This window comes from Drosophila persimilis, unplaced genomic scaffold (genome assembly GCF_003286085.1).
Source record: "Drosophila persimilis strain 14011-0111.01,24,50 unplaced genomic scaffold, DperRS2 tig00000000-arrow-pilon, whole genome shotgun sequence".
Taxonomy (NCBI): Eukaryota; Metazoa; Arthropoda; class Insecta; order Diptera; family Drosophilidae; genus Drosophila; species Drosophila persimilis.
The window spans coordinates 24,013,325-24,153,283 of NW_020825288.1; the positions used below are offsets into that span (position 1 = coordinate 24,013,325).

General features: G+C 44.4%; 15 protein-coding genes, 1 long non-coding RNA gene and 1 other non-coding gene across 18 annotated transcripts; 8 read left to right on the top strand and 9 right to left on the bottom strand.

The window, feature by feature from the left end:
• Positions 1–14,504: 14,504 nt before the first annotated feature.
• Positions 14,505–15,334, top strand: LOC113567381. The gene is made up of 3 exons (XR_003409435.1): positions 14,505–14,520; positions 14,598–14,606; positions 14,665–15,334. It is a non-coding gene; the product is annotated as an uncharacterized LOC113567381 (long non-coding RNA).
• A 4,266-nt stretch (positions 15,335–19,600) lies between these two features.
• Positions 19,601–21,611, bottom strand: LOC6591866 (eukaryotic translation initiation factor 3 subunit D-2). Its single transcript, XM_002017320.2, has one exon. The coding sequence runs from the start codon at positions 21,597–21,599 to the stop codon at positions 19,962–19,964; it is 1,638 nt and encodes a 545-aa protein (XP_002017356.1). The 5' UTR covers positions 21,600–21,611; the 3' UTR covers positions 19,601–19,961.
• Positions 21,612–24,274: 2,663 nt separating this feature from the next.
• Positions 24,275–25,671, top strand: LOC6591387 (adenosine kinase). The gene is made up of 2 exons (XM_002017322.2): positions 24,275–24,849; positions 24,909–25,671. The coding sequence occupies exons 1-2, from the start codon at positions 24,312–24,314 to the stop codon at positions 25,592–25,594; spliced, it is 1,224 nt and encodes a 407-aa protein (XP_002017358.2). The 5' UTR covers positions 24,275–24,311; the 3' UTR covers positions 25,595–25,671.
• A 6,877-nt stretch (positions 25,672–32,548) lies between these two features.
• Trnat-ugu lies at positions 32,549–32,620 on the top strand. The gene has a single exon. It is a non-coding gene; the product is annotated as a tRNA-Thr (tRNA).
• A 1,366-nt stretch (positions 32,621–33,986) lies between these two features.
• LOC6591389 (4-coumarate--CoA ligase 1) lies at positions 33,987–35,912 on the bottom strand. The gene is made up of 5 exons (XM_002017323.2): positions 35,772–35,912; positions 35,507–35,714; positions 35,235–35,421; positions 35,066–35,182; positions 33,987–34,994 (listed from the first exon to the last, which is right to left on the bottom strand). Exons 1-5 carry the CDS (start codon positions 35,910–35,912, stop codon positions 34,046–34,048), a joined length of 1,602 nt encoding a protein of 533 aa, XP_002017359.1. The 3' UTR covers positions 33,987–34,045.
• Positions 35,913–41,512: 5,600 nt separating this feature from the next.
• Positions 41,513–46,371, bottom strand: LOC6591391 (conserved oligomeric Golgi complex subunit 1). Its single transcript, XM_002017325.2, has 5 exons — positions 46,238–46,371; positions 45,489–46,165; positions 43,825–44,876; positions 43,100–43,762; positions 41,513–41,837 (listed from the first exon to the last, which is right to left on the bottom strand). Exons 1-5 carry the CDS (start codon positions 46,369–46,371, stop codon positions 41,694–41,696), a joined length of 2,670 nt encoding a protein of 889 aa, XP_002017361.1. The 3' UTR covers positions 41,513–41,693.
• Positions 46,372–47,139: 768 nt separating this feature from the next.
• Positions 47,140–49,173, bottom strand: LOC6591392 (short-chain specific acyl-CoA dehydrogenase, mitochondrial). Its single transcript, XM_002017326.2, has 3 exons — positions 48,585–49,173; positions 48,291–48,518; positions 47,140–48,225 (listed from the first exon to the last, which is right to left on the bottom strand). The coding sequence occupies exons 1-3, from the start codon at positions 48,622–48,624 to the stop codon at positions 47,252–47,254; spliced, it is 1,242 nt and encodes a 413-aa protein (XP_002017362.1). The 5' UTR covers positions 48,625–49,173; the 3' UTR covers positions 47,140–47,251.
• A 1,285-nt stretch (positions 49,174–50,458) lies between these two features.
• Positions 50,459–52,043, top strand: LOC6591393 (actin cytoskeleton-regulatory complex protein PAN1). The gene is made up of 4 exons (XM_002017327.2): positions 50,459–50,689; positions 50,756–51,234; positions 51,306–51,389; positions 51,444–52,043. Exons 1-4 carry the CDS (start codon positions 50,506–50,508, stop codon positions 51,987–51,989), a joined length of 1,293 nt encoding a protein of 430 aa, XP_002017363.1. The 5' UTR covers positions 50,459–50,505; the 3' UTR covers positions 51,990–52,043.
• Positions 52,044–52,057: 14 nt separating this feature from the next.
• LOC6591394 (chymotrypsin-1) lies at positions 52,058–53,004 on the bottom strand. The gene is made up of 3 exons (XM_002017328.2): positions 52,938–53,004; positions 52,278–52,873; positions 52,058–52,216 (listed from the first exon to the last, which is right to left on the bottom strand). The coding sequence occupies exons 1-3, from the start codon at positions 53,002–53,004 to the stop codon at positions 52,058–52,060; spliced, it is 822 nt and encodes a 273-aa protein (XP_002017364.2).
• Positions 53,005–53,328: 324 nt separating this feature from the next.
• On the bottom strand, positions 53,329–54,344 carry LOC6591395 (chymotrypsin-2). Its single transcript, XM_002017329.2, has 3 exons — positions 54,254–54,344; positions 53,595–54,196; positions 53,329–53,514 (listed from the first exon to the last, which is right to left on the bottom strand). The coding sequence occupies exons 1-3, from the start codon at positions 54,342–54,344 to the stop codon at positions 53,359–53,361; spliced, it is 849 nt and encodes a 282-aa protein (XP_002017365.1). The 3' UTR covers positions 53,329–53,358.
• Positions 54,345–57,472: 3,128 nt separating this feature from the next.
• LOC6591396 (chymotrypsin-1) lies at positions 57,473–58,366 on the top strand. The gene is made up of 2 exons (XM_002017330.2): positions 57,473–58,144; positions 58,202–58,366. Exons 1-2 carry the CDS (start codon positions 57,473–57,475, stop codon positions 58,364–58,366), a joined length of 837 nt encoding a protein of 278 aa, XP_002017366.2.
• Positions 58,367–60,114: 1,748 nt separating this feature from the next.
• LOC6591579 (phosphoglycerate mutase 2) lies at positions 60,115–61,228 on the bottom strand. The gene has a single exon (XM_002017331.2). The coding sequence runs from the start codon at positions 61,208–61,210 to the stop codon at positions 60,332–60,334; it is 879 nt and encodes a 292-aa protein (XP_002017367.2). The 5' UTR covers positions 61,211–61,228; the 3' UTR covers positions 60,115–60,331.
• Positions 61,229–61,574: 346 nt separating this feature from the next.
• Positions 61,575–62,355, bottom strand: LOC113566604 (probable cytochrome P450 313a1). Its single transcript, XM_026993030.1, has 2 exons — positions 61,791–62,355; positions 61,575–61,735 (listed from the first exon to the last, which is right to left on the bottom strand). The coding sequence occupies exons 1-2, from the start codon at positions 62,353–62,355 to the stop codon at positions 61,575–61,577; spliced, it is 726 nt and encodes a 241-aa protein (XP_026848831.1).
• A 250-nt stretch (positions 62,356–62,605) lies between these two features.
• Positions 62,606–66,821, bottom strand: LOC6591581 (probable cytochrome P450 313a3). Its single transcript, XM_026993098.1, has 11 exons — positions 66,668–66,821; positions 66,408–66,606; positions 66,150–66,337; positions 66,018–66,090; positions 65,826–65,952; positions 65,192–65,771; positions 64,978–65,134; positions 63,281–63,387; positions 63,111–63,197; positions 62,804–62,935; positions 62,606–62,679 (listed from the first exon to the last, which is right to left on the bottom strand). Exons 1-11 carry the CDS (start codon positions 66,819–66,821, stop codon positions 62,606–62,608), a joined length of 1,878 nt encoding a protein of 625 aa, XP_026848899.1.
• Positions 66,822–83,598: 16,777 nt separating this feature from the next.
• LOC6591582 (glycerophosphocholine phosphodiesterase GPCPD1) lies at positions 83,599–85,892 on the top strand. Its single transcript, XM_002017334.2, has one exon. The coding sequence runs from the start codon at positions 83,627–83,629 to the stop codon at positions 85,847–85,849; it is 2,223 nt and encodes a 740-aa protein (XP_002017370.1). The 5' UTR covers positions 83,599–83,626; the 3' UTR covers positions 85,850–85,892.
• Positions 85,893–101,720: 15,828 nt separating this feature from the next.
• Positions 101,721–102,047, top strand: LOC6591583 (major prion protein). Its single transcript, XM_002017335.1, has one exon. The coding sequence runs from the start codon at positions 101,721–101,723 to the stop codon at positions 102,045–102,047; it is 327 nt and encodes a 108-aa protein (XP_002017371.1).
• An 11,132-nt stretch (positions 102,048–113,179) lies between these two features.
• LOC6591585 (steroid receptor seven-up, isoforms B/C) lies at positions 113,180–135,952 on the top strand. 2 transcript variants are annotated; one of them, XM_026993575.1, is made up of 5 exons: positions 113,189–114,348; positions 123,382–123,531; positions 127,808–128,359; positions 135,456–135,613; positions 135,798–135,952. In XM_026993575.1, exons 1-5 carry the CDS (start codon positions 113,706–113,708, stop codon positions 135,912–135,914), a joined length of 1,620 nt encoding a protein of 539 aa, XP_026849376.1. In that variant the 5' UTR covers positions 113,189–113,705; the 3' UTR covers positions 135,915–135,952. The 2 variants fall into 2 exon arrangements, with proteins under 2 accessions (XP_026849369.1, XP_026849376.1); XM_026993568.1 differs by lacking the exons at positions 135,456–135,613; positions 135,798–135,952 and having other exon boundaries at positions 113,180–114,348; positions 127,808–129,411.
• The last annotated feature ends 4,007 nt before the right edge of the window (positions 135,953–139,959 follow it).

A 139,959-nucleotide genomic window follows, 5' to 3' on the forward strand; every position in this document is an offset into this window, starting at 1 on the left:
TCTGCACCTTCTAGCTTTTCTTTTCTTTCTTGGTTCATTTTACTAGAGGATGGTATACACACCCTCTATGGGTTTTTGTGGGTGGGATAAGTAGACTTAAAATAATAAAATAAAATAAAACCAAATAATAAACATAAATAGGTACGAGAACGATCGTATCCGTAGTGGCATTAAAGTCAAACGAAAGGGGAGAAGCAGTTTGATTTCTGGAAGTAAGAAAGGTCAGAAATATAAAATTGAAAAGGGAAGGGTTCATTGTTTTTCGCAAGCAAACACTCACACGTATTATGAAAAGTTCTTAATTCTTTTCCACTTATTCCTCTATGCCGTAGAATAATATGAATATAAAGCAAACCAGGCTCAAGGGCAGGAGGAGCGCTGCAGTGGATAAATCAAATTGATCGGAGGTCCAGCTATCAATGCTACAAAAAGTGATCGATCCTTACCAGTAAATTTCAGAAATTTAATTACTTTCTTGGCCTTCTTCGATGTCAGTTTTATTGAATAAAGATTCCTTAAGCTTTTGGTAAACATAAGCCTTGACAAAAGCCTTAGAATAGGTCTTGTGGCTCTTCTTGTTGCGCTTTCTATGGTGTATGATTTTGTACCAGCTGGCGTAAATCGGTAACGGTGCAAGTGGTGCAACTTCTTGACGCTGCTCTAGCCTTGAATTGTGACCTTCACCCTCTGGTCTCTGAACCATATTCTGGCCTGCGAGCTCTTCAGGCTGCTGGCCCTTCTCTTGGCATGTGATCTCTTTTCTCTGCTGTACCTGAACGAGAGATGAATTCCCATTGTCGTAATCTTCAGTTTGATCTTCTACACCCTTGAGTGCTAACAGCCTGGGGGATGTCACAGCTAGCTTCTGTGATAGTTCGTAAAGGCCCTCCATGGCCGACATGGATGCTCGCTCCTTTAAATCAGGATGCATAAGGACCGCCTTATGATGGCGATCTCCAATGTTCGTATCAGAGGGTGTGATCACAATTCCATGGGCCACAGCCCTTTTCCTCACTCGGACAGAAACTCATGACGGGACTGCGGTGGATAGAACTTAGAAGAGGAATTGCTTTTGGAGGTTGCCCTAACTTTTCTTACGAATCTGATTTCAAGTTTTTGACTTTAAGTGGCTATACCAGGTACTCAAAGACTACTAGTTTTGTGATGGATGTGGATTGTAACACCCAGAAGGAACCGCTCCAGAACCCGTAAAGTATGTACATTTCTGATCAATATTAGTAGTGGAATCGATAGAAATAGGTCATTAAGGGGAAAGGGGAATAAGCGAAGCACAAGAATTAACATTAGAACACAACTCGCTTTCTCTCTTTGTTTTTACCATCTCTTATGCGGAATACGCGGAATACTCTTCAACGGAACAACCAAAACATCAATTCGTCCCTTTTACGAACAGCGATAACTAAAGATAGGGACAAAGAGCTTGCTTTTCTCAGCTAAGATTCATTGCACTACTGTACTCGTTGGCGGTATATATAGTTTCAAGCATTTAAAATCTAAATAAAGACACGCCATACACATATTCAGATATATTTTTTATTATTGTTTATTGCCTTACAGCTCACCTTATAATACGTAGCTTCCCCACCAGTGACTTTCACTTCGACAGGCACCATAAATAAACGAGAATTAAATGTGTAAATAACTGTTATTTATGATATTTTTTCCCCTCTTTTGGCTTCAGGGCGAGTTTCTGATGTTTGAAATGGCTGCAGAGGTGCATATTTCATTTGAAAAATGTTTATGTGAAAGTTTTGGCTCAGCGTTGGAGAGTCTCTCACTTACCTCCTCCTATGACGCTGTTAGCCTTATCTTGTTAGCAAGCATTTTTTTGGCAACAGTTGCGAGGTAGAAACAAAAGGGTTGAGGAATTACAGGTTCGTCCGCACTCTGAAAAAAAATCCCAAAATTCAAGAAGATATTTTATGATACACAGAACAAAAATTTCCATACAATCACTAAAGTTTTTTAACTTTGAGTCCCGATTTTGGGACCCTCTGCGCTCCTGTTCTTCCGTCTGAACGCACACCGCCAAACGAAATGCACAGATGAATTTGTCTGCCCGATTTTGTACTCGTTCGGGGTTTCCCTCCCTTGGCGTTCTTCATGCATGGCCTGATTTTATGATTTTATCAATCAAAATGGTAAAATATATTGATCCGATTGATTTACGTGTTGCAGTTTGGGGCTGAATCCCACCTCAGCCTCAGCCGCTTCTATGCCATGACGCTGCAGCCAGCACTCAAAAATTATAGCTCCATAGGCGCAATGTATACATCAGTATACATAAGCGCTGTGAAACATACATATGTACATCCATGGGGAGATACATGGCTTGGTTATTTACCTACGATACTCGTACATAGTAGTATGAATACGAATATAGCATTGTTGTTCTCTGGAGACGGCTGCTCGCTTTTTATTCCCGGTATTTTCAAGGGCTGGCAGGGATGTCATATAATCTTGGAAAGGTATGACTTACTATTGAATATATTCATGGTAAACCAAGCTGTGCCGAGCTTCAGATGTCCGTAAGTCTATCCGTTCCTAAGTTCATTTTTCTTTATCACAAGCAATTTAACCTGATAACCAAGCAAATCCTATTTAGAGCATGCCATATCTTTTCTCTTTCACAGAGTATCCCCTAGTCGTTAGTTGTCTGTGGAAGGCTACTCATTTTGTTTTTGCTGCTGTCATTAAAAATGAAATGCATAATAAATGTCGCCCAAAAACACATTTACATACTGGAAATTGTGGGCGAATTGACTGTTGGAACATCAGATATGACTCTGTACAAAAATACGCACAATAAAAACGAATATGTTGGATGTCCAGTCTCACTGAAATTATATACACTCTCTCCAAGTGAAGGACTGCGGATCTCTGAGAAAATCCTATGAGATAAGAGTGATTCTAGAAGCAATTAAACAAACAAAATTTAACAAAATAGCCCTCGCTTTTCAATGCTGAAAGTACCACCTAATCCAATGTAGAGTAAGCAGCCATAGCATATCGATTCGCATTCCTTATTTCGTTTAATTTATGAATGTGTACGGATTCTTGCGACTTATAGGCTTATGCCCAATCGATTCCTATAAGTAAAGGATCTCTGCCAAAAAGCCCACTTGCTCCTTCTTTCGTCCTATCATCCACACCCTCCATCTTAAATGACCATGCGTTGGCCATTTAACAGTTGTCCTGGTTCCCTCGTTTCACCATGTTTACCAAATAATCAGGGTTTCGTGCTACATACATACATATGTATATCTGTACATATGCCAGATATGTACATACTTTTTTTTTAATATATTTCATCTGTATGCATTTATTGTTGATTTTTTCGCAGCGCATTTCCCCGCAATAAACTCAATAAAGCGAGTAAATCGAGAAAATCGAAACCGTTGTCAGCGAAGTGTGCCATAAAAGGAAAATTGTCGAGTCGAGAGTTTCCCCCAATTTTATGGTACATGTTCGAGCAGGTCCCAAGTCAATGGCGACATTGACATCAGCGTCAGGAAGAGCCCTCCAGTGATTGCTGCAGCTTAAAGCTGGAAAGTGTGCTCACAAAATGGCGGGTGATATGGGGAACGTGTCCTGGCAAGGGGTCGATCCGATCTGAAAAGATTGACCAGCCAAGCCTTCTGTTTCTAACTTTTTCAGTAACTCTCGTTGCAACATCATTCCTCATACTAGTAGTAGCTCAATATGGCCGAAACCAACATCAAAATGATAACTCAGTAGACGAGAGCTCCACCCATTTTATTTTCATTTTTGCAGCCGTTGGATATTCAACAAAAATGATTCCATATAATTACGGACAGAAGCGAGAAGCCCCACCGTCAGCTCAATGTGCCCCGGTCCGAGGTAGCTCGTTTCGTATGCAAATCTATGCGAATGAACCTATGTAAGTACATATGTTTGTATGTATGAGTGACCCTCGCATATGCCAGATATTTGTATTGTTTTTCCACACTATTTGGTATTTACGTATGTCCCGAGCATAACTGAAATATGCGAAAAATTTTTTGGAGCTCAGCCAATGTCCTGCATAATTATTTTCCATGGCCAGTGGGATGCCGTGTATGCGAAGGCCACCGAAAGAGCTGAAATGAAACCAATTTGGGAACTTCTAATGCGGCTACAACAAATACTAATAATAATAATAGTCGCGGAAGGTCCAGCGATTTGCCAGTTAAATGCTACAATTATATTTAGTGCAGCGCCCCCATTCCGGTTAAACCATTCGCAGAACAGAGTAGGCCAAATGGAGATTGCAACACTTTGTTTGCCTTCTCTGAGGTTTGCGCCCGGTCATCGTATCCCATGTTTGCCATTTGGCTTTGGGTCTGGTTTGGGCCTGGATCCCGCAACTAAGCCAACATCAGTGTTACACATCGAATGTCCTGCTATAATGACGACAATCCCACGACCCACAAACACTTACACACACGCAAACCCGTTTGAATGGGTGTGGTGGGGTTTTTTGGGTCAGTTTTTGGGGCATCCTTTGATGTCAGCAAAACAATTTGAGTTTCCATTTAAAATTCTAAATTATAAAATATCCAAATTAAATATTTGCTTATGTTTTTATTGGCTAAATGAAACGGCGTGTAATGAGGGCAAACAATTCGAATTTAATCAAATATTTTTGTGTAGTGGGAATTTCCAAAGCTCCACCCAATCACCACAACTTCAATTGACGGTTATTAAGCTTAACTTTGAATAACTCACGAAATTCCTTTAATAATTTCCACACGCGTTCCAACGGTGGCGTTTTCGGGTCCTAAGTGAGTTAATTGTGCAACGGTGCGTATGAGTAATGCAGTCAGCTGTGGTCAGAAACCACCGCACGCACAATGGCTGCAGTCCTCTCGCTCGGCACTCCCACTCCCCCTGCTTTTAAGCATCATTAATTTGCAGTGGACGAGGGCCAAGAGTAATTATGTGTATACCACGGACTAAGCTAGCAGACGGATGCAGTCGGCGGATGAAGTCCATGCAGAGATGTAGACATATCCCCCGCCGCGTGGATCCGAGGATCCATTACGAATGGCCAACCAGGGCCACATTGTTAGCACGTAGAGATAGGACAGCCATGGGTGGGCATCAATTTTAAATGGGTGTGGTTGTCCTCTGTTTTGTGGTCCACTCGTCAATTATAGTTCGTCCTGCATCGCGCCTACTTCTAGGGTAACCATCACGGCTGTTGTTGCTTTTAATTAGATTTTATTGGTCAAGGTGCTGCTCGATGCTACTATTGGTGGTACTGTCATTGTAGTCCCGTCTGGTTATTAATGATGCTTCGGAGGAGGTGGCCGAGAGAGAGAGAGAGACATTAAATGCTGTCATCATTCATTAGCCACAGCCATTAGGCAGTTGTCTGCCTAGGACTGTGTTTTAAGTCCCCCCCTTCAACACTTGCACATAACTGACTAGCTTCCTGTGCCCCGAAAGACCAGCTACACTCAGAGAAATTGAGGTGTTCGTTCAGAGGAAGCTTTTGATGAAGGCGTCTTATGCTTTCTCCTTTCGTTCAGTGTCTTGGAGCCCCTTTCTGTTGTTTATGTCGTGCACATGCAAACAAAATCCTTAGGAAAACCATACGTTGAATGCGATTAGATTTGTTCCTTCTGCTCCCAGGCTGCTCCCCAAAAACCTGTCCTATCCTTACTCCAGCCACCACAAATTCATTTGAACAAGCTCCAGTTTGTGGCTGCAGGTTTGCTCGCCCAGCTGCTGACTTTGACATCCTTCCTGGCCATTCTCTACTATTATTGTTGTCTTAGTATTTTAATTAAAACGTGTTTACATTTCCTTGCAACCCATACAAACACACACAACACACAGGCAAACACGCACGGACATCTGAGGCTATAGTCGAAGTGTGCCAGGTTTTGGTTTAATTTGGTTCGGTCTGGGTCTCTCATCAAATTATGTCTCAAGGATCAGTCTGCATCTATCTCTCTAGTCTGGGCTTACTTTGTTTAAACAAATATCGTGATTTGCGTACTGAAATGCTAATTTCATTTCATTTATAGCAATGCAATATATTGTATAGGTTATTTTCAATAATTGAATTTTATTTACTGATGTTTAAGAATTAAATTTTAAGGTGTAAGAATTTGTACTGAAAAGAACACTTCTCGAAACCCATGAATGTTTAAAATGATATTCATCCCATATAAAAGAATGAATATTCTTTTAAAAAAACATTTGGAAAGGTTGAATAGAATGTATTTATATGCGCTAATGCTTCCAGTTTTTGGTTAGTTATTTGCTCTGAAATCTTCATTTGATATTCCATTCGCTTTTTGTAGAATTTTTGCATTTGTTTGCCACCTTTGGAACGTGCCACGACAGACAGTCTCGTCTCTGCACACTTGGTCCCCTTGCTATCCATTCTCTGTGGCTGCGGCTGGCACCTTTTCCAGCTGTCCCCTTTTTTCTTGATTCCTGTTGGTTATTTGTTTTTGTTGTTAGTGTTTGGTTTGCATTAACTTTATGACCCTTAACACATAGCATTATCCTCTCCCCAGTTGAGTGTGTGGGTGGGTGGTGTACTTTTTGCTGTCTCCGAGTCTGTGGGCTGTGGGCAAGGCCACCACAAATGGCAGCGAGGCATCGTTGTAGTCATCGTCGCAGTCATCATCATCCCCATTGTCGTTAGCCCATATTTGATCAAATAATCGTAAATAAAATGCTATGGTTATAATTTTTTGATGTCCCTCTAATGGGTATTACGTGAGAACAACATAAATTTTGATTTAGTGCCGCAGACAACATTGGACGTGTTGACCGAAGGCCAAAAGACTCAAGACTTTTGCACCTGAAAGAAAATTGTCTTGTGTCTGAATTAAACGTTTCGGAATACCCTTGTGGAAAAGAGAGTCTGTCCGAACATTAGGCTGGGGTTTGTTGGAGGATAATATGGAAGAAGAACCTCACATGTTCCAACTTTTGCTTCAGAATTTGATTCATCAAACATCGTTTTTACTTAAAGCAAAATATCTTATATGAAAGACTAGTATAGGTACACTATGGTCTTATGGTTGTATTTGTTGATGAATTCAGGAAATTGAGGGAACTGAGAATTCATTAACCGAAAATTAATTTGAATTAAGGCTTTCCATTAATCGCCAGACAAAGAAACGACCCCGCAGATGTCAAATGTGAAAAGGTCAGAGCTCACACACAGGCACACATATATTTCAGAAATTTGTACAAGAAGGGTATGCATCAGTATAGTGTATAAAATTTAGAGGCCATCAATCAAGTCAAGTGGAAATTTATAGCACTTTTGTTTGTTATTATTCGTTTATGCATGAGTTAATTAGAATATTGGCTGTAAACCTTTCCCCGGACCCACACCCGGTCCGTTTTCCGGACCCTTTGTATTTAATGCACAAAGATTTACGATGTCTGTGTGAGAATATGTCCTAGTATTAGTGCATTAGGGCATATGTTGAACGGGCCAAGAGCTTGTTCCTCAGACTGAGAGCGTCTATGTATGTGGTGTGCATTCAATCGGAACTCAAATGCCAAAATACTGTACGGCCAAGGACTTGGCACGTGTTCTTGATTCGCTAATTTTCCTCATTTCCGCTTTGGGGTTTCGACTGATAGTTCGATAAAAGATTTCCATCAAATTGCACATTCTGTGGCTTTTTATGGTTTTACCGTGCAAGTGTTCCCAGTGCTTGACCCAAATTTAACATGACTTTCGAGTAGCTGTTTAATATGAGCGTTTTTTGAATAGTCAGTAAGATATTTCAGCAATTCATTTGGAACATCTCCTCCTGAACTTCAGAGGCAAATCAAAAATGACCAGCTATTCTAAGCCGTATATCCATTGATGGCATTAAAATTATTGGAGGAAAGGTAAGAGAAAGGATCGAAACCCTTAAAACTTTAGATATGAATAAAAAAGTCATAGAGACAATACCCATAACATACCCGGGATAATCCGCGACCCGTCTCGAAATTTTGTGAGGCATCGAAAAGGTAAAAGAGAGCGCATCCACGCAGCGGAAATGCCAATTAGAAAATATATGTCAACAGGCCAATATGAAATACAATTCCAGATATGGGTGGGTACCCACACCCACAACCAATCAGGGAAGAGAGCAGCAAGGAATTTCAGAAATCATGAAGAGAACAGTGAACAGAGAACAGACAAGGGAGTTACAGAGCTCGTCCCGATAGCACTGGAGAATGCGCAGACGCCTGAGAGGAGAGCTATTTCTCTCACGATGTAAATGTTATGTTAAGACTTCTGTTGAGATTTAACAGTACCACGGACTTAACGAGTTTCCTGGCATTCGAATGCAATAAAAATGACAAGGTGGCAACTTGTCAAATGGCCCGACAAAGTGGTGACAGACACATAGCAAAGCTAATTTCTACCAATTAATACATTAAAATTTCATTGTCATTTCATTGGAGAGGTCCTGCCTCAGAGTACGCTGCTCATTTGGGGAGGCACACAAATGCTGCCTATAGAAATTAATAGCAAATATTTGTGCAACAATTTGTTTGCTTGGGGCAACAAAGATTTGGGAAGATGGGTGGAAAATCTCATTTTGGCAGGGGACTCTGAGGCAGCGGCAAGAATAATCAATTTGAGAATGCCCTCCGCTTCCGTTCGAACAGAACAGAGAACCCCAATAAAAAATGCAAAACAAAGTCATTTCGGCCTCTTGAAAATCCTCTGGCAGCTGCACCTTTCGTCCGAGGGAACAATAAAAAAATTGGCCCTTCGCTTTGCCAGCTGTTTCCATTCCAACCTCCTCCACAGCCTCTCATTCGCCTTTTCGTTTGGTATCAAAAATCCCCGCTAATAATTTGTCAATATTACGTGAGCAGAAAATTGAATAAAAAGCGCTTTTGCATTGAAAAACGGGAATCGGAGGCAGGAAATAGGGACTCCACAGAGGGAATTTTCTTCTGTGGAAAATCAAATAAATTGTTACAAATGAGTGCAACTTTTGCCTTTGCTGTGTCTTTGCCCAATTTCGATTTTTCATTTGGTAAGCTGATTTTCCATTTTCCTCTGCCCTTCCGTAGAAACTTTGGCCATTGCAAAATATGAATAATTCAGCATACGATTCCGGCTTGTTCTTTTTTTTTCTCCGTGTCTGACCAGGGCCTCAAATTCTGTCTCTTTTTCTGAAAATTGTGGCCGTAATAAATGCAAATGAATTGGTGCATTTGGTTCTTTGTTTACATTTCCTCGATTTGATATACGAATCAATGTCAAGTCCCCCACCAGGGGTCCAGAGCTGGACAAATGCGAATTGACGGGGATATGATATTTTCAATAGCAGCACATAAATTGTGGATGGAGATACATACTCGTCCTCGTATATGGTATAATGCTGGGTGAAACGAAAGAGAGATGTTTTTTAAATTATTCATCACTTTGAGGGTGGCTCATCCCTCCATCCACTCAACGCAACCCCAAAACTAAACTAATCAACCTATCCACTCGCCTCGACTCTGATCTAAATTAAAATTCAGCTAAAATTACCTATCAACAAAATAAACTTAATTACTCATACTCTGTGGCTGACTCGAAAGGGCTCAAATTTATCCTGAATAATAATGGTTCCCGCATAGTTCAAGTGGAAACCACAGAACTGAAGCCACAACACAGCGTTTGTGGCAGTGTGTGCAAAAATATCATGGATATATCAAAGAATTTATTACCTCTAATTAGGGAGAGTGACAGGAGAGAAAGGAGTGCTCTAGTGTACAGTAGGCACTCGCTTGATGATGATAGAGTGAACACTGCATAACATGATTAGCCTTACCGTGAGAGGGAGAGAGAGAGAGAGAGGGTAGGGCTAGCAGATTGGAAAGTGATTTGAAACTATTACACGAGCCAAAGACAGCTACAATTGATGACTGGGCAAGAAAGAAAATTCAGGAAAAGGAATTGGAAAAAGTACTGGACTCTGAGGTCGCATGCAACAAATTGCCGAGCGCCTCTCGAGCCCGTCACCAGCAAGCAAGACAAATTCCATTTCACTCATTGCCAGTATTGACAGTTGCACATACAAAGACAGAGACAGAGACGGGGGATGCTGATTCTTCAATAGGGGGCAGGAGCTGGGCTGAGCTTAGGATGACCAGCTCAATTTGCTTGTATTTGCCAGGGGGCCAACTGATGATCGAGCCACTGCCGCGCTGTAGAGGCGATGTGGAATCTGCTTCTGCTGCTGATGCTGGACGAACAGCTCACTGCTCATAATGCAAACAGTTGGAGTACCCATCAAGCAAGCCGTATCCGGTGGGGCACAGTGGCTAAGACCAATGCAAAAAGTAGCGAAACCTTGTGCGATGAGTCGTTGTAAAAACATATCCCAGATATCCCTAATTGCTGTAATTGGAAGCAATTTCTGTGAGCATTAACTGTTTTCAATAGAGTTATTAACATCTTTTTTCTGAAATATTGATTGCTTCACCATGCACCACTGTGCCTGTTCTTTGTGGGGCTGGGCTGGGGGTGGATTGAGAGAATGTGGGTGTGCACTTGCACTTGGATGCCTGTGTGTGCATTTGGGATGCCTTTGTCGACATGCCATGGAATGCTGCTCATTGCTGGCCTCGCAGTTGCCTCCCCTCTTGTGCCGCTACCTCCTGTTGCCACTTCTTCGTGCCGCACTCTGCCTCCAGCTCACTCCACATCCCGTAACGCTGCCTTACTACTTAAAGCGAAAGTAAACTTTGCTTTCGAGCAGACTTCGACACACATCCACACACACAAATTGCTCTGAATGTTGCCAAGCCAAGCATGCCACAGAGAGTGGCGGGGGCAGTTTGGGGCAGGCCTAAAGGGGTGGTCGGATGGCGATGGGCTACAAGCCCCCATCCCCCCTGGTAGGTGTGTGTTTCATTGCGGTCATTTAGCTGCTCCTCAATGCAGCGTGTAATGTGGTCGTTTATGCGATAAAACGATTCCCTTAACTCTTATCAGAGCCGCACCCGTCCACCATCCAATACCACCTCCCTTCAACAAGGAGCAGCGGCCAACCATCATCTGCCCATGTTCCACAAGGGGCCGCAGCCAAAACCCATCACCGCTTTCCAGATGGCAAGTGCGGCATCGCACTTGCAACTGAAATTGAAATAAAAAGAGGATAAAGTAAATAGTTTTTGGGGTCGAGACTTTAGACACCCTTGAATCGTTTATATATATAATATAGTGAAGATATACTGCCTGCACTTAAAATATTGATCTCTGGACCTGTGACTAGTTTCAATGGAATAAAACTGATGGACATGGGTATATCGATCTTATCACAATCATCCTCGTAATACCCCCAAAAAGGGTATACAATTATTGTTCTCTCAATAGCCACATTTCCAATTGATTTGCGAGACTTGCCACGGATTTTCATTGAACTTAATGAACCCCAGCTTAAGCCCAACCTCTCTCTTCCCTCTATTGCTGACCCTCCAATGAAATGGATTTCATAAACTATGACCCAAACACCCAGTCAGCCTTTCCGGGATGTTTATTACTCTGTAAATGCGAAACAAGTGCCAGGGAACATGAGCAATCATCCGCCCTGTGTGACACAGCCATTGCCAAGGCCCAATCGTAGCCCCCAGGATGCCTCCCCCCATTCCGGACTTGCATTGTTTGGTTGGGTAAAAAGTTTTGTATTACAAAATACAATCAGACACAGATGCACTCGGGGGCAGGCAGGATGCCACAGAGTCAGAGATGGAGGCAGAGCGACAGGAACCGAGAGAGAGAGAGAACAAAGTTTAAGACTCTTTGTGTCACTTTTGCTGCTGCAAAACGCTCTAGGTAGCTCCGGGCGGAACATTGCAACATCAGTCGAGGTGGAGTGGCATGGGGCTTGGCTCCGGGTTCGGGTTCGGGGTTGAGTCCCGGCTCCGGAAACGCATGGCCAAAGGGCAAAAGTCGCCGCTGTTCCTCATCGTCGTCGTCGTCGTCGCCGCATAATAATGTCAGAGGCGGGCGACGTCTTTTTCCTGCTGTAAATTGCAAAAATGCAGCCAGAGGATATGCACATGTGCACATGTGTGCAGCTTTTTCCATGTTTATTTTCCACTCTTCCTCTCTTTTTGTTGCAGGTTTCAAGACCAAACGGAAGCCAACTCATGCCCCCACAAGCTGCAGCATCCAAAACAGCTACACCACCATCGGTGGAAAAAAGTACGAGTTCTTCTGTATAGAAAAACACAGGAGGCCTGGCAAAAAAAGTTTATGTACATTTAATTCACGGCAGCAGGCTACAAGGAAACAGCACAATAAATCCAGGATACATTAAGTTACACCGACATAGAGCGGTGGGGAGGGGTTACAGATGCAGAGGCATGGGGCATGGGGCAGACACAGACAGACAGACTACAGGGCATATGGAGGCGAGCGGTCAACTTCCTCTTTCGTGTTTTGGCACACCAAAGTTTTTACAGAGAAAAACAGGGTATGAAAGGGAAGTAAGAGCCTATTAAATGGATCAAAAATATTCTAAATCTTGATTTTGACTTATGATTATGGGACCTACAATATATAGAACCAATTAATCTCAGGACTCTCAAGAATGTTCTCCTATATAAAAATCATTAAAATTTAAATTTTCGTAAAATTAAGCAAGTAAGCTTTAAAGATATTTGAATATTTGTAATCTTTCAAAAATGGTATCGAAAGATGGCCAAGCATGCATAAACTTAAAAAATACAATATATAAAATAATTTATTCATCTAAACATCAATTAATGAGCATCCTGTAGGTGTACTTCTGCGGAGCTCTGCTCCTCTTGTTGTTGTCTGTTTATGAAATTTGACCATCATGTGCATATAAGTGTATGTTTGTGTGTTCTTGTGCGCGTATCCTGTTCATCTATGTGTGTTTGTGTGTGCGAATTCCACCGGAAGTTAAACATGGCAAAGGGCTGGGGGGAGACGGTGGTTCGTGTGTGTATGTGATTACGACAACGGCTGCTGCGGCAACGGGCAGCGGAGCCAAACGCTGCATGCTCATAATAATTTCTTATTTAGTGAACCATCAGGTGATGGGCGCCACAATGGAGCACACACACCCGCTGACCCACTGCTGACCTACCTCCCGCTACCACTCCAACTCCTACTGCCGCCACTGACATGTTGTTCAGCTATTTTGCCGCTTGATTTTCTCTTTTTTCAGTTCAGAACCAGAACCAGACCTCGACCTCTGTCGTCCTCCTGCTCTGTTCCGCTGTTTGTGTGTCAGATTTGTTCAGTTTTTCCAGCTGTCAGTGCTGCTGTTTTTCTCGCTGTTTGTCCGGCTCCATGGAAGGTATTTAAATTCAAATTAGGCAAATGTCATGTTTCATTCTGATGACAAGCCAATGACAAGAAAAGAAGTTGAACTGGAATCCACACAATGCAGATCCCAGCCAAATGTGTGGAGAAAATTAAATTTGTGCCACTGATTAGCAATAAAATTTGTTCATACGTTCACATAGCACATATGTATGTATATTTCACAGATGTGTGATTCTGGGGAGTAGAGAACATCTTGAAATGGATGTGTGTCAAGTGGGGGAACAACCTGGAGCGGGGAGTGTTGACCCAATTCGTGTTGGCCACTTGAAATGAGTTTTTGCTGCTCCTAATGCGCTTAACCACATAAAATTTAATTCAAATCAGCTCATTAAATGCCTGCCACACTTGACACACGTACACAAATACGCAGAATACTTGGAAAAGCAGCTATTAAAGGAGGAACATTGGAGCCAACGACAGGAAAACATTTGGTTTTTTCTGTTCGGCTCGGAGATGGGGGAGCCGCCGTAAAGGAGAGTTTATGGAGCCACATTAAAGTGCGGAAGTAAGTAGCGCAGAAAGGACGAGGGCCACGAAAACACACACAAAAAGGGACAAGTACATACGAAGAGAAACTAAAAATGCAGCAGCCTCCTTCTGCCCCCACAAAAAAAAAAAAAAAACGGACAAGGAACAAACAACGTGGAAAGTCAGACACATTAAAGATGATATATTCGTTAGATGGCAGTCAGAGCATGAGATATATTTTATGGACCTGAGGGCCGGACTTTCCACAGCAGGAACTTTAGAGCGGTCAATAAGTTGGTTCCCTCTTTTTATGATAATTTTTAAACATTTTTTACTAATCACAAATGTTGATTGTCTTCTGTACAAACCCCATATTTTATTAGAGGGAACACCATTTTGTTTTATTTCAAAAGATCGTAATCATAATGTTTCTGTTTTTTGGTTTTTATCTTTGGTAATTTTCGAAGACTTATGAGGCGTCTGACTGAAGGACAGTAATTTCGAGTAGGAGGAAAAGCTATTGCTCAAGCCATGAAATTGTTACTTTTCCATGACTAATTTTTCAATTGTTCTAGTTCTCTTTTTAGCCTACATATTTGTTCATTTTATTCATACATTTCAACGTTAAACGATGACGATTTTTAGTTTAATTTTTTTATTTTCCTTTGTTCTGTTGGGACTAGCGAAGAGGCAGAGTGAGTTTTTGCTATTTGGTATTGATAAAAATTGTTGATAAAATCATATATGTGCCAAACTATCATCTCAATTACAGATCATTGGGGTAAGACAATTATAAAGTTAAGAAAACCTCCTTATAATTGGATTTCTCTCCGTTTAAGTTCATATATTAAAAGATCCGAATGGCCGACTATATAGGACCTATGACCCTGAGGCTTACAAAGTTACAGTACCAACAGTAGCATAGCAGATGCTATGGAATCATCGAAATGCCACTTCAACTGTTTCCCACTAAAACGATTATTTGACTCATCTTTCAGGAACTCTACCACTTGCTAACCTCATCAAAATAATCTTTCGCTTCGCCTTGTTTCTCTTTTTTTTTGTGACGCCAACAAGTGTGGCACTTGATCTTTTCCTTGCCACTTGCCAGGACACTCGGATTGTGATTGAGTGTGCAAGAGAGCCCGGGGCCCGTTGGCAGCAGCCCGGAGTATAAGAGAGAACCAGAGAACTCATCGCACATGCTGACCAACGTCCTGATGCCTTTTGTTTGGTCATTTTTGGGGGAGTGTGAGTGATGGAAATTTCGATGATGTCCATTCAACAATGCGAGTTTATTGAGGAGTAGCAAAAGGAATTTAATTTTGTGCGAAACTTTTCCTAGGAGGGGGCAAGGACACTATTGTCATCAGTGGAGCATCAGCTGTCCCTCGGCTATCCTACTCCTCCTACTTCTGATTCTGCTGCTTCTCTCTTTATGCATCTGACATTGGATAGATAAAACCCAATTTGTTGCAAATAAAATAAAAAACAATGCCGGCAAGCAAATGGACAAAAGACTTAGACTTTCCTTGTTGCATCAGCGTCATCCGCTGAAGGGATAGGGGGAGCAACCGAAGGAGTTTCAATCGAACAAATTCCTAGCAAATTGCCACTTGAAATAGGAATCGACGACGAGATCTCCGCAGGGCTGGGCTCCACTTCACAAAGAAATCGAAAATCAATGCCGAATTAGAAATTGGAAAACGCATTTGGCATAATTTCAATGTTTTCCCTTTGCTGTATTTACAATTCGTTTATGCAAAGTCTGCTCTTCCGCTCTTCTCCGAGGTAAACCCTACACAGAGATACATATGTATACCTGTACGAGTATATACTTAACGTGCACATGTAAGAATATTTTCCATTTCGTACAGGTAATCGATTTCCATGCTTGTGGCGAAATGTACAAAAGAACTGAAACGAGCAGAAAGTAAACCAACTTTGTTGTGTGTTTTCATTTCTTTTTTATTCGCTTTCGTTTTTCTGGATTTGGTTTTCACCAGAACCTTATTCTTATGTGAGAGGGGCATCCGTTGCGTAAACTTGATATTTATGTTGAAAACTTAAAGCATTTAAGAGCTCGTCGAGCTTAAAATATTCCATCGGTGTCTGCCTCGACAGAGAAGTTGATCCAACTTGTTGATTTACTTTGTTGCCCCGACCATTTTCCTCAAGAAAAGTTTAACCACATCTGGGTCTCACCTGTACCGTCTTACACCCTCTTTTCTGATGTGTTTTTTTGTATTTTCATTTAAAGTGAAACCTGCCTGGAATAATCACTGTCTGCTATAGTGTTTTGCCTTTGATCTTCAAAGTTATTTGCATAACAAAAACGTACTCCAAATCAAGGCTTCATTGAACACATCTTTCGTGGTTACAACTTTAAAGTTAAACAGCGGAATTTCAACATAATTTAAGTATTCCCCAAAGCCAAGTGCACTCGAGCCCTTATTCCATTCCAGGATAAATCCGAATCTACGCAGAATTATTCAAAAGTGCAAAAGTGCACATGTGCCCTGAAAGGAGAATGACAACGATGGAGGATGGTGGATTTGCGATGGGAAAGAATCCAATTACGAGGGCTATTGGAATATTTTTGACAAGTATTCAATGAATTTCATTCGAGATTTGTTACTCTGAACCAGGACCACCCGGGCCTGGAGCCAGACACGGCCCCAGACAGGCATTCGGCGGCAGGAAATGAATTAGAAATGTGTAAAACAGAAGTTGCTCCATAGCCGCAGCTGGTCAGGAGATGGAGCAGTCGCTAGAGCAGGAGCAAGCTCCTGAGGCAGAAGCTGGAGCCATGAAAAATATTCACTTTTTTGCGGCTGAACAGGAAGGGCAGAAAACTGAGAACTGAGAGCTGAGAACTGCATTGGGGGAATGCTCCCTATGCCACACAGGAAGAGGAAAAATGATTTCCGCTATGGCACCCGGCTGGGTGATAATTCTGCGGGATCCCTCAGCCGAAAGCTGAGAACTTTTTTATGCAATCATTGCGCGGGATTGTCAGTTAACACTGTGCCGTGCCTCATCTAGCACGGAGGCAGCTGCAACCAATTCATTTCATCGAATTATGTGCACAGTCCATGTACCCTGTTCCCCTGTTCCGCTGTACCCCTGTACCCTGGTCGCTGCTCCATATTGCCTGGTTTCATATTCCCCCTCATTGCATCTGCATAATTTTCAACATTATTCTCATTCCCTGCCACCAGAGAAAAGTTTCAGCTCAAATACCCCAAAAAAAAAAGAAGAGCAGAGGAGAACTTTGTCAAAATGTTTGCAAAAACTTCTGCCGGAAACCGAAAACCCGACGGTGGGACGAGCTGAAGAAGTGGAAAAAATTATCACTATTGTTGCAGATTTGTTAGGTGACGGTGACGGAATTTGTTGCCTGTTGTTCCAGTCGGTGGGGGCTTTGATAACAACTCCCATTTCGGTGGGATCTACCATCCTTTGTCACTGCCCTGCCACCGCTCCCTTCTCGTCTAGTCGTGCGAATGAAATGGGAAAACTCTAATTTGAATATATTAAATAGCGAAAAATGAGCGAACAAATTTCGACAAATTTGCATTAGCGAAAAGGAAGCAAGGTTGTACAAAGTCAAGAGTTGAATCTTTGAGGTGAAAATATTCTACGTATTCTTTTCTAAAGAAGGATAGGAATCAGTTGATTGGAGAAGAGTTAAAATAAGTTAAACTATTATATTTATATGATTTTTTCTTCGATTATGACGCTTGGAGAGTGTTGCCTAGTTTTAAATATTATCCAAAGGTTTTATCCCTAAAATCTCTTCCCATTGCCTGCGTGCCGGCTCTGGGTCCCTCGATTAACCGACTCGTGGAAAAACTTTTCCCTGACAAATTATATTTAAATGAGCTGCATTTGAAAAGTTGCCGGTGAACGTGAACGGACCCCGAAGCAAGTGTCACAAAATTGACAGAGGCATCTCTTCAAAAAAACAAGAAAGAAAGAACAACTGACACAAGACGCCAAATTAAATATGCCAAAAGGCAGGGCGAAATCAGAAATTGGAGCCAGAATCAGAAAACTTTTTGCCTGCAAACATTCCTAAATTCTTCGGCGCTGAACTAATGTCCAGAGAAGGCAAATTTGTTGCGTTCGTTGCTTAAACGACTCAAGAGGCCGCGGGCCAAGGGTAACTTTAAGTCGGATTTGGTTTCCTAATGCGGATCAGACGGCTCCCCATCCCCATCCCCATCGCCATCCTCAATCCTCAATCCTCATCGTCCTCATCGTCATCACCATCCTCTTTAGCGTTTGGCAAATTGAAATGAAATTGAATTTTAGTTAGAGGTTGTTCGCAGAAAGTTGATGTGGGTGTGGCAGTTTTATTTACAACTATTCCTCATGTGTGTAGAAAAGAGTTTAATTTGCAATTTGTCGCCCTCATTCAACGCTTAACTTTTTGCTCGGGCGGTGTTTGCGGTTGCATATGCAAATGCCTTGGTCGGCTCAACAGCTTCAGCTCCAGCTCCCCTACGGATCCCCTACAGCTCCCCTACGGTAGAGTTTTTCACTACTAGAGTACTCTGTATACTCTGTAGCCCCTGGCACTGGCATAGCCCGCAGCCCTGCATATGCGATAAAATGTACAAAGTTTTGCGTTAAGGCCCCACCACTTGAGCAGAGCTTTGGAGTTGTTGCCGCTGGCAAGTGCCCGTGCCCGTGCCCTGCCCTGCCCTGCCCTGCACTGTTCTGTTCTGTGCTGGCCTTCTATGGCAGTTTGTTAAACGCCTTTCAACGGCGTGGTTAGCCAAGCGCAGACCTTGAAATGCCAAGTCCCCCCTACATACACACACACCCTGCCCTGCCCTGCCCTGCCCCAGCAGTCCTGGCCAGAAGCCGAAGCCGAAGCCACTCGAGCAGCTAACCAGCCAAAGCAAACTTTTCTGCGGCAAAACGCTTTAAAAAACCATTCCGCAAAAGTCATTCTGTAAGTTGGTCCTGCATCCTCACTGCACAAACAGGCGTACATCCATATCCCCACACTCATACACTGACTCATTTATGTTGATTTAGCAAACAAAATGTTTTAATTGAATAACACTTTGGTGTTTCATTGCAGCATACTGGAAAAGTTGTACTAGCACCCCTTCAACGTACGTACGTACTACGTATACTTGATGTGGCAGAATGTCTACTGTTACGCCGCTACGTGGCGTGGAAGCTTATAAAATAAATTAATAATTTATTGATACGAGGAGTTCATCAATCAATTCCAGCCACCGCAACAATCTGCAACAATATTTCATTTGCGGTAAATGTGCCAAATATTTTCACTTTCGCCTCTGTGCCTTTTCCAGTGAGTGTGAATCCAGCCATGCAAATTGAATAGGGCTAAATTCAATTTGCTATGCAACAAAACACTATATAAGCAAACACAAAAAACTTGACTGTCTATGGAATATGGCCAAAACGAACCAAAAACAATTCATTTTTGGTAATTTAGTTGAGCGATTTGCATTTCCACTGGGGAGTAATTTCTCCACTTTTGTGCTCACTGAATGAACAAAAATTGAATTGCCCTAAAGCCAGCCTGGGGAAAAAACTGAAATACAATAAGGGAATGTAAAATTTAAATATATATATTTAATTAAATTCTGTTGAACATGGAAATATTTTTGCTTCAATTGCCTCACGCGGCATTTTCATTGATTGATGCTGTTTTTGGTGATTTATTGAACCTGAGGTTTGTCTCCTCTCCTGTTCAATTATTGTGATTGTCAGTCAGTAATAGGAGGGGCGTCGGGGCTAGCAACACACAATGCATATTTATTTAGCTGGGGTTTCATTTTGTACGAGTATTTCCATTGGGGAGAGGAGAACCGCAGTGATTGATGTGGCCATGTTATCATCAAATAACTCCGATTGGAAGCCGGGGGAATCGGCGGACATTCAGTCACATGTGTGATGGCTTTTCCAGCTCCTGCTCCTGCTCCTGCTCCTGCTCTCGCTCATGTGTATCTGTTCAAAAACTCAATTTAAATTGTATTTGTGCTGGGCATATAGTGCAGACGTCAGTGTGGCATCCAGCATGTGTCGAGTGTCAACGGATCGTGTTCAATATCTGTTCGAAAGCAAATGAATATGTGTAAGCGATTAGTTATCAATTGGACAGCAGAAAAAGCTTGTCGTCACTGAGGTCATCCTCATCACTCGACTCGAATGCGTTCTCTGGGACATCATACAGCCGCACCATGGGCTTGTTGGGATCCTTCATCAGCAGGTACTTCCCATCGGGCTGCTTCATCACGATGTCGATGAGGCAGCGCAAGATGCCCCAGGCATTGTCCATGCTCAGATTGATTTGAGTAGAGAACTCCTGAGGCTTGAACTGCTGTGTGCGCAGAATGACATGGCGCAGATGATCGCGTGGGATCACACGGGACACGTAGCCTAGTTTCAGCTGATCCGAGCCGGAGAGGACAGACTCGACGGTCCAGCGGGCCAGCTTGCAGGCATTGTTACGCAGCTCTGAGGCCAACACAGCACCATGCTGGGTGTCCAACTTCTGCCGCCACTCCAGGCTGTTGGACGCCTTGGAGTCCCATTCATTGAGGGCGCGAATAGACAGGAACTGCACCTCTCCATTAGGACCCTGAAGAACGCCATTGTGCTTGCAACGGGCAATCAATATGATATTATTCCCCAGATCCCACTGCTTGTACCGGTAGCCGATCGAGACGAGATCCACCCCGGACTCCTCCAAGGGATAAGGCTCCTCAAACTGGTACTTCTTCTGATCGCCCCCACGGAGAACCTGCTGGCAGAAGTTGTGATTGATGAGGGTGGCCTCCATGGCCAGGCTGTGTGGTGAATTGATGGAACCCTCCTCATCCAGAGGGGGCTCCAAGGCTGTCTCGTTCACCGTCAGTAAATCGAACTGGGCGTTGTCGCGTTTGTCTAGAAATATCTTGTTGCCAACCTTGTCGAAGACTACATCCCAGGAGTAGTTAGAGCGAGTGCAGCACATGATGGTGGCCAGTATCTCATCGGTGGCAAAGATGTTGCCAATGGTCTTGGACAGGCGGCGGATCACGGGATCATCTGTGGTGGTCAACGTGTGAATTATGCGGTCCGTCTTGAGCAGAGGCCGCTCGTTCTTCACGTTAATTCGATCATATGTCTTGTCGTAGTACTCCAGAGACCCACAGGTAACCACATCCTGGCCCTCTTTCACATTCGGCAGCGATAACTTTAGAAGACGAGGAAAGTCGATCTCCTCAATGGACACCCAGTCGGAGCGGACCACCACGGAGCTCTCTCGCATCCGAGTGGGAGCATTCCGACCGAACCGACGCCCCATTTGACGGCGGTTGTCGCGACCCTTTCCGTACTTGGTACGCTCATTAACTCCAACTCCGGGCTGATTTCCACCTATTCCAGTCACGGCACCGCCACGTCCAGTGCGTCCCCGCGTCCGGGGATTGTTGCGTATATTGCCACGGAACCGACCCCGCTGGAACGGCCTGAAGCCCTTGAATCCCGAGGTGTCCACCAAATGATACGTGGACTCGTCGTCCTCGTGAAAGTAGGCATATTGATTGCTATTACCAAATGACGAGACGTACTTGTTTGCAAACTTCCTCTCCGTCGGCGGCGCGGTCCAATCGGAGATCTTGCCCACGCGATCACTCTTGCAGAAGGGCTGGTAGGGCACATCCACGCTGAGCTCCTCGCATGGACCCCATCCGTGCTCGTTGTACTCCAAAACGGGCTTGATAAAAGGAGCACGACCCGACATAGTCGATAGCAATCCAAACTACTATATTATTAAAAAATTTAATTTCGCTCTAGAATTTTTTTGAAGTTATTTTCATATGATATATGTAGTGCCTGTCTAAGCCTAGATGTGTAGATATCTTGACGTTCTTCTTCAGTTTGTTTCAGTTCTCAGAGAACAATAATACTTCAATGAATACATAAACACAGAGGCTGTGGAATTTAAGTCACACAATAATTACAAAATGTGAAATCAAGGAGCCCAGGCCCTGCCTTGCCTCAACCGCTTTCATCTGAGTCTGCAGATAACGTCCATCGGCAGCCAGTAGCCATGAAGCGATGTTTCATTCCCTGATTGTCTATCGCTATTTCATTAACATCGTTCTGCTCATCCTGGCCACGGTGTTCCTGTTGCTGCGCATACTAGCCTGATTGAGGATCGACTGTATGGACATAGATATGAAGGTTTCCGCAGAGTTAACTTACCTCTTCTACGTATATCAAATATATCTCACAAAACGCACGACTGACTACTGAGCTGTGGAAGGGGATTATCGCTTGACAACCACCTAAGCTAACTTCGACGTGTAGTCCCATTCATACGAGTACGAGTACGAGTATTATTCCAACTTTTGAGCCATTGTCCAGAGCTAAGTACCAGGATAGGCACAACCGAACAATGCACTACAATGGTGAGCAGGACACTGCGTGACAGGCTTGTATGCAGTGCCTGGTCATCTGCCAGGATATCCCATCCTACGGCAAGTCTCGGTTTCCTTATTCTTGTTAACTCAAGCTGCTGCTCGCCCTGTCCCCTTGTCTTCCTGTCTCGCTTGCTGGCTGTGTGAGATTCTTACAACAATCTCGTTAAGAGTAAAGGCCAAATTATAGTAAAACTAACAGAAGGCAAAAGGTAATCACATAAAAAGCTTGTTAGATAACAACGTGAGTCCCCGGCGAAAAAGGAAACGGACATCCTCTACCTTTCTACCATTATGCTCCCCGAAAAGAACTACACGGAGCGTGTAAATGTGTTTGGGTGTGTGGAAAATGATGTACAGGATGGGGTATGCTGCGTTGGACTGAGGTTGGATAGGACTTGCGGTGGCATCTTTCAGTGGAGCAGGCGGCTAAGCTTTGTCAGGGCGACAGGGTGTCATGTGTGATGTGTGTGTCACTGGCAGCTGCTGCTGCTTCTACTGCTCCTGCTGCTCCTCCAGCTACAGATTTTCCCTCTATCCTCCTACTCATCCTGTTAACAGACTTAAGCCGATGGGGTGTGAGTGTAAGAGAAAGTGTGCGCGTGTGCGTGTGTGCATGTGTGCGTGTGTGGTTGTGTGGATTATAATTGCCATGCGGCTGTCAGTGACTGCCTGCCACTGCTGGCTGCCGCTACTGCCGCTACTGCCTCTGCACCTAGCTGCACCCAGCTGCAGATGTGCGGCTCGTGTTGCAATATCATTTTTAATGCAAACCGCATGCCACATTATGCAGCTGCATTGCCACGTCACCGCTGTGGTGGCCCCTGCGCCCTACATCCCGGCACCACTCATTTGCCTGCAACTGAAGCTGGAACTGGGGCTGTGGATGGGGCGCCGGCACGGCACCTCCTTCCAATGGTGTCGGAAAAAGCAGCAGCAGCAGCGGTTTAGCAAAGGAATATAGCCAAGAATAATGCCCTGGCACATAAGTAAGTACTTACCCAGAGCACAGCAGCATCAGCAACTACAACTACAGTGAACAACAACTACAGTGAGCACAATCACAATGCCAACAAGAATAACAACAGCAGCAGCAAAGTGAAAAACCGCTTGCATACTTTGCGGCGCTCGCGAGCAATAAACGACGCTGGCAATGGCTCCGCCTCACCACACCCCTTAAACCTAACTGACGGAGGAAATACCCACTGCATATGATACCCTCATAGGAGGATATATGACCCATATCAAAATGGCGAAAAAATCCATTTAGAAACTAAGCTATAATGAAAAATGTCTACAAATGATTTAGGTCAGTGACTCTTCGAGTAGAGTATCTACCAGTCGCATATATATAGCTTTAATATATTTCCTTTTTATTTTTGTGCGGCATCAACGCGAGGCGGCAGCTTCTGCTTCTGCTGCAGCTTTTGTGTTGCATAAAAATTAAAATTTATGCCAGGCAACTTGGGCAAAGCACTGCAAATGCCATTGTTTTTTCATTCCTCCGCCAAACAGGCCTCCCCCACGCTGATGATGTTTTTTGGCGGCGGAAGGACATTCACGTTCTGGGTGGCTGAATATCCCAGCTTTTTCCCCTTCTCCTCATTCTGTTGCTGCTTCTGCTGCTACTCGTACTACTGGCTTGTCAAGCCCACTTACATTCAATTCATCTCCGGCTGGAAAATGAAAATAAAACTCCCTCTCAGCCCCTGGCCTACAGCCTCGGCGGCAGGCGCCACCCCACTCGTAATTGCAGAGCAATTATACATTCTTCCCCGGACAAGATGGATACGTAATTAATGGCACATTAAATTGTGCCACAGCAATATTAATTGTCGTGATTGATTTATGCAGGTAATTAACATTTTGAGCAAGTGGGAAATATATTTTACGAATACCTTCTCTCAGCATATAAAAGGGGGACTCACCCCCTCTTTTCCACTCATCACCTTTACAAATCCCATCAAAAATTGTATATTTTCAAACATGAAAGTCACATGAGTTTGGGGAATTTATTGTGAGAAACCTGGGATATGCTGAGGCAATCAAGACAGCTTTTACACCGAACCCTAAAATCTGCTCCACTGTGGAGAAGAGCCACGTTTATCAGCATCCAAGGATTCCCAGCCAATTTGACCTGGTACTCGCGGAAAACAGGTTGCTTTCGATCTGCACTTGAAAAAAGGAATTTATCTTCAAGGGCTTCCAAAAAGATGGAGTTGCCAGAGGTCATTCTTGTTGGCTTCGGTAATCCCCTGCTGGACATCACAACCGTGATAGAGGACAACATGCTCTTGGAGAAGTACGGACTGGAGGCGAATGCGGCCATCATTGCCGATGAGAAACATGAGAACCTGTTCGAAGAGCTGGACAATATGGACAATGTCCAGTACTCGGCCGGAGGAGCCTGCCAGAACTCTTTGCGGGTCTTCCAGTGGATCGTGGGGCCTCCCAATAGGTGCGCCTTCTTTGGAGCGGTGGGCAAGGACAAGTTTGCCGATCGGATAGTGAAGAGAGCGAGGGCGGATGGCGTGGAGACCCACTACCAAGTGAAGGAAGAGCTACCGACAGGTATGGTTTATCCAGTACATAACCTCTTCCCCTGATCTTTATGGGGTTATTAACTGTAGGCACATGTGCGGTGATTGTCAGTGGTCAGAACCGATCCCTGGTGGCCAATCTGGGGGCGGCGGCCCTCTTTACCGAGGACTGGATGGACGAAGAAGAGAACTGCTGTGTGGTGGACTGCGCCTCTTACTTCTACGTTACGGGCTTCTTCTTAGCCGTCAGTCCCGACACCGTGTTCCGTATGGCCAAGCTCTCCAGCGAGACGAATCGCACCTTAATCCTCAACCTGAGCGCCGTTTTCGTGCTGGAGATGCAGAAGGAGCAGCTGGATAACATAATGCCCTATGTGGACATTGTCATTGGAAACAAGGAGGAAATCCTTGCCTTTGCGGAAACCCACTTGTGGAATACTAAGAATATCTTCGAGATAGGGAAGCAAATGCAGAGCTTGCCCAAGGACAATGGCAGGCCGCGTATGGTCATGGTCACGGATGCCGTGTGTCCAGTGCTTTGTTTCCAGGAAAACGAAAGGATCCTCGAGTACCCCGTGCCGAAGGTGGACAAAAAGAAGGTAGTGGACACCAATGGCTGCGGCGATGCCTTTGTAGGGGGTTTTCTCTCGCAGCTGGTGCAAAAAATGCCTCTCGACTACTGCATCCGCACAGGAATTTTCGCTTCTCAACAGATAATTGGCGTGCTTGGAGTTACAATCGACAAGCTCCCTAAATTCACCGATAATTGCATATAGGATTGGTTTTTGGGTATCTCAGAGTTTCTCAATTCCCTTTTCTTACCCTGTTCAAATAAATTTTAGTTAAGAATCCACATAAATCTCAAATAAATTACCAGGCTTACCGAGAATATCAAATGGAATTTTGCCTCTTTCTATCGGTCTATATTTTGACCCTATTTCAGTCAGCAAAATGCAAAAATTATTCAATCGAGTTTACTTACTGTCTGTCTTCTGTTGGCTGCTGAAATATTATTGCTATTTTATCTGAAATTATGTCTCTCCCTTTATCCTAATTTGAGAAATAATAGTTTTAGTACCATTCCTAGTCTTAAACATTTTAAAGATTAAAACACTGGCGTGGATTCCTCCTGTGTTGGGGGAAATATATTTCAGATAATACCAATTAATTCATAGCTTCATGTGAGGTTTACTCTTCTGCTTCATGTGCAATCACTGCTTTAATTTAAGCTACTAAACAGACTCTGGATAAATTCATTGATAAATTCATCTAGAAACGTTCCTGCAAGGTTCCATCTTGCACACAAAATATTCAGTAAACCAAATAAATTCCCACTTGATTATCAGATTAACTCTTGCTCTCCCCATCAGCGATCAATATAATAATTTAAGGACACAAGACCAACTTCTTGTCTGTCTTTTATATATCCTTTTTGCGCCAGTACCTTGTCGTGCATGCATATTGCTGCCTGTGGCTCTGGGTTTTGGCTATGGCTCCGCCTCGGGCCCAGCTACTGGTGAAAAATAAATACATTTAAATGTATAAAACTCTCTCTTTCCCTGGCCATGGCGATGGCTGGCGCGATGGCAATGGCTCTGGGAGAAAGGCAAACAGAAGTGATGTAAAAATATGCGTTGCATACTTTGCAGCGCCAATGTAAATTTCCTCCTTGCCATCCGGGGCTTTGTCTCCAGGTCCTGCTTGCCTGCCGTCTTCTGTCTTTCGTCTGCTGCCGCCGGCTGTTGACTTTGGCCTGACAAAATATTGCTACCATTTCAGAAACGTTGAAGATGTAGACAACACTGTGGCAGAATCTGGGAGCTATGAGCTGGAGTTGGGATCCGGAGCTGGACACAAGAGCTGGGAGCCGAAGCTGGGGCAACTGGACATGAGCACGTGCCAGGAGAGTACAAGGAAGGACAACGACGACGACTGTCTTCCACTGATTAAAACGATGCGTCCTCGTGACAGCGATTTTTTCTCGTTAAATCCTTAAATGTCGCTTCGTTTATCGTGAGCTTTGTTTTTTAACTTTTCCAGCACTACCCCTGTCCATTCCATTCATCCATCGGCTCCCTATGGTGGTCCCTCTGGTGTGTCTCCCTCAGAGCTCAAGCGATAATTTATGCATATATCCATGGTGATTTATGACATTATCCGTCCCTGCCCTGCCTCAATGCCACCAACTCCTTTGTGTGCTCAATGGCTCAGCATTTCTTATGCATAGTTCTGGAACGAACAGCACTGGACTGCACAGCAGTGGAGTGGATAGAACTGGGGACACCGCACAATTAGCTGTGGCAAAAATGAGCAGCAAACAGAAAGGATATTCACCAGCTAAAGCCCAAGCCAAAGTCAAATATCTTTAACTCTGAACTTCCTTTAAGTCTTTCGAAACTTTTCCATGTAAAAAGAGAAAAAAAGTCAAGAAGAAATCTGTGCACTGGCAAAGTGCCGGCTAGAAACTTTTCAGATTTGTCATATGCACATCTCCAAGCTAATATTCCCCGAGCTGGGGGCCACATGAGTTATGACTTATGACGGGGCTCCAGCTCCAGTTAGGTGAGATTTGGAGAGACAGGGCATCTAGGCTGACAGCTTAATTATGGCAGTCAAGAGAGCTTCCTTCGGGCGGCTTTTTAATTAACTGCGAAAACTAGGGAAAAGCCCAAAATTTATATTAAAATTGTTTTGAGAGAAATATCAACTTTATTTATTGGTGAGATATGCTCGGATCGGATTCTTGTGCAGTTTTCGGCCTAAACTTTGATTTCAGGTTGGGTGAGCAACGAAACTTGCTAAACAACTTTCGTTGCAATCAATGAACAATTTTCAAATGAAAACTTTTTTCTCTTCTCTCCAGCCTGGAGACGAATTTATGCAATTAAGTGATTTAATTTGATTAGGTCCATGCCAACAAAACGAAGAGCCAATAGTCAACAGGCACTAAACCGACAGAAGAACAAAGCCAAGGCCAAAAAGCAGGGAATTAGCAGCCGAATCAGAGGCCAAAAGTGGAGAAAAATTGTGCTTTTCAGGCTCGTATACTAGTAATTCCGTCTGGCCCTAGGGCACAGGAAACAGGAGTCGCTGAAACGAAGAGAGAAATAAAGGAACACGCATTGACGGGAGACTAGCTAATAAAAATCACTCATACGCAATGGGGGACAACAGCAGCAGCAGCAGCAATAGGAAACTCCCAATCCAATCCCCACTCTCCGGACAAGTTTCAAATGCTACTTGTAACTTTGTTACAACAACCCCGAACACCGAGCACAGTACGAGTAAATGTTAAAAGTTCTCTTGTTCTGTTTGTGCAAGAAATGGCTAAAGTTTTCTTTTATTTTTGCTGTATTTTGTACTTTGTACCCAGTAAACTCTCTTGGCCAATGCCAACGTCTCGTTGAGAACCCTTTTCTCCTGCACTTTCACCCTGTTTCCCACTCATTTACGCACTCAGTCTTCGGTCGGGCAGTCAGTCAGCCAGTAAATCATTCTAGGGGAACCACAGACTTCCCAATGTCTTATTCCGCTGTCTTGTCTCAAGTGCTGATTGCCTTTTGCCATTGTTGTGGCTGCTGATGTCGCCCTCCGGGCGTCCTGCTCTTCTCATGTGTCCGTGATTGTAGATTATGTGAAATTATCGAATATATCCGGGATTATACCCATTGTTCCTTCCTCCCAATCCTTCTCAGAGCTACTTATTTACCATGTATATCTGTATAGATCTGATGTCCAATTGGTCGTCGAATCAATAGAATTAAGCTGAAAGCATTTTTATTTCGTTTCCATGGCCACATGGCCATCATTAATTGCTGTAGATTCTTCTGGATTCCCTTAAATTCTTTGACTTAAAATTCCATTTTTAGTCTTGCAATCGCAGTCCCATCGGAGGAGCAGCAGCATGCATTGCAAATGTCTGAGCCATTTGCATAGAGTTTTGTGTCTGGGGGAGGCAAAAGTTTTATGTTAGCAACGAAGTACGATAATTTGCAGCAGTTACAATATTTCATGGAATATCTCTGTGCTTCTGCTGCTGCTGCCGCAGAACTTCAATAAAGTAGCAGCAATAAAAAAGGGAGAAGGATTTTCCCCACTCTCCCTCCTTCTTTTTTCTGTATTTTGACAACCGCAAAAGTACCACAAATAACAGAATAGAAATTTCAATCATTCCTTTGGCCATATTTTGTGCCAAATGTCAATGACTGGAAATTTGTCAACGGAAGCAATTGTACAATTGCATAAGTTTTGCTAAATACGAATACATCTGTATAAATAAATATGCAATGTGACTCGCCTTTGTTTGATATGGATCCAAGTCTTTGTCAGTGTTCTCCCTGCTCCTGCTTTTGTGGCCACTCAACGCTAATGGACTTTAAAGTGTGTTCTCAAGCATTCACTGCCAGAAACCGCCTCAAAAACAGACAGTGGATATCGGCAAAGTTTCCACGAAAGTGCTCTCCCAGCATTCTTGTCGCACATATCACGCATACGCCCCTTTGCAGTCGTTGGAACAGATCCAAATGCAATCCGAATCCGCAAGAAGTGATCCGCCAGCAGCTGGCAAAATAATATACTGCCAGTCCCAACACCAACACCAAACACCAAACCCAATCACAATTACAATCTCTCCTTGCCGTCTCTGACTCTGACTCTTTGACCAAGCAAAAAACTCTTTGGTGGCTCGTTATTATACCCCCTACTGTTTGTGAAGTGGGTATATTGATTTAATGAGGAAGTATGCATGCTCTTTTTACTCTGAAAGGATCATTTCTACGTTTATAGATACTGGGTATATTATAGTCGCAACACAACACACAAACTTTACTCCTATCTTTTTTTCCTAATTTTCTAAATGGCTTTCATTTGGTGGGCATGCAAGGAGCAGCAACCAAACGACTTTCGGCATGTGTGAGTGGCTGGGTCTCCGTGTTAATTAGCAATATCAAGAGCACTTAAATTTGATACAGATTATAACACCGAAAGTTGCTCCTTCCCCAGAATCAGAAGCAGAGTCTCTGCTCCCTGTCTCTGCTGGTGGTGTGTGTGTGTTTTCTTTGTTCTCCAGCCGAACTCTCAAGTTGCTCATTTGGGGAGCTGGCTGATTGTGTTTGCGGCTGAGTTGGCCATTCGATTTGCAACTTGTGGGCCATGCTTAGAGCTCGTACTCTCTGAGCTCTGGCCCCGAATGCAGCAGTAGCAGCAGCCAGAAATAGTTAGCAGTTGTTACACAAATTGTGCACGCTTTAAGATTTAAGTAATTTCGGACATTAGCCTTATTTAAAGTGCATCAGGCTGTAGTCCAATGCCCGAATCAAAAAGGCATTACCAAAGAAGGAAGTGCGAAGGAGAAAAGAAAACTAAATGCACATTTAACAATAAATGAGCAACGTTTTTGGAAATTAACTTTCAACAACATGTGTTGAAATGCATTTATCTTCCGCTCTCATAACGAGGCCTCCCAACTCCCAACAAAACTCAGTTTAACAACTAGGAAAAGAAATCCTGGAACAAAAACAGGGGGAAAAAGGAGAAAATGGAAAGGTGGAAATTAATTTGAGCGAGAAAAAGGAGTGAAGTGGAAATTATGAGAAGCTGCCAAATTGTGCTAAATGAGCCCGGGCAAGTGGAAATTAAAAAGGAACCCCGGAAAGAGGGGAATAGTCTTCCAGTCATATCCCATTCCACATCCCTGGCAGTGCCACTGTCTGCCTCTGGCCCTGGAGCCACTTGCATTATGATTGCATCATTTGGGGCTAATTTGCATTTAAATACTTGGCTCTGTTATTGTTCGAGTGCAGCATGGAAACTTTTTCCAGGAGCAGGACTCACAGTCCCAGTCCCGCGGCCACTTTGGACAAAGTTATGCCAAGTCAAGGATATCACAAAAAAATGTCCTGCCGTGGCCGGACAACTTCTGTTAATGCGTTTGAATAATGAATGGTTGAAGGGGGTAAAGGGGAAAAGGGGTATCGGTATGAGGACCGGGACCGGGACCGGGACCGGTTGCACCTTGGATACGTTCGTCCTCTCCTGCGTATAAAATCCCCTTAGTCCTTAGATAACAATGTACAAACTGGCGCCGTCGGCGTCCAGCCCATGATGGTCATTATTTAAGGCGTCCGTCCGATGCAGCAAAGCGAAAACTGAGAAGTGGAGAAAGACGTGGGGAGAACTGAGCAGCAGAGAAGAGAAGAACCCGGAGAACTGGTACTCGGCCATCTGCCTTGGTGAGGAAAAAGCAACGCGAAGATTTATTGAACGCCAAATGAATCATTTCTCTCTTTCTCCCTCTTGCTCTCGCAACTCTTTGGCGCTGAAACTTGGTACCGTACCTCCGAATGGGAGGAGGGCGACTGCCTCTTGGCAAGGGGTTGCCATTGCCCCTTCATTTCGTCGCACTTTTAATAACTTCTATAAAAGTTTCATGTCTCTCGGTGGCAGCAAACTTGCATGCCACTGCAACTGCAACAGAGCAAAAAGTTTGCGTGTGTTTGGCACTTGAAACTTTGCTTTTCGCGAGATCAAAAAAGTATGGCCTCGAAAAGGGGGGCTGCATATATACCTATATATATGTATATGTAGATATGTGTACATGCAAAAGCAAAATCAGTGGAAAATAATCTCGTCAAGTATTTAAAGTGACATTAAAAAATATTGAAAAACTCGATAAATACTTGCTAAGTATGCTGGATGCTGCTGGGCGGATAATCTTCCAGGGAAATGAAATAGTTAAGTGGGGCTGCTACACTTCTGGCCGAGCGCAGCGGTGCGTATACGTGTTGCAGCCTTATATAAGTGGCTCCAACTTCCTTGAAAATAGTTTCTCTGCAAGTGTTTGCATTCAGACTTAAAGCGCTGAAAGTTAAATGAGTTATAGCCCAAAGCAAAGTAGATTTAATCGGGGAAAGCACAAGGAAATTTTCGTGTAGCTTAGTGTAGAACCAATTTAAGATAGCAGCTAGATTGCTTTACCACAATTGGTTAGAACTTTCCCAACCATCAAAGCCAAATAAATTCCCCTCAAGTGAGATGAAAATGCATCTCATTTCCATCTGCATCTGTCACCACAAATGTGTTGGCACAGATCACACATATTTTCATTGCGTTTCATTAATTTCATTCATTTTCGGCAATTACTTTTGCGGTGCACCCAAAGTCAATTTGTGTGTGTGTCTGCTCATCCAAAGGCAACTCGAGATCTGCGAGAACGCGACGCTATCATCAGAGATAGCTGTTGCTGCCTCTGTGGCAGCTTATTCAGTTCAAGCAATTGATTTGCCAATTTGCCAAATAAACAGAGATACGGAGTGACAGAGTTCAACAGGAGTATTTGCCTCAGTGAATCAGTCCATCAATTACCGACACAAGGAACCTGCAACCAGTACTGTCTGACAGACAGTCAGACAGACAGACAGGCATACATCTGGCCAAATGGAAAGCTGTATCCCTGGCAGCTTCAACTGGTAATTGGGGAATGGGCCACAGTTTTAATTAGCCAACGCAATTGGGTGATTGCTTAAATGAATCGAATCATTTTTGTTGTACGAGTACGAGTACCTGCCTCAAAGATACCGTATCGTACTCGTATCTTTCGGAACAACTGCTGACAACTGTTTGAACAGTTGTTTATGATTGCTATTCATCAGAAACTTTCTATGGGTTGAACTCTCTTTCTCTCTCTCTCTATAGATGCTTTTGTTGCCTTTGGGGTCAGGTGAGATATGTGGGCCTCTTTAGCTCAGTGGCAGAGCACTGGTCTTGTAAACCAGGGGCCGTGAGTTCAATTCTCACAAGAGGCATGACTTTTTTTTTGGTATTTCTCCCCTAGCAATTTGATGTGTTGCACAAATTTCAAGCATGATTGAGCTGCTGCAGCGCGGCATTTTCTAGGTCTTCAATCAGGCAATGACATTTCCGATATTTGACTTACGCAGGATCGTAGCCCAAACCCCATTTCCCTTTCCTAGACATGACAAGTCAATTGACAGACAGCAACAATTTTGTCTGTTCCTGCTCCTGCTCCTGCTCCTGCTCCAACGGCTGGTACCTTCCCCTTTCTCCTGGCTCCTGCCACACGGAGATGCAATAATTTGCGATGCCGGGGCTTCCCCCGTGACAGGCACCGACACGCACACGGCCTGAACCGCATGCCGAACGATTCACTTCCGCCGAGATCCTTTGCCAACTTCATCATGCGCATATTCACAGTTCATAAAATTGAATGGGGAATGGGAATGGGTCCAGAGATTGGGCCATACTCGTACAGAGGAAGAGCTCTGCCTGACAGCGGCTCAGCAAATCGAAATAAAAATTTATGTGCACATGTTTGAATTTATTGCCCCGTCTTTGGGTAGCCTGCTCCTATGCCATGCCAAGCCATGCCATGCCATTGGGAGGACCCCAATTGCGAATCCTCCGTGGCGTTTGCGTGTGCAAATGTTATTCAATCGAATGTGAAATCATATGAATGATGCTGCTCTCACTGCTCTCCACTCATAAACATTTTATTTACCTTTAATTTCGTGAAAAGCTTCTTTTTGTACGGCGCCAGAGATTTATTCCCACCTCTGGTGCTTCTCCACTTCTCACTGCAAAATGCTATGCGTGCGATTTTTATGACTAAATAAAATGATTTTTTTATGCCCATGGAATGGGCATGGGGCTGGTCCCTCAGTCCCATCTCTTGACGCAAAATGGCAATTCTTTGTTTGCCCAAAGAAAGTGTTTAGCCATAAACAAGCAGCGACACAATTTCAGCTGATTTATCACCGAATAACCCCACTTCAATGCATGGGCATATAATATTTTTATAACGAAATTGATGTGATGGCAGGGTTAATCAAATGTTGTCGGGAATTGTATTTGAGGGGTTCTCTGGGTAATATTTGAAGAGGTCTTTGACCAACGATTAATTTTTGTTCGGGAGAACAAATCAATTAACAATGCTTGAATGTCATAACTTTTGAGTACCAAATAACCGCAAGGAAACAAAGAAAAATATGAAAAAAATTTGTGCTTATTTTTCATTAATTTTCTTTATTTGAGGAATGCATAAAATCCAATACGAATTAAATTCAAAGCTTTTCTGAGTAGCGAAAGGTGTCATCAACTAACAACCAGAAACCATTCGAAAAGCACAATCAAATGCATCAGTAATTCCTCTAACTTAACAAATATATATTGGATAGTAGTATAAATTATTCCACAGTATTCATCGGCAGTGTTCACTTTTTGGAGAGGGCCAGGAACAGATCGCGGGCGTAGCGGCGCACAGCCTTGCCGTTATGGTTCTGTGGGATCTCGTCAGCGAACTGTACCCCGGCGCGGAGCTGCTTCTGAGTGTCCGGCAGACGTTTGGCCACATGATCCTTGATTTGCTGAGCGGTAATATTAGCGCCAGTCTCCCTGACGATCAGGGCCCCGCCAGCATCGCCCTGGGTCTCATCATATATGCCCACGACACAGACGCGCTTAACCTCCGGCAGCTCGAGGATGACATTCTCCACCTCGGTGGGCCAGAACTGGAGTCCCTTCCACTTGAGTACCTCCTTCTTGCGGTCGGTGATGTACAAGAAGTCGTCCTCGTCAAAGTAGCCCATGTCCCCGGTGTGGAACCAGCCATCTTCGTCCTGCATTACACGAGTGGCCTCCGGATCGCCGTAGTAGCCGTTCCACGAGTACCCATTGTGGGCGTAGATCTCGCCCGTCTGGTTGTACCCCAGATTGTTGCCATCATCGTCGACAATGCGGAGCTGAATGTTGGGCAAAGGATTGCCTGCGGCTGTCAGCTTGGCATGGCCGTGATTGAAGACCATGAAGCCCACCTCCGTCATGCCGTAGGCGGAGTTGAAGATGGCGTTCTTGGCCAACGACTGGATGCGCTGGAGCGTGGCCTGAGTCATGCGTCCGCCACCAAAGTTAAACTTGGTCAAACTGGCCAGAGCCTCGGGCGTAGCCTCGGGGCAGTCGGCCAGGGAGCAGAAGTGCTCCGGCGGGATGAGGGCATAGGTGATCTTGTACTTCTCCACCAGATACACAAAGTAATCGGGACTGAAGGGCTTGCTGCTGATGATGCGGGTGCAGCCATTCACGGTGCTGAAAATAGAGGCCCACAGACCCGTGATCCAGTCCAGACTGGCCGAAATGAAGATGGTATCGTAGCCATTCACAAAACTGTTTGGGAGTTGGTAAAGATCAGAGTTAGTAGTGGTCTCGTCCCAATGAAGAATTGCCAATGTTCTTACGACGTCTCTTGGATGAGAATCTCGTTGGAGACACACACAGCCTTGGGCATTCCCGTAGTTCCTGAAGAGCAGAGGATAGCCAGGGTCTGATTTGGTCCATCCCTCAGCGGTTCCGGCCTAAATGGGATCAGGATGGTGACAATATTGATCGAGGTAGTGACCTACTTACTGGTAAAAGAATTCAGTTTTGGTGGGCTCCAGCAGATCTTGAATAGTGAGCACTCCCTCAACGGAACCGGTGAGCGTTATGATTTCTGGCTTGAAATCCGAGGTAGCGGAATATAGTTTATCATAGTTGCAAGCATCACAGAAGACCAGCTTGGGCTTTGAGATATTATAAAGATGCTTGATGGTTGCTATACAACGTGGAGTAAAAATCAGAAATGGTTTTTGTGAGTTAACCGATTTCCCCTTGAACTTATATTCCTTTTGAATACTAACATTCTTCAAGCACTGGATTTGCTGACTGGAAGGGTGTGGAATTGAACAGACATCCCACAGCAGTGGGCATCACATAGGTGGTGTTCTTGGCGCTGATGCCGATGACATCGGTGTGGGTCAAGCCACGTTTCTTCAGCTGCTGGGCAATGCGGATGGCCCAGGTGAGAGCCTCCTGGAAGGTAACTTCCACCTCCTCAGTGTCCGAGATCTATGGCACCACAATCCTTTTAGAGCAGTCCCCAACAAGAACTCACTGATCACTTACCTGGCAGACATTCTTTGGCCAATTTCTCATGTTCTTGAAGATGATCTTTCCCAAAGAGGTGTCGGGCTTGTAGTCGCACCTCAGCTGGATGCCCTTCCAGATCCGCTTCTCCGCATCGTAGCTGCAGGGTAACTTTGCCATTTTCTTGATACCGAAATTAAATCACTGGACACGCGAACGAGCCGCAACTATCTATGCAGCTCTGGCCAGGGAAGGGCTACTTATAAAGACGCTGCCCCATGCCCATGCCCCTTGCAGCTTATCGCCCACGGAACGATAAGCATAGCCTAGGTTAAGTGCAAGTTATCAATGAAAGCCAGCGAATATAGATAAAAGGCATTGACACGAGTCAAAGAAAATACGAATAAATGTATTCATATTTATCATCTGATAGATTCAATGGCGCTCTTTAATTGAAGGTTTGTCCTTTGCTGCGATAAGAGTGATTAAATTTTAATTCCATTGCCCAGTCAATGGCAACATCCATCCCTAATTGCCATACATTTTATCTTTGTTCCGTTGAGAGATTCCCCTTTATCAGTGGCATCTTATGTAACACTTAGTATTGTAATTTTTGTGGTAAAATTAAAGCGGAAGTTGGAATATATTTAGTTTAATAACATCATTTTTTAATGGGCTGGCTTCATCTATTGCTTAGAGTATGCAGACAAATATATATAAATTAAGCAATGTAGGACCTAGTATCTTAAACTATAGCGTATTCCACGTTCGTTATATGCATAATATCCGTATTCTGTACTTTGAACCAGCTTTAGAGTATACCTCATGACTTCTAAATTGTTGATTATAGTCCGAATGGAAAACTTTCGTAGTTCTTTCATAAATTTTAATTAGTCACCACGGGATTATCGACACGAGCTCTCTAAGTGTTCACTAGCTGTGCAAGCCATTTAAAAGTATATTTAGACGCGATCCCCCCCCGCCATATCACCAGATTTCGATATGAATACTACATGATATCCCATTAAGGCGACCCGTTTCCGAGGCTGATTGCCAATTCGGTGCAATTGAATGGGTCTGCTTTCGCGTTGCCTTCTGCTGCTGGGGTTCCATTCCATTCAGATTTCATTCGTATTTTTCTTTCCTTTTTGTTGCATTTCCCTGCCGTGCGGCTGACGAAAAAGTTGCTGCTGCGAAAACCTTTATTTAAATACCTTGGCGTAAAGTTCTCTCTCAAGATATTTGCAAACATCTGTTTCCTGGTTTTTGCAGCCACGGCAGCAGGCAGTGAAAATCAACTTCCCGTTCCCGAGTGGTACGTGAACTAAAACCCAATTCTGTGGCAGAGGCTCCTCCTGATGATGAAGTTCCGTTGCGGTTTTTCATACATCCTTTCCTGAGACGACCTCTTACTACTCTTCAAGCAAGGTTACCTGCACTCTATTCTATAGATTGCCCGTTCTTTACCTATTAAGATAAATACAATATTTTCTTATATTGTAGATAAACTCGTAGCATAGGTCCGAAATTCAATTCAGTTCACGTGTTTTCTTACTCGCTATCTTATCCCTAACGCTATCTCACCCTTTATGCAGTAACGCTTAAATATCGAAAACTATCCACACGGGGAAGACGTCACGTCACCAAATCATTGTCTGGAAATTATATAAAATATATTCACTTGAGTGAGCTGAAAAAGAGGAAGTGGTTTATCTGCTACGGAATATCTTTCAGGGTATTCCCATAGTTTGGTTTTCCCATGCAAAGTTTTTCTCTTTTTGTGGCATGAATGGAACCATTTTTTATTCGATTTTTGAGCGGCTTCAAGGGACTGCCTACTTGTGCGAGATAAGGCTATTCGCGGTCTTAGTTTGTTGTGATGGCCATTCTTAACAGCTAACTAGCAGGCTACTATTGTATGAGGGAACTACTATAAGTGTACACTGAGGGAAATGGAACCATCTTCGCCATCTTCTGTCATCTGATTCGGTCTAATTCTCTAATGTATGTATTCCAAAATAACCAGCAATAACGAAAATAATAATTTCCAAGCGAAAATAAGATTGTTATGAAAACGCACTTGGAGATACTTTATTTTCTCAGCTTTCGGGGAGGTTGGTTAAGGAGTACTTAATATCTAAGAAGATTGATTCTAGGCACAGATTAGATAGTTTAGATAGCGAGCTTGAACGTAGCTCATGTTTTGAGTTCCAAGAATTGTTCATAGAGAAATTTTTATGGGTGGCGTTTTGCTGAGTGGATTTCTTTTTGATTTCTATCTCTGTGATTTGAGGCTGTCCTGCCCGTCTTTCTCTTCGTCCTTCTGCTGGCTGCGCAACTTATTCGCATTCGCATTCGCATTCTGCTCCTGCTTTTCCACCTTTTTGCAGTTCAGTGTGTTATTATGCACTATTTTCACTGCCCTCCCGCTCTTGTTCTACGACTGTCTGTCGTTTCTTTTTGGCTCGTTTCCTTTGGCTGGTTTTCCTTTTGCTGCACACAAGTTTTTCATTTGTAATTCAAGATGTCAGTCAGCTGGGAGAACCAAAACTTAATTAAAGTTCCGCACTTTTACTGTGCCATCCTCTCCTCTCCCCACTCTCCTCTCACTCTCTCGCCTTCTCGCATCTCTTTCGCTTTTATGTATGTATTTAGTTGGCCCCCGTAACGCCCATTTCGTTTAAATTCAAACTGTCTGTCCGTATGTCTAACTGTCGGTAGGTCTGTGTGTCTCCCTCTGCTCTTCTATGGGGCTCTGCTTCTGTTTGGGGTTTATCTTTCAGGTGCAAGTTTTTCCTGCCGCACCTGCAGCAAATGTCCGGACTAGCGACTTTGTTGGCCTCGCCTCAGGCTTCGGGTCACCATCCAAGCTATCCAACCCATTCTACCCATCCTCCGTGTTTCCAAGTCCTCTATAGAGCATGTGTGTGCGTAATTTTATGAGCTTATTCTATACTTTTCACTTCTAATTTGGTTTTATGCCACTGCCATGTACAGATTTCAACTTGTTGAATTAGTCCCCCAGACCTCCAGTCCTCCAGTTCTCAGCGTTTTCATTTTCATTCCATTCCGGTTGCGGCTCTGAGGTACATCTCCCTGATATCGGTTTCACCAGGAGCCTCACCGTATAAAGCATCTAATTTAATTAGCTGACACCGACTGGACATCTTTGGACTCACACTCTCCTGTACAGTATTTAGCATCTGGTCCGAGAGGAGGGGACACTCGTACAAGAGAAGGCAGTGTTTGGGAGTGACGGAACCAGGTTGAGGTTTATCATCTCCTGCTGCTCATTAGGTATGCATTGAGTTTCCAGTGTCCGGTGCCAGCGCCAGAGAAACTTTTGATAACTGTAATTAGCATATGAAGAAATCAGAGCAGGACCATTTTTCCTTGGAGCGCAGACAGGCGGAATGCCTTTGAATGGACTCCATTCTTGTTAGGGATCTATTCGCCAGGTGTGACAGTAATTGCATGTCGGCGGGGAATTTATCCGTGTTCATTCATTTCTGTATCCAGATATGCAACAGAGATAAGCCACTTCCCTAGCCTAGCTTTTTTACCTACCAAATAAATAAATTAATTTCTCCATCTTTCAGCACAATCAAAATACCCAAGTACCTTCAACGCAGTGTGAGCATCCCACAGAATTATTCATCTATTAATATACATCTCAGTGTCAGCTTTTTTGCCCTTTTGCACCCATTTCCCTTGAAATTTAAAATTCTCTCTTAGCCACCTCAATCCCACTTGAGTCTCTTTGCATCTATTAATATCTTCGTGTTGCACTTGCCACTGAATACGTCATTGAGTTGGGGGATTATCATCACCCTATTGCATTCCATTGGCTAGAACCTGAAGCAGAACCACATTTCACACCACCAGAAACGCCAGTATTGACCAATGTCAATGCCTTGGCCTTGGGGACAGTTGGCGGGGGAGGTCGGGGGACATGGGCAGGGCCGAAAGCAAATGCAAATGTAGAAACCGTAACAGAAACGGAATAAAAATCCCAAAAAGAAATACTACAAAAATAATCCCAACAGTCGCCGCGAGAATCAGCCACTACTCATTCCTTCCGGCTTCCCAGAGGGCAAGAGAGTGGTGCCGGGCTGATGATTAAATCAGTTAAGAGCTATGGGCCATTTCAGCCAGCTCTGTGCTCTGGTGTGCTCTAGTGTGCTCTGCCTTGGGCTGCCTCCCTCCGTTCTCACTGCCCGTTCCCATATCCATTTGATGGCCAAAAACATTGGCTCGGCTTCCTCTTTCCTGCCTTTTGGTGTTGTGCATTTTTGTACCTTGCACTCGTTGGAGTGGAAGGGTATGCTGTATTCGTGTATATTCTTGATAAGAATCAAACTCTTAAAAAATTCACAAACAGTTTTATTATCCATCAAAATTATCCGCAAGCATATCATCGTCCAGTGTTTTCGTAGCTCATTAACATATTTATTCCTATAATCGCATCGATAAAGAATTTTAGGTTACTAAATAGCGGGTATCTTTCAGTCGCAATACCTTCTACACAATTCTCTTTAGTTTGTTTTGCTTTCGACTTTTATTTCGGCCTTCTTTTTGGCTGCGGAATGAATTCATTTCATGCACTTTGCTGTGGGGCTATGGGCGATGCTTATTAGTTGCAATTTGCCTGCTGTGGCCAAAGTTTGCTCGCCAAAAACCAAACCAAAACCGAAAAAACCCAAACCAAATAAATTAAATAATTGCTGGCCGAAGAAGTTGATAGGATGGGAAAAAATAAGGGCGGCGGCGGTGGTGGTGGAGGAGGAGGTGGAGGCGGAGGCGGCGGCAATGTAAGCAATATTTGTGTTATGCAACATGCGTATTAATTGTGAGTTAAGATACTGATTATCATCATCTAATTTGCTTAAGCTTTCAACTGGAGATGCATATAAATCAACTGAGAATTAAAAAACAATTTAAAGATTCCCTCAAGAAGATATACTTTTAACAAAATTACTTATATGGAGAGGTGCTCCTCTAGTGGAATTTCGTGAAAATACCTAAAGTGGTTCATGGAAACTGCCTAAAGATATCCAGTTCCCTTGTAGCATATTGTTGTGAGATGATCCAAATACTGAGTCTTACCAAAACCTTTTTCGGACACATTCCACATAGTTTGTTTAAACTTTAAATACTCTCCGAGTATCAGGTGGACATCCATATTCATTCAATAAAAGGCAGGCATTTGGAATCTCTTTTCAAGTGCATTTCCAGTTCCATTTCTAATCCCATTCCCATTCCCACCAAAGATTTCATATTCCATCAAACTTATCAAAGGACCCCTCCCGGCTCATGCCACTACTCGTAATAACTAACATCTTTCTCATTAACTGACTTTGCTCAAGAACTGTACACAGTCCTAGCTCATTATTTGCCCAGAGCCAGCTCAAAGTAAAATCTTTTCGTGTGCTTTTCCTTACAGAAAAAAGGCGGCGGCGCTGGCGGTGGTAGTGCAGGAGGAGCCGCAGCAGCCGCTGGAGCTGCTGGAAATAAAAACAAAGGCGGTGGGGCTGGCGGTGACAAAGGTGGAGCCAAGAAAGGAGCAGACCAAAAGCCACCCCCAGGCGCTGGCAAGAAAGGAGGCAAGAAATAGCAGTAGCCCCAATGCCAATGTGGCAACATCAAAGCGCATTATAAAATACAAATTTAGAATTAAGTTGAAATTAAAAGGATATCAGGGAATATACTATATATGTACATATGTATCTATAATGTATGTATGTATAAATCGCTCTTACAAATAGCAGAACTGCATTGCATTACGTTCATTTTAAAAATGTATTTTTGGGATACGAGTCGAAACATTTATAATGCGCTTTCCTAAACAATGGAACAGTTGACATCCGAGAGTATAGCGAACGAAGGGAGTGAACGCTCGGCACTTCTGGTTCGGGAGTATTCCACTTGGATGCACTTCACAGGCCACTTGATTTGGCTCCTCTAGCGAAACCACTCCTGCGACATGCCGAAGAATGAAGCTGCGCCCGATTTGGATTTGCTATTATCCCCCTTGCGTGTGGTGGCACTGCCACCCGATTTCCTTGTGGGTGTCGTTGTCGTTGTCGCTGTCGTCGCAATCGCTGTCTGTGGGAAAAGAGAAATGTTATTAATTAATTAGTACTATTAATTGGTAGTTTGTCTGATTAATCTGTTAATTTGCGGCTAGCTCTGGTGATTTATGCGGAAACCCAAAAAGGGGGAGGCAAACAAGAAACAGTAAGCACACATTTGGGATAATTAGAGAACGATTTATACCGCCAGAGATCGCGGCTAATTACAAAACATGCGAGTAACGGCCAAGTTCCCAGTCGGCCATAAATTACCCTTCTGCCCGGCGATTTGATTTCAATAATTGCAGCGATTCATTAATTAGCATTTAAGGCACTCAGCAGCACACACACACACCCATAAGCACACTCTGCCGATGTCCTGGCCATCCACTTGGAAATTTTGGTCTCGGTTTCGAGTTCGAAACTTTTGGCCAGGCACTTGCGGTAGGTCTCTGGAGCACTGCTCTGGAAGGGTCAGGAGGAGGAGCATCATCTGCAGCACCAGTCAGTAGAAGCCGGCGAAAGTTGCAGCTAATTAAAATTTGTCTTGCGGCATTTCGGTTTATTTATTATGCTGGATGCACGAAATTAGTTTAATTAAACTGCTCCTTCAGTTTGAAGAGCTTTGAACAATTTCCAATGAAACCAAGGAAGAAAAAGACTCCATTTACACTTTCAACAGATTCAATCAATGTTGAGTGCATGCCATATTCTGGCAAACACAAAAACAAACATGCAAACGAGGAATGGAAACTAGTTACTATGGTATGGTACAGTACAGTATCATTGCTGTTTGATAAGGGAACAGGAAATGATAAACAGCGACTAATTATCCAAGTGTTTCTGTAGCACATAGCTGCCAATGAAAGGATTTATTAAGCCATACAGGATTCCTTTTAGTTTTCCGAGATATTATCATCGGTTTTCGGTAAAGGCGAAGCACAAAAACAAGGGATGGCTATAAAATACTATTGCCTTTTAGTTCAATATGCAAGATATTGTATATTTAACTGGGAAATGGGGTACAACATTCGCAAATATCAATTAATTTTAGTTAATTCATGGCATGCAACTTTGACTGATTGGACTCAACAAAATCAAACATGCAAACGAGAAATGGAAACTAAATATCACTTGTCAAATATAATTCCTACCCAACAAGAGCAAATGATGAAATTATTGATTTAGGATTGCAATTCAAAGAAATCCTATGAAAGAAATACACAAATTACAACTTGGTAATGCTTTGAATTATAAGTTCATTGAAGATATCCAATATTATAGTAATGTACTCACTTTATCTGTCTCAACGGGCTTCTGTTTGCATTCACTGCCAACAAGTCCACCTGCAGCCTGCGGCATGACAATCGGCAGCAAGGGGAACCAAAGAGATGTGGAGCCCGAAGTGCTTAGGCACAGCACATTGGGATCCGCCTCGTGGGCCAAGGCGCTCGATGCAGTTGTGCCTTGGCCAGGAGCTGGCGTATAGGGTGTCAATACCCCCAGTTCGCCTTGGAGACGAGACGTGGAGCGGGCGACATGCGTGCTGATGTGCTCGGCAAACAGCTCAAAGTCGAAGGGATCGATGCAGTCCCGCAGGTTGTTTTGCTGAGAATGGATCTGATCGTACAGAGGACGCTCCTCGCGAGAGACGGCAAACACGCGCTCCAGAAACTTCAGATCAAAGTAAAGCTGTAGGGCAATGTTCTGGCTGGTCTTCGTGCACTCTGCAGCCGCCAATCCCTCGTAGTGTCCCAGCAGCTGTCCAAGAAGTTTCTGGTTGAAGGCATGCAGCACTTTGGATGGCAGGGTCTGGGGAACAGCCAGGTTTAAAGCCTGAATCAACTGATGAAGATACGTTTGCAGTGAGAGACGCGGTTGGCTGGGAATGCGTATGGTTGACTGGACGCTCTGTTCCTGCTCCTCATCGCGCTGCTCCAGAGTAAGCGTTTGCCAGAGCTGTAAGGGGATTGTACAGATTATAGTTTATTGCCAAAATACATTTAAGCGGCAATTGTTACCGCAAAATCCCTCAAAACCGCTTCATGACTGATGATCTTTGTAAGCTGTTTCTCGCAGCTGTGAGCCGTCAGGACATCCTCCACAATGAGCAGCCAGAGACTCAGCATCTCGTCTTCAATCAAACCACAAATACGTTGCCAGTGGTCAATGCCCGCACCCGACTGATTCCATTGACGCCAGCTGGGTGGTTGGCAGAAGCACAGCTTCAGGTTGGGGCACAGTTCCACCAATGCCAGACTATTACGCAGAGCCTGGAGCAGGGCAGGACGCTCTCGTAATTGCAGCGACTTCAGTTTGGACAGATACTCTGCAACCTGCTCCTGTGCCGTTTCCCGTAGGAATTTGATCAATGACATCTTATCCTCCGTTCGCGTTGTTTGCTCTTGAAGGAGGACATTCAGCTCCTGGACGATGTCGGCCAGCTGAGAATCAAACTGCTTGCACAGATCAATGGTTGAGGAGTCGTAGCCTTTGGTGCGGTTGGCCAAACGCTTGGGCTGATCGCTGAGTGCCGCTGCCAGGCTCAGGGGCAAGTCATCGTTCTGCTCTTTCCAGATCTGATGCGGTGGCGTCGACACCCCAGCTTCAATCAAAGAAAGCACCTTCTCATAGGTCTGCTTCATGGCGTGAGCCCAACTACTGCGTATGATCTCCCGCACACGGGCATTGATCAGGGGTACATACTTTGTGGCATAAAAGTCCAGCTCGGAATGCTCCAAATGGAGCTGCTGCTCTAGATGAAGAAAGCTTGGCCTGCCTGTGGACCTGGCCGACGATTTGATATCTTGAATGGTCTGCATGTTACTGACCAAAGCGAATATCTGCTGCAGCTGTGTGGCGGCTAAAGCATTCATCTTGTCCAGCCATTGTTGAAGGGACATGCCCAAATGCTTGGGCGACAGTTTTGGGACATCAAACTGCGGCTTGAAGCCAGCTATGATTTCGGGCAAAAGATGAGCCAGCTGCCGCTCGCTGCTCTCCATCCGACTAATGCTGGGCGGGCATGTGGACGCTGAACATTCCGCTAGGCGAGTGAACAGTAGGCCGTTCTCTGAAATCGAAAAAAAGAATATCAGGCGTAGAAAGTCAAATTGATAAGAGTGTGAATAGAAAATGGCAGGTTCAAGTCTGAAACTAGCACGTCGCTGCGGCATTGAGCTCAAGGGAGCTCTGCAGCAGCTCTGCGTGGGTCGCTACTCGGCAGATCTGAAGATCAGTTCCGGGGACTCGTATATGGAGCTGGGCGACCCCTATGGCATCTACTTTCTGGACCTGAATCCGAGTGTATGTTTTGTGCTGTTCCATAATTCGGAGACGCAGCATTGCCATATCCTGATTCCCACCAATGGCACCCTATTCGAGTGCTACAATGGCATTGACAAGAACTCCACGCTGGTGGGTCTGGGCGAGATCAGCTATGTGACCTGTGCCAACCACCATGTGGCCTACACCGATGCTCTGTTGAAAGCCTGCGGGGCAAACATAAATTATAGCCCAGCAACGAGTGTACTCCACTACAGCAAGCAAGAGCAAGTCGGCGATGCAATAACCTCTTTGGCCAGCCGCCTTATGTGTTGGGAATGCTGCTTGATTGTTTTCCTTTTTCTTTTTATTTGCGTAATATTCCGAAGGCATTAATAAAGCGTATTGGATTGGCACTCACCCAGCAGACACTTGTCCAGCAGCTCTATGGTGCTGTTTAGAATGCCCAGACTTGCCAAAATGCGTTCCTTGACACGACGCGGTTCCGTGAGATGGCTCTGGAGGCAATTCAGGAAGGCAGAGGCTCGCAGGTTGAGAAACGTTTGCAGAACAGAGCTAAGATCGCACTTGTCCAGCAGGAGTAGGCTCTGCATACAGTCCACAGCGATCTCTGGGCATAGTTCCTCGCGCTCCAACACGGCTAGTACTGCATGCTTGATGGTAAGGTGGAAGGGCCGTAGAATCTCCCATTGCTTGCGGGCCACGGGCAGCTTTTGCATTAGCGCACTATTGCCATCCAGCTGCAGGCCTGTGCTGATGTGGCGACTGAAGATGAACAGCTCAGTGGCCGCAAAAAACTGTTCGTTGTCAATGTGCGTCCAAATGAGCTCCGGCAGCGACGTCAGCAGCTTGATTTGCACCATTGTGCCATAATAGCTCTGCAGCTTCTTGCTGGCATTTCTCTGCTGCAGCGCCGCGTCCGTGGCGGGCGCCGTTGTCTTGAAGCCCAGGAGCTGCTGCTCATTAAGAATCCGACAATTCGCCTGGACGCAGTGCACCTGCTCGATGAGGGTTGCCGCTGACGTTTGCATGGCCGCAATAGTGTCGGCCGCCTTGAGCAGATCCCTGTACCGCTCTCTTAGGCATTCCAAATAGAGTTTGTTAGTTTTATGCCTTTTCCGATGTGCCACATCACTCTGCCGCACTTACCCCACATGAGTGCGCAGCTCCTCGCGCTTGTTCTCCACCACAGTCTGTATCTTTTTGTGCACTACATCGATCTCGGATACGCTGTGCTGCTCAAACAGCGTATCCACATTTAAATTCAGTAGATTTGCCGTCATTTATTCAAAAATTTAAAAAATAAATAAACATCGATGTTCACTAATCACCGCGTACTTGTCTTAGCCCACTTAAGCCCCCTTTATTTAAATGGTTCTACTACTTGAGGTAAACGGCGGAAAATATTAACGATTGTGAATTATTCTTGAGGATTCATGCCATCTCTCCTCTGAACTTAAAAAACAACCATAATATCTTTCACCTGAACTGCGCTAACATTATTAAATTTTTTATTATTTTCGGTGGAAAATAACCTTGGCTTGTAAAAGGTTAATCGTTCTACGTCCAGGGATGGAAACCATATTGCTTAATTTTGATGTTCCGTCGAAAATTACTAGCTAGAAAAAGCGCCCAGCTATGCCCGCATAATTTTATACAATTAATGTCTATATTTTTCACTTGACTGGTTAATTTTAAACTTTTGCTTTTGTTGGATTTAGTCTGAAAAAAGGTTTTAGTGAAGAAGGAACTTAATAAGACGTACGACGGTTTTCCAGCCACCAACACTTTGACCATCTATCACTGCCTGTTTTGGCTATTCTCTTCGTTTACTCATTTATCTCGATTCCTTTGGGGCCAGGTATCCAACAAATGATAAGTGACTTCTGAGCCATGCTTCTCTTCTACAATGAAGGAGGATGGATTCTTATGGACTTTACAGCAGTCATACAACCACATATGATCACAATATGGCAGTCTGGCACGATCGAAGGCACGCTTTTCTTTTCATTCCTAACAGTTCTGCATACACAGAAGAGAAAATATCAAAATATAGCTTAATTTATTTATTGTCATTTATTATTTTAATTTAAAAAGAATAACAATATTGAATCCCTGTAGCCTATAGGCAGTGTGTTTAATAAAATATAAATGCAGACAAGATCATTCACTGCCCAGCTCCCTGAGCACAGCATTGGCAATCACAATTCGCTGAATTTCGGAGGTTCCTTCGTAGATCTCCGTTACTCGAGCGTTACGGTAGTACATCTCTGCGGGCAAGTCGGTTGTATAACCCATTCCGCCCAGGATCTGGGTGCATTGGTGGGCGCAGTATGTGGCCGCCTCGGAGGCATGCAGCTTAGCCATCGCGGCCTCCTTGGTGATGGGCAAACCATTGTCCTTGAGCCAAGCGGCCCGCCAGGTTAGCAGCCGGGACACCTCCACCCTCGTCGCCATGTCCGCCAGCTTCTGCTGGATGAGCTGCATCCGCGAGAGCTGCTTGCCAAAAGCAATACGCTTCTGGGAGTAGTCTACGGCCAGTTCCAGTGCGGCCTGTGCAATGCCCGTAGCCTGGGCGGCGATTCCAATGCGACCGCAGTCCAGCGACTGCATGGCAATTTTGAAGCCCTCGCCGGGGCCTCCCAGCACCTGGCACTGCGGCACTTGGACGTCGTCTAGCACCAGCTGGCACGTGGAGGAGGCTCGCATTCCCATCTTGCTTTCCTTCTTGCCCACAGACAGACCGGGCACGTCTTTGGCTGTAAGGAAGGCCGTGATACCCTGGTGCTTGAGCGTCTTGTCGATTGTGGCAAAGACGACGCCGCCACTGGCTTCCTTGGAATTGGATATCCATGCCTTGGTGCCGTTTAGCTGGTAGCTATTCCCATCCAACTTGGCCGTGGTGCTGGCGGCGCTGGCATCTGATCCGTTTCCCGGCTCGGACAGGGCATAGAAGGCAATCTTCTCGCCCTGGGTGTAGGGCACCAGAAAGTCTTGCTTCTGCTGCTCGCTTCCGTGGAGCTGTACGGCGCCCAAGAAGAGGTTGTTGACGCCCATTGCAACGGAGACGGCCGCATCGCCACGAGCAACCTCCTCCATGCCAATAGCATAGGCCTGGTAGTCGAGTCCGGAGCCGCCTGAAGGTGGGTATCAAGAGAGCATTTAGAGGTGACGACATGAATTAATCTCACAACCATCTTACCATACTCTTCCCGTACTGTCACCGCCATCAGGCCGAGTTCTCCCAGCCGTCGTATCTGCTCCGCCGGGTGCAGCCCCTCGCGATCATGCTGGCGAGCCCGTGGAGCCAGCTCTGCATTGGCGAAGTCCCGGCAGGTCTTCTGCAGTATCTGGTGTGTTTCGGAGAGAGCTGCCAGGCTGGCAATCCCCCTGCCCCGGCTCGCATTCCAAACGCTGCCCGAGCGTTGACCTGCAAAAGTGGACTCGAAGGTGGATTACGATTGAGTCATCATCGTGGCGTGGATGTGGCGCTCACCTAGCGTCAGAGCGACCCGGACCCTCAACAGCTGCTGCATTACGACAAACTGTTTCCCGACTGTCGATCCCCCGAATGGTTCCAGCTGTTATGTCTCTTTTGCTTTCGCTTTCGCTTTCGTCTGCTTCTTCGCGGGAACGATCGCGCGTCGTGGGCCCCAACTGGCAACAACAACGAGCCTCCAATGGTCTCTCCAATCGGAAACAGCTTTTATATGTATTGCCGGGTTCTTAGGCAGAGGCGTCACCTACGAAGGGGAGGACTGCTCCCATTCTGAAAACCTACAGCTACGTTATCTCTCAAATATTCCGATAAATCATAAATACAGATTTACTATCGGGATGAATATACAGATACCCTGTTTCAGCGGAATCCCCGCTGCCTATGCCTCACTTGTTATTCAACCATTGCTTTCCAGTTTTGCATACATATATATTTTCATTTCAAAAGTTCTTTGTTTCGAGCTTTCTGTTCGTACGGCCACGCGTATGGGTCGGGAGAGAGGTCTGCTGGCGGGTAGGGAAATGGAAAGCGGTTCAACGATTTTCAGAAACGGTTCATATATTGATTCTCCGGCTAGCGGGTATAATTTGCAATTCAAATTCTCGATACACACCCACTTTTGTTGGGGGAACCTTTGTACCAGTGTAGAATTCTCTTTCCATTATCGGAAATCATGTTCCTCGACTTTGATATTCGGTTTACGATTAATAGCTGGATAGGACCCTCAGCCCTAAACACATAAGTTTATCCCACTGATGATTCAATTTTCTACAATATTGGCTAGTTTTTAGTCCTTGCTTTTATTGTATTTTGACTAAAACAAGGCTTAAACAAAATAGTTCACAAATAAAAACAGACGCAATGTTGCTGGTATTTGAAGACATGATGCGTGTATAGGCCTTTGTATACCCTATTTCGTGAATATTATATAAAGATACTGTTTTCCAACATGCTTTCAAACGTAATTAGTAAAGACCTTGTCTTAGATCGCATTTGGTTGGCCGATAATTCGATAAGTTTCTTGTGCAGAAATCCTGATCCCTGTACCAATTCTTGGTCTCTGCAAGAAGACTACTAATTGCAAAATATCGTTTAAAACAGAGACTGACTAGTCTCTGCAATTAGAGCCTAGGATGACAAACATATTCACAATTCTATAACATCCATTTCCCCCAGGGTATGCGAAATGTTGCTAATCCGCGCCATGTTGAGGGACATTGCTGCTGGAATCCCAAATCCTAAAAAAAAGAGAGCAAGGTCCCACCAAACTTGAGCGCCAAATATACATTGTTTGAAAGCGAATGTGCGAAAAGAATTTAAAAGCAATCCATTGGAATAAATGATGCACGGAAACACGATTTAAGATAGCGAAAATTCAAAAAACCTTCGTATGGAAGTTTCTATACACCTTGTTCCTAAATATACCTTTGAAAAAATATGAAGATACTGTTTAAAGTCGCAAGAATTTAGTGCTGTTAAGCGCAAGCATTAATGTCGACTGAACGTGGCGCTGTTAAACGCAATCAGTGCTACCAAACAACAGATTTTGTTAAATTTAGTTCCAGAAATTGCCACTAACAACATTGGTGGCGACACTTACAAGGAGAAACGTCGGCGCGAAGTTCGAATGTGTAGATTATGTTTGCTGCAACGCTTATTCTGGTTTCGGCGCTACTAATCTTTCTTTTCTTTTCCGATCTGTAAGTGATCGTATCAGCGATCGTTTGCAATCAAATGGGCTTTTGTGACAGGATCTCAGTTGGCCCTTTAGATTCATTTTATACTTCATTTTCAGCACGTTTTCCGAAATCACATATTCTCCGTTGCTAAGTTAAAAAAATAACTGTTCCAAAATTATTGAATTTTTCACAAATAATAGATTTTTATTTTAATTTCACATAGACCGATAAAGACAGATATGAATTACTTGATACAGCGCGGAAAACTCCGCCAGCAAGCGATTAATTTGCCGGAAGGACTTCCCGAAATACTTTCGGACATCACACGCGAGGTCCTGCGCTGCCAGCCAACAAAGGAATGCCTCTGCCAGTTCATCATCGACTATCTGCACTCTGTGATTGTGACACGAGAGAAGGCCATGGGTGAGTACTAGTGAAACGAATGGGGAAAGTCTTGGAGTCATCTTCCCTCTCCCTCCGCTTTTGCAGTGGCTAGAAGCATCCTGGACCGTGCTCTGCGCCAGGTTGACAACATCATCTCGGACCTGTGCGTTTGCGATCTGACTAAGGAAAAGTCTGATATGATGGGACAGGTGATGGAGGATTGCTTCCGCAACTTCCTTGAGCGGCGTCGCTGCGAGATGCGCCGCGGCAAGCAGACGATCAGCTTCGAGGACATCGACATACTCGAGGAGCTGCTAGTGAAGTGCAAGTTCTCCGAGGAGGAGCTGGCCTTATCCCGTCCGGCCGTCGAGAGTGCCTACAAGCGTTTCGTGGACGCCTACATGGCGGCTGCCCGTGGCGCCGACGGCACAGAAGTGCTCTACCAGTACTTCCGAGATCGGGAGCTCAAGCGCATGCGCGAGGCCATGCGGGAGCACTCGGCCACCATTATCCAGGCCGCCTGGCGCGGCTATCTAGTGCGCGCCAACCTGCCACAGCACATATGCACCTGTACCTGCATGGAGGTAGGGTTTCCGTTTCCTTTTCCTTTTCCCTTTCCCAGATCTCATTTGTTTCGGTATTCCCACATTTGTAGGTTGATGAAGCTGCTAATGAAGAGGAAATGCGCATGGATCACGCTGCTCGCGTCATTCAGCGTTTCTTCCGCAACTGCTTAACGGTTTGACAGATCCCCGTATCTATATATTTCTTGAAACTAATTTCCTTTTTGCAGCACATGGATCTGAAGCCCATTGTAGATCCCTGTGGGGATGTGACGGAATCGTCCGAAAAGGACAGCAGCACCCCGAAGGAAGCGACGGCGAAGGCTGAGCCAGAGGAGGATAAAACTCCTCCGACTCCTCCTCCAACTGCTGCCGATACTGTCGTAGTCACTGCCCAACCTTCGGAGGTTGCCTCCGAGGTTCCCTCGCAGCAGGCACCAGGACAGGAAGCCGTCGCTGCAGAGTCTGAAGGAAATGCTGCTCCAGAACCAGTGGCTGAAGAAGCGGCTCCAGTGGAGCCGACAGAAGCTGTAGAAGAGGCCCCGGCAGGAGAAGAAGCCCCTCCCACCGCAGAAGAGGCACCGCCAGAGGCAGCAGAAGAACCACCAGCAGAAGAGTCACCAGCAGCTCCTGAAGAGACACCACCACCACCGCCACCAGAAGAGGAAGCCCCAGCCGCAGTTGCAGAGGAAGAAGCTCCACCTGAGGAAGCCCCGGCCGAGGCACCAGTCGAGGCACCAGCCGAGGCACCAGCCGAGCCACCAGCCGAGGAATAGAATTGAAACGAATTAGTTCTGATTTATAAATTTATGTTATCTGCATGTTGTTAAGAGAGGTTTCTCTATTACTCTATGTGGTCTTGTATCCATCCACTGAACGTGGACACTCGAGTGTAGACATCCGGGGAGATGTAGAGACCGCAGACCATCAGTCCATAGGACACGATGCCAACCTGCTTCAGTCCATTCTCCGTTTGCATGACCAGCGGTCCGCCAGAGTCGCCCTGAAAGAAGGACAGATGCGGATTGGGATTCAATATCTTTAAATGGAATCCAAGGACTTACCGAACAGGCGCCTCTGAAGGGACCTCTGGCGCAGATCTCCGTATCCGTGACACTCTCCATGCCCGCCTCTCTGCACTGCCTATTTCCTATCGTATGATAGCTCATGCGCTGAAGTGTGTTCGGATAGTTGACGTTGTCCAGGAAGGGAAAAGGAACAGGCAGTCGCAGACCCCATCCTGTGAGTGTTACGGGAACTCCGCCACCGACAAACTCCTTTCGCTTTGCCGTAAACTCTATGGCCCTGATGCTGACATTGTTCATCTCCAGCGGCGGCTCAATGAACAGCACGGCTACGTCGCTGGTGACTAGCTCTTGATATTTTGGATGTATGCTGTAGGACACCACCTGAGAACGTGAACCACTCTCCTGAAGGCTGCGTATCCCGGCCACAACTGTCATCCGCGATGCATTCAGTCCGCGACAGCAATGGGCAGCCGTTAGGATGCGATTCGGAGATATAATAGAGCCGCCGCAAAAGTGCGCCTGACCGCCGCTGGTTCTGTACTGCATGGACACCTGATAGGGAACGTACTCTCCAGGCGGAACATCCGAACCACCAACTATTCGAGTGGGTGGGTCTTCACTGAGCTGACGAGCTGGAAAGGGTAGCAGAATATAAGCTCTTGAGTGGTTTAGGGAGTTATTTTTAACCAAACACACAATTAAGACGCGCTGTGGCCCCTCCGGCAGAGAGTGCCGCGAGCAGCAGAATCTCCGTTAGCCCCATCGTTGGTTGTTTGGTTAATGTCAGTGGTTTTGGGCCTGACACTAGACTTATATAAACACCATTTAGCTGAGCCCCCATTAGAGGGGGAATTTGCATAGATATCGCTGCAGATATGTGGGCCAACTCGCAAACTTGGTTATGGCCATTAAATTTGATCTTGAAATTCAAAATATAATGGGCCATTCTGCGGGTATTCGCAATGTTGGTGGAGAATAACCTAGTTAAAGTATTCAAAAATACCATTATCACATAGAGGTGTTACCTTCTAAAAAGAAATAGAGTGAGAGAAAAACTCGTAATTTCCATATTCAAAATCATCTTTATTGATCAAAACAGAGGCAAAGTTTAATAGTCTTAGGACATGCGTTCTGCAATCCAGCCATCAAACATGGAAACCCTGGTATAGACATCAGGACTGTTGGAGGCACAGAAAGCAGTGCCATAGGAGACGACGCCCACTTGCTTGAGAGACTCCCCTTTCTGCATCACCAAAGGACCGCCAGAGTCGCCCTGGAAATTAGTGAAAATATGACCAAGTTTAAGAGATCAGCAATCAGTTATTAAAGTGATTAAAGGAATCCACCACTCACATTGCAAGCACCCTTGCCAAATCTCTCCAGAGCACAAATCTCAGTGTCCGTGAGCTGCGTCATGGTCTCTTTGCATCTGGCATTGCTGAGCGTCTTGTAGGAGAGCTTCTGCAGCACCGTGGGATACTTGGCAAAGGGACCAGTGCCAAAGTGAAAGACAGAGCCCCAGCCAGTGAGAAGAACCTCCTGATCGGCCCCCACCTCTTCCGAGCCGCTCACATCGATGGTGGACACACGCTTTTGATCCACCTCGAAAGGAGGATCGATCTTGAGGATGGCAATGTCGCTGGTCACTAGCTCCTGGTAGTTCTCGTTCATCTCGTAAGACTGCACCTGAGAGCGATGGCCAGTGCTGTCATTCAGATCCCTAATGCCAGCCACCACCGTGATCCTGCTGGCATTCTGTCCGTTGACGCAATGAGCGGCAGTCAGGACGCGATTGGGTGCAATCAGAGAGCCACCACAGAAATGCCGCTGCTGGCCGCTCCGTGTGAGGAACTGCATGGACACCTGATAGGGCACATACTCATCCTCGGGCACATCGTAGCCACCGACAACGCGTTCCTGGGAATTGGTGTCCGCCTCCTCGAAGTACGCATCCACTGAGGATAGTCGGGTATTAGTATTTTTGCCTCTATTCTTTCCAAAGTTTGACTTACAATCAATGATGCGTCCCATGGGTTTGCCTTGGATCACCTCCACTCCCATCAGAGCTACAAAGAGCAAAATCAAAGTAGTGCCTACCTTCATGTTGAATAGAGCTTTGTGTGCCACTGGAACTGCATCTGGGCCTTATATAGTACACCCTGCTGGAAAACCTACACAATGAAATTTGAATTTTATCGAGTGCAGCTGTGGGTGGTCACTGTCACCCGCCTCACGTAATGGGTAACAAGGTCGCCATGGTAGTGCCGTGCCGTGCAGTGCAGTGATAGCAAAAGAAGGTCTAGACGGTAAAAATTGTCAGTTGGAACACAGAAATCATGGCATGGAGAGGTAGAGGCGGCTGCTTCCGCAGTTCTTGGTAATAACACCTACGCAAAGAACCCAAGAAGGGCAGTCAGAGCACCAGACCAGACCAGTGCCTCCTTTCAGTGAGATCTGTCTCACAGTTTTAATCAGCGTATAATTTAAATATTCCGATTAAACAAGCAGCGCCCTGGGGCCTCGGACAGCGGACAGCGGACAGCGGACATTTCTTTTAATTCATTGTCGAGTGGCAGACAAGGAGACCTGCCGCTGGCAATCAACACCTCGGACACCTCGGATGCTGCCAGTCCTGTTCTGCCTTCCAGCCAGACTATCTCACATGTTCGATGCAAATCAGCCTCAGCTTCAGCTTCAGTTGCAGTTGCAGTCAGGAGACTTCTTCCTCAGTGGCCGATGTCTGGGCGGGCTCTGTGAGTGCTATCTGGTCTACATTCGGAGTCAGAGACAGAACCATGTGTCAGTTCCGGGGCTGATTGCAGCCAGCTAATGAATCATTTTGCTGCTCCTTTTTGGGTGGACCTGGTCTGTGGTCTCTGTGGTCTGAGTGTGTGTGGCGCACTGGCGCAAATTAATTATGCACACCTCTCGGTTTCGTTTCGTTTCGATTCTGTTTCTGTTTGGGCTGTGGCTTCGACTGGAGCTTTGGCTTTGGCTTGGGCTTGGGCTTGCCCGTTGTTGAGGTCTTGATCTTTGGACTACTGTGTTAATTGTCCTGGGTTGCGTTGCAGCGCCGAACCGATTTGAACCTGAAATGGCTTTATTATATCAGGCTATACGAGGAGTACCAAAGCCAAAGCCAAACACAAACACAAACCCAGACCCCACCCCACACCCCACATACAGGATGTAGATGTGGCTGTGGATCTGACTCTGACTCGCACTGTGGCGCCTGCCGTGTTGCCTTATGGCTGGCTTTTGTTAATTGGACCACCCTGTCAAGGCATGACTTATCTGCGGATTTTTATTCTTAATTCCCGCATCTAATTTGCATGTGAGCTTCGCCTTGAGCGTGAGCCAGGCTGACAGGTTAATCCCTGTAAAAAACTCATTAGGCTTTGTTCTAGCCACAAAAATGTTGATTAATGGAACCTAGAGAGGCACTTCCCCTGCTTCATTTGGTTATTTTTCGCTCCAGCCCTGACTAAAATTCACTGCGAACTTTTATTCTCATAACTCAAACTCCAACTCCTTTCTGCAATTCCACAGATGATGCTCAAAATTCTGGCTAATAAAATGCATTTTAATCATTTCATCAGCAATTTTTCAGACCAGACCTCCAGATCCGTTCCGATCCGATCCGACCCCTTCCTTTGAGAAGGGTTTATTGGATCGTTCGGTGTTAACAAGATAAGCATCCTGCTCTGGCCCGTCTGCTCCGACGGGACGCCATCATTATTATGACATTTTGCTTGATTGCCTGCCTCTCGTCTCGGGGATCGGGGATCGCGGATCGGGTCTCGGATCTCGGTTGGCCCTCATTCAGGGCCATGTTCTTCGTGCCAACTTCTGTAGAATTGTGCGTGTGGCCAAGAACGGAGCCAAGTTATTGTCAGTGCAATTTTTATGAGTTTTTTGTTTTCGGCTTTTTGTGAGTGTTTCTTGTTTGTCTCTTTGCCGCCGCCACTGCCACCGTCTTCAATGTGATTTATTTGAGAAGTTCTTAAAGCAGAGCCGCTGGTTTTATGATGTGAAAGGAGGAGGAGGAGGAGAAGGAGGAGGCATAGTGCCAGGGTCTCATATGCTAGGGGTCGAAGCCCAGTAGCCCCAGTAGTCAAAGGTGGAATTATAGTGATTGCCTGAATGGGGGATTGTGAATGGGATCTTTGCTCTTGGGAATGTGCCAATGGAAGATGGATTTGTTCTGGCTTGGATCTCGTAGTTGTCCAGCTCGTATGCAAATGATTATGACTGACAGCATAAATTAACAAGATCAGCCAGGACAACATATACGCGTACACGCACTCCAGAATGAGTTTTCCACTCTCTCAGGCAATTAATTTTGGTCTGGAAAAAAGCGAGCGGAAAATTAATTGCGTGTTTTGCATAATCAGTAAATTGGTCGTTTATTTTAGTACTTAATTTGCTTGGCATCGCCTCGCAAGGTGCACACTGTGCAGTGCACTGTGCAGTGCCTCACCTCCACGTTCCCCCACATGATTCCACTGGTCTTATGTATATAAATTATGACTCCCAGGTACGGAGCATGCAGCGATCTGGCATTGGCTTCGCTCCGACTCAGACTTGGGCATTGGGCAAATTAAACAGATTTTTATTTGCAAATCAGATAAGAGATCATGCCACGGAGCACAGTGCAGATACCCAGATGCAGATACAGATGCCCAGATACTTGTGTTGTGTGTGGAATCAGATACAGATACAGATACAGCTACAGCTAGCATTGGCTTAATATTTATCGGTCGCGTGAGCTTGTTACCTAATTGATGACAACAGGTAGGCGCTTCTGTCAAGCGATGTCTCTGGGGCTCCAGATGGGATATGATGGGAGGTTCGGTTCGCTGATCTCCGCCAGGTTATGATAACCAGGCACGCAAGGGACGAACAGCGGGTGATCCAATTGGACTACTGTTTGGCTCTCTAGCAGTTGATCCTTAGAGAAGATACTTCTGTGGTTCCGTATTGGTATCTTGCTGTCATTATTCATCTCTATTTATATCCCTACTTGCATGTATAACCCAAATGGAAGCCCAATTTCGGCAGATTTCAAGTTCACAAACATTTACATGTCGATATGTAAGTGGTGCTCTCGTACAAGACCTTAGCCCAAATAAATTGATAAGCTCAACCCCCAATTGGGAGGTATAAAAACCATGGGGGGTTATCATTTCCAACTCATTCGCGTCGGAGTAAAAGTGCCACCAGCACTCGTAATGTTCGCCATAAAGCTATTCTGTCTGTATCTAAGTGTGACCATGGCTGCCACCTGGGTAGCCCCCGCAAAAACCTCAACAGATCCCATGCGGAGCATGGAAACCGCAGCAGCAGATCCCATTAGGATTAATGGCGGCCAAATGGTGAACGAGACGGTGCCCTTCCAAATCTCGCTGCAGGTGCAGCGACGTGGACGCTGGAGTCACTTCTGCGGGGGCTCCATCGTCAGTGCCCAGCATGTCCTCACGGCCGCCCACTGCGTGGAGAAGATGAAGGTGGAGAACATCAGTGTGGTGGTTGGCACCCTTAACTGGAAGTCCGGGGGCCTGCGCCACCGGGTGGTGGCAAAGCATGTGCATCCGCAGTACGCGATGAGTCCCCGGATCATCAACGACATTGCCCTGGTCAAGGTGACGCCCCCATTCCGCTTGAATCGCGCAGAGATCGGTACCATCCATCTGGGTGGAACGGATCGCATTGGCGAGAAGGTGGCGGTGCGGCTCACAGGCTGGGGATCAACCACTCCTGCCACCTCCTCGGCCAGCCTGCCGGATCATCTTCAGGCGCTGCACTACAGCACCATTTCGAATGAGGAGTGCAACCAGAAGGGTTTCCGTGTGACCCGGAATGAGATCTGTGCCCTGGCTACCCACGGACAAGGGGCATGTGTGGTAAGAAAATAGATATTTCCTAGATATATGACAGATCTGATCAGATATCCCTCACAGGGCGACTCTGGTGGACCTCTAATCCTGGCTGGCTCTCGTCCTCAGCTGGTGGGCATTGTCTCGTATGGGTCCTCCACCTGTGCCCAGGGCAGGCCCGATGTCTACACACGTGTCTCAAGCTTCCTGCCCTACATCAGCAAGGTGATCAACCAGGATCTGGCCTAATAAATACATTCGGACAACGTATAAATAAAGCAATCTCATCGCTGCACCAGAATAAGTTCCTTGGAGTCTTCGTATTTAGTTTCTCTCCCCTTTCGTTCGTTTTGGCGACTAATTAAAAATCTTGTTCAATATTCGCCACACAGTGGGGAGGAGGAGTGAGAGGAGCATTTACTGGAGTCTCCTCTTCATGGTCTAGGCTTGGCCCGTCTCCAGCGAGAAACTCGGGCTGCCGCTGCCGCCTGACGCTGCAGCCTGCCAGGGCGACCATGATAAATGCAAAAAGCAATTTATCGCACATTTAACTCAATTCAGTTTCTTTATGGACAGTCCCCCCGAAGGAGGCTGTGCCGTGCCGCCGGAGGAGGAGGCAAGAAGGAGCAGTAGGAGACTGCCACAAAGTTTCGCTGACACGCACACACTCCACTCCACTCCCAGAGGCTGGAACATAGACCGAGGTTTGTGTTTGGGTCTGGAAGTGGAACTGGAAATGGAACCGAGGACTGCGTCGCGTCTGAGGCCTGTGCGCCTTGTAATTCGATATTAGATTTTATGTGCGACAAATACGAAGTGCAAACATTTTTATGTTTCTGCAATTTCTATGCTGCATTTTGTATTTGTAGTGGAAACGATTTGCCGGGGCGCCGACTTTGACTCCAACTTTACCTTCGACTCCGCTTCGCTTTGGCTGTGCCATCGGCTGGGGCTTCAGCTGCGTCTGTGGCTATGGTTTCGGCGTGGACTCATGGATTACTTCTCCGACTGGGCTGTGTAATTAAGTTCAAATAATGTGGAGCTCATGGTCTTGAGTTTGGATTCTTTTAAGCAACACCAGCCAACATAGTTGTGTGTCTGATTCATGGCTAAATATCAATACAATCGTTGGCACCATAAACGTGTTACGAACTAAGCCTCTCAGGCTAAGGTTTTCCAATCGTAAATCTGTATCATGTATGTAGCTGCCAAAGGGACCAACGCCCTAGAGTGTAGTGTAGCCTGTAACTAGTCTCTAACATCCCTTACAACATTTGTAGGACAGTGTCAGTTTCGTTGCTCGTTTCACGCTCTCAATTTACTAGCTGAAACCTCGGCTACGCTACGGTCCACGAGAGCATAACATCGAAAATCTGGCACTCGGCCGCACTCCCCACATACAGACATACATGTATGTATATATGTACGTACATAGAAAGATAGCTAAGAGCGGGTCAAAGAAGTGCAAGAGTAAGCCGAACTGAACCGAACATATAACCATCTCCATCTCCAACCCCATCCCATCCCATCCCATCCCCAGCACTATCCGTATGGCGGACTGTGAGTTGCGAGACTCTGTGCTGAACATATAAATTCATTTAGATCAATCAATTCAATTTGTTTGTCAATAAGACCTAAATGAGTATTTCATTTAAACAAATTAAAATTCGACCCATTTGAAATTCCAGAGGCAGCAGCCCGAGGAAGAAGCCCACACCACAGACCCAGCCCCATCCAAAAAGCGAACCCAGGGACAGGGACAGCAATTAAAATTGACGCGACACACTTGATTCCCTGATTTCTTAAACGAACGCAATGAAAATATACACATATGAATATGAATATAAATATGAATATGCCTGGACTTTAGCTCGGTTCAGACCCAGTTCGAGACCGAGACCCACAGATCCAGACCCTGAGAGCAAGACCGCAACCAAGACCGAGAACTATTGCCCAGAGACCAAGAGACCATTGCCCATCTCTGTTGACTTTTCATTGTCAATTAAAATCAAATAAATTTATTTGCTGCATGACTTTCGCTCGCTGTTGTTCTCGCCACAGTTCTTGGTCACAGATTCCGATTCTTGATTCCCAGTTCCGCGGCGAATTGTTTTTTTGTTTGTTTGGCATGCAAGTGGATTGAACATCGATTATTTTCGACCTTGTCCACCTTTGTCGGGTATCGAAAATGGGTTAAAGATAGATCAAGTCCGACTATTTGGCCTTGCCCTGGTTGGCCACAGCCTCCATGGCCTTCTTCACCGTCTCGGGATCACCGAGGAACTTCAGAGTGCCTAAAGGCTTCAAAGACTCATCCAGCTCGTAGACAAAGGGTATTCCCGTGGGCAGATTGAGGCCCATGATGGCTTCATCAGATATGCCCTCCAGGTGCTTCACCACACCTCGCAGACTGTTCCCATGAGCGGCTACCAAGACTCGCTTTCCCTCCTGGATCTGGGGTACTATCACGTCGTTCCAGTACGGAAGACAGCGCTCGATTGTCAGCTTGAGGGACTCAGACTTTGGAAAATCCTTGGGATCCAGTTGATCGCAATAGCGCGAATCGTTCACAATGATGTCATAGTACTTGTGATCCTTCTCCATTGGAGGCGGCGGGGTGTCGAAGCTGCGCCGCCAGATCTTCACCTTCTCCTCGCCAAACTTTTTCGCTGTCTCTGCCTTGTTGAGGCCCGTCAGGCCGCCATAGTGTCGCTCGTTCAGGCGCCAAGTCTTGCAGATAGGAATCGTCTTATGACCACTGGCCGATAGTGCAGCCGCCAGGGTTTCCTGTGCCCGCGTCAACAGCGAGGTGTAGGCCACATCGAATTCCATCTTGGCCTTCTTGAGTGCTACTCCTGCCGAACAGGCCTCCTGCAGACCCTTCTCGCTCAGCCTGGCATCGAACCAGCCGCAGAAAAGATTTTTCTGGTTCCACTCGGACTCGCCATGCCGCACCATCACGACCTTGTACAGGCCCTTCTTCTTCTCCTGGCATGAATCCTTCGAGTATGACTTGGAGTGGGAGTGGGAGTGGGAGTAGGCGTAGGAGTTCGAGTTCGAGTAGGAGCAACTAAATATGGGACAAAGTTTCATCAGTTCAATGAAAACGTGACTTTCCAATGGTTTTCTAGCAAGAGCCAACATTTTATCAAACTTAATTTTGTCAAGAATTTATATATTTTATAATTCCGTTTCAAGCTCAAATTTTCAAAAAATTGTTGACTACTTTATCAGACTACTTTTCAAATGATATGTTTCAGATCCATATGGTTCAGATCCACTGCTATCCATATTGACATTGAAATATTTGAGAAGCTGAAGCGATTCTGCGGTTTTATTATTGTTTATATAGGGGAGAAAAACGCAGTGAACTTCATCCTACAAACGATAAAGCCTCGAAAAAATAAACCTCAGGTCAAGATTTTTTCGAGACTTTAGCGTTTTATTAGCAACTTTTTTAATCCCTTCGCTGCAGTTCCAGTAGAGGTTTCTTAGCAAAATCTATACTTAGATTTTCAATGAATACAAAATCCTCAGTACGAAAGCTGGTACTTAACTTATAGTTCCTTAGAATCTTTGACAGGGCAACCTTGGCAGCTATTTCTGCATATTTCATGCCTGTAAACAAAAAACACTTTTATATAAATTCAAACATATCGAATAGCCAACCTACCTATGCAACTTCTCTTTCCTTTGTTGAACGGAATGTAAGCGTACTGATGAATTTTCGAAATATTTTCGGGAAGAAAGTTGTCGGGGTTAAACTTGTCTGCCTCTGGGCCCCAGGAATCCTTGTTGCGGTGCGTGTGGAATATGTCGAGACACAGAGTCAGGGATTTGGGTAATAGGATGCCATTGGATAGCTTAACTTCTTGGGAGGTCTCCCGTGCTATCAATGGAATCGCTGGGATCAACCGCAGAGACTCGTTCAGCACACGATCCAAGTACACCAGTTTCTGTATCTCATCGTTGGAGACCTCAAAGTCTCCTGCATTTGGAAAGACGTCTTTAAGCTCTACGAAGGCGGCATCTTGATACTCGGGGAACATGGCCAAAAAGGTAAGAGTGCTAAAGACTGTTACGGCGGTTGTCTCGAAGCTAGCCCCAACCATGATACTGCACTCGCCCTCGGCATCTTCGTATGAAAATTCTCCGCTTTTTATAAATTCCACAACCCGACTGATCACTGTGTTCCTGATCGCCAAGGACTCTTGATTTTCATCTGGTGTATTGGTCATCTTTTCTTCGATTAACTGAAACGACAATTTTTTTTAAATGTATTCATTGCATTAAATGTATTATTTACGGTTTTCGTCAGTTCATTCACGACAAACGTCGCTTCTGTTCTTCGCTTTTCAATTCCCAACAGCTTTGCGATAGTTCTGTTCTGAACCAACGGAAATAATATCGCCAGTGTTGTATTTTCCATAGTACTAAAGAGTTTTTAAGAATTACGATTTTTCATGAGGCCAAGTAATTAAAATCTTACTACTTGAAGTTTTTCAATAGTGTTCCATTCTTGAAGCTTGTATTCGCCTTCACATCGCTGCCCAATGTTGTTTCTAAAGATACATAGATATTCTTAGATGTTTAAGGTATTTACCTATAGAATTAAGTATATAGATTGCTTACGATATGCGGTTCTAAAGGACCAGTTTAACACGTTCGGTAGTATTTCTCTCTCACCCTGACCCACAAAAGTGTCCAGCACGGACAATAAGCTATTCGTCTCCTCGTTGAAGATCGGAAGGAAGCTCATCACTACATTCTTCTTGAATGCTGGAATCATCTTCCGGCGACGCTCAACCCAATGTGACCCTACATAATCGAGGAGAACTGTTACTTGCTGGGGTATTCAATGGTTGGGTCATACATGTACCTCGTAATGCTAGAATTCCCGGTCCAGAATTCATTATTATTGCATTGCACGCAGTCTGGCTTTTGTCAAGGCAATGGGGAGACGTTAAAATATCCTGGATTACATTTGGCTCACTTGTCACTAGTACTGGCACTGTTCCCATCCACATGAGGAAGGTCGGTCCATATTTCTCGGCCACTTTACCTGCTAGGCCAATATTACCTGTGGATATTGCGGATTTGTAAAGAATAACGCTAATCGTCTTTTGTGAGGTTTCATTCACGTTTATTCCGTAGAAACCCTACGACACTGCCCAAGAACGGATATCCTACAGGACCCTTCACCCTCAGCATCAGTAAGTAAAATCTCCGTCGGCTCCACAGAAAGTATATCCAGGCAAGTATCCCCACAGCTATCCACAGTTGCAACGTGATCATTATTTGACTGAAACTCTGATATTACAATTTGAAGTACAGAGCCTCAACTGTATAAGCTTTTATATGAAAAATTTTTAGGTGAGAATGAAACAGTCAACATTAGGTATACTTTTTATATAGTATAGCTGAAACTCTGATTTCACAGATTGAAGTATCTTTGAGGCTCTGTATAAGCTTTTATACGAAAACTTTTTAGGTGAGAATGAAACAATCAACATTACTTTTTATATAATATTGCTGACCCGGCAGACGTTGTTCTGCCAAGCAACAAAAAATGTTCTTAATTAAATGTGGCTAAATTTTAGCGAACCATTTTGAGATGACCCGGTGAACTTTTATTCGCCTTAAAAGCAAAAAAAGATTTTAGATTTTATCATTATTATTATTATTTTTGTATTTTAACGATTCTTTAATAGGTTGTTTTACTTTGTTCTTTTTTTTGGTTTTTTTTTCTTCAGTCCAGCACCTTTTTTTGTTCTATGCAAACAATGCAGATGGTCTTCCGATCCGTGAACATGCCACATATAATTGGCCATGGGAAAAACATTGATTATCCAAATTCAGACCACAAACTTTCAAGGATCGGCCTTTCGATTTGTTAATAGTCAAGGCGAATGCAAGACGTATCGGAAATTGAAGTCCTTTAAACTCAAAACGGCAATCGCTTATTTCGTCGGAATTACTGGCAGTTTTGGGCGGAAATCGCCAGACAGTAGAATCATAGCGCCACAAAAATATCTCCCGTCATTGCGTAGATCTTTCAATGTTCAATGTTTCAATTATTCATCGAACTAACTTTCTTTGTAGTTTCTTCACCATTCAATGGACTTATCATCAACGCATGATGGTCATTAAGTACATAGTTGCTGCACATCTTTAAGAATTACTCTTTGCATTTAGCTCTTGACGTCGATCAAGTTTTTATTCCATTTTTCCAATGAAGTATATTTGCAAAAAAAATTTTATTTTATAAATCAAAAATAAAATTTTTTGTTTAACCAAGTGGTGTATTACCATACATATAAAAATATTCTTGATGTATGATTCATATGTCACATCGCATGTCCTTCAAATACGAATATTAAGGATCCTACGCTACTTGGTTCAAAAAAGTATATTAAATTCGACAAGTTATGGAATAACTCTTATTTGTACCTTTTAAAGTATCAAAAATACCTCTTTTTTATTGAAAAATGTAGATATAAGTGTTATTTTTGTTATTCGGCATTTTTTAATGCAAATGAATAATAAGCTTTATTTTTGATTATTTCAAATAAAAATAGAAAAAATAATTGTTATTCAGAAAACTTTTTTTTTAAAACTTATAACAGTCACGGTCCCTGCTAAGTAGTTATAAGTATTTCTTTTATATGTACATACATATTACAGCCAATTGACCTTGTTCTGCCAGGAAAGGATCCAAACTTGTATTTGCAACAAATTAGTGCAGCTTTTATTCTATAGTCTATATTTATTATATTCAGCAGAAATATCGGCATTCCTTTTAATGTTGAATATGTGTGTGACTTATAGTAATCACAGTTTATCAAAACTACTTCAATCACCTCCTATGTTGCAATTCAAGAAGTGGTTGCTCCTTAAACTCTAGAACAATATTATCAACGAAGGAGAGATCCTCAAAGCGAAAGCTTGTGCTTAGGCGAAAGTTTCTCAGAATCTTGGCTAGGGCAATCTTTATAGATATCTCTGCATATTTCCGGCCTGTAAATACAGAACACTATAATATCCATTCGAAGATGTAGAACAAAATAAAACTACCAGCGCAATTTCTCTTTCCCCTATTGAACGGAATGAAAACGTATGGATGCCTTTCTTGAATGTGTTCGGGGAGAAAGTTGTCTGGATTGAAGGTATCCGCCTCCAGGCCCCAGAAATCCTTGTTGCGGTGCGTGTGGAATATGTCGATGGCCACTGTAACACCTTTGGGGATCAGAATACCATTTGACAGTTTCAAGTCCTCTGTGACCTCCCGAGGAATTAAAGGAAGAGGAGGAAGCAACCGCAAGGATTCGTTCAACACACGATCCATGTAGACCAGTTTCTGCAGGTCATCGTAGGACACCTCAAAGTCTCCTACATTTGGGAAGACATCCTTAAGCTCTTCAAAGGCTGTATCTTGATATTCGGGGAACATGGCCAAAAGAATAAGAGTATTGAAGACTGTTATGGCCGATGTCTCGAACCCAGCAACAATGGTAAGAATGCACTCGCTCTTGACATCTTCGTAGGAAAAATCACCACTTCTTAGGAAGTCTATAGCCCGATTAATCACTATATTCCTGCTCGCCAAGGATTCTTTGCTTTCATCTGCTTGTGTCTTTAGCTTTTCCTGTAGGATCTGAACGGGGAAGAGTTTTAAATTATACTTTTAACGCTAAAATGGCTTACTTACAGACTGCAGAGATGCATTCAGATGAATCATCGCTTCTGATTTTCGCTTTTCAAAGCCGAAGAGCGTTGAGATAGCCCGGTTCTGGAGCCACGGAAATGTAATTAAGTGATATGTCACTTCAATAAGACTAGAACATTTTTGAGAATTACGAATTGATGTTGTTTGGATTAGCTCAAATTATTTCAATCGTACTTGCTGATTTTTTTTACTATTGCCCCATTCATAATGCTTGGATTATCCTTTAAATCGCTGCCCATTGTCGATTCTATATATTGAAGATATATAGTCATTGATGGTTAATAAACTACGAGATGGATTGCTTACGAATGGATGTTCTAAAGGACCAGTTTATGAACTCAGGCAATAGTTTTTTTTCACCCTGGCCTACAAATGTTTCCAGCAAAGATATCAGGCTCTTCGTCTCCTCATTAAACAGCGGCAGGAAGCTCATTAGGACATTGTGCCTGAATGAGGGATTCATCTGCTTGCGACGTTCAACCCAATGTGATCCTAATTCAGAAAAAAGTGTTCTTAATAAGAATGATATGATATGGATATATATATATATATAATCCTGTATCGTTTAATGCAAAAGTTGCTGGGCCACAAATAAGACGTAATGGATTGCACGCAATCTTGCTCTTGTCCAGGCAATGGGGAGACGTTAAAACATCCTGAACAACATTTGGCTCACATGTAACCAGGACTGGCACTGAACCAATCCATGTGAGGTTGGTTGGGCCATACTCCTGGAATTGCTTACTGCGTTGTTCCATGTTGTCTGGAGATGAGAAGTGTTAATTTAGAATAAAATTAATTGTATTTTTCAGGCTCTCAATCACGTTTATTCCGTAGGTACTCCACGGCAACGCCAAGGAATGGATATCCAACAGGACCCTTCACCCTCAGCATCAGTAAGTAGAATCTCCGTCGGCTCCACAGAAAATATATCCAGGCAAGTATCCCCACAGCTATCCATAGATGCAACGAGTACATTTTGTATTTTAATATAATAATTTCGTAATTTGGTGATTGGGGAGATTTTCGCTACTGATTTGTTTGGGAGGGCCTCAAGTGTGCTTTATATAAAATTGGCAGGGATTTGCCTAAGTAATTATAAGTATTTCTTTTAGATATACATACATAATATAAAACACCCATATCTGGAGCTAATTGAAGCTAATTGCACCTTGAGTGGCCATTAAAGGTTCAAAATTTTTATGTGTACAGATGAGTACAGTATGACTTTATTCACAGCCAACTGGCAGTGGAATGACACAGGTGCACGTAAAGAAATTACATTTTTCAGGGTTCATTCCTAGATCATCTACATATTCCAGAGTGTTTATTCTTGTAAGGTACCTCCTTTCTATTCGCTCTATCGACTCTTCATCGATCATTCATATTGGGTAGAAAATCAATTAAGCCGCGAATCGTGTCAACTGCTTACCAGTCTAAGACGCCGCTTACCCGGCTTAGACCCCAAAGTTGTTGCTCAAAAGAGTAGACAAGAAGCTGGACCAGAGCGAAAAGTCCACCGGCGATGCTGTGTGTGTGGGGCAATTAAAGTCTCGAAAAATGTCAGCGGCGATAAATTGTTTTTAAGTGCGTTCCGCCGAAAGTTGTCAAAAAGTGTTAGAAAGAAATTTTCACCCGCCAGCAGCCGCATAGAATACTCGTAATATATAAAAGTCAGATCCGATGCGTGGCTTGGGGCACAGGCACCAAGTGCGGCCTCGCAAGGTGTGGCAGTGCGGCAGCCTGCCCACAAAACATGGACACGACACGGCACGGCACACGCAAGTCCCAGAGACACCCAATGTTGGGACGACGACGACGTCTATGATAGCACCGCGATAAGCAACATTACCGTACAATTTTCAATTAACACGAAGAGGAAACTGTGAACGCCAGAGGAGCGGAGTGAGTCGAGAGAGTGCCTGGAGAGTGGGATCGGGGGCTGATAAATTCCATAAAGCCTCGACCCTGGCGCTTGCTGGCAGGCACAAACTGTTCGGCAGAGCAGAGGCAGAGCCCCTCTACAAATTGTCTAATCTAATGTTCAGTAGAGTCTCTGGGTTGGGGGACTCGAGTGGAGAGGACTCCCAGCTCGGCACTGATCTATGGTAGCCGTTAGTGTCGTCGGCAGTGAAAAGTTGTCGACCTGCCTAAGAAAAAATAAAAACCAACTAGGGAAATAATCGACAAACGTCCAGCCAGCCAACTGCCCATAGTAGACAATTTATCATCTCGACTTGGGGCATCGGTTTCGCCTGGAGTCCAGTGGCCATAAAAGCTACTTTATGGCTGCTTCTGTGCCCTGGCTGTGACTCTGACTTTGGTCCGGGTCGGAGATCCTCCTCATCAGGCGGCCCCAAATGGAAGCCACTCGCTCGTCGAGCACAAATCTTTCATTTTATGCTAAGCTCCATTTTACCTACTCACATTGACATGTTTTCATTTTCATTTTCCCCATCATTACATTTTTCCCCATAGGTTTTATGGCTTCCAAGGTGATTTACCATCTGCCAAGTGGTCACCGTCCCGCGACTACGGCAGATTTTGCAATAGATGCGATAGATGATCGACAATGGACAGATTTTGTATAATTTATATGCATGTGTATATAAACAAAATTTGATCAATGGTGTGTCAGAGTGGTTTTTCGTTCGAAAAAATCAAAGATAATGAATATATTTATAGAAAATGATTTGTACATTCCTCGAAATCACATAATACATGCATTCCCACAATACGTGAACATATTTCCTATCATAATTAGTTCAACCAGTCATACCTTGTATCTCAAATTCTAGGCGACAAAAGTATCTTTGAAAGTATCTAAAAACTTTAATGTATATCGGCCACACCTCCCATCTCATAGTCTACACAACAATGTATCTTTCTTGATGTATCCCCATCTACAGACAACTTTCAGTATACTTTTCCATTTTCCCAATTTCAGGCTCTGGCTCCAAAACTATCCCATAACCAATGATTACATTTCTCCTGGAGCTTAATCAACTTTTCAATTTTCTTTGAACAAACAGCTACAAGAAAAAAAACGTGAAAATAAGTTAAAACTAAAAAAGAAATAATAAAAGAAAAATCGCTTACCACTTTCCGTGTTAGATGCGGCGCTTTCATGATTTCCAGGAGGCGCGTGAGGAGTTCAAAGGTGCCACAAATGACATCCGTAGATCCACCGAACCAGTGGCTGACCAAAATAATCCAAGTGGTCAGCAGAGGCTACCGCACAGCTGCTGAGCGGCCTGCAATCGAGATGAAGATGCATCTGAACACACACGTCCACTGGCCATGAACTTTGCTCGGATAACCATAACCCCTTCCTGTGGCTGTTGTTTGAATTTCGGCCCCGTACCTGTGGCAATTTGAGCACCTGGCGAGTGCCTCATGTGTGTACGCCACATCGGAAGATCATTTTCCGACTCGAATTGGATTCCATTTGCGTAAATTGAAAATGAAGCGGCAAAAGGATTCAGACACCTGCAAAAAATTATAACAGAAGAAAAAGAGAGATGGCTAAAAATTGTTACAAATATATGAATGCTCTCCACTGGAACCTGTCCCGTGTGTGTCCCCATCTCCTTCCATCCCATCCCATACCATCCGCGTGGGTGTGTGAAATAGGGCTAAGCTCTGGTTCCATCCTGGGTGCATCTGCAGATGCGTGCGAGTTCAAGTTCCCAGTCTCCCACCCATAGAGCGACGTGGACATGGACATGCATGCGATTCCATTTTGATAATAATGCCAAAGTCAAATAATTATAATGATCGTGATCACAATCATCGTCTGCACCTTCTTCCTCATCATCAGCAACATCGTCATCATTGTGCCTGGGAGTTGGCCAATGACTTAGTCATTTACCGTTTTCTTTTAGGCTCTGAGGTTCTGTTCAAAGACTGCATCGGACGCGTACTGGAGGCTAGACCCCGGGCACATCTTCAATGAAGTTTCAGGTCAAATTGTCTTGCGGCGGCTGCGTTTGCGGTCTGAGACCCGAACCTTATGTTGAGGTTGTAGCTGTAGCTGTAGCTTAGCTGTAGCTGTGGAGCCCGACCCAAAGCCAGACCACAGCCAGTTTTTTTTTCCGAAGTTCAATTGCAATTTCTATTTTCGTGCAGAAGAATTCTCCGTCCAGACATCGATTGCCTGACTGCTTTCCTCCGCCTCCGCCTCCACCTCCACCACCGCCTGGTCGTATGGCCGCTTGCCTGCCTGCGTAGGCGCTTTCACAGATTAATTGAAGTCATAAGCAATTGTAAACTTATCGCTTTTCGGTCTTCCCGATCCATCCCCACCAACTGGATAATTCTATAATATTTTCTCTGTGGTTTTTCCATCTATCTCCCTCTCTCAGTTCTCCTCTCTTTGGGGCTTTATCGATTTGCAGTAGGAGAATGTTTGGTGGTGTTGGCGTTTGGTTAATTTGTTGCTATATTTGATTGTGGCACACTTTGCGCAATTATTTGATTGCGTTTCTATCAAGTCCCGATACAGTTCAAGAGTTCAACAATCAGTAGCTTCATTGCAGTGCGTTTATTTCATTCGGTTTCGAGGTTAAGTTCTTTACAACGAATCAATGGAAACTGTCGATGCTGGTTCACTTTTAAGAATCGCGAGAGTTTTCTTTCGTATATCGAAGGTGCTTATCACCGTGCTAATAGTACTACAAAATGCATTAATGCAGGGATACAATATTGATATATTCGATTTATCCCAGCATGTTAATTAAATATCGTGTCAGATGAAACTTTGAATATCGTATCAGCACTCTTTGAGCGTCGTATTAGATACTGTTGAATATTGTATTAGAGCTCCCTTTGAATGTGGCATATTTGCCACTTGCCAGTCATTACCCATACGCCACGACAGCCACGACAACCACAACACCGTCGAACAATGGGAGTAATAAAGTTTTCGCTACCCACGACAATAGGCGAGCCAAGGCGCTAAAGGCAGCAAGCAATTACGGCGCGCGTCAGGATGCGTGGAGCGAAAGGATAAAAGCCGGATGTTCAAATATGGGCAATAAATGCGCCAAGGCAAGATGATACACTTATCCGCCCACCCAGAGATACAGAGAGATACACATTCGCACTCTCATGATGAGTTAAATGGCAAATGCTAATGGAAATATGACAAGGAAGCCGCACGCCATCCTTCAGATTCCGCTCGAGCTTCAGTTCCGGCTCCTTTATCCCTCAGGCATATGCAAATAGGATGCTAAATGTATGGGAAGGATGTGCGCCATGTGAATTTAGTGGTTACGGAAGTTGTGCGGCAGTTAAACATGGCGTCTTGCGATTTTATTGCCGTCTTGAAAGTTTGCTTACGCTTTGTGGCATAAATGAGCAGAGAGCGGGGTGGATGCAGCAGCACCGCGAATTGAAATTCATGGAACAGGCGGCCCCCAACTCTGAAGCCAAAGATGCCTGGAGCGTGCCTGAAGCGTTAATCTGAATCCCAGTACATATGTGGCATATACGTATATGGTTATGGTTAAAAGGAGCTCGGAAAGAGATCTCACTCCCTTACCCCTGGAACATGTGTTTGCTTGTTCATTCGTGTTGTGGCAGCTAAATTGGAGACAAACAATTAAAATGTTTATGCGACTCAAATTGAAAATTAATTGTTACTCTGGTGGTTTTAATTAATTTTTTGTTGCTTAGAGAAATCTTCTAGAAAGTACGAGTACGAATACGAGCTCGAGTACTCGTTACATATGCAAATTATGGAAATGGTGTAATTTCTCGTTGAGTTTTCTCTTTGGAATACAGTCGAGCCAACTAGCAAACTTTCAGTACAGTTGTACCAACGAGTTTGCTCTTTGGATAAATCTCACCCAGGACGACTAACCTCTTGCCATTTAAGACTCTCAAACTCTCCTCTATACCGTACAATCGGGAGAAAATCATTAGTGAATTGATAAATGGATTTTTGCCACAAATTTGACAAATTTGCTAATCAAACAGAATGCTGTCGAACATCTTTCACTCTTGGAGTTCTCTCCCCGGTCCGACCGTCAGTCAGTCGACAGTTGAAAGGTGTTTTTAATTACTCCGAGTAGTTGACAAAGGAACAATTAAGGTTCAACTGGGACTGAGACTGAGAATGGAATGGGATGGATGGCTCTGGGAGCTCAGGGCAGCATTTAACCAAATGGAAAAGTGCAAATATTGTCAGAGTGAATCGCAAGGGAGAGGGTGAGCGAGTGAATGTAACCCACACAGAACAGGAACATCATTAGTGCCCCCATAGACAGAGGCAGAGGCACACGAAAGGGGATGCTGCTCGACTTTTCATCCTTCAAAGACAAAGTCAGAGAAGAAGACGAAGACGAAGGCGAAGACAAAACCCGATTCGAAGACCGAGTCGGAGTTGGGCGTTGTATTTAAGAAAATTGACATTTCTGGCAAACGGCTGTGCTGTCGCAGTGTAAACAGCAAGAACTGAGACTGAAACTGAAACTGAAACTCAGAGACGACACCCGATTGTGGGTCGGGTCGGGTCGGGGAGATTGGCGGGGGGATTTTCTAAAACTAAAATAATTTGCTAATATTTGCACAGCAACAGCGCAAAAGTTGAGCTGCCGCCCCGGCTCTGCGCCACATCATTAATTATTATGGGCACAAGCTGCGATCATGTCTTAAGAAGATGGGCATCGTCGCGGTGCATCGTATAGCACTCCCAGCACGGAGTCAGAGTCGGTCGACGTCAAATGCCTTGAAGAGGTTGTTAATTAATAGAGAATTTTCGCAATGGAATTTCACAATTTTACATTTTTGCCTGTTGGCGCTGCCACATAAATTCTTTTTCCCCTCTCGACTTCCACTCGATTTCTATATTAGTGTAACGGGAATGCCGAAGAAATACCAGTTCCCATTGATTGATGGTAGATACAAAAAGCTATAGAAATTGGCAAAAGAGTGCTGGAATGCAATTTGGTAGAAAAGGTGTTGAATTGATATTCATTCAATTCGAGGGAATCAGAGATGGGACACGGTAATGTTTATTCTGAAAAGTTTTGTTGATTTATCTTTAGATGGTATCCATTTTATCGTAACTTAACGTATGTGTGCTTCGGTTGAATTGGAATTCGGCTTTTAAAAGATTATCTAAGAATTATCCCGCTATCCAGAGATAGAACCGCAATTATAGGCATTATTTAAATTTAACCTTAGATCTCTTAAGTAATCTTGTGTCAATCTGAAATCTTTTGAAATTTTCTTGTATTTTTTATAAATATTTCTTTCCAACACTGATTCATGTTTTCCAGCACTGGCTCTTTTCATAAAGGTAATTTGGCATGGTTATTATGAAATAACATCTTTACACTTACATACATCACCCCTGATATACCTTTTCGTATACCAGCTGCTCCCTACCTCAACAAAATTCCAATATCAATCTCTAACCATAAATCCAACTGTTTTCCGCCATAAATTGCCTTAACATTCTGTTAGACAACAGTCTCTGCTCTCCAACTGGGGTGGCAATCAGAAAGATTCTTAACGAAACTCATTCCACTCACAGTGGAATCACTCAACGGGTAGTCACGCCTCTTTTTGAGTGGTTCGACTACGTATCTGTGTTTGTAAGCTGGTTGGTGTGTATGCATGTATGTTCTGCTGTATCTGTGTGGCTGAGAGCAGAGCAGAGCTCTTTTTTTATTTGTTAACCAAATACGTAGCTCCTCTAGCCTCCCTCTCTCCTTCAGATGCATATATCACTGCACGAGCGAAAGAGATGGAAACTTCCGGGCAGGGTGGGGCTGGGGGTAAATGAGGAAAAACATAAATTTGTAAAGGAAACCCGGGAAACCAGAAACAAGACAATTTCCCAGTTGGAGACCACAAAGGCAGCCGTAAAGTGGAGCGCACGCGGTATCAAAAAAAAAAAACGAAAATCAACGAGGCCATTCGATGGATACTATTTTCTGATTTCTAATCAAATTACTGCTAGATTTCTGCTCTAATATTATTGGTATAGTGCTGCTTAGAAGTCCGTTCCCTGTTATCACGGATATATCCGAGTTATAAAACAATAATTTTACCAATTTTCACGGAGACTTCTTTAATTCTAATGCAATAATTCTCTCGAGTATTTACTGCGGCTTATCAGTTCACGATTTTCTTAGTATTTCACAAATAATTTCTATCTCTCAATTCCAATTCTCTCCTCAACTATATAGTGTTCCTTATCAATTTAATGCCTCCTCCGCTTATGAAATCTTTCATGCGGGTTGAGTGCTGTGCGGTTTGATTTTGAATTTGTTTTTTGGGGAACCTATAAAAATGTGGTGTTCACGGGAATTTCAAAATCCTTATCAGTAGAGGAGAACACATAAAATGTCTTTCGTTTCGAAACAAATACAACAACAAATCTAGTCGATTATTTGACAAGACAAATACATTGAGTACGAGTATGACATAAGCGGTTAGCAGATAATTCCTCTGAGGGATCATTTCTAATTCGAATAAAATATATTGCCTATTTTTAGTCTTGGCCCCGAAGCCCTTCGCCATGTAATTAATAAATTGCTGTTGTGCCAATAAAGTAAAGAGCCCGCGTACCCCTTGAACCCAAAACTCTTGAACCTAACCAACCAACCCATCATCTTGTCTCATTCAAAGATGCTCGTTTCGTTTCCTTTTTTTCTCCCAATCATTTTTGGGCGCAAAAAACCCGAAAAAATTAATTTCTGTTAAAGAGTTCATCGAAAGGCAAACAACAGCGAAGGGAGAGAAAAAGGGATGAAGATGATGATGCTGGGGAGGGGTTCACGGTGGTAAAGATCTCTGAAAGATCAAAGATTCTCGACCATTTGGTAGGAAAATCCCGTAAGAAGTGTGTTCTTTTCTTCATCCTTTTTTTAGGGTAAATCTTTGAACTTTCTTCTATTAATTGTCAGTGACATGGGGCGGAGGTTCAAAAGGTGACAAGCTGCTTTTGGTCCAGTAAAACTGCTGGACCGTCTGCGCATTTGATGGACTTTTGACCGTTGGAACTGAAGTAAAACAGATACTTCCATGGGAATCAGCTTTGGACAAAAGTTTCCCAGGAAAAAAACTGGAAACTGGTCTGAAAACTACTCTAATTTCTAAAATAAAAGTTTTACAATATAAATCCCAAAAATGTGGTTTTTCTACCATTTTATCATGGATATCCCAAAGATACAGCTTACATACATACATATATCCATTGTTACAACAACCAAAAATCTGCGAACATAAAAATCAAATTAGTCACGGCAACAGATCATAATGAAAATGATAATTAATGATGCCTACCATCCGTGGAATGACCAGGAACATTTTTCGCACCATTTTCGATTTTTCCACTCCCCCAGACACACACACAAAATGGAAAAAACGGTCGAAAAAGCAACATTTCGTATAAAATTCAAAAAATCAAACGGAAATCAACGGAAAATCTATTGAAAATGGCACAAACATAATTGTCAAGCGGAACGTGGTGACAGCGAGGGGAGGCACTGAGGTTTTTGCATATCCATTGGCATAGAAAATTGTTGCAAACTGCTGGAAAACTGCGAGCAGTGGTGCCTCACCAGAGTGGAAGCACGGGGTGTGTATGTGTGCCGTAGCCTTTGACCCACTCCCTTGGGTTCTGCAAATATTTTCGCCCAGGCCTCTACCTTTTGCATATGCATAAGCAGCCGCCGTCTTGATCCTTTTGAATACGAGTATTTCCATGCGTTGAAAGCAAACAAATTAATTTTCATTCGCGGAGGGGAAGAACAGAAGAAAGGAATTCCGAAAGAAAAGCCGCGTGGCATCTGAAGTTGACTTTATTATTTTCATAAATATTTATTGACAGCTCGAAATGGAAATATTCGGAACACAATAGGTATTGTTTTGTGTAAAAAGATTTTCACGAGTTTTCCTTAAAATTTTACTTATTTTTGGTTATTTTGGAATATTGAATAGCGATAGGAGAACTTATATAAAAGTAGATTCGCGTGCGGCGAAAATCCCGCCAAAAATCTACTTAAATATAAATCACAAATTTTACTCACTTGAATCCTTTTTGCTCCGAATAATCCAACAATGATCCAAGTTATCACACATCCATAAACTAGCAGTTTTACTCCTCAGCTTCATCTCAAAATATCAAACTAATTGAAGGGCTACGCAATCGAGGATACCTTTGTCCAATGCCCATTTGATATGCGCAATAAAAACGGAGGAATCTAAAGGAATCTCACCCTCTATCACTATCGCTCCAGTGCTAATTGAATCCAGCCAAGTATCTGATGGAGAAACACATCTGTCCCCCAAAAGAAGAGTGGTCCCTCGAGATATCCCAATGACGATACGATTGTCGGTCTGTCACGCATAATAAGCTGTCCGGCAGCGCAATTTGCGATTTCATTTTTATGGGTTTCTAATGAAAAATCACATCAGTGAAAGATCTTCTCGAGCGGTTCTTTCACACACACCTGGACAAACACTCGAGCAACCCTTCGGCCTCTGCCTCGGTATCGGCCGGACTTGGCTTGACCCCGGACTGACCTCGCCAACGGTTTCTGCATTTGCATATACTATGTATTTTGAGGAGTTTTGTTCCGTTTTTTTGGGTGCATGATATGGATTATTTTTCTTAAAAGAAAAACTTGAATTTGGGATTGAATCTTGGGATTTTTTAATGAATTTTCACTCATTTCTCAAGAGGATCAAGCAGGGGAGAAAAGTAAATGCTTAGTGAACCATTTGATGGTATTTTTCCTCTCTATCTTCCTCTTCTCTGTACATATATCACTTAATTAATATTACAATGACTGTGTGCGAATTCTGATCCCTGGAAATATTCCCTAATTCTTTGATTGACATTTCGCTGGCATTTCAATCAAAATTGTATTATATTTTCGTGAAGATCTTATAATTGTGTTTGACAAAGTTGCGCAACAAGATGTTAACCCCGAGGGTTGACATCTGTACTCCGTACAGCGTGGTGGAGTGGGGACGCAACAGCATCTTGAGAAAAGATCTCAGAGATCTCTGACAGCAGCTGCCCTCCGAAAGAGAGAGAGTTCGGTTAACATTTGACCATTGGTCAAAGGGTTGACCAGAGGAAGAGCTCAAAGTTCACCTCCAGATGCTGGGCAAAGGGTTGACCAGGGGAGCAGCTCAAAGTTCAATCCCAGATGCTGGGCAAAGGGTTCAAACCTAATGAGATCCCGGAAATCCAACGTAAATTCTGTTAGATGCAACTAAATTGAAGCCTAATCAAAGCATCTAGCGGAAAGTATCAAATGTCATCAGACTCTGGCAGCAATTTCAATTGAGTTAAGTAATCCCATGGTTGTTTTTTTAATTGCCTATGGCGGAGTAAAATCTGCACAAATTGGGTTATAAAATTACAATTGCGGCCAGAGAACAGTAGCGAGCAGAGCGATTGCAAAAAAAATGGGTTTACTTATGTTTACGGTTTTGATTTCAAAGGATGCTCGTTGAGGGGACGCCCTGAAGTCACCGAAATTGATACAGATCCTTCCTCTGTATCCGTTCTTTGCAAAGGGGTGGCTAGATGCGACAATTGTAGAGTCTTTTTGCTGACGAGTATCGCATTACCCAGCTGATTGCGATCTGTTAACCCGTACTTGTCTACCTCTACCCAACAAAAAATAAAAAAAAGGCATCAGCTCAATCAATCCGCTGTGCCGCGTGCCTGCAACAGCTCAGGGCCTCTGGGCACATTATCTAATTACCACATTAGCCGCATTACCGCCTCAAGTCACAGATGTGGCTTGGCCAGACATCTGCAGTGGGTGTGGACTACATACAATATAGTTTAAACCCTTGGCCCATTCTGTCTCTGATGTCTTTGTCTTGACCAGAAGGTGTTGTCCGGTCCCGGGTCCATTGTTGTGCAAGGTGACACACCTTCCGAAACTACCAGCTCATTGTCTACTGTTCTTGCCTCTGGCTTCTCTGTCTTTTCCTGTCCTTGATTTACGTGCTGACGAAAGGAACGTACGTATTGCAGAAGGAACCTCCTACGCAGCGAACCCATTTCCCATTTTGGGTCTGGTGTTTGTCCTGCTACCAAAATAATTGACCATATTTATGGACATTTTTGCCTTTTATGTCGTCATGTCGTCGGCATATTTCCCTTTTGGTCATTCACACACAGTATTCATTGATTTCTCATTCTCGGGGACCCTCCTTTGACAACTATTTTAGTTTTTCCCCACCCGTGCCGCGTGCTAAATGTCGCAAGCAATTGTTTTAGGCCATGTTTTTGTGGCACATGAACTTCCTTCCGTAAGCAATTTCATGGTCATTTTGTGGGCGTTCAAACTAGCCCCATTGTCTTGCCTCTCTGTCCGAACAGAACAGATGCTCTCCCAATGCTCTAATGGCCTGATGAGTGTGGGAAATGAGCCCAAAAAGGTGTTGATATGGTTGGGGCTCTAAGATTTATGATGGCTCGGACAAATTTGTACCAGAAAAAAACAATTTCTATATAATTTAGAGACACCTCTAACACAACCTTTGCCCGAGGTCCAAGTCTCTCCTCAGATGCTGATGCTGAGGAGATCAACAAACTGCTTAACCCCTTTCAATTGTTGAGCTCAGTTTTTGTCGGGTGTCCGTCTATATATGTACTTTTATGAAATCGTTTGACAAAAAATTAACAAGAGAAGAAATGTTCGTTTCGCAAGCAAAACATATTAAAATGTCAGACGGACATCCAGAGCCAAATGTCGCGACACTGAGCTCCCCAGAGCTCCCCAGAGCTCCTCAGAGCTTCCTCCAGTTGTCAATTATATCATTATGATTCCCCACTTCTACTGTGCAGTGTATAAATTTGTTTGTCATTTGCCGACTTCGAACTCCCTGCTAATTGTGGCTCTGTTTTTTTGTTCCCACTGATGTTAATGCATTTTGATTTTGCAACTTGCAAACGGAGGCAGAAGTTCGTGATCTGTGGCAATCGCTTGACATTTACAAGGCGGCGGACTTTTGTTTTTAATTAGATGAGGCCCCAAGTACGGGTACGGGTCTGAGTGAAGCTGGAGTCTGGGGCCAAAACCGACTGGGTGGTCTGGCTGATTATCGACGCGAGGGCTTAGATCTTTGCCGTCGATTAAGCTGCTTAATGCCATTAACATGATTAAGTGGCTTCTCTACAAGCTCCAGAGCCCCCCTACTTTTTACTTCTGGAACTCTCCACATGATGTCTTGCCATTGTAGTTGCGTGGAAAATTCATTCATTTATCCATTGATTCGTTCATAAGTTGAGTTCCGCACAGGAGTTCCGATCGACTGATTGAACAATTGATCTCTGATCGCCGTCTGTCTATGGAAGATTCGAATTGAAAATATTTCTCCTCAAAGTTTAGACCAGAAAACTGGAAATTTTTTTCGCGATTACTATCCCGTTTGACAGGCTTTTCTTTCGGGGTGGCTTGATCCCCTTACCGGGTACCGGGTCGGCCAGTGTCAGAGGTCAAATTGGTCGAAAACTTCTCATGGGTCAGTCCGGATAAATCAAGAACCAACCAGATTTCGGACACTCACAAAAAAACTAGTTTCACTACCAATTTTAATTCAATTTTTTTGTTGGTACGAATGACCTTTGATCTTACGACCAACAAAACCCTAGAATGGGCCAATATTTCCAGTACACTCCGCTCTCTGGGAACCGTTCCCGAATTCAGCCAGCTGCTTGCCGCATTTCAGCTTTCAGAAAACTTTTATCAGCGAAGATAACGGGAGACAAACACAATTTGCCCCGAAACTTATTTACATTTAGCGGCAAATATCTCATACGAGTAGATACGAAAACTGTACGGATCTGAGAGATCTGAGATCTTATTTTATGAATGAACTCAGTTGAGGAGTAGGGCCGAAGGAAGTGCGAGGTATGCGTAATGCAGTAATAAGTCAACAACTAATTTTAGAACTATGAATAGAAGCCCCCCGTCTGGTAGTCTCAGGGCGGAATGTAAGCCCAGTTTATCTCCAAGCAAATATTTGCCAAGATAATTGTTGATTATAGTGCATCTGGGTCGAGATGTTTTGCCTCTGAGTCTCATATCTCTCTGTGCAGGTGGGAACCTAAAGATACTATTCTGGTAAGTAGTCAAAAGTGGTTCCGTTTGTTGTTGGTTGTATTGTGGGACATCTGTGCATTCCCTCCAATGTCTTACTGTCTTACTGTCTTATGCAAATGTCATTGCGGCACATCCGGTATCCACTGCCTGATATACGATTTCTTTAATTACTTCCCTTAGTGAAACGAATCTTAATCGAATGCAAATCGGAGACGGAGACGAGACGCAGACGCAGACCGAATGACCGCTGAACACTTGGGTCGCCGCAGAACAGAAGCTCTACTCGACCGGATCCAGGTTACTTAACACTTGGTTATACTCGTAGTCACCCTCGTCGTTTAATTGCTGAAACCCAATACTTCTTAGGGCTTTGATTGCCCCTTGCGGTTTCCAATTTCCAGAGAGGGAGAAAAGGGTTCGAACTCGATGTTGAAGTTAGGGTTGTTTCTGTCCCACCGATAATATTTAATAACAATTGATATAAATATTGAAAGTATTATTGAGTCATAATTTGACTGAAAGAAGGGTGCTGTCCCACTTTATGTGAAATTTGAGTTGATCTTGGCTTTGGCTTGGTTATGGTTATGGGCACTCGTTCTTAATCTCCAAGAGCTTATCTTGGACTCGGGGCTCATAAATAACATCTTCGAACCGCTCAATTTTCAATGCCGATAAGGGCTTATCGATGAAACTCGAATTAGAATTGGAGCAGGCCAGATAGTCGCTGTTGACGGTTTCGTATTTCAGATCGCAGCTCGTAAAAATCGTAAATAAATCAGCAGAAAAAAACAAGCAGCGATAGTAGAAGGATTCTGTTATTTTTTTGGAGATATCCCCAACGTAAAATTAACGTTCTTCGGGTACTCGAGCTCCCCTTTACATTCTCATTTTCATATCCCCACATCCTGTGTCATTTCTCACGGAAATATCAGCATTCTTTCTCATTTTTTAGTCCCTGTAACAAATTCCATTGGGTTTGCTCAAGACACGTCTTTGTAGAATCACCCATAAATTGTAATATTCCATGGTTGAGTCGAGATCCTGGCGCAGTGGATGTCACATTTTGGTTAGGGAGACGTTTTTCTTATTGTTTTTTTAATACTTGTCCAGATGTTACAATAAGGTTGTGTGCCCCAGACCCCGAGGACGAAGGCGAAGACGAAGATGAAGACTGCTCCATGTGTCGTTGATGTTTCGCTCTTTGGTATTTAAATATTGTCGCTGTCGATGTCGGGATTTTGTTCTCACACTCGTTCTCGTTGTCGTGTAGCTAATTTGTGATTTCTGGTGTTTTTGGTGTTGGATTTGGAAAACCATTTTCCGGCTATTGATTTCCATCGAGCAGAGCGATGTCTCGAGGAGTGTATGAGTGGATGACATGCAAGTGCCGGCCGGTGGGATGATTTATTGACATGTTTACCGTTTCGGAAGGGGGCCACGGATTGGGGGTTACGGTTACCCTATCCCCTATTTTTATCATGGGAAATTTCTTCTTGTACACCTGTTTATCCCAGTGGATATCCTGCCCAAGCCTGTATCCTGCATCCGTATTTGCCAGAGGATATCCACCAGGAAATCGGACAGCTCCAAAGATCACGTAAATATTGTGGAAAATATAATATTTACCCACCGCACACACACAAGACTCCAAACAATGTCTTTCCCAAGGATATTCAACTACACGAAGAACAAAGCAGAAGCAAAACTGCATTTTCCACAGTACTCGTACTCGCACTCGCACTCGCACTCGTAATCGTAGTTTTTCCCCGTCTTTTCTGCGCCTGCGCACAGCCCTCAGTCCTGCAATGAGCGACGGTAATTTGAAGACCGCGAGAGAAAAGCGAATGGATAATCCACCGGGGAGCTCATACGAGTATACAAATTTCCAATTTGATTTTCCCACACATTGGGGGTTGTGAGGCAGCGGGAAAATTAGTCTTTTTATGCTTAATTAGGAATTTGTATTGAGTTTCCTCTGCCGTGTTCTTTTCTGAAGGAACAGCGCAGGAAGTGCCCCAAGCAATTGCTGCGGCAGACAGACAGTTGACAGTTGATCTCTGCCTCTACCTGAGGCACATGCTGCGGTTTGGCTTTGTTTGCTCTAGCTGCTTAATTGCACTGGCACTGCAACCTTGCCACGCCCACGGAAATCTCGACCACAGTCCAAACAAACACAAACACAAAAACAAGTCAAGTGCAGAAAACCCAAAAAAAAAAAAACGGAAGGAGCCGAGGGCACTACCTGCTGTCCGTCAGGAAGGATATGCTGCTCTGTTCTGCGCAGACGCAACGGTTTCCATTTCACTTACAGCTGCCTGAGTTTTTTGTGGACATAGGACATCGGCTTGGACATGGTCGTGGGCATGGACATGGACATGGCTGGTGGACAGCACTTTTGGCACTCGTTCTGCGGTTTAGGCAGACATGTGTCTATAATTTTATGCTGTGTCAGAGGAGATCCGGGTAAACGAAGTCAAGAGTCCGCTTGCGACAGGCGTGTGGTTGAATTTTGTGAACAGAAGAAAAGGCTTGGAGGGGGTTAAAATAAATATTAGTTAAAACTTCCTCATGTTTGATAAATTGGAAAAGAATCCACTCTGTAATAAATAACATATATTCTTTACCTCGGATCATTTCTTTTCCCTGTATTCCCAAATTGAAATCTTAACAAACAGCAGCATCTGCAGACGGGTTGTCATTGATTCCTCTGGCATGTGGCTGATCTGATTTGGGGTTTGCTTTGCCTCGTTTGCTGCATAATCGCTGTTGACGCGCATAAATTTGTGGATCCCTCCGCAGAGGAATCAATCCCACACTCAACTCCCTATTCAAAAATCACCCCTTTTCGGGCTTATTTGTTTAGTCAACAAGCGGATTAACCAGCGGGTAACTTGAGATCGCCCCAAAGTCTCAAAGAAGCCACGGAAGTGTAGCTGTGATTCAAGGAAGGTGAGAGGGAGCTACCCCAAAGATTGGGAAGTGTTTGAAATGGTTTCACTGACAACTGTCACTGCACCCAAAAAAGGGAGACATTTAAATACATTTCTATATTTGGAATCGGGAATTTCGTTTTAAAATTTCTCACAGTTTTCCCCATAAGAGTTTTTTGTGCGCTGCCTGCAATTAAAATTTAATTTTCAAGTAAACACTAATTATGTTTTTCCCCCTAACCGAACTATGCCTAATTTCGTCGCTAGTCAATGGAGGAGGCTCACCCTTAGTCGATATTGGAGGGTCACCCCTATTTTTCAAGTTCCTCGGCTGTGCCTTGATCCTGTCGCAGGTGGTTCGTTTCAATGTTTCGATGTGGCGCAGGGCTTGCGTGCCATTTGCCCGACACAGAGATTTCTACGGTTTGTGTGTGCCGTACCACAGTTTATAGTTTCCGGATCAAAAGATCACTTCCTGCAGGAAAATAGTATGACAGGATGCTCAACGATTTGGTGGGAAAGTTTTGTGTGGTGCGTCAGAAAATTCTTAGTCCTTCCTCTATTTCCATGATATTTAATGATGTGCTTTAAAAACAACAAAAAATCAAACATGGGGAAGGCTTTGATATTTTCAGCTCCAATGAGTACGAGCATCTCCACAAATTATATATCACAATTTTTGATTTTGTTGAGAGTCTCGTTTGAAACACTTCGAAATTTCTGTTGCAAGAGTTCTGCTGAAAGGAGTTTAAAATATTCAAGGACCATGCATCGCTGGTTCTTTGCCACTGATCGCGAGAAATGTGAGGAGGAGGCTAAGCCCTTGGAGGATCCCGCTCAGTTGGGAGCAGAAGAAAAAGAGAAGCAGGAGTTGGTGGCACCACCCGTTCCCACCACCGAGTGGCCCTTTTGCGTATTCTATCCCCGATCGCTGCAGGGCAACGAGTATGTGGCCATCACCGGCGATTGTGAATCTCTCGGAAACTGGGATCCCAAGAAGGTTTTCGTAATGGACAAGAAGGACTGCCACAGCCAGCAAAAATTCGAGGCGAGTGTAGTCATTCCCAGAAATTTCGACATCCACTATCGCTACTGTGTGGTCATCCCCAATACGGAGACGGATGAGATCTACATACGCTACTGGGAGTCCCGCCTGGAGTCGCGTGTCATCCGCACCTGCCAGAACATGCTGAAGGCCTGCGATCGCTTTGGGTATCAGAACGAGAGTGATACCGACTATCGGGTGGATCGGGGATGGGCCACCAGCGAGACCTACATCCACTTCAAGATCTTCAATGCGCCGTTCTTCTGGCAGAAGCAGTCTCCCCGTCTGCTCTACGTCCATATCCAGCCGATGTTCGAGAAGGAGCAGATCTGTCCGTATGCGTACAAGGTTCCTGTCCCAGCGCTCAAATGTCTCACACTCAGCAGCCGTCAATCCGAGTCCGCAGCTGGCGATGAGACCGACCAGAGTCTCCGTCTGACCTACACAGAGGTAGCCAACCTGCTCTACTCGAGTGAGCTTAGCTTCCAGCCGGACCATGGAGTCTGCTGCGGGCCGGAAGACATGCAGCTCTACCACTGTTCCATTGGGAGTCCGCTGGAGACGCACTACCGTCTTGATCTGTACACCTTTGCCCACAAGGCAGGGTCCGACGAGCCTCCCTACCACTACGGCTATGGCTTCGTGAAGCCTGGTCAGCTGGTGGGCAGCGAGGGCCATATAATCGTCTCCATCACCTGTGCCTCCACCCACCGACCCCTGATCGAGATGTGCCTTCGCTACCTGGTCATCCGTCCCCTGGAGAACTTCAAGTGCGATATGCGGCGGACGTACGAGCGCTACTGGCGCCGCAATCGCCTGCCGATGGACATTGGCCATCGAGGATCGGGCATAACCTACTTCCTCGGACAGGATCTGGTGCGGGAGAACACGCTCTACGGCTTCAAGCAGGCCGCTGTGGCCAATGCCGATATGGTGGAGTTCGATGTGCAGCTGACGAAGGACGCCCAAGTGGTTGTCTACCACGACTTTGTGATGAAATTCCTCCTGCAGCGCTGTTCTAGCTACGAGGAGTTACTCACCAGTTGCGATCTGCTGATATTTCCCTGCGAGAAGCTCAGTCGCCTAAAGCTCTTGGCGATGGGAGGATGCAAGCGGACCAACCATATTGCCGTGCCCTTTGAAGCCTTCACCTACGACCAGCTGACCCTGGCGCGAGTCTTGCGCTTTGCCGCCAACAAGGGACGCGAGGTGCCATGCGATCGTATGCTGCATGAGCAGCGGCCCTTCCCTCTGCTGCTGGACATGTTCGAGAAGGAACAGACTCTGCTGCCACAGTCCCTTGGTTTCAACATCGAAATCAAGTTCCCGCAGCTGGACAGCACCCGGCGCTGGGAGGACGAGTGCTTCAAGCCTACCTTTGACCGAAACCTATACGTGGACACTATCCTGGAGATAGTCCTTCAGCATGCCGGCAGCAGACGCATCCTTTTCTCATGCTTTGATGCGGATATCTGCACGATGGTGCGCCTGAAGCAGAACCTCTATCCCGTGATGCTGCTTACCGAGAATCCCGAGTGCCCGGTCCAGTATTTGGACAAGCGTGTCAGTGTCTTGGAGAATGCTGTCCACCTGGCCCATTCCTTAGAGTTCTTCGGCCTGGCCATGCATACCAATACGGTGCTGCAGCAACCGACAATTGTGGCCCAGCTCCAGCAGCTGCACCTCCATGGCGTCGTCTGGGGCAGCCTTAATGTGGACATTCGGGTGCGCGATGTAATGAAGAAGCACGGGGTAGTGGGCATCATCTACGATCGTCTTGATCAGCTGGATCAGGCGGGGGAGGAGCTGCCCTGCGGCAATCTATGCATCGTGGATTCAATAGCCAACCGAAAGATGCTGCAAGAAATGGAGGAGAAGGAGTGGGGGGCCAAGTGCGGCTTTAAGTCCGGGGATGATATTAATGAGGCGCCCAGATATTGCTAGCTGTTGAATTTACAAGATACTATACGCTGGTATTCTCAAAAAATGCTCTGGCTTTCCTTTACGAATGGGAGACAAAAGTAATGGCTTCCAACGTGTGTCCAATATCTTGGCTTAGTAATTCACGCGCCCCACGCTCCTGGGGAATCCCATAAAGACAGAGGGCATTACACGACTAAGCCGTGAATATCCACCAGTTTAAGCCACAGTCAAAGTTACGACAATTGTCAATACAGAGAGCGAGTGTTCTTACCCCTTTGAAGGACCACCATCACCAGCACCCCCCGGCAATTGGCGAACTTTTTTCGCAAACATTCCAGGGAAAGACTGTGCGTCAAAGGAGATAAGCTCATGTGAACTATTGCCAGAAAGATAAACACAAAGGCAGGGACGGTCCATGGTCCATGGTCCGTGGTCCATACAGGATGCTCAGAGAAGGGGTTAGAGTTAGGGTCCAGGAGTCCTTTAGTCCTTTAGTCCGGTCAAACGACACACAGCCTCGTAAATGATATCCCATGGCGAATGGGTCTTGTCTTCCTTTTATGGCCCGTTGCACACTTTAGCAACACTCACTCGACGCGACGCGGCGCTGGTCGCTGGATTGTCTTTGGGCTCAACCCCATTCCGAGGCGGGTCCCCTGCTCGGGTATTAATATCCTTTTGCATATCATAAGACTCGACTCTCTCTCTCCCTGTGGGATGTTTGCTAGGTTGTTGTGCAACTTCCATCCATACCATTATGCTATTTATCATAATTTTTCAATTTAACACTGCTTTGTACACATGGGACAGATACACAGATACACGGATACACCTCAGCATGTCCCGGACATCCTTCTTCCTGGCTCTATCCTGAAACTATATACTTTCAATGTTTACTTGCGCAAACATCCTTTGACGAACTTTGCCCATTGTCCAGGAGTCCACTTTGATGGCTTGGCCGTACTTTCGTTTTTGCATTCTCATCGATATCCTCCTGCCTGTTTGCTTTGCTCATCCCATGGACGGACCTATCTTCAGGGACACACTCACGTGGCCGTTAAGGACGACGTTATTAATGAGCATTTTGACACTTACGTCTTGACATTTGCACAGCTGGTCGTTTGTCTTAAGACTTTTGGCCATTGCAGCGCTCGATTGGAAAAGGTCAACTACTGTCTGGATCCCCCAGCTATCGTAGATTGTTTTCTTCTTTCTTATAGCTACAGCCTGATGATGCCTGATATTTGAATAAAACTATAATTGTGTTTGCTTTGTACAAAAGATGAGAATTGTAGGGTCTGGGATTTAGTTAGCGATTGATTGAGAGAAAAGGAAGTTAACCTATGGTTAAATTTACATCTAGGAAATAGGCAATATTAGTTTATTCTTCCCATTGCGCTTTTACCTTTAGTTGGTATCCCCACAAATAGTAAAGCATTTGCATAAGTCAAGACTTACTTCAGAATATGGATAATGATTGATTGAGATGTTGGCCTTTTTGGGAGATCAGAAAGGTGACCATTTGGTAAGATATGGTTTGTCATTCTTTGGTTAAGCGTGAGGTCTTCCTCTCTGTGTTCTCTCCACTCAAACAAATATACATTCAATCTCCTCCAGTCTCTGCAATCAAGGCTTGCATAAAACTCTCTCCAGGCTCCGATCAAATTAAAACATAAATTCATGGAGGACAAACAAACTTTCCATAGAGGGAAACCCTCTTCCTTAAACGCAAATTGAAAGCCCTGACCATCGTCCAGTTCCAGCATTAGCACAGAGCCAGCTGTCTTCAGGGTTATCAAATGACCAACCCCACTCCAATCCACTCCACCCCACACTCCACTCCCTTTCCAACCCATTGCATTCCCTTAGTGCCGGGGATTGTTTGCCTTCAATTTGACTACAAACCATAATTTATCTTTTCAGACGTGTTGGTTCCTTCGGTCAGCGCGACAATGGGCGCTGGGCCAGCGTTGGTCGCCAGCGTCAAGGATTATTGATTATGCAAAGTGCCTTTGGAGGACACAATGCCGAGAAAAACAAAGGGCTTAAGCAAAGAGAAGAAAGGATTCTCGTCAAGAAATCTCAAGCTGGGCGAAGGGGTTGCTCAAAAACTGGACATTGGTCAGTGGAAATTATGAAATATTCTGACGAACCTGGAAAAGTATCCCCTTACAGGATACAAAGTGTGTGTTTTCGCTTATTAGAGAGATAATGGTTTCCGACAACGGACTCCGGACTCTGTCTTAATGGTCAGTTTCGCTATTTTGGCATGGTTAATTAATATCCAGGCTCCTGCCGAGTGTGAGAAAGTTGCTACCTCCTCCGAAGAGGGAGGCAAAGGTGAGACACCGAAAGGCTTTGGCCGCTGACGGATGCTGATGGATTAGGGCGATAATTAATGATGCATCGGACACTGCCCATCGGTAACTGCGGCGTGGCTGTATCTGTATCTGGTTTTGGTATTATCACAAATTGACCAAGTAAACGAGGATGACCTTCGGTTCTCACCCAAAGGATCTTTGTGATCTGTTGAACTATTGTAACTAATTTGAAACCTGGTTTCTTTTAAGCAACTCTTTTGTGTCTTCAAAACATTTCCTGATTAGTATTTTGAGGAATTTCCAAACAGATGCTCCAAACTTTTAGTAAAGCTAAGAAGTTATCCTCTTCGATCTCTAATCGATTATCTGCCTATTCCTCTATTCCTTCTCTACAAAATCATTCTGTAATCAACTTGAAAGAAAACGTTTCGAACTCTTTTTTTGTATTTAGTTGAGAAATTAAAATCCTTCAAAAAACAATATTTTTCAGTTCGCTTAAGAAATATCAATTCCTACAAAAAAAGAGGGAGAAATGGTATCATCTTCATCTGTTCCGTTTCAGAGGCTTTTTCATCTTTTGCCTGTCCGTATATAGTACATATATACATTAAATATGTGTACATATATAGAGACAGTGTTGTTGCAGACAGTCGGTTGATAAGAAGCATTTTGTTTCTTTGAATGAGGCTGATAAGCGCCATTTAAAACGGAGCCAGAGCGAGAGCCAGAGGCGAGGTCAATTGACCTGCTTTTAGGCAGAGACTTGAGCACGTACATATGTACATACGTATGTACGTCCGTTCATCGGAACATCGCAACATCGGAGAGTGCTTGCCAGAGAGATCCCCTCTATATGAGCAACGATCCCCCGCCATCACCGCTAATCTGTCAGTCGAGTGTCTGTTTGTTCGCTGTCAATTTTCAGGCCAAAAATGTAAACAAAAACGGGAATAGAAAACATACTAAAAAGAAATATTCCACACGCTTCTAATTAACGAATAAATAGCACTTATTATTCCTCTTATATTCCTCTGAATAAATACACACATATGTACATAGACGTATATATGTATTTATATACCAGAGTTTCTATATAATAGATGTTGACAATAAACAGGCGTCTGTGGCTGGTCTTATCAACCAAAAAGAGTATGCAAAATTGTTATTTAAATAATGTCTTATATGGAAAGAGAGAACTTTGAGATTATAATTTGTTAAAACTGAACTTTTGTCCTGTAACAGAGGGAAGAACATCATCTGAGCATCAGACAGAGCATTCCCTGATCTCTGGCGACATCAATTTTTAGGGTGAACAATTTCAATTAGGTTCACGTTGAACCGTGATTCAGATTAACACACTCCAACACTTCCACAATTCCATTTGCATTTGCTTTTCCATTTCCATTTCCAGAGACCTCTAGATCGATCCCCAAGCACAAAGTAGTAGTATCTGATAATGCAATTGTTGTGCAATCTACTATAGACATACATATTTTGCATACTGCAGTTAATCAGTACTAAAGAACGGGGTACCACTACTTACTATCCCACGCTACTATCCGTCAAGACAATGCTGTTCATTGGACGAACAATAGATGGATATTCATGCGGTTGTGTCCACCACCATTAGAAGTACATTAGGGTGCCGGTGCCCCCTCCTCCCCCACTCACAGGAGCAGCGGAGGCGACACACATGCAAGCTGCAAGAGAAATTCGAGATACGAGATACTCGTACTTCAGCCGATGATGACGACAACGGCTGCTGCTGCTTCTGCTGCTGTTGAGGATCCAAACAAAGACGCCTTTTGTTGGTACGGATGGATGGTTGGTTGGATGGTTGGATGGATGGGTTCATGTCGTATCTTTCTTTCTCCTGGCCCCTGGCCGCAACCGCAAATGACGCAAAATTGTCGCCAGCACACCCTCTCACACTCTCAAACTCACTCTCTCACACACAGAAAATAAATCTCTTGACAAGATAACAAGATGCATCTTTGAGATACGATGGGCCACAAAAATACCGTTTAATGAGGCTGCCCCGACACGACACGCAGCTTGACTATTTCTTAGATCTTGTCTCTAGAGAGGGAGTCGGTCACTCAAAGGATATTAGCCGGCTGTCTATTCTCATTGAAATCCATTCCATTCTTCTTCCTTTTTCGTGGCCGGGTCTCTGTGGCCATAACTCTTGTGACTTTATGTCCGTTCTTCCGTTCATTGTTTGACCACAAAACTGTCCAAAGACCCAGTCAATTTCTGGGATTGTAAGTGCTTCCTTCCGCCTTTTCTGTTGGACATAAAATTCAAATATTTAGGGCCCAAATGTGCAGCGTCAACAGAAAGGATTGTTGATTGGTTAGGTTCCAAAAAGCATTGAGAGTAGGGTACAAATTGATGTCGCTGCACTCCCACAAGAAAATCCTGAAAGGATAATGCAAATGAGGCACTTGAGAACCATCAGAAAAAGCCTCACATCTTATGAATATGTAATTTCTGCCCAGCCATGAATAGAATCCCGTAACAAAGACACTCAACACTCAAGTGGCCATTGAGAGGCTTTCCTAGAGTATGGGAAAATATGTGTAAGTGTATGAAAAGAATCAAAATTAAGTGGAAAGTTTTCAGTTCTTCATCTGACTTGTGTCAAAGCTGCTGCTTACTTTGAGAAAAAACCTTATTCAAATGCGTTATAAACCTTTTTTGCGCCATGACAACATATTAAATGGGTCTTAAGCCCTAAACAATGAGGTTTACACGCAGATTTACCTCCTCTTTTTCGTTCGTTGAAAAGTTTAAGCGATTAGTGCAATTTAGCGAAAATAATATGCGAAATTGCATGCTTCAACGCGCTCTCAATGGCACTCAATGCACTGCACCGCACACCACCGCACATACAGCGACACAACGACACCTAGATAGTGCGAAAGGGGGAATCCCCGCTGAGCCACTTAATGTGGGAAAATTCTCGTCACTTGTCAGCACACGCCCACGGCTGGAACTACCCTCGGAATCTCCTCATAGGATAAAAGTGTTAAAGTACAATGGACTCTTGACAATTGTTGCAGATCGACAGAGCGATCCTTGCGAATGCGTAAAACTCAGTGAACATTCAAGTGCCAGACACAGACACAGACAATGGGAAGGTGGCATGCAAACAGGAGCAAAAAGAAGCTGCTGACAAACAAAAAGGAGATACAGATACAGATACAGGGATCGTACGAGTAATCCTTTCAATGCGCCACTTAAGCCGATCAGGCGTGGCAACAAACGAAGAAAAGAGGAAACAGAAACAGAAACCCTTGCCCCGAAAACAGGACCCTACGCGTGCAGCCTCCGGTGGCATTCCATTGTGGACCATTTAGTGTGTGCGGTTCGTCGGATGTTTAACCCATTTGTGTTAGGGTTTGCTCTGGTTCTCGACTCAAAGATGAAACTGAAACTCCGACAAATTAGGGCACTCCGCATCCATTGGCCTTTGTTCGGAGTCTAAGGTCGGTGTACCCTTTCTTAATGCGGAAGATCATAATGTTTGCATCGAAGGGTTGATCTTGTTGATCTTGTTTTTGAGATCACCTTTTCGCTGTGATGTGATTTATATGTATTTGTATAGGCAGTGGCTATCTTGATTTGGGATATCCGAGTGCTGCTTAAGGATTCCTCCTTATTAAGGTTTGACTTTTGCACTCTCATCTTTGGTCTTTGATGCACGTGCCGCAGATAACTGAATGGGAAATGATGGGGGGGGATAAATAAAGTTCTATTGGAGCATCTTGGTCATCAAATAACATTACCTCGTTCAATTATATTTCTAAATTTCATAAATAAAACCATAATTTCAAATTTCGCTACTACGCAAATTGTCCATTAGGCTTATTACGCAAACATCTATGCATTCGTACAATATTTGTGCGTCTAATTTTCTGAAAGATTGAAATGCAAACCTTTTGTCGAACACCAAAAATCTGTTGATGGATGGGCCCATTGTTCGGGCTTGTCAGTTTCGCTTGGAGTTATGCAAAAACCAATTGTCTGGGGCGCACATCACATCACATCGGATTCGGATTACACCTGGTCTCTGGACCCTGGGTCCAAAGACTGACAGTGCAAACAGATTATTTTCATAAATTAGACTTTATTAATCATTAAGACGACAGCAGCAGCAGCGGCCGCATGAGGTAACTTTCAAGACGGGATTCGGGAAAAGACATGACGGAACTTCTGTTGAAGGAGAACTGGTGCTGGCGAAAGGGGTGGGAAAGGATGTGCGGTCTAGGGCTTACAAACTGGACATTGGTCAGCGCATTGGTCAGTCACGCACGTAATGCCGGCATTACTCCCATCGGACAGCGGCGTAGAGCAATGACCAACGGGATAGGAAGAGTTCAGAGGTCATCACCGTACATTTTCTTGTTTCTTCTCACAGTCCAACAGTGACTGGACTCCGAACAGCAGGAAACTTAAGACGTTTTCACGATGAATTTTAATGATTTTTATATTCAAATGAGTTTTGCGCGGTGCTCCAACCCGTTTGCCCGGTTTCCCTTGGACCCAGGGGAGTGTCCGAGTCGCAGGACAGTGTCCCGATTTCGTGTCCTGCTGATGCCTGGATTGGCTCGGTCAGGCTCTGTGCAAATCTCTTCCAAAATGGCCAACGTTACTGTGACCCCTTCCTTTCGCTTCCTACTGCCTAGCTCTTTATTGTGTGGCCTCGGACAAAGGGTCAATCTGAAAGGGCAACAGTTGATGTTTAGAGCGCATGTGTTAGGCCCTGGCATGGGTGGCCATTTTGTTCGAAGGACCTCTTCACATTAACCAACCGAATGGAATGAATCAAATTTGTGGCCGAACCACACAAAAAAACTGAAATATTTTACCACATAACACAACGAGTATTCTTCAGTATGTAGGGGCCTGAACACCTAGGGCCTAGGACACCTGAATGAAACATACAGAGGATGCTTTTTTTATACAGTTGTTATATTGACCGATTGGGAGCTATAGGATCTAAAGAGAATGCTGCTTCTTGGCTCTTCACATCTTTGCAGTTCCCCGAACGAAAATATGATATCCGGTGGAGACACACACGCAGAAAGTGTTCATCTGAACTTTGTCACCGCCTCGTGTGCCCCATAAAAATGTAATTCATAACTTAATTCAAACGGTATCTGGTTGGTCTTATAAATAAAACACTCTTTGGTTTTTATGCTTTTTTAACTGCCGGCCCTACGCTCTTTTTATAGCTACCACTTGACCAGCAGCGGCCTAATCGCCTAGGTTGGCTTTTGTGACACCTGCAGCTCTAGTTTTGGGGGGCCAGATCTTAAGATCACGGTGAAGTTGTCACTGCTTACTCCAGATACACACATTTGATCTTACCCGACTTCTTATCAAGGGTTGCGACGCTCTTCCTATCTTTATCTCTATTTACAGGTAGTGGTGCACTTCCGGAAGAAGTGCTGCTCGTTAAAAGAAAATCAAACCCCACTTTTGATGAAGATAAATCGAAATGGAGTCAAGGAACAATCCCACAGATTGAGCAACTGTTTGGGTTTGAAATTTCACCTTTTGACATCATCGCTGTATAAACTACAGGATCTGCGCGATACAGCCGAAGCATGTACCGAACGGTGACATTTAAATTAATAAACTCCAGGCGCGTAACTGCAGTCAATTATTCGGCCGAAAATATCCTGTTTCCAGCATCCAGTTTCGGCATCATCATCATCATTATTAACACTTTCCACGGATACTTGAACTACGTTTGGCAGTTGCTCGGGACGGCAGGGACCGCATCCTGGGTCCTGGGTCCTGAGTCCGGGATGGTCCGCTTGTTGTGTTTTTGTAATGCTATATAATTACACCATCAAGTTGACTGATGACACGGAATGAATCTTTGTCGCTTCCCTTACACAACACACACACAAATCTGCATAAATTCATAATTTTTCTTCGCCACCCTGTGTACGGGACTCTCGTACAACCCTTGCCCGGTTTAGGGATATCCGCTCACTAGGATTTGACTTTCCCCTCGAGTTAGAGAGAGAGAGAATCGAAGAAATGTTCCCCTTGGAGGGAAGTGAGTTCTCAATGAATCGATTTTGCTGTACGAGCCTAAAGGGAGTTAAATAAATATTTAATATAACGATGTACTTCTTTAGTTAAGGATCTTTTAAGTTTCGTGTGTGGAACTAATGCTCCAATCTTCCAATTTGTAATCTATGGTGAATTCTCTTGAGGGATTGTAAATTTGAATCTTACTACATTTGCAGTCAATGAAATTCCAATGATTCCTTTATTTCTACAGGCTTCTTCAGGCAGCCACACCAGTTGAACTGTGAGTGGGGACCATTGACTGTGCCCTGATCTGATCCATACTGGCCATATGCCGACTGCTAATGCGCTTTCAGCCTCGATCTGTCATGCGGGACAATCGGAGATGTCAAAATTTTTGACACTTCAATTTCTTCGTCGCAAGAACACGGAGACAAATGAGCAGCGCGTGTGTTTCCTTATTGCATTACGAATACATGCGAATATCCTGCCAGGACGAGGCTCTCACTCTACGGTGTGTAGGTGCAGCCGTCGTCTGTCAGACGCGTCTTGTCATGCATCAAAAAAAAAAAAAAACAAAAAAGATATGAAGAAAGGAAAATGGAAATGGAAATGGAAATGAATAAAAGCCAGAAAGGGAACCAAGTCAAAGCAAACAGAATGAAATGGCAGCGAAGAAAATTAAATTGAAAATTTCAACACTGTGTAACAGAAGGAGAAAGGCTGGGGCAAGCAGAAAGCAAGAGGCATGCGACACGGGGAGGATGGCAGCCACCAGGTTGCCACAGTTGACTCTTTTGATAAACAAACAGACAGCGGACAGATGGGCGGACAGACGGACGGACTGCAAAAATGTTGATTACAGCCAAACGAAGGAGAAACCAGCCAAAGGAAAACCCAGCAACAGCCACAAACAGTAGAACCAACGGCACACGGCGACACATGAGACCGCAGCTTCCTTCCGCCTTTTAGTCGCAGCCGCAAAAGAACATGCGCCAAAAAAACGAGCTGAAGGGAGGGCTTGTTATGCGGGGAACGAAGCTTAGAATACCCTAACAGACCCTTCATTGCTATGGAATATTAACGATGGGCAACTATCGAAAACAGAGGGACTGAATAGTATATAGGTAGATACACAAATCCTCATGTTAACTTTAAGATCGATTAAGAGTCTTCACTCTCTGCGTGGCAAACACTTTCTTAATGTTACAATCCTCTTCAAAAAGAGTACAGCGCGCTAAAGGGAATCACAGGAAATGAGAGGAGCAAAAAAAAGAAATATAAAATCCATTCGCGAGTCGCAACTTTTATGTGTACCAGCGGATCCATGTCAGTGCTTGGCTTTTGTGATATCTGGAACGAGTTGTCAAATAAAAGGCGGCAGGAAAAAAACACCAGGAGCTGGATCATTGACTTGGCTGGCTGCCATCAAAATGGCGTCTCGCCGGGGCAGGACTTTTACAAAAAAAAAGCTGCACGAAAATCGATGTGGAAAAGTCAGCTGCGGGTGCTGTTGCTGGTACTGCTGCTGCTAGTGTTCATGCTTCACCTGTCGCCAGGACATTTTCCAGCTAAAACAAACACAAAATTTTAATCAGAAAAAGAGAGCAGAAGAGAGAAAAACTACAAATCACATTTCCTGTGGTAACGTCAACTTCCTGTTTGGCATGGAAATCTCCTAGTCACTGTTTCACACGGTGCCAGAACCCGACAGCGCTCGCTGCAACCGCTTTGATGTTGCATGCAACGAACGCTGCGGTGCGTCTATTTTCCGCTGTGTGTCATTTAATTGTCAGTCAGTCAAGGCACAGCAGTCCGTCAGTCAGTCAGTCAGTCCAGCAGTCAAGTCAGTCAACAAGGTAGCCCCCCAGTCCCTCAACTTGGTCAGTCATGCACTCAATCAGTGGCACTCAGGACACTCCACTGTGGCAAGGATAACAAACTTCACCCTATCTGCCGCTGTGCACCCACCCCCTCAACGAAGGGCAGTTTTCAATTGTGGGCGTCGTGCACCCTCCACGGAAGTCGGACTTCCTAAGCGGAACTCCCTGCATTATCCTTCTATGGGAATGCTCTCCCTATAGCTAGGGCCAAACTTTGTATTCAGCTGTGCTTGTAATTCCTTGTGGTTTATGGTCGCAACTCCTAATTGTTGCAGTTAGTTGCGTGCTGTGACTGGAACTCTTTCAAAATTAGTTTGGAGAGAAAACATTTTGGAAACAGATTGGTACGGGCGTGATAAGAACTTGGTTTTGATCGTTGTTCAGTGAAACAACTTTGTCGGGGTACAGAAAGTGAAGCTGTAGGGAAAACTGAAGGGTTTATGGTTTGCTGTGAAAGGTAATTCTCGTGATCGTAAGCACTAAGATAAGATACAGATGGTCCTTGGTAAGGATGCTTCTGTTACATTGTTGTTCGTCAAATTAACAATTGTAAATCTCTTCAGAACAGATGCTGGGATAAGTCCAGAATTTTGAGTTACCATAAATATTTAAATACTTTGCTTTACTTCGTTTAATTTTAATGTTGAAAAACTTCCAATGAAGTTATGTTTCCAATTCTATTCCTATAAGTTGTACACCTCATCATTAGCTAATCCCACTTAGCACCAAAGAACCACACTGCACCTGCTCCCACACCACTCGCAATCCCCCGCACCCACACCACACTCGGATCGTATCCCCTGCGGTCGCACCAAATGAGATGCTGCTTAGCGGAAATAAATCTACCATAAAGATGCCTGACATTATTCAAAATACAGAATACCAAAACTACAGAATTCTTCAAATGCCTACAAAAAAGATGGACTGGAATCGGAGGAGGGGATCTGGATGGAGCTGGGGCTGGAATTTCAGACTGACTCTGGAGTTGGAAGAGCAGCGTTGGACAGCGGGATAATACCAAGGATGACGATGGGCAAAAAAGGCCATAAAATTGAATGTCAGACGTGGCAGAAACAGTCGAGAGGCAGCCACTACGAGTGGATCGAGTGGAGCGTGGAGGCATAAACGACTTCATTTTATCTTAATGTGCTAATAAATTTCCCAAAGACGAAATCTCTGCCAAAAACCAAATAAATTTACTAATACCAAAATTAACACAGAGGCAGAGCGGCAGAGAGGCACATAGGCATAGGGGACATGAGAGGCATGCCACCGAAAATGAAATGGAGCGCCAAGCAGTTGACTGAGTGGCATGTGTGGAATCGAAGAAATGCAATTAAGGCAGCCAAATCATCTGGAGAACCAGTCGGGAGCTCTGGAGTCGGCACAGGCAGAGGGAGACGAGACCGACCCGCATGATGTCTTAAGTGTTTAAGTAGCTAAACGCCTGACAACCGGAGGAGTTATGGCCCGGCCTGCAGCTTGAAGCTGGCGCGTGCTCCATTGGGCGCTCTCTCTCTCCCACAATCCACATCTAAAGTATTCTGTCAACACAGGGGAAAGGGATGGATGCCGAAAAGATCTTCGTTTGGTTCTGGCTGTTGTGATCGACACTTGAGACTTGTGCTGACAATTCCTCCCTCGCCTCTCCCTAGGAAAACGAAGTTTCCCAAATTGGATGGATGATTCGTAACTCCTAAAAGGGTTCATGTGGCCTTGTGCTCATAAATTTGATAATGCTCAAGTGCGTGGCATGGCACCTGAGTTGGATCGATGGGGAAAAGCAATTCATTCGAATGGTTTTTCAAATTACATAAAGTTGATATCTCAAGTTTTATGACCATTTATGGATCATGATGGAAAAATGCAATTTATATGACATTTATGACTGCAACAGCTGAAGAAATTAAAGATTCCCAAACTTTTCACAAATGGAAATATATTTAAGTCCGAACTTTTCTCAGTTTTATTCTTTTTCTAAAGATTAACGGTCAGTTTTGTGTCATTTTTCTTATGCCTTTTCCTTTGGCCACCCGGCTGGACGCGCCTTTCAAGCAGTTGCCACCCCTAAGAAGGGTCGCAGTACCGTACAGTCGAGCAGTACATGCAACCTCATATGCATTATTTTGCATGTCTGGCAATTTAAGCAATTCATGCGTAAAGGTCAAAAGATCAACGCTGACAGAATTGTGAGGGGAATGGTACTGCTAGGGGGAAAGGCAGTTGCCTGAGGGAAGTTTTTCAATAGAATTTCTCGAGTTTTTCTTACGATAATGCTCTGATTTCCTTTTGCAGCATTTGCATTCGTCCATTGTCCAGTCCGCTGATTAGGCGTGAAGTTCGGATTTGAATAAGAAATTTCTACATCGGGTGGGGGGTTTTAAAGAATGCATTATTTTTGGGTTGACAGAATGCATTTATGTGTGTACTTTTCTGGCGGGAAAATGTTTGCCTATAGGAAGAAGTAGATAGTGCAATATATTTCGACTCAAAGAAAATAAGGAGAGATTCTTGGACCCATCTGTTTCTAAATTCTTAAAATTATCTCTTAAGTTTAGTTTTAATCTTCAATAAATAATATTTTTTAAATATTTATGTTATAATACAATCTTATTTTCTTCTCATTCTTACATAATCAGTTTAGCCTCTATCGCTGTTTGCATTTATACTTATTTAGCTTGATTCTTTGATATTGGATATACCAATAAGTTTATTTCATTAAAAATGTCCCTCCTCTAGAATCTTCTTATGTGCCAGAGGTTTTCCCCTTAAAAAAACAGCACCAAAGAGGTCAACATCCGCTAATTAAGGTCACTTTCATCCCAGCCTCCGAGACCATCAATTTTCCCTAAAAAAAACAGTCTTACAACACGTTCCGCCTTATTATGACCATGCGAACAAAGAACAATAAAAAATAGAGCAAAACCCCTGGGGAGGGTTGGAAAAAATAACACTTAAAAAATTTGCAAACATGTTTTGCATACAGCCAAACCGATCATCAAATATTCACATTCATACAACGGGAGAAATGAGCGAAAATCTTTGGGTGCATTTTCACCCAGAATCAGCAGCACCCAAAAGAAAAGAATCTTTGAAGGCAACCACCAAAGGCACACGGCACACACGAAGAGATATCCAGCTGCTTGTGAGACCCACGTCACGATCTCGATCACGGGACAGATCTCTTTTGTGCAAAGAACTGGAGCGAACAAATGCGAGTGCGAGTGCGAAAATCTACCCCATAATCCGGGGAAGAAATATTCCAAATTAAACTTACGGAAACAAAAGAAAAACGAAAGGAAAGACGGTTTATTTGCGTATCGAAATGTGCAAATTTCTCAATGTTTTTCCTTGCGTTATATTCATAAATCTTTTTTGGGTAAAAGTGAATTTCAGTTTCGATAATTTCGATGGAAGGGGGGAATGTACATCCATTTGGATGATGATTAGTACCATTGGAGGCCTCAACAAATCCCACACAACATGATTCACTAAAACTACAACTGGACTTAGTATTTGCGTTGACATCACCTGTCCGAAAGTCGCAGCTAATAATTGGTGTCATAAAAGTTAGTTAAATCATATTTTGGATGTCAGTCAGAATCGGTGACATTCCCCAAATCAGAAGGAACTCCATTGCGTGCTGATTGCCTTGGGCATTGTTCCGATGACACGCCAAATGGTCTCTGTTTCCAGAGCCCATTCCCACCTGTCAACCTAATGGATAATGGTTCTATGCTTCTGTCTCGTGGCCCTGTCCCTGTCCCTGTCCCCTGATGTGTGCAAACACACAATTACGCGTTCCGTATGACGAGGGCGTGTCAGGTGGCGCTTGTGGTCTATATAGGGTATGGCATGCCCATACCCATGGCCCCATCAGAGCAAACAATAATCACCAATTTACAGCTCGTCATCGAGTCGGGTAAATGGCGACAACGTAATGTCATTTGATGTTGATTTGTGATTGCTGCAATTATATGTAAATTAATTATGGGGTTTCGCTGGTTTAGGGAATGCTTTTGGTTGTGCTGTAACCAAATGTGAAAGATAATTTCCATAGACATTGTCTTATGCAAGTGAACAACAAGTTTTGGCATGCAAATTGACAAGACTTTGACTGCACCCAGACAACTCTCGAAAGCCTTTTCCGTAAGTGGCAGAGACAACTCAATGATGTCTCCAAATGTGTTACGCTCGATCGGGGATTGAGGTCTGTGGATCCCCAGTGGGGCAGACAGACCGAAAAGACACATCCCAGAAACAGATACTGAGGGAGATGCAGATCTGCAGATCTGCAGTTGCAGATACAGTTGCAAATGTTGCAGCTGCCCCAGCGATCGAAGTGGCGCGATCATGTGCAGATTCTGTCTGCTCTCTGTGTCGTTTTTTGTTTTGAGAGCTTTAGCACTGGGGATCTGGAAGCACTTGACATGAAGAAATAATTCCATTGAGTTGACAACTATGTCAGGAATCTCAAGCGAGACAAAATTAGACAAGAAGCGTGATTTACGGAACCCTTAAAGAGCAAATGCGATGACAATGTCTGGATGTGGATCTGTTTCTGGGTCTGCGAAGCACATGTGCAAATGGAGATAAGAGGCGGACCTGATCGACGCTTCCCTTTGGCCACATAAAACACAGAACATTGTGATTTATGGGTTTGGAATCGATTGGCCTGGAAACTCCAAGACAGATACGCATGCCTAGTCAGAGCAGAACAGATCAAAGCAAATCAAAGAGATGGACAAACTTTATGCTTTGGTAATTTTATATGCTTGAGCTTGAGCATCGCCCATCGATCATTGATCTTGTGATCGTCGTATTGGGGTATTTCCAGACAATAAAAAACACACACGAATTTGTTTTTATGTTACCTATTTAACAGAGAGATCAGACAGAGACCTCTGAGACTACACGCCTCTTCCAGCTTCCGCGTCGTTTGGCATTTTGTGGTTTTGCCCAATAACAAAGTTTTGTTTACAAAAATTCCAAATGCTGAATGGGAATGACAAAGCCAATCGTCTCTATTCACACCTGGCCCCAAAACGGGAACTACTATCTGGAGTATATCGAAACAGTTTTGCCAATAATTTAACATTAAAATAGAGCCGTAATGGGAATGGGATAACTTTCCTTTCCCCCAGAAATTCAAATTAGTAAACCTATATAAATTGATCTCCTAAATAAAAGAAACCGAAAATCGCATTTCAAAAATCCCCTCAAGCAATGCGTAATATATTCTAAGCAAATATCTCCAAAAAAAATACAAATTTGCATTAACGAACAGACTTTAGATCGCACGAGATCGCTGGAACCTGTTTTGTGGGTTCATTGTTTGTTTCGTCATTGAATGTTTTTTTCTTTTAGTTTTTTTTTGATATTTGGAGCCGCACAAAAGCCGGTGGGGGGATTCTTTGTGATTAGTTTAGTCATCTTTCTAAAACTGGTTTCCCGTTGGACATCGCATTTTGTGGTGATTGTGTTCTTGAATTCCATTAATATCGAGACGATAAGTGCTAGAACGAATTTTGGACCCAAGTCGAGTCGCATATAAAAGCCGTGCTCAAGTGCCGGCTAAATATCAGTTAACACGGAATCTTCATCGATAGAGGAAGTTGCGAAATCAAAAGTGCGAAAATGCGTTGCGTGATATTGCTTGGATTGATCGCCTGTCTGGCGTGTCTGTCTATGGCCTGGGGCCTGGAGGAGTCGTCCAACGATCAGGATCTGTCTCTGTCGCCTGTGGAGCAGGGCATCGAGCAGCCCGCCGAGGGACAGGTTCGTGCCAAGCGTCAGTTCTATGGCGGACGTCCCTACTATGGTGGTGGCTTCGGCGGCTTTGGACGCCCGTATGGAGGAGGATTTGGAGGTGGATATTATGGTCGTCCCTACTACGGAGGCTATGGACGTCCCTATGGCGGTGGATTCGGAGGGCCCTTCTATGGCGGTGGATTCTTCGGCTAAATTACTTTGGTTACCAATAAACGAAAGCGAAAAGTGTGACGAATATCCATGTGTGTTGTTTCTAGAGTCAGCAGGGATCTGCAGAGCAGCCCCCAAAATTATCTCGAAACTTGACCTCGTCTATGGGAATGTGTGTGACCCAAAACTAGGGACGTGAGACGGCGAGTGCGAGGAGAATGCTGCTGGGGAATATTTTAAAAATAAATAACAGAAAATCTCCATTTATTTATGAATGTATGCTCCAGGTCGTAGCTTCCTTAGATATACGTACTAATTTTGGGCTCTCCAGGGTCTGGAATGGAGAGGGGGCCGTCTGTTGGTTTATGTTCTACGAGCTGTCACGATCTTTGTTTGTTTCCATCCTCTAGATGTGTGGGAGGGCTCTTGGCTTTTCAGTTTTGCAGCAATCATCACGTACGATTGTCATAATTATCATTTAAATTTTTTATTAGCTGAACCCATGGGCCATCTCTGGGTCTTTGTTCTGTCTGTCGCTTTGCTGCAACTGCTGTCTGTTTTAAGGAAAATAAATATTTAAATGTTGTCACTCGCACTGATGACACGAAGATCCACAAAGATGGATATTTTTTGGTGGTTTTTTTTTGCTCTAAAAGTCTAAGCCCATGTCATTAATCAAGTTAATAATTACGAGTATCCTTGGTCGCATCCTCGTCCTCGCTAATCAAATTTGCAACATCTGTGTTTAAGTTGCCATCGAATTTTATTAGATCACCTCAACGATGTCTTAATCCCCGCTAATCAACGTGAAAAGCCCAGCAAATTAGCCGCCAATGCCCTCCAGTAGATGTTTATCGGTAGATGGGTTTATGTGTTTATGGTTTCGGGGTTCTGTTTCTGGTTCTGGTTCGAAGCAAACAAAACGCCCAAATAAGTTACCCCAGAAAACACTGGGCCGCCCTCGCTTAAGGCCTCTGCTGTGTCCGGCGCTGTATGGTGGGGTGCCTGTCATTGTTTAATTGTCAATAGACATCGGCTTCTATCAATATCATAAAAGCTAATAATTCTCGGTTGGCTGGACGGCAAGAACTGACTCCGGGACCATCCTCCCCCACGGGCTATGTATAATCCCCCACCGGATATGCTCAATCAAAGCTCAAAGAGTGCGTGCCGGGGGGAAGTCGCGGTACGAGTGGGTCTGTAGGTGTGAGATGGCCTCAACCTCAACCTGTCTGTATTTTGGGGGTGGCTCATCGCATTTCATTCATCATTTTTCGCCTTTTCAACGCTTGCAACCCTCCCTCGGGGCACCGGAGACCAAGACCGACCAGGACTCTTGGACATGCTTCCTCTCTAACCTCTGCCATGGCATATCCTCTCGCTCCTCACCCCCTTCTGTGGGTAGCATGTTTTGATATTAAAATTGCGTAATTATAATTAACCACATGTGTGTGTGTGTGGGGGGGGAGGGGGGGAAGCGGTTTAGCATGTCCTTTGACTGCTTCCGTTCCACATGCCGCACAAAAGCCAAGCCGTTTAAAGTTACTTCCTACCGTGTCTTGTGTGCCACGTGTGTGCCGCTCTGTAAGCGATCTGTGGGCTGTGCCCCCGTGCCTCAGGGGCATAATCCATAACTTGGCGAACTGTCAGCCAATTGATATAACTTCCAGTCGACTCACAAGATAATTAAAAAAGGAAATTTTTAATTTTAATTAGGATTGGGTTTGTGATTGAGAAAGGGTCTTTTTGGTGAAAGGATTTCGGTTCTTTGGCGTGTCAAATGGGGAATGAAAGAAAAGAGATAGGAGAGTGTATCTATGGTAAGCTCTTTCGTTATAGAATCAGTTTGAAGGACTTTAAAAAACTTTGAATTCTAGGAATCTCTTTTTATTCCCCTTTCCATCATAAACTCTTACTTTTTCCAATAGACAAAGACACACCCTACCATATATCATCTAATGCTTATGGCCCACAAATATCTCTAATTGTAATTTAGTATGGGAACAGTGGAAGAAGATGGGAAACGCCGAATAACCAAAATACATAATGTGGCCAATAAAATTACTGAGAATCCCGCAAGCGTTCACCGAAGGAGTGGTGGGAGCACCAGCAGCAGCACCAGGAGTGCGAGTAGGAGTTGCACTCCAGAGAGAAATACCAGATACACATACACAAAGATCCAACAGATGAAAATGGAATGAGAATGGGAATGGGAATGGGTTTTGGGGCGATTACAAACGTGTTGCCATTAGTTAACTTCAGCTTTGATTGATTTCAATTAATCTTGGACGCGTGTAATTAATCATTGAACACTTTAATATGGTTAACAACTCTTGACCAAGCAACGGTTAAAAAGGTTCAACGAGAGCCAGCGAACAGGCCAAGACGAAGACAGACGGACACAGACACAAGTCTTTTGGCTTTGGCAACACTGACAAAGTGACTGACCACAAAAGTTGGGAAGAGGGGAGGATGGAGAGGGAAGTCTGTGCGGTTGCCAGGGAGGCCGCCATCTCTAAGAAAAATAGCCAAGTTTGGAAAATGCGTTGGAGTAATAGTCGGTAACGAACCGAGACACAGACACACGGATTTCCATAGACACAGTCTTGAGATTCAGTCGCTGTCGAAGGTCTAGACTTTGCCACAGCTCCAGCCTTTGCCTCAAACTTTGCCACAGCTCCAGCTGTAGCCTTTGCCTCAACCTCAGATCCAGCTCCATCCCATCCCATTCCATCTCCTGCATCCACCGCCCCACTACAGCTACATACAGCTCCAGCTCCAGCTTCAGCTTCAGCCCCCGACTAATTGTACTTAGATTTCGCGCCACTTTGGGTAGCTTTGTGGTCATGCCAGCAACGTCCATGGGTCCGTGGAAAGCGGTTCGCGATTGATGGCTATCAATGCCGATGACTTATGGACCAGCTCGCAGACTGGGGCACACATGAAGCATGAAGCATGAGCCAATGGACCAGGCGAATCCATCCATCTATGTGGCACATTTGACTGCAACTCACTTTGATTATCTATCTTGCGCCGTTGGGGCAATTGCTGTGTTCTCTGCCACTCGTTCTCGCTGGGCATTGATTTTCCCAGGCTGAACAAATAGCTGGGAGCTGATTTTTTGGTTTTGTGGTAAGCGATACATGGAAGGTGTCATTAGATCGCGGGGCTCGACTTCGCTTTACATCAAATGGAGGGATCAGAATAGGGGCTCGACTTCGCTTTACATCAAATGGTGGGATCACTGGAGAAGCTGTGAAATGGCTAGGGAATACAAGACCCCATTCTGGGGGCACAAAGGAAACCATCCATCGAAAACCAATTGAACGAATTTCACACATGGGCGCTAATGAATTTAATGAAGTCATTTTTCTTTAACCGATTTACAAAACTACTTACAACCGTGTGGCAGTCCGCCCCTGCCTCTGGCTCTGGCTCTGCCCCTGCCTCTGAGGCACTGAGAACAAGCGAGTTCATAATTTTGCATCATTAATCATGGCCTTAACAAAGAGATCTCGGGCATATACCGATCCAATACCTTCCGATCCGATCGACAGCTACCAAAAAAGGGGGAAAGTAATTTAGGCAACCCGATGCCCGCTTCGATCTACTGGAGATTTGCTGCTGAGAAATTAAAAAACAATTGTTAATTATTAAATTTTAAATTTTACACTTTACCACAAACATCATTTGATGTTCATTTCATCGGAGGTTGCTGTGGGAGCTGCTCTGTCGGGATCTCCGTCGAGTTGTAGAGGGGCACTGGGGCTGGAAGTCTGCAGACCAATCTTTGAAGCTCTGCCCGACACCTCGCTGATGAGATCATTCATCAAAACCTTAACCTGGCCGCACCGAGTGAAATGAGTTGCCATTGTTGTGAGGGCTTTCATGGAGGAGAGTCTCCTGCTTTTTGTCTTCTCCTCTGTTTTGGCATGGGCTTGGGTTGGCTGTTGACTGCTCAATTATCACATTGATGGGGTCTGTGTGAGCAGATGACTTTACGAAGACCCGCATCGCGGCCTAAAGAAGTTTATTAGCTAAAGTTTGGGATAGCTGTGAGATGCAGAGATATTCAGATGTCCAGAGGATTGAAAGGAGAAAGGATTGAGTGAGATGAAAGTTTAACTTGATTCCTGCTTGAGCTTTAAAATGGGTAAGGCATTTCCAGATACTAGAATAATCGTTTGAAAGGCTTGAGCTCCCGTTTCCGTGTATTTCTTATGTAGATTAAGCAGTCGTATTATACTCGTACCAAGATGAATGTCATTGAAGTATAAAGAAATATAGAACATAGTAATGAAGAATATCTATATACCTGGATATTCCTGTCGCCAGATATTGGAAGAATTATCATCAATTATTTTTTTACAATTATCCTTATTGAGGAGAATATTATCTTTTTTTTTAAGAATATTTTTAGCTATCCTTCCGTACTGTTCCCCTATTGTGAAGCTTTTGTCTCTTTCAGTTACATTCAATTTGAACTTTTTCGAATCCCAACCATTTCAGCTTACAGAAAACCCATATTTCTCTATTGTTCTTCTCGAGCCTAAGCCAAAATTGCGTTTTTCTTTCAGATGACCAGCAGACGAGACATCGGGGGAAATGCGATCATGACCGCAAAGCGTTGCGCTTCATTAAAATCGGATTAAAGAGCGGCCCGAAGAAGTCCTGCCAAAGGACAGCCGGAGGAAAACAGCGCTGACCAGTGTCCGAGTGTTTCCCACGCTGCAGCCAGAACTGACTGTAAATCTTCGAACGGAACGTCTTTTGGGCCTTTCGGTATGCAAAAGTACGCAAATCGCTCGAGATGGAAATGGTAATGGAAATGCGTACAAAATCGACCCAAAATCAACCCCAAAAAGGTACACATCTTCTGTGTCCAGGTAATCCAGGGGTGGAGTGGACAAGCGGAACCCTTTTTGGCGCTGGCCATAAACTTGTGTAAAATTTCATGAAAATCAAGCAGAAAATTTCATACGGACTGGACAATGTCCATAGACAGACCAAGAGATCTTCCAAGGGGGTTGCTGCGATCCGAACTTGTCACTGGAGAGAGAACCCATAGAAGAAGGACATACAAAAACACAAAGGTTACGGCGAGGGGGTCAATGTCTGCTGGACACTCGAACTCGAGTTCAAACTGCTACCTGGACACGCAGCAAACGCACAGCATCCGAAAGGATCTCAGAATCATCCAGATGCAGAGATCTCTCGTATTGTTAACGCTGCCGCCTCTGACCTTTGGCTGTCTCACGCAATTAGGCAAAGTTTTTGAGGTCAAAAATATATATTTGAATTTGAATATTTTGCATTAATCTTTTTGCATACATGGGACGGGATGCCCTTCCCTTGCGTTCCCTTCGACGTGGAAGACCTCCAGCGTTTGATTTGAATATGTGCTAATGATTTGTGACATGTTTCGGTTCGGTTCAGTTCTGTTTCAATCCCCAAAGTAAAGGCTCCTCGGCCAGCTTTTATGGCGAATGTTTAATTCATGGAACCCATCCGACAGACCAGACACATAAATAAAGTTGGGCGTATTGGGCGGGGATTGGAGGGGGTCGTAGTCGCTCTTACTAAAAAATTAAAAGGGGGAGGCTCGCATGTAATTACACACACACGCAGATACAATCCATGATACACAGATACATAGCCATACATACAGACAAATGACAGGGGCAGACACATGTGAGCAGTGGGTGACCTTTTGACATGCGCTCTCGAAATACATTTCGAGTGGAGCACACAAACACATGGCCTCCCACACTTTTCCGCTCCCTTCCAGTCTTTCTCTACATATTTACTGATGTATAGACTTTGTGCATTATATGGCCGAAACGAACCCTTAACTGTTTTTGGGGGCCTGCATGTCAGGGAGCATATTCCCTGGAAATCGTTTGGCTTCAATGCAATTCCAAAATGGACAAACACAAGACACAATAATTGCGCCCACAAATAACTGATTCGGGGGAAAAGTATATTGAAATATATTTGTAGAGATGCAAGAGGTAAAAGTCAAAGCCTTTAAAGTATTTATATACGAATCTATCTCTCCCAGAAGCCCACTACTTGGCGGAAGAGGCACATAACCCCTATGCCCCGACCCTAGTTTTTTTTCGTAGTTTCCACAATTCCATCTTTCGATTGGATTGCCCATGGTTGGAAAAGAGTAGGATTATTCTCCTCTAAAATTCTGTGGTTTTTTACTTTCCTTACCTCTCATTTTTCGAAGTTGAAGCGGTTTTAACATTGGAAGCACTTTGAGATTTAATATTGGTCAGTTCCACAGACCTAAAACTTAGTGTGAATACTTTTCTTTTGAAAATCGCGATGGAATAGCTCTTAAACCATTAGTAAATTCAAATGGTAGATGCAGAAGGAAAATTTCCAAAGCATCAAAGTATTTATATCGGAATAAATAGGAATTAGAACCACTAGAGCTCCCTCAAGTATACTTTTATAATCTCTAATCTTATTCATGGCTTTTCTACATTCCTAAAAACTCTTAACATGTTTGTTATCAAAACTCTTTAATCCCATACAAAGTAATATGTGAAATTACAAAATACAAAGTTAAAGCCTTGCCAAGCACCAAATGAATCACTTTTTCTTCTTCCGAATGAATCCATCAAACTGGAAGGAGTCCTCCGTCTCATCAAGCATATTGGGTTGACAAAGTTGTTAACTGCGAGGACTTTTTGTGTCTCCTGCTGTTGTGCGAGCACGAGTATCTCATGCGACGGGATACATTTTCCATGCCATTTTCTAGCAGCAGCCACGGCCATAGCTCCAGCTCCATTTTCACAATGAATCATCGGGCTAAAAACAACAGCACAGAAGAGCCAACTTTTTCAGTGCAACCAGAGAGGCAGGGTGGCGGGGGGACGGCCGGCGAGAGGTTGGAGGACCTCCATAGGACATAGGAGGGAGAGAGAGAGAGAGAGAGAGGTTGGAGGAGCAGCCGGTCGCGTGTTCGTCAGTTTAACCAGCATGACATGGCCCGGTCCATTGCGGTCCTGGTCTCTGGCATTTCAGCACTTATTCATAAAGTCCTTGCCTTGCCAGCCGCCGCCGCCGCCGCCGCCTGGCCACGGAAAACAAAAGGCGCAAAAACCCCCCAAGAAGAAGAATTACTAAAAATTTATCAATGTAAAAGTTTTGTTGGCGAGAGAGCAGGAAACAAGCAACAATGTAAATTATATGCCAGTTGGTTTTGCCATTTTAGAGGGGATCGGGTCCAATGGTGGGAGAGTGGCTTTCCCTTTGTCTGGGAATAGGGGCAGTCCACAGATACATTTCGTTGTATGGTATATCCACAGATACATTTCGTTGTATGGTATATCTGCATATCTGCATGTACATATGCTTTTGAGCATAAAAAAGTCCTTGGAATCTAGTATATCAAGCATTTGTGTGCATCCAGAGGCTGCCGGTTGCTGCAAGTTTTTATGTTTCAGAAACTGCTTAATATGTGGAATTTTTGAGAGCGAATTCAAAATAGGAAATTGCAAACTAAATTCACGTTTATAAATAAACAACATACAGAATATTTCAAGTGAATAAAGTATGCAGAAATAGGTCCAAACAAAGCTTATACAATGCCAAGGGAAGCCCTGGTCTTTGTTCAATTTATTTATGTAAAATGCAGAATTAGAAAATTGTAAAATTTATCAAAATTATAAAATCCGAATTTGTATTGAAATATGCAGAAAACCCTATAGATCCTGAGAGCACAATTCCATCTAAAACTTTTACAGATTCGCACCATCCTCCCAACCCAACCCAAACTGCATCCCTTCGCCAAACCATATTCCCCTTCGGACCACCCACTTTCAATGAACTGTCCAAAGCAGCAGCATCGGCCGAACAGGGCTAAAAAAAATGGCCAACATTGTGGAGAGCAGCTAGGAGGAGCAGAAGAGCAGGAGGCGGCGGCGGCGGTGAATGGTGTAAAGGAGGTGAGGCCGTGTGGCAGAAGCTGTGGCAGTGGCAGTGGCAGCGAGTGCAAAAAGGCGCTCAAATGGGGTTGTCAGTATTTAACCCAAAGGGGTTGGAGGTGCCGCCCGACTGCGCGAACTCCGAGCAGTCTCTGGTCTCTGGCCGCCGCCGCACACAACAATGTAACGGGTGGCACTGCTGCTGTCGGTTCTGTCGGTTCTGTTGGGGCTGCTGGTGGGAGAGAGAGGACCTGAGTAACATACGAGGCACTAACAAGAGGTGCCGAGAACCAAGAGATTAGGTTCACAGGCAACGGAGGAGCAGACGACTGCAGGATGTTGCACAGAGAGGAGCCGAGACCTCACATATATGTACATAACTCATGGAAATTGCGCGTACGGGAGCGGGACATCCATCCAATTGAATTAGACTCCGAATGGCTGCCAGAGAGAGACATCTAGAGACATCTAGCGGTGTTAATAAAAAGCAAATACAATTTTTTCTAACCATTTTTTGTTTATTTTTATAAGAAAGCAGCAAAAATTCCGATACAGTTAATGATAAGGTAGGGAAAACAGCCACGCGATAGAGGCAGGAAGAGCGAATGAAGGCCAGAGAGGGATGCAGCTACCAAGACAGAGCGAGAGGGCAACAGAGCAGAGTAGAGGCGTTGCCAGAGTCCACTTGGAGTGAGAGTGCGACTGTATGAGTGAGAGAGCGTGCCAAACTGAACGAAACTCTGAGACTTTTGAGTGGAATCCAATTGGAAGTGAGCATTTTTTGCGGGCAGAGAAGTCGCCACCCCAACCAGGGAGGCTCGTACCGACTCTGGGACCACGACCACCGCATATCGTTCATCATCCAATTGAACGTTTGCACTGTGCTCTGGCCTTCCTACCCTCCAGACACCAGAGGGCGCCAGCGGTCGCTCGTTACGCCCTTTCCATGGATGGGGGATGTATCTCTGGGGATGGGGGTTGGGAGGGCTCTAAGATTGTGAGAAGGGGTCTGTGGATGGGGCTCTGCTCTGCTCTGTTCTGTTCTGAGAGGGGGCTCGGCTGTGTAGATGGTTTTCTGAGGTTTCTGAGGAGTGCAAAGTGCTCTGGCCACAATTTGGCCCTTTGGACTGCCACTGCAACTTTTTTGCAAACTTTTGCCGCTTGCGACGACACTTTTCCAATAGCCATTTCCATTTCTCTCGCTCTTTCGTACGCTATCACTGCATCTCTTTCTTGTGAAAAATGAAGTGTCGACACCGTTGCGTGGCTGACGGCGATTTCTACTGCACTTTTCCCTTGGCAATTTTCACTCTTTCTTGCATTCATTGCGTGCAAATAGCTGCCCATAAAATGCTAATTTCAATTGAATGCTGAATCCGACGGGGTGCTCGTATTCTCCTTTTCCCGAATACGAAACCTCTTTGCAACAGTAGGCTGCAAGCGATGACGTGTGGGCAGGAAATAATATCCAACAAATGGACATATCACGTTACCTCAGAGGTGTCCTCGTTAAAATAGAATTCAATTATAGTTATGATTTCATGTTTTGGCACTTCCCAAACGCGTACTTCCCCCAGACACGAAGGCAGGGCCCAAAGAAGGGGAGTCGGTGGGGGCCTGATCCAATTAGCCAAGAAATATTATAATTATATTACGACAGTCAATGGGCTTCAGTCGTAAAGTTCTATTCGGGGTCACCCTCCAGGGGTACATTGAGCGTTAATAATACGTTTCTGCAATTGGTTCTAGTTATAGCTGGATTGAGGGCACTACTAAATTATGTTACATATAGCTTTGAACGGAGGAAAGAGCGGAATAGTTACTGTCTATAAACACAGTTTTATCTCTTTTTAATACCCATTTAATTGAATGTTATCCAAAGCTAAGTAAATGGAACTTGTATGCATATTCTGTATGAAAAATTAGCATTTCAAATATGTCATAAAATCAGGGGATCTTAAAGATATTCCACGGAAGCAGGTGGACATTGAAAATATATATATGTACATTCTGATAATTAATTGAACAAAGATCTAAAACTACTATAGTAACCCAATAAAAATTTGTCTTGCATTAGTTATATTGCAGCACTTAATATCAGATTGAAATATAGGATCATTAAATCGAATACGATTTATCTGCCAATGGAGGTATATGGTTGATCAAAAAAGATCACATTTCATTGCCATAAAAGTTGGAATAATTCTAACTGGGGAACACGTGCAACAGAATATATAGGGCCTGTCCAATAGAAGCTCCCTGCATTTCAAGGACATTCAAGTCGTAAACCAACCTAGCTTCTCTTGGTTATATAAACCCATCTACATCCTATCGTCCATCATCTATAATCCCACTATCTTTGTACCCGAAACTTATCTCAGTTTCCTTTCGCTTAGCAACCAATAGAAATGTAGCTTTAAGGCAAACATATCGGCCATTATTCCTATGCAAAACTCTTCTAAGCAGATAAGAAAATCCACATAAAGCACCTACCAGAACTTGTGGCAAAAAGTAGAACACACTTAAAGCCAACCAACCAGAGAGGAAAGAACTTCTCGGAAGATTCAAAAGTAAATTTCGGGGAGGAGACTGCGTTTCATTTTAAAGTTAACAAAAAGTTGGATGTATAGAAGAACAACACAGAGGAGCAGAAGATAAAGAACCTTAACGGTAAAGTACGAGTATCTAACAGATGCGTCAAACAACAACAACACCAGCAGACTAATAAGCAGAGAGGAAGCAGAAGCAGAAACAGAAACAGAAATACAGATACCAGATACCGAACCAGAGGCAAACGAGTTCTTTCTTGTTGGAACCCGCTGTGTGCTCTGCTGTGCTCTGAGCGTTTTGCACTCAACGAAAGACGAACGAGAGAGCCCCATACCATACCAGAGTACAACACCCGGTGGTGGTGCTGTAGTGGTAGTGGTGGTAGTGGTGGTAGTGGTAGTGTGGAGAGCATTGGTATGGTATGCTGGTGGTGGTGTGGTGGCAAATCAGCCAAACGCGTTGAAGGTCTTGCCCCGCCACCAGAGAGCAGCCCGGAGCACACAGTGCGAGTGCGACCGAGAGCGGAGATTTCCACTCAACTGGCGCCGTGCCATTGCAAAGGCGAGAGTGCAACAAGAGCGGCAATAGTGCGCGGGTATCTGTATGGTGGTGTGGAATGAGAGAGATTTGTGTGATGTGTCGTTAGGTCGAAACGGTCGAGTCGAGTCGGGTCGGGTCGTGTACCTTTTGCCACAAATGTTTTGCCAGTCAGGCTAGGCTGACTGAGATTTTGCTGCTCCGCATGACGCGCATTTCCATCGAAGATACCGAAATACACTAGTGGAAAAAGTACTTGAGAGATGAATCTTTAAAGTTCAGCACTTTTCTAAATTCGTATTACTTCGTGTGTGCCACCGCGAGAGGAAAAAATCAAAAAGAAAATCATTATAATTATAGGAAAAACCACCAAGTGTCAAATGAGTGAAGCGTGAAAAATGTTCGAAGAATATAATCACAGAAATCTGAAATAAATTTACAAAAATATTTGTATTCGAAACGAGCTGCAGATAATATTTCCCGCCCAAAGGAAATTAAACGAAAATTCAAATAAAATATAAATTCAAAGAGAGATTTCAAACCGAATCGATCCGATCGTCGTGTCGTGCGAGAGAGTGCGTGCAAAGTGTATTCCAGCAATTATCCCACGTGTTCCGATCCGGCCGCCAAAATTATTACGCACAATTCCCTGAGCGTGTACGGCGGCGGCGTCATGTGCGCCTCCCCGTCCACGGCTCCCGGTTTCTTCAATCCGCGGCCCCAGTCCGGAGCCGAGCTCTCGGCCTTCGATCTGGGACTGTCCCGGTCGATGGGGCTGGGCGTGCCGCCACATACGCCCTGGCACGACCCCAATCTGGGCAGCCACCTCCATGCCACATCCGCGGGTCCGGGCGGTTCGCTGGCCGGCACCACCGGCACCAGCACTGGCGGCGGTGGGACCACACCCAGCAGCGTGGCCAGCCAACAGTCGGCGGTGATCAAGCAGGATCTCTCCGGCCTGTCCTCATCCACGGCGAACCACAACCAAAGCTCCCATCACGGCATCAAGGAGGATCTCTCCAGCCTGCCCAGCGCCAACGGAGGCTCCTCGTCGGGCCATCATTCCAGTGGCGTGCAGTCGGGCCATGGCACCGATATGCTGCCCATCATCAAGGGCCAGCCCGCCAGCTGCGGTGGAGGAGGGGGTGGGGGCAGTGGCGGCGGAGGCGGCAGCACCACTCCCAGTTCCCAGGCCAACAGCTCCCACTCGCAGAGCAGCAACAGTGGCTCCCAGATCGACTCTAAGCAGAACATCGAGTGCGTTGTGTGCGGCGACAAGAGCTCCGGCAAGCACTACGGACAATTTACCTGTGAAGGTGAGTACTCATCATCATCATGATCATCTGCGGATGTATCTTTATCCATTGTTTGGGGGTCAATTGATTTCGACTTGTACGGTGCACGCTGCACGGAGTACGGACTATAAGGAGTATCTCTCGGTTGATGATGACCAAACAGAAATTGGCATCGTATCGCAGTTTTTCGTAATAGAAAGGTAACACAAAAGCGTGCCTGCCAGCCGCTGATTTTTGACAGTTTTCGGTGAATTATGGCAGTTTGATGAGTCGGCAGTAAAAATCCACCAGAGACAGAGGGAGGGCCACTGCGGAAGATCTTCTCTGCAGTCCGATGGATGTGGATGTGGATGTGGGTGTTGGTGTGTGTATCTTCTATGGCATGCAAATCTTTTGGCGGGAGCACAGCTGGAATTTATCTTTTTCTTTGCCTGGGAAGTGGCCAAGCGAGCCAAAGTGCAGCACAAGGCCTCGAAATCCTGTAGAGGTACATTTACGAGCCAAAAGATACGTTTATGGCATGAAAGATACATTTGTATCTTCGGCTTAGAGTTATAATTACGCCCAAGAGTTAACTATCAGCTGAGATTATACAGCATTAAAGATACGTTACTACCATTCCGAAATATATTGAGATATTTTCCCAGAAACCTGCGGATCTCTGGTCAGCCTTTACCGTTACACTTAGTCAGAGAGAGAGAGAGAGAGAGAGAGAGAGAGAGAGAGAGGAGAGCAGCTCTTGAGATACGAAATTTTATACACTCGCAAGGGAGATGGCCCCCTAGGCGACCCGGGCACACACTGAACCGCCAGAGCCTCAACGTTCCAGCTTATCGTCAGATAAAAATTATTATCTAAATAAAATACGGTCCGTGCTTTGTCCTAAGCCAAACACAATTGTTGTGCAAACATGCAAATTGTGCGGCGGCTGCGGCGGCGGCTGCTAAATGATGCGCCCACCTTTTTATTGTCTCTCCCAGAGATAGAGATACTTCGAGGGAACTGCATTCAAAGAGAGGGAGCGGCAGAGGGAGGAGATACTCGTACTGCGGCGGTGGCATTTAGTGCAACTTCACGTTGAACTTGTCATAATCGTATCTCTTCAAATGTTCTGGCAGCATAGCAGAAGAAATGAATGCCTCAAGAGAGAGATACAGTGGGTAGAGACATACTTTAGATACAATTCCGCTTGCCACGGATAGCGGATAGCAGATAGAGGTACTGGTACTGGTACTCCTCTCTGAGTGCACCCACTGTGCATACTTCTATGTATGTATGGCGGGGTGTTTTGTGGCTTTTGTAGGCGCTGCTATTATTATTAATCACCGAGCATTTTGTACGCATGCGCAACCCACAAGAACAAGAACAATCTGTGACCGCCTCGTTGCATTCTGAAGGTGTTTTTTACCCCGTCCACTGCACTGCACTCCACTCCACTCCACTCCGCTCCACTGTCCCTGCCCCAAGTCTCGCTGCGGTATGTAGTGCATGGGTATCTCCCGCATCTCTTGCGCTCTCTGCCTGTTGGCTCTGATGATGTTGCCACGATAGCAATCTATTTTGTTCTATGCAATCGCCAGACAACCTCAGCTACAGCCAGAGCTTCAGCTTCACTCAAAGGCAGGCCTCTATTCGTACGAAATGAAAATAAAACTAAAGAAAAAATATCATAATAAAGCGCATAGAAAGCGCATACGCGTCTCAGGGCTCATATCATTGCTGGGCTTCTAAGAGGTTTCTTTGGAGGTGAACTCAAACCCATAGTGTGCCCGGGTCTCGTCCTCGTCCTTCAAGGTGCAGATACATTTTGTTGCTTTTTTAGAAAAGAAAAGATATAGGTAGTACCTCCGCACCAACCCGTTTCGCGACTGTCTGTGTGCGTGCTCCGTCCATGTGCGCTCACTTGTCCGTCTGTCTCGCTGTCCATCTGTCTCGCTGTCTCGCTGTCTCGCTCTGTTGTCCGTTGTCCGTTGTTCGTTGTCCGTGTGTCTTGCTGTCCAGTTTCCAGGTTTCAGGGCACACGAGAGAGCTTGTCGGCTCAGTATGTGAAATTTATGCCAAGACACCCTCCCTCCCTCCTCAGAAAGAGCTCTCCGTACTCCCAAGATTAATTGTAGCTTATGCGTGTTGTCTGTTCCTGTTCCTGTTCGCTCGCCCTGTTATGCCCTGCCATGCCATGCCTTTCTGCCTGCTCCTTGCCAAAGACTCTGCCTCTGCCTCTGCTTCTGCCTCAACTTCAACCCATTGTGGTGGCAACTTGTTTGATTCCACACTCTCTGCCACACAGCTGTTGCAGACTCCTCTTTCTCGGGTGAAATTAGGCAGAAGATACGCCAACGTTTTGCACTCATCAGCCAGCGCTCCAAAGTGCCTTCTAACCTTTTGCCAGCTCCAAAAGTCACGGTTCGGCTCGGTTCGGTTCGGTCGGGGTCTCAAAAAAATGTGCGCTGATAAAAATGCCTTGATAATATTAATGATGAGTACATGGCTCTAATGTGCCCAAAAGAATCCGCTGCGGCCCACAGACTACGAGTACAAACTCTTACCGACTCCTATTAATTTAGCCATTTGTCATGGCTATTAGTGGCCCAAAAGTGTAGATTTCTTCGTGGATCCTGCATCATCAATCACTAGCAGTGGCAGCAGCAGTGGGAAAAGATCTTGGAAATTATTAAAAATACATAATTCTTGGCCAGCATTTCCCTCGAATCCATTGAATTTCAAATTGCAACAAGGAAAACTATCTCAGCACCCATGTCAAGAGGTGGAATTAACATAATTTATCTACCGCTCATGACAATGACAAATAAATTTTGCGAATTAAAACAGCGACTCCACAAAGTATCTTAGTATCTTGGCATGTTTGCAATTAATTAAACTAAAGCTGTAGCTCCAGCTGAAATTAAGTGCAGCTCTGATATAGAAAACATAAAGAGTTGTAAGAAATTGCCATCACAACTAATTGTTAAGCGCCAGCCGAGGCCCATTAGCTGCCACAAATAGTGTGTGTGTGTGAAATGCATCCGCCAGATACGGATTGTCAACTCCGGTGGCTGCCTCTGCTCCATTTGTCCCATTTTCCGCATTGAGCTGCATGCTCATTTAAATAGCTTCCCACGTTCGACGTCCATAAAAGTCAAATTTTAAGGAGTAACTTCCTTCAGTTATCCAAAAAGTTCTGAAGGTCGCAGATCGCTTGGTCATTCTGTCGTGTATCTTTGTATCTTTCGCTTTCGGATGGGGCAATCGTTTCCTTGTCCTTTCCTTCCTTTTGTGCAGAATTGCATTCAACATGTGTGGCTTTTTAATTAACTTCATTATGAGTTGGGTAAATAAATTACTTGCGGAGAAGTCTTGAATTGAAAATTCCCATTTCCTCAGACCGATTTTAATCCACTTGCAACTTGAAATTTTCTAAAATTCCAAGACTAATGTATGTAGATGTAATAAAGAATTTTGACTTCTGGGCTTATCCGTTTGGTCTGTTCATTGACTCATCCAATGACAAGAGATTTCTATATGGTTTATCCACAGATAAATCACTTGAGAAAACTGTCCAAATTATATCTCATTAAAGCATAATCTTTTTCCAAACTTCTTTGTTTGAATTCAGATTTCAAAATATTTTTTTATTATTAGTAGAAGATACTTTCCACCTTTTGACAATCTGTTAAATGGCGCTCGGCTCTAAAATACATGTTTCCCTGTGAAAATTCATTCGACTTGAAGCATTTAACAAAAGCGAAAAACATAAATCAATTAGCTGTCCGTGATACCGACCTCCTCCTCCTTCTTTCGAAACCCTCTCTCTGTCTTTCTCTCTCTCGCCGAATATTAAAAGATACAAAGTAAATACGAATCCAGAAAATTAACAACGCCCACTGGAGGATTGCAATTTATGACGTTCCCTGGTTTTTTTGGGAGGCAAGTAACGCCCGCAGCCAGCGGATTTCTTATTTATTAATTAGCAAGAAATGGAAAATAAATTCGAGGCTTGTATTAAAAAATTTGCATTTAGTTTGGGGTTCAGTACAAAAACGCAGCAAAGGAGGCTGCTCCCCGAATCGAGTCAATTTCTTGGCCATAACATTTATCAAATAAATCGCATTTTGATAAACATTTATAACTTCCGTGCGATTTGCAGTCTGGTCTCTGGGTCTTGATTTACAACTCGGTAGCAGCCCCTCATGTGTGCGCTTGTGTGTGTGTCTCTGCGGAGAGCCATGTGGCATGGGGTAACTTATGGCCTCAATATTTATGTTGACAAATTTTTATGTTCCGCAAGGAAATAAATATTACATATGGGAGGGTTAATGCATCGCAGGAGGGTTAACGATTATGTCATAATAATCATATTTATAGAGAGAAAACACAGAAAGAAGGAGGTTTATGGAAGAGAAGACTCCACAGAAGTGCTACTTTGCACAAGCCGAGAGATGGGAATATGCATACGTATCTATAGATTAACCATTTCCCCAATTTCGCAACACTCTCAAAGATACAGAAACAAACAAGCGGAGAGGAAGAGAATCTTTCACCATCCCTTTGGGAGGGGGAGTGGGAGTGGGAATGGGAGTGGGGTATGAGGGATTACTCAACGTTGTGTCAACATTAATGAGCCCAGAGCTGAACCCTTCATTAAAAATAATCCAACCATCCAAGCAGCCCAAAGGAAAATCACCCAAAAACAAAACTTAATTGTACAGATATTGTTAAAACAAAGAAACAGAAACAACAAAAGCAGCAGCGTTCAGCAAAAGGCAGCAAGGAGCAGCCGCAGCAGCGGCAGACATTGTAATCATTAAAACTTGGCTTGTAGTACAAATCGTTGTACTTAGAAGAAATGTTCAAGCCAATAAAGCAGCAGCCGACCCTAGACTAAGACTCAGACTGCGACTGAGACCGAGACTGAGACTGAGACGGAGACGGAGACAGAGACCCAGATCCAGTGGAAGGTCTCTCCCCCAGTGGAAATCCCTCTGTGGAAATGAGGCGCAAAAAATTCATCCTGACACGATGCGATTTCCAGCAAAAAGGGGCGCCCGAAAAAGACCGAAAGACTGGGAGACTGCAGTAGGGAAATCGTGAACTACCGACTTGATCCGCTTTATAATGTAACGGTTTAATTAATTATGTTAAGCTTTTGGCTCTCTAGAGATCTGTTGCTGCTGCTGCTGTTGCTGCTGCTGCTGGTACTGCTGGGGCTCTGGGGCAGAGAGTCGTCTCGGTTGTGGCTGCCACTTCATGCGCAATTTTCGTTTTCAACTAACTTGGTCTAATCGATCAGGCCCAGCGAAATGTTGGCTGCAACTTTTGCTTGGCACGTTTTTATTTTGTGTGCATCTCCGTTGTGGCTGTGTGGCACTTGCAACATTTGCTAGAACCGATCCGTGGTACGACATGCCCCGCAGAGAGAGAGACCAGAGACTGGGGACTAGGTTTGAGCTGAGCTGAGCTGAGCTGAGCCGAGGCCTGGCCAAGACTCTTTAATGGTGCAACAAGCCAAGCAACACGGCGGTGCTGCAGCAATAACCTCTCTTATCGCCATGTGTCGCTCTGTGGTCCGAACACCACCGAACAGCTCTTGTACGTAGTACGTAGTACATGACCAGGGCAGACCCTGCTTCGACTCCGACTCCGACACCGACACCGTCTCCATCTCCATCTGCAGTTTGCGGCTGGGGCATAGAGCTTGCCGCATAACTTCACATAGCATCAGTTAAATCAAAGCTAAATCGCTTATCTGGGCTCGTCGGCGTTTTCCTTTTGGTCGCTTTTGTATCTTTTTGCAACGTGTAGATCGTTGTGACATATGAAAACTCCAAGTGGCACTCTTTTGTTGTTCCAACAATTGGGGAAAGTTCTTGGCAGCAAGAGGACACTTTGCCAAGAGCTTCCCAGTTTTGCCAATTGGATTTACAGTTGACCTATATCGGGTAATAACCCGGGGCCTAGAGCCTCTACCCTGCCCAATCAATCCCAGAGGGGGGCCGCCACCTGTTCCGGCTCTTTTGTGTTCTTTTGCCGTCAGATTGCCACGACCCGTTCATAATCAGTGCATTTTGTAGATACTTCGTACTGGTACAACAGAAGAGTGGCATGATGGTGGGGATTCGTGTCTGTCTGTCTGGCGGGGGCTCTGGCTCTGGCTCTGTAATTATGTTTCGGTTGTACTCCAGATATTTTGTCTAGCCGCCTCTGGACTCCCTCCAGTTCCAGCTGCAGTTGGAGGTTGGGAGTCTCCGCGGAGTCTTGCCGTCTTGCAGTCTTGCAGAGTGGCGGTGTGTGCTAATTACTTGGACTAGCTGCTTGCACCATGTAAGCTTCAACATTTAATTATTGCACCTTAATGATGGCTCTCTCTCTCTGTCTGTCGTATGTGTTTTAGTAATTAGAAAATGAGCCAAAGTCAAGGCTCTGGCTCTGGCTCTGGCTCTGGCGCTGACTCTGACTTTGCATTGCAGTTCTTTGAGCCCAGCGATCATTGACCGCAAATGCTGAGAAAATTGAATTGATTGAAGCTATATGTATGCCAAAAGATATAGATATACTCTCACCCAAGTTACAGACACTCTCTCCAGCGATAGATAGAGATACTAGAGTTTGCAAAAGCCAACTAATTTAACGCTTTAAATTGATCAGCCAAGCGGCAAGCAGACCATCTCGTGTCTACATATCTAAAGATAGTATTTTTGTTGCTGCTGCTGCTGCAGTTTCAGGAAGTTCAATTAATAAAACGCTTAGCTTAGCTTAGTTCTTGGAAAACCCCTCGTAACTGTATTGAACGCTTTATGGCGCGTAGCGCACGCGATACGAGCACTCGTACGAGTGCTCTTCTGCCACCCTCTGGCAATTAGGTGAAGCGGTAATTGAAACTACCGCAAAGCTTAGCTCTAGACTAAGCCAAAGCTAGCCACTTAAGTTAGTAGAAGTCTTAAGCTTAAGCTGCAGTCGAAGCCATAGAGGAGGCAGTGGAAGGGCTTCCATCAGGGCAGATACTTCCCACAGTTGTCGCCTCTCACTCTCTGTCTCTCTCTCTCTCTCCGTGGGGCGATCCACCCTTTTTCGGTTATTGATATAACACGATATGACGGTATCCCTACCCCGCCTTAAATTTTGGTTTACGGTATCTCTAAGCTACGTTGTACTCGTACTCGTACTCGTACTCGTATCTTCATCAATAACGACGACGCGCGCATCTTTCGCATCGCATCGCATCGCAACGTCCACTGGGGATGGGGATGGGGATGGGGCGGCTGCAGCTCTAGATAGAGTCGCGATAGGCGCATATGGGCAGTGTGCCTCTGTTGCACAGTTCTTTCAGGCACAGACACAGACCGACCTGGCTGCAACGTCTGTCTGTCCGGCCGTCTGTCCGTCTGTCCGTCTGTCTGTGTGTCCATCTGTATCTCTTTCCAACAACAGGCAAAAGCGCAGTCAAAGCAAAAGATAGTATTGGTTAAGAAGGGGTTAACCAGGGGAAAGAAGAGGTGGTAGCAGGGGGTTAAGGAGGGGAAAGATGGCAGTAGCGGGGGTGAGGGCAGAGGCACATCTAGAGGAAGACGACGAGGAAAAAAAAGGCAACGGTACGTTTTGGCAGAAATCGTGACTTGGTACAATATCGTTATTCGTAGATCATATGGTGTAAAAGCCTCAAGTGTGTAGGTCTGTTGTATCTGTGTGAGTGTGTGCCCAGGTGTATCTATGTGTGTTCGAGGAGTATCTACTAGATGTGTTTGTCTGAGCCTGAGTCTTGGGTTGGTCTCTAGAGCAAAGCTATAGGCAGGTATTCGAGAGTGTAGAATAGTGAATGCTCTCTGAAAGGCAGAGATGCGACTATGATCTACGAAATGATGTTTGGGGGAGGTATTCGACCATAGGGGGTGATTTAGCTATTAGCAAAGCTCTTCTTCTGAACCCTTCAAAGCGAATAATCTACCTTTTAGCTACCTTTTCCCGTTCTGCCACTTCCGTACTCCCTCTTTATCCATTTCCTATAGCGCATTAACCGATCGACTTTAACTTTCCATCAGTTTCAATTTGCTGGCCACGTTTTGTTTTCCCCCATTTCGGTCGGAGGCTGGAAAGCCACACGATCGCAATGGCAACGAAAAAAAAGCATTGAAAAATCTTTTATAGCCTGTGATCGTATGCTATATATGAGGGAGGGATGCGGGGGACTGGGCGATGGGGAGGGCGTTACAGGGAGGCAGGGATCGAGTCTGCATAAACGCTCAGCGCTTACATATTTTGTTTGATGATGATTTTACAGCTTAAAACGAATTTTATGAGCATATGCCATTGTTTTGAGTTATTGTGAGAAATTTTTTTGGTGTATGGCCCAGAGCCAAAAGGCCCAGACAATGCTAGGTCCCCCCATCCTCTTTTCGGCCTAAGCTCTTTATGCAGAAAACTCAGATGCAGATGCAGATGCTGCCTAGGAGAGCCCCCAGTGATACACATGTTTAGATACGCGTCGGCGACATTAACTGGCAACAACACCCCAGACCCTGTCCCAGCCTCAGTGCTAGGTCCAGGGTTTTGTCTTGGGTTTGGGCCTCCGTCCTGAAGCACTTAGCCGAAACGAGCCGTGGCCGATGTGTCCGTCTGGCCCCTTAACAGTAAATTCGTGGCATCCGCGGCTGCCAGTTTTCCTTCTTTCGGTGCGGATTCCACAGCCTGGGCCAAAGCACCAGTACGAGTATCTTCGTGGCTGGCCAAGATACACTTTGTTAATTGAAAGCCATTAAAGGTAATTTTATGGGAGGCGTTAAGCCATGAAACGTGTAACATGACCATTGACATGGGCATCACCGAAAGGAGCCAGGAGGGAGCTGGCAGGGACTTGGGCACTGCGATTGTTGTCATGAAGTGAGGCTGGAACTCACTTTGCTTTACAAGTGGTAACAATTCTTTGTACTCCTGGGGTGCCATGGAATTTGTACAACTTGCTGCAAAACAGAGGCATGGCTTGGACGGAGGGAGTACACTCTAAGAGAAACCACAAGTATCTGTATCTTATTAATATTCGCCATATCTTTTCATTCTTTTCAGGCTGCAAATCATTCTTCAAACGCTCTGTGCGACGCAATCTCACCTACTCGTGTCGCGGCAGTCGAAACTGTCCCATAGATCAACATCATCGCAATCAATGTCAATATTGCCGATTGAAAAAGTGTCTCAAAATGGGCATGAGACGCGAAGGTAAGACTCTCTCTCCCTCTCTTAATAGATCATGCACAAATATATAGCAAGTATTACAGCGGGAACATCTAGAACAAAGAGATTCCTGCCTGTGGGTCAATTAAAAGTCAAACCCAGAGGCAAACAAAATAAATTAAATGATCGACAGAACAGAGGCAGCACACTAGAGGCAGAACGGAAGTAGAACAGCTTTCAGATGGCGGACGGACTCGATGACTAAATGTCACATGGGGGTGGGTGTCGTTTCGGTTCAGTTTGAGTTATTTGGGTGCCAAGAACTATGCCAAAGAATGTGGATCACATCGGATCAGGCCAAATATCAGGCGGCTCTCTAGCTGAGCAGCAGCCGACTTTGCTTCGGCTGGGGTACCACCCCAAACCCGCCGCCGCCTCATTCTCGTGTGGCAATCATCCACGCACCACAAATTGGTTTACCCAGAAACGGCCGTAATAGAAAATAACAATTAGGCAGGCCGGCGGGCCGGCAGGCGAGTGCAACATTTTGACCCCAGAGATCAAATGCAAACTCGTTCGCTCGTTTGTTCATAATTAAACAAGAAAGGAAGGCGCCTGCCTTTCGGGGGCACAAACGGAGCTATAAATACTCTTAAATTCGTTATTTGATAGAGTTTTTATGTGTCTTTAGTAATACTTGTTTTTCTATCTGCTTAACATGTTTACACTTTACATCTTTTTACATCAACGAGCAGATATCTTCAAGATACAGGTCTAAATCGTATGCACTGAGACAGACTTGTACTATCCACATCCATAAAATCTATCAGTTAATCAATGCCGACTGCTGGCCAATATGTAACCAATTTGTAAGCAAAGCCATGCCAAATATTTGGCATACTTGGGTGAGACTTGTTTTCCTGGCAAACGCTGGCTCTGAGATTGCCAAAGGCAGCGGCTCCACTGATTGACTGATTGACTGACTGACTGGGAGACTGACTGACTGGTAGACTGGCAGACTGGACTGACAATGGCCAGTTCAGTTACACTTGTCAGCATTAACAATTAACGTCTGTCAGGGAGAGATAGAGCCCAAGACTGCAGTTAGTGGACGCTAAGCTGTTATTATTTGCACTAATATTGACAGGTTTTTCGCAAAATGCTAATAACCAACGGCAGCCGACGACGCTAGAGACTACAGACTGTACGGATCTCTGTCTGTCATACATCGATTTGGGTTAAGAACGAAATCGTTAATTTATGGCGACTATGGGCAATTAAAATGCAGCTAAAGCCGCAGCTACAGCAACAGCAACAGCATCGATGCCTGGCCTGTCCTCTCAATGCACTTGTAATTAAATGAATATAAACATTTACTTAGTCCCCGACTAAGCCACGGCTAAGAGGGGCTATGGCTATGGCTATGGCTATTGCTATAGCATTTCAAATTTACCTAACCCAATGTTTGTTCGAGCCGCGAGACAAGTTTTTGGCTAATGACACAGTCTGAACCCCCAGGTCCAAGCTACAGAGCTACCTGTTGTTGAAGCCCCATTAATTCCGATTATTTCCTCACTTCTCGCGACTCCACTCCGCTTGTCCGCTTGTCCTCTTGTCCGCTACCAGATCCCCTACTTGTCCCACTGCTAATAAAACTCAAAAGAGTTCAACACCTTTTTACTGTGGCCAGGAGAGGGATTCGCCTTGAGTTGAGTCACACATTTCCTCAATGTAATGACAAGTTCTGCGTAAAACGAGTCCCCGCTCCTGCTCCTCACCTTACAATCAGAGCTGAAAAATCGTGGGAAAATCTCATTTCTGCATAGAATATTTTTGTCGTTTTTGCCCTCTTTATGCGAGGTGGGGTGATTCGGGGGGTGGGGGGTCAGTACTTTAGCCGTAAAGCGGGACAAAGGTGGTGCCTGGAATGACCCTGGGTCAAGAAATTGTACGGGTTTTGGCATACAAAAAGCCGAAACCTGAAAGAATCAACATGAAATCTGTGTTCCGGGTCGCTCTAATTAAATTCCAGTGTCAATTGGTCAAGGGAAGAGGGGGTCTGGACTTTCAGAGGAGGGAAGCAGCAAGAACTGGTCACAGATATTTTTACTATAATTTTTTAATCGAAAAAAAACGAGTTTCTGTTAGGGGAAGCAAATTTTACGGGATTTATTTAAATTTTTAAAGGAATTTTTCGTTAAAGGGATTGGGATCGTATAGGAATGCGGATATGATCTTTAAAGGGAGGTTTTTTCGCTGCGTGCAGCATTCCAAAATATTGAACTCTGGTCTACACTTTGACCCCGAATGGAATTCCAAACACAACACCTGCATACGGGGCTTGGTTCGAACGCATTTCTCGGCCAGAGACAATGGCCAGAGATCGCGGGCTTAGTACGAGAGAGACTTTGCTGGTTAGGAAAGTGGGTCAAACAAAGGTTTGTTTACACCTTAGCAAAACAGCCAAGGCAAAAGCAACAGCAACCACTCCACACCTTTATACGATAGACAACAGACACACATCCTAGGCACACCTAGAGCTCCAAGAGAGGGAGAGACACAATCTGGGCAGCGAAATCAAAGCCTTGGGGCCTTAAGACAAAGCAATGGCAAAAACATTATTATTGATCGAAGCGAAGCTCTCATTGTACGTACTACATTGCACAGCTGGAAAAGGAGCCTGAAACTCTGTCTCTACCTGGAAGCCTAACGTAACGTAACGTAACGTCTTTTGTCGACTGATTTCCTTGATCTGAAAAGCGAAAGCACTTTTGGTCAGTCCGGCACACACATGATCTGGAAATCCCTTTTGGCTCGGGGTCCGCTAGAAAGGTGTTTGTTTATTGCTTTACCGAAGCAATTAAGCTAAGGGTTGCTCTGTGCCACTGACCGCTCGGAACCAGTTCTTTGACCACTGTCCGGTGTCCGGCCAGGGGAGATTGCGAGAGACAGTTATTTACAGAATACATTTGCGTAATTGTGCAGGGCGAGAGGATTCCATAAGGCCATTTCCTACTCCTAGTCCCATTCACTGGGTGATCTATGGGCAGAAAGCGAACCATAAACCGGTTGGAGTGTCCAGTATCTTATTTATGCGCCTGGGAAAATATTGTCTGACCGCAAGAATAATGCAAGAAGCCAAAGGCTGCAAGAAATGAGATGCAGACCGATGGCTAAGCCTGTGGTTTTTGGTCCGCAGATCAGGCCACAGATTACAGCAGCCAAGAAAGCAACATCGCACGAAGGGATTGTGGTCCTTGGCCCTGACTTGCCCTTTTCTTTTCGCTGGCGCTGATTACTTAATGAATGAATCCTCCAGTACGCCAGCACGTGCTCAAGTTTCCGCTTACATGTCACTCGAGAGAGCGTGTCCAAGTGGCTTAACTTAACTTTTGCACATCCCATGGTCATATGTATATCCCATATATACAGAAAACAGAAGGCAGCAGACAGCAGGCCCATCCTCAATGCTCAGTGCTCAATGCCCAATCCCCAAGTCCAAGTCCATGTACATGTCAATGTCTCTGTCTCTGCGGGGAAATTCCGTTTCCGGCCTCGAGTTCAAAAGGCCTTTCACTTTCCATTTAGTTGCTTTGTTGTTGAGCATTTACATTGTTAATTATATTGTTTAAACGTGTATATACTATATCTCTACCTACATATATCTACTTTTCACTGCAACAAAAAGGAAAGAAAAGAAAACCTGTCCACATTTCATTTTGCGAAATCTGCACAACTCTTCCCTACTTCTGCTTGAAAGATCTACTGCCCGGGACATACGTATCTTAAAGATGCGTTGAAAGTATTTAGTTCAATTTGCATATCTAAGCAGTTGCGACAACACCCAGCAATGGGGTTGAAAGCGACTCAGGGTTAGGGTTCGGTTCCGATTTTGCTTCGAGTTTTTTGGGGGGTAGTAATGCCATGCCACAGAGAGCAGCGAAAAGTATCTTATGGCGTTGTCTTGGTCTTGGGACAAAAGGCACACACAACACCACACAACGACGCAGATCTGTGTGCGCCAGAGATGCGTCAGAGATTGAGAGATTGAGGTGGCCTGATATTGTGCCCCATTGTGCGCTGTGGCAGCTTTGCCAACAGATCTGAATGCGCTTCATTGTGCGGAGTGTGATGTGGCGGTCAAAATAAGCCCAACAAAAGGGATAGTCCCTACCTAGGGGTATCTATAGAGTACCTATAGAGCCTTAGGCAGTTTTTAAAATTAGTTAAAAGTGTAGCGTATAGATTCCTCTCTTCTTTCCATCCAAAAATCATTCAAAACATCAACTAATTTCCGGTGTCTTATCATCTCTCTTTGCAGCTGTTCAACGGGGACGCGTACCACCCACACAGCCTGGTCTGGCAGGCATGCATGGCCAGTACCAGATCGCCAATGGAGATCCCATGGGCATTGCCGGCTTCAATGGTCACTCGTACCTCAGTTCCTACATCTCGCTGCTGCTGCGAGCGGAGCCATATCCCACGTCCCGCTACGGCCAGTGCATGCAACCGAACAACATTATGGGCATCGACAATATCTGCGAGCTGGCCGCGAGGCTGCTCTTCTCCGCCGTTGAATGGGCCAAGAATATACCCTTCTTCCCCGAGCTGCAGGTCACCGACCAGGTGGCCCTGCTCCGCCTAGTCTGGTCGGAGCTGTTTGTGCTGAATGCCAGCCAGTGCTCGATGCCACTGCATGTGGCACCACTGCTGGCGGCGGCGGGTCTGCACGCCTCTCCCATGGCAGCGGATCGGGTGGTGGCCTTCATGGACCACATACGCATCTTCCAGGAGCAGGTGGAGAAGCTGAAGGCGCTGCATGTGGACTCTGCCGAGTACTCCTGCCTCAAGGCGATCGTTCTGTTCACCACCGGTAAGTTGCTGGACATCCTCTACAAGGATGTGCCCGCACTGCTAACGAAAGTTTCAGCTCTGCTCGGAAAGCCGTCGAGCTCCTCCACCAACGACGATATCCTCAATATAGTGCGTGACCATCTCGATGAGCTGAATCGCCAGGAGATGGAGTCGCAGGCTCCCACCCAGGCGCCCATCCACTTGGCGGCTTTCATGAAGAGTGTGGCCGGCGTTGAGGCTGCAGTGCAGCAGGCGGAGCAGCACCAGCAGCAGCAGCAGGTGCAGCAGCAACAGCAGTTGCAGGCTGAGAGCAAACCCTCTCCCATCTGTTCCTCTGCGGCTGTGGTGCAATCCGCCGGCAGTGCCTTCAGCAGCTGCGCCAAGTCCACTGCCAGTGCCTCCGAGATGGATCTCCTGGCCAGTCTCTATGCCCAGGCGCAGGGTGCGACCTCGAATGGGGACTCTTCCGGCCACAATAACAGCAGCGGTCTGGGCGCCTCGCTTCCTACTCAATCGCAAAGCGGTTCGTCGTCCCTCAACCTAACCGCCTCGCCGCTGAGTACTTCGCTGGCCCCCGTCCCTGCCCCAGTTGCAGCCCCCGTCTCCGTGTCCGCTCCTTCCTCTCTTTCAATCCCCACTTCGGTGGCTGCCACCACCACGGCCGCCTCTTCGCTGGGTGGAGCCTATCAGACGTCGTCCGCTGCGGCGGCGGCTGCTGCCATGTTCCACTATCAGACGCCGCCGCGTGCCCCCTTCGGATCGGCCTTCGATATGTTCCATCACAGCACGCCCTTCGGGGTGGGGGTGGGGGGTATGGCACATGGCCATGGCAGCGGATCCTTCGGTAGTCCCACCTATAGGTACTCTCCCTATAGCCTGGCGGGCAGTAGATGGCAGTTGTAGGCCGTTGTTTGTCGCTAGAATCTCATCCCGCCTCAGTCGTATAGCTCTACCTGTAAATGTATCTGTATCCATGTCTATAGCTAGTATAGCACATACGTGTATCTAAAGCTACTTTAGTCGCTGTCTAAGTATTTATTGCCTTACACTAAGTCTAAATTATTATAGCCGTAATCCTTAGCCTAGAATCGTTATTGCCAAAAATACGCATACAAAGAATCGATGAAAGTTTGGAGTAAAAATGAAGAAAGAAAATCCTCAGAATATATATAAAGCTGTTGCTGTTAAACCAAAAAATCTAATCCTGGCTTGTGTTTTTACTCGTTTATTTCGTTACTAATTTTTTAAATCGCTTGTTGACTAATTTTAAAAGTATTCACTAACAATGATTATATCCTGACTAACATTCCTAACTCTAACATTGGTATCTTGAAAAACTGCTAAGCCTGAAGACTACTTCAAAGTACAAATATTTGTCTCCCAAATAAGTGGGGAGTTATAGACGTTGAAGTAAACAAAATATTTCAATAATATTTTTGAACAAATACTCATAGATGTTATAAAAAACAAATTTATCAAAGTTCAAGCAATTATTTCATATCTTCAATCCGGATTGATGGTGAAATCTGTTCATGATACAAGATTGAAGTTTGACATAATTAATGTTGAGTTCAAATTCGTTAATGAATCACTATGATCAACTAGTTTTAGTTTCAATAACTACAATTTGATTATTCCTACCTTTTATTGGAATTTAAAGCATTTGAAACTAAAATAATTTGATCATGGTCAAACATTTATATCCAAAACTTCAATAGAAATTTCTAGAAAAATATTTTGACCATCCAAAAGTTTTGTATATCAATATCATTACACAATCAACAGCCACATTTTCAAATACATATTCGAAGAATTTGTATCTTTTTGAATCAGTTCATCTAAAAATTTACGAAGAAGAAAATCAATCTTTAAAAAATATATACAATATATACAACGATTGTCCTACAAGGTCCCGAATTTTGTGGATGAACTTTGTAGAACTTTCATTATTGATCCAACAATTTTTAGAAAAGTATATCGACGATTAAAATTCGTTAACGCTTTAAATAGTTGAAAAAAAATTACTCTTGTAAAACTTTTTCTCAAAAATGGCAAATGGTAAAGCAAAAATTAACCAAAAAATAACCAATCTATTATCTCGAAAACCTAAAGTGATGAACACTCTCTGATTAAGTTTTCGAGACAAGCAAATATTATCCCCAGGTAAAGGCTTTAATTTATCTTTTATTTATTCACCTTTTCTTTCAGCACATGGAAAGCTTTAAATTTGGTTGATTTTTATATCGCTAAAAAACCTATAATTTGAACAAAATTTGCAGTTTTCCTTTCTCCACACATTCATTTATTTATTACTAATTTTTACACATTTTTATTTCGTTTTTTTTAACAAAAAGCTTGACTCAAAATTTAATCTCATCCGCACGTGGCTACAGAACTCTGGACTTTGGGATTGCACACACAAATGCACATCTAACACGCACTCAAACACACACACACACACATACACACATAAATCACAGCCACTAATATGTGAATATTTAAACAATATATTTCCTAAGATTATAAGTATATATATTTAGGTTCCACGTGATAAATAAATCATTGATGTTTCGTATGCAAATAGAAAGAACAGACAACTTTTTTTTGAGTCTAAGTTAAGTTTATGTTAAGTTTAAGATAAGTTTATCTCTAAGTTAAGGTTTTTACGGGTAAAAATTCCAAAAATGCAAAACTTTATAGCATTTCGCGCACTGAATCGATGTACTGAGGCACAAAAACTACTAAGCGTTGTACGATTTTACGATCTTCCCCAAAGTTACACAATTTTCCTCATCGAAAAGATGAGAAAACGAACTATTACCTTGATATAACTAGGTTCAAAGATACCTAAAATAGTTTTCAAAGTCTATTTTTACAAGTAAAGTGAAATTTGGCTGAGGTCTGAACCTCTCCCATGTGCACCCTCCTTTATGCCAGCACTCCTTTCTCGTGTCATGTCAACCAGCTGTCGAGGAGCACGTCGCAATTGTTTTTTCCTCTAAACTGATCCGAGCCGATCCTCCTCTTAGACCCCTCTCTTCCACTGTTTTCGTGGCGACGTTTATTGACGTCGCGATACCACATTATGAACATTAATACAACACTCGTTTATGTCGCTTACTTACAAGCCAAACTCTAACTCCAACTGCAGCTCCAGCTCCAGCTCCAGCTACAGCTCCAACTCCAATCCCGACCCGATCCGACCAGTGGACCATGTCCAGGCCTTGGCCAAAACTTGCAATGAAAATAATTTTTACAATTTCCACAAAACGCTGTGTGTGTCGCTAGGCCAAAGCTCTGCATCTGCCTCTGCCTCTGCCGCTGCCGCTGCCACTGCCCCTCCTCCTTCTCCACCATCATCTCCTCTATGAGGGGGCGTGTGTGGCATGGAGTTTGCTCGTTCGTGGACTCGTGGACCCATGGACCGACCCGACCCGACCAGCGCGCTGGTGCCCATGGTCTGGGACCGAGTTGCAGGCCGCAATTGCATTTGAATTGGCTGCATGAGTCCATAAACTGCAGCCGATCAATCGCTGCGTCGTCGTCCCCATCGTTTTCGACTCTTTCTTTGCAGATTGTGGGAGACGAGACACGATCGCGGTAGTAAAATACCGGGTATAGACTTACTAGATCTTCTGCTGCTGCAGCACATTGACGACATGTCTTCTGTGGCTCTGATCCTATGGCTGTGTGGCTGTGGCTGTGGCATGGTTACCCATGGTGCATCTTCCATGGCCAGGGCTCGGCCTCTGGCTCCGTCTTCCCCCCTTCTGATTGCTGTCGTTTGTTGCAGTTGTTAAGAGTTGTAGCTTTCATGTCTTGGCCACACTTTTTGACCAACATTTTGTGTGCTTGCGATTTTGGATGTGGCTCTGGATCTGGCTGTGGCTGTGTCTGTGTCTGCGGCTGCTCAAATCGTTTTGTGGCGCTCATTGATCGCTTGCGCTACTTTTTCCCTGAAAATTGCCAGAGACGTGCCTTGTGGCATAGAGCCTATAGAGCTCCCCTTCTTGTAATTAACAGTTTGAGTCGAGAGGCAGACGGTCTCGTTGATTAGAATCATTAAGGGCGCGTTTCGATATTAGCTTTGGTCTGGGAGTCAAAGTTTGCTCAAGATTTAGATGCCGTTGATAGAGGGCAGGCCTCCTCGCTCGCTTGTCTCTACACAGTTGACCCCACATGACCCCTCGATCCTTATTAAAACTAAATAAAGCTATAACTGTTTCTGCGGCCAGGCCAGGTCCAGACACGAACTTTTGGTCCGCCAGAACTGGTGCCGCCATAAAGAACACAAAATCTAATAAAATATAATGCAGCAATTCATAATTTTGTTAAACAGCGTCGTTTCCCCCTCCCATACCATCCTTGTGCCTGTGTGGCTGTATGCTTTTCCGATATGTAGAGTCGTCTGGTGGCTTGGTCCAACTACTTTACGGTCATTATGCATTTAAAACACGCGGTCACGATCTCTGCCTCCCTCCCCTCCCCTATATATCACCGTCTGCGTCCGCGCTGCTGAGTTAGTGACTGCGACGAGTCGAAACCCGAAAACCAAAGCCCAAAACCAAAAACCAAATACAAATCGAAGCCAAAAAACTCGTAGGGTACATAACTACAAGGCAGGAAAACGGTTTAACAAAGACTCCGGAGTCGAAGGTAGAGAGCCACAGCCACAGCGAGAGCCAAGAGGAAAAAGACAGAAAACCACAGCTTTGGGGGGTCGAAGCATCAAATACCCACGAAAATCAATCTAATGTTAAATATATGTACCTTGGATTGAAAACTTAAAAGAGACTCATGGAAATACTGCTGGTTTTTGGTTATTTAAAGAACCATAGAAGTTCTTTTCCATGTCGATATAGAACAGTATAGAGATCCGATATAGTTGATTCCGACATATACACAGTCAGAAAAATATTGCATACAAAACAGATAAACGGCACTTTTAAAAGTGCTGCACTGGACACTTCCGCCTGCTAGATTTCAAGCATCTCCTCAAACTCATAATACCCTGTAAAAGAGCATAAAAATCAAAGTCAAAGACAAGGCGAGACCCCTCGAGAAAGCTCCGCTCGACTCTGTGCCTGCATTTCTTTTCGGCCCCAAAGACCTGGAAGTGGAATGTCTTTCACTTTAAGCATGCAACTCCTCCGCTGTCCCAGTCCCAGTCCCAGCCTTCTTCTCCTGGGACTTCTCCATCCTCCAACCAATATCCAGCCAGCATCATCATCTCTGCTGCATTTCAATGAAACTAAAATTTTGTGTGCCTCCGCCGAGACTCCCTCTATTGTTGTTTTGGCTTTATGATTTTCTATTTGGGTGCAGACACTGGAAGAGACTCCAATCCCGATCCGTCCCAGGCTAATGGAAAGTCAATTGACAATTATGGCCATGGCCAATGAAGTGATTCGTTCGAGGCTCTCTGCTCTGGAAGACTGACCATGTCTAATTTGTATCGCCATCGTATCGTTGAGACTTGAGCTTCACGATTACGAGTACCTCTGTTTCCTTCGTTTGTTTGACTTCATGGTTGCTTGTTGTTTATGAAATGGAATGGTTAATAATGGCTAATTGAATTTCTGTTGTGTTTTGCCTTAGGCGACAAATCATTTAACTTGATTTACGCGCATTGTGTGGGGGCTAAAAATGACTCTGCTCCTTTGATACTTTAAGAGTTACAGACTGACTCTGAACTGGAGGAGGTCTGATTCTTCTAGACCTCAGTTTTGTTGCAGCTTAGAGCATGAAATTTATATGATAGCTTAAATCTAAAAAGGTAACCACGCGTTTATCTGAATAACTGAATCTGCGACTTGTTTAAACTTTGGATTTCCTGCCCCGTATTGCCTTTCAATTGACACTTGTCTTTTATGGCCAGCTTTTCGGTTTATGTGCAACCAATGCGACGCCAGAGCCATTAACGACATGCAGTCAAATGTGAGACCCGAAACCAAGACAGCCGGCCCCTGCAATCATCGGATATATGAGCCTGACATCAAATCATGATGATATCGGCTGGCAAATGGCCAAATCATTAGCCGCCTGTTCGGTTCGGTTGTTCAGCTGCAAAATGATATATCAGTTGGTTGGTCGCGGGGTCTTTAGCTTGTTTTTCAGTTTCAGTCTTTCGGTTTTGCGTAATGGAGTCCTCGTGTGTGCAGTGACTAATTAAGCAAACAAAATTTCATATGCAATTTCGAAACGCCATTCTTAACAGCAAAAACAACCACAATGACAACCATTTAAAATGCTTTAAAGCTATGCAAATTTACAAGTGCTGATGTCTAATTTGAATTTCAAACAGACAAACACTGAATATTGTATATATACATGTAACGAAAATAGAAGAAAATGCTAAACTCAATGCTGCTCTGTCCGTCTTGCTGTACACTTTGTTTAGGGGAAATACGATTTTGGATAGGGTTTCGATCTGGAAAGAAGAAGGGAATCGACGATGACACTACGTTTTCACTTACATTACTATTGTATAGCACTTATGTTCTAAAGGAACAGTCAGTCCTAATAAGTATCGAAAGATGATTTCAAATACCTACCTACCGTTAGATAGAGTATTTCAAGATTCGAGTCTCGAAACCACCCTTCCCTTCTTGTTTTGGCTGATGTTTTTCCAGCAGCATCGGCCACTTGATAGTCAAACTTTTGGTGCCTCGCAATTAACACTCGAACGACGGCACACGCTGCGTATGCGCAATACATCTATGGTTTGGCTGTAATTAAATGCCATGGGCCAACAGACAAGAGAGGAAACCCCGGAATAGGTTGGCCCGGGGCGTTGTCTTATGGTTTAATTTTTCTGAAAATTTAATTAAACCAACTGTTGTTGTTGACCGTTTTTCAATTCAAACATAAATCTAGTAAGAAAATGATGTAATCCCCGCCAGTTTCGTCATCGAATTGTTGCGGCTGTTATTGTGTGGTGTTCTGTGGTGTTTTCAACTGGAGATAATGGGCGTGCACGCCGGTTTGTGTTTCGGTGAATTGGAAAAACTTCAAGCTATCGAAAGCCACAATTATGTATTGTATTTGCATAGCAGACCAAATGGAGTGTGCCCTATATTTATTGGAGCCTTTTCTTCTTTGATTCTTTGTTGCAGACGCCTGCGGCCTGAGCGATGTGACGCACATTGAATCCCTGCAAGAAAAATCACAATGCGCTCTAGAGGAGTACTGTCGAACGCAGTATCCCAACCAGCCAACGAGATTCGGAAAGCTGCTGCTCAGATTACCCTCTTTGCGAACTGTTTCCTCACAAGTAAGTATAGATTTATGCTTTCTTCAATTTCCTGCAAAATTTTCAAAATATTTGAATCTATTAGAACAAAAATTAATCCAGACTCATGAATAAATGTACTCTTCCATCTAATATTTTTTTAAAATTTTTTGTATAAATTTTTTTTTAATTCCCTGTACTTTTTTTTGGTTTCTCTTTCGTGTAGGTCATTGAGCAATTGTTTTTTGTGCGTCTAGTCGGAAAAACGCCCATCGAAACGCTGATACGCGACATGCTCTTGAGCGGCAACAGTTTCTCGTGGCCATATCTGCCTTCGATGTGACACACGATGTGGCGCCAATTGACAACAACTTGATCATCGGCCGCAGCTGTGGCGGCTGCAACGCTCAACATCAATCCAGGCATTGGCGGTGGCGGTGGCGGAGGCGGAGGCGTTGCTGGCTGTGGCAGCCACAATGTTGTTGATCAGCATGGCAATGTTGCTGCTGCTACAACATACGGCGGGGGCAACAACAGCAATTGCAACAACAGCGGCGGCGGCAACAACAACATTTGCAATCAGCAAATCAACAACTACCACAGCAGCAACAATAGCAATGGCAGCAGTGGCAGCAATCATATGAGTGCCACAAGTTTCTTTAGTGCCACAGGCAGCAGCAACAGCATCAACAGCAACAACGATTATATGGCCTCGTCGAATGTTGCATATGTGACACCAGCATCTGCAACTGCAACATCTGCAACAGCAACAGCCACAGCAACATCCACAACTATGCTGTCTAATTACTGCGATGCCGCTACCATGATGATGGCTGCAGCGGCAGTCAATGCAAATCAATGCCTGCAACAACATCACCAGCGCATGTTGCTGGCAACTAGCGGTGGCAGCAACAGCAGCAGCAACAATGATCAGCTCTCTGCTGCTGGTTCACTGTCATCTGCCTCATCGACGCCAACAGCAATAGCAGCATCAGCCGCAGCAGCAACGACTGCCACATCCACCCCGCAGCAACATTTGCAACATATGCAACATCAGCCGCAACAGCAGCAGCAACAATCGCCACCAAATTTAATAGATATCAGCGAAGTTCCTCTCATTGTGGATGTCAAGTAGTGTAATTATTTATGCATCTAGAAATGGGGCTATAACACAATCTTGTAGATACCCAAAAACCCAAAATCCAAAATCCCAACCCAAAAAAACCAAGAAAAAATGTAAAAAAAAAGATATGGAAGATTCGTGTAGCCTAATTGTTTAATTTTTGTTGTATTTTTGTACATAAATCCCCCAAAATACCCCAAAAGAAAACAAAAAAATGAAGATATTACAAGATAATTACCCATATCCGGAGAACTTTTAAAGTTAAGAGCCCCCTCTCAAAACGGGGGTTCTATATACAAAAAAATGTGTAAATTATTTCAATGGCACTGAGTTCTACTTAAAGAAAAGTTAAACAAAAGAGAAATCTCCTTAAATCTCCCCCTCTCATCAAAAAAAAAGACAAAACAACCTGTATGTTAGTTAATATATTTATATACAACTATCAGATACAGATATATATAGAAAGATATAGATGTTCTACTCCCAGTGGTTTGCAGAAATATACCAAAAATTTTCTTAGCTCTTAAATTACTTTGATGTGTGGCAATTTTTTATACAGCGTGCTTTAGCAATTTTATTTTTACTTTAAGTAAAATTTAAAATGTACGTGTTTCTCCCCTCGGCTCTCTAAGGGCGGCGGGAGTGGCATAATTTCGTTTAAATTTATATCCAAAATTTAGCAAATTTTGTTTAAAGAAAATTCAGTGCAAGTTTCAGTTTTTTAAACACAATATTTTCGCGTAAGCCTAAGCATTCATTTATTTATGTGTAAAAAAAACGTATGAAAAGTTTTCTATATTTTGTAATAAATAAAAAATTTGCGTTTATAATGAACTTTGTATGTCCACTTCGTTTTTATTTATTTTGAAACATCATTTTTATTTCCAGCCAAAGTTTGTATATAGAAACAAAAAAGTAATGTCATCGCTGCTGGAAGCTAATTTGCGTATTTAATAAATGGAAATCAATGGGGAAATCGAACAACAACAAAAAGAGAAAAAAAATATGTGTAAATAATATGAAATAATACAAATTAAGTATTAAATAAATACAATTGCTTATTGAATGCATCACGTAAACGCGTGTAAATACAATTTTAAGTGTGATTCCGAAGTATTTAATGTATGTAAATCTACTGATAAGGAAATTCGATGATATGCATGATCTGTAATTGGAATGAAGGTGTCAGCGATCGTGCTTGTGTGTGTCCTTATCACTAATTGAAGACCCATGGCAGTAGAACAGGCAAAAACACTTAATCCACAACCAAATGGGAATCAGCATGAGCATCTCTCGAAATGTTTATGGCGTTCAGTCGAATGTACTTGAGTATTTAATTAGCATAAAAACTGTTTGTTTTACGTTTTTTTATGCATTAATTTCGATATACAAATGATTTTTACGTTAAATAAAAATAGTATTTAAAAAAAAAATACCAAATTTAATGAGAGGGGATTTTCAATAGCTGCAAAACATTCTATAAAAATGTGACAAAAGTCCACCATTTAACTGTTGAAACACATACGCTTTTCACTCGTTCTTCTATAATCCCCACTTTCTATTGAAAATTTCTAAACCAAAACCCAAAACTTGATCTCTAATCCGTAGTACGAAAACAAAAAGTCCCACCCTCCCCTTGACCAATAACCACTGACCGAAGGAAACTTTCATAAGTTCCAAAACAACTTCCTCAAAAGCTGAAAACATATGTATATCTGAACATTAAGCGGTACGTGATGCAACAAAATATCATGTGTTGCAGAAATAAATGCTCAAGTCATGAGCAAAGGCACGGCACCCACCTCAATCCACCAATAGAGCCAAGGCACATCCATACCATACACATACCGAACGATACATCCATCCATGGTGGGGGCAATTACCCGAACTGCTCTGAAATTGCCAATAATGAGACATGCAACTTGTGCGCTTAGCCTCTGTAATGGATTGCCGTGGATTGGTATCAATTGCAGGTCAATTCCTCTGCTGCTCTGTGGTGCCCTGATGCTGTGGTGCTGGGGAATTTCACGCGCCGACAAGATAATCGTCGGGATTCCCTAGTTTGCTCTGGGCAACAACCAAAACCGAAACCGAAACCCCCAACTTAAGGATCGTGCAATGCAGCAATGCAGACAGCAAGACTCCAGACCCAAGATTCAGGCAGCAGTACCGATCCGAAGGAAAATTGCCGCTGCTGCTGCTGCCTTTGCCAGAGTCGAGAGTCGAGAGTCGCTGCAAATGACAAATTAGATATCGAAAATAACAATTTGATCGACAACCGATCGCCACTGCTCCCCAGCTACAGCAACAGCTTCAAGTCCAGCTCCAGACGAGATCCAGCTACAGCTCCATCTCCAGCTCTAACTTCATCTCCATCTTCAGTGCGAAATTGAGAAACGATCTGCGAGTGGAGAGCAAGTTCCATAGCGAAAGAGAGAGAAAAATTACCAAACTTCAAATTGGTTGAGGCTCTGAAATAAGGAAGGCATTTTGCGGTTTCAGCGTGGCCAAAGGAGTTGATGAAGGTGTTGATTTGATTACTTTTATGTAAGCCCCCAGTCCCGAAACAGAGACCTCGTCCAAGATCCAAGTTTTGCCTACCTCCAACCTCCCACCCCCTGATAAATCGTGATCGGGGCAATTTCAGATGGAGGATGGTTTTCGGATGGATGGCATCAATTGAAGCCGCCGAGTGGGTCTGTCCGAATATCTAAATGTGAAAAATGATTTGACTTTAATGGCGAGCCACTGGAGTGATCAGCGATCAGCGAGCTGTGATCATCATCATCTCATCTTATACGATCCGTTCCGATATGATCATCCCTCCGTAGCCTGAGCCTCATCCTCAGCCTTGGCGAAGGTGTTAAGATTTTGTGACCAATTGAGCAACAAGGTAACGGTTGCAACTATTTCTTGGCTCTAGGCAAATGATTGATTCGCTGCATTTGCATTCGCATTCGCACTTGGATCGTTGGCATGGCTTGGCATGGTCTCTATCTTGCGGTGGGCGAACGTGGGAATTTGGCTTGAAAAATCGCTGAACAATTGCCTTGCAGGAGGTGTGTCCGTGAACTATATTTCGTACCGCAAATTGTTGTATTTATGTGACTGTAAATAAGCTATGGAAAATTGTGCGGAAAATTGTTGCAAAAACTGCCATTAAATTATTTACACTGCTTTGCTACATGGAGCGGAGTGGAACTAATTTAATTGATTTTTGCTAGTGCTAGTAGTTGCGTAATGGGGAATAATGGGAATTAGATAT

Excerpts from the sequence above, each read along its gene's own strand:
- LOC6591583 (XM_002017335.1), top strand. The coding sequence starts at position 101,721 with ATGCGTTGCGTGATATTGCTTGGATTGATCGCCTGTCTGGCGTGTCTG.
- LOC6591582 (XM_002017334.2), top strand. The coding sequence starts at position 83,627 with ATGCATCGCTGGTTCTTTGCCACTGATCGCGAGAAATGTGAGGAGGAG.
- LOC6591393 (XM_002017327.2), top strand. The coding sequence starts at position 50,506 with ATGAATTACTTGATACAGCGCGGAAAACTCCGCCAGCAAGCGATTAAT. Across the intron at positions 51,235-51,305 it reads GCACCTGTACCTGCATGGAG|GTTGATGAAGCTGCTAATGA; the intron begins GTAGGGTTTCCG and ends CCACATTTGTAG. Across the intron at positions 51,390-51,443 it reads TCTTCCGCAACTGCTTAACG|CACATGGATCTGAAGCCCAT; the intron begins GTTTGACAGATC and ends TCCTTTTTGCAG.
- LOC6591387 (XM_002017322.2), top strand. The coding sequence starts at position 24,312 with ATGCTGAGGCAATCAAGACAGCTTTTACACCGAACCCTAAAATCTGCT. Across the intron at positions 24,850-24,908 it reads GAAGGAAGAGCTACCGACAG|GCACATGTGCGGTGATTGTC; the intron begins GTATGGTTTATC and ends TATTAACTGTAG.
- LOC6591391 (XM_002017325.2), bottom strand. The coding sequence starts at position 46,371 with ATGACGGCAAATCTACTGAATTTAAATGTGGATACGCTGTTTGAGCAG. Across the intron at positions 43,763-43,824 it reads CGGTTTTGAGGGATTTTGCG|CTCTGGCAAACGCTTACTCT; the intron begins GTAACAATTGCC and ends ATCCCCTTACAG. Across the intron at positions 41,838-43,099 it reads AGCCCGTTGAGACAGATAAA|ACAGCGATTGCGACGACAGC; the intron begins GTGAGTACATTA and ends CTTTTCCCACAG.
- LOC6591395 (XM_002017329.2), bottom strand. The coding sequence starts at position 54,344 with ATGAAGGTAGGCACTACTTTGATTTTGCTCTTTGTAGCTCTGATGGGA. Across the intron at positions 54,197-54,253 it reads CATGGGACGCATCATTGATT|TGGATGCGTACTTCGAGGAG; the intron begins GTAAGTCAAACT and ends GACTATCCTCAG. Across the intron at positions 53,515-53,594 it reads TTGGCAAGGGTGCTTGCAAT|GGCGACTCTGGCGGTCCTTT; the intron begins GTGAGTGGTGGA and ends ACTAATTTCCAG.
- LOC113566604 (XM_026993030.1), bottom strand. The coding sequence starts at position 62,355 with ATGACCAATACACCAGATGAAAATCAAGAGTCCTTGGCGATCAGGAAC. Across the intron at positions 61,736-61,790 it reads AGGAAAGAGAAGTTGCATAG|GCATGAAATATGCAGAAATA; the intron begins GTAGGTTGGCTA and ends TTTTGTTTACAG.
- LOC6591392 (XM_002017326.2), bottom strand. The coding sequence starts at position 48,624 with ATGCAGCAGCTGTTGAGGGTCCGGGTCGCTCTGACGCTAG. Across the intron at positions 48,519-48,584 it reads CCGGGTCGCTCTGACGCTAG|GTCAACGCTCGGGCAGCGTT; the intron begins GTGAGCGCCACA and ends CCACTTTTGCAG. Across the intron at positions 48,226-48,290 it reads GACAGTACGGGAAGAGTATG|GCGGCTCCGGACTCGACTAC; the intron begins GTAAGATGGTTG and ends ACCCACCTTCAG.
- LOC6591866 (XM_002017320.2), bottom strand. The coding sequence starts at position 21,599 with ATGTCGGGTCGTGCTCCTTTTATCAAGCCCGTTTTGGAGTACAACGAG.
- LOC6591579 (XM_002017331.2), bottom strand. The coding sequence starts at position 61,210 with ATGAAACTTTGTCCCATATTTAGTTGCTCCTACTCGAACTCGAACTCC.
- LOC6591581 (XM_026993098.1), bottom strand. The coding sequence starts at position 66,821 with ATGTACTCGTTGCATCTATGGATAGCTGTGGGGATACTTGCCTGGATA. Across the intron at positions 65,135-65,191 it reads GGGAAAGAGAAATTGCGCTG|GCCGGAAATATGCAGAGATA; the intron begins GTAGTTTTATTT and ends CTGTATTTACAG. Across the intron at positions 62,680-62,803 it reads GGACACTTTTGTGGGTCAGG|AAACAACATTGGGCAGCGAT; the intron begins GTGAGAGAGAAA and ends ATGTATCTTTAG.
- LOC6591389 (XM_002017323.2), bottom strand. The coding sequence starts at position 35,912 with ATGGCAAAGTTACCCTGCAGCTACGATGCGGAGAAGCGGATCTGGAAG. Across the intron at positions 35,422-35,506 it reads AAATCCAGTGCTTGAAGAAT|CAACCATCAAGCATCTTTAT; the intron begins GTTAGTATTCAA and ends CACGTTGTATAG. Across the intron at positions 34,995-35,065 it reads ATTCTCATCCAAGAGACGTC|TTTTGTGAATGGCTACGATA; the intron begins GTAAGAACATTG and ends ACTCCCAAACAG.
- LOC6591394 (XM_002017328.2), bottom strand. The coding sequence starts at position 53,004 with ATGGGGCTAACGGAGATTCTGCTGCTCGCGGCACTCTCTGCCGGAGGG. Across the intron at positions 52,874-52,937 it reads GGCCACAGCGCGTCTTAATT|CTCGTCAGCTCAGTGAAGAC; the intron begins GTGTGTTTGGTT and ends TACCCTTTCCAG. Across the intron at positions 52,217-52,277 it reads CCTTCAGAGGCGCCTGTTCG|GGCGACTCTGGCGGACCGCT; the intron begins GTAAGTCCTTGG and ends TCCTTCTTTCAG.
- LOC6591396 (XM_002017330.2), top strand. The coding sequence starts at position 57,473 with ATGTTCGCCATAAAGCTATTCTGTCTGTATCTAAGTGTGACCATGGCT. Across the intron at positions 58,145-58,201 it reads ACGGACAAGGGGCATGTGTG|GGCGACTCTGGTGGACCTCT; the intron begins GTAAGAAAATAG and ends TATCCCTCACAG.
- LOC6591585 (XM_026993568.1), top strand. The coding sequence starts at position 113,706 with ATGTGCGCCTCCCCGTCCACGGCTCCCGGTTTCTTCAATCCGCGGCCC. Across the intron at positions 114,349-123,381 it reads CGGACAATTTACCTGTGAAG|GCTGCAAATCATTCTTCAAA; the intron begins GTGAGTACTCAT and ends CATTCTTTTCAG. Across the intron at positions 123,532-127,807 it reads AATGGGCATGAGACGCGAAG|CTGTTCAACGGGGACGCGTA; the intron begins GTAAGACTCTCT and ends CTCTCTTTGCAG.